The sequence below is a fragment of the Rhinolophus hipposideros genome (genome assembly GCF_964194185.1).
Source record: "Rhinolophus hipposideros genome assembly, chromosome: X".
Taxonomy (NCBI): Eukaryota; Metazoa; Chordata; class Mammalia; order Chiroptera; family Rhinolophidae; genus Rhinolophus; species Rhinolophus hipposideros.
Window position 1 is genome coordinate 26548547 of NC_138046.1, and position 128420 is coordinate 26676966.

Genomic DNA, 128420 nt, shown 5'->3' on the forward strand with positions numbered 1-128420 from the left:
TACCGTGAAGGTGGACAGGCTCTGAAGTTGTTCGAGTCAGTCATGAGTGATTTTCTTCCTCTTAATATCAGAACTTCTTCAATTGTACTTTGAAACTGTCTTAGTCCATTTAGGCTGCTATAACAAAATGCCATAGACTGGATGGCGTATAAACAATAGAAATTTATTTCTCACAGTTCTGGAATCTGGGAAGTGCATGATCAAGGTACTGGTAGATTCAGTGTCTGGTGATAAACTCGTCTTCTTGCTGTATCCTTACATGGTGGAAGGAGTGAGAGAGTTCTATGGGGTCTATTTTATAAGGGCATTAATCCCATTTGTGAGGGCTCCACCCTCATGACCTAATCACCTCCCAAAGACCCCCACCTGCAAATACCATTACATTGGGGGTTAAGTTTCAGCATTTGAATTGGGGGGAGCACAAATATTCAGCTTATAACAGAAACATTGAGAGCCAGTTTCAATCACCACTTATTACGTAGTCTACTTGCAATTCATACTCAAAAGAGTTGAAGCCATTAGTTTTAATTTTCTAGACTGATTTCTTCTATAAATGATTTCACAAAAATCTTCAAAAGTGGCGTATTTCTTAATAATGGGCTTGGTGATATACTACTCTTTATTTCCAAATCTGTCTCTAAGATGTTTTTCATGAACCATTTTTCTACACACTTTTTTTGTTTACTTTCCAAAAATTGAGGTAAAAATATATAACATAAAATTTACCACTTTAACCATTTTCTTTTTTTTTAAGTTTGGGAAGTGGATTTTATTACAATTAATTTGAAATTCTAATTATAATATTGTATAAAAAGAATAATAATAACATCAATAACTTTTTCTACAGGTTACATGTGGCTGTTTAAAATTTGTAAATCTTAGATATGCGTCTTATTATATAACAAGCACAATTCCTACACAAGACTACTGTTTTCAGGAGTGAAACCTATACTAATTTTTTTTTTTCAGGTTGATTTTCTTTTTATTAGTTTCAAGTGCACAAGACAAAGTAATACTTAGACGTTTATCATTTATATCCCTCACACTGTGTGGACCCCCCTCCCCCCATCCACTATCCCTCTGACATCACACCGAGCCATGACATTTCCACTGTCTCTATTCCTAATGCTGTACTCCGCTTCTTGTAAGTATATACATACATATATATACATATATGTACATAAAAAATTATAGTTGGCATTCATTGTTGTTCAGCTTCAGGTGTACAGTGCACTGATCAGGCAACTACATCATCCCTGAGGTAGTCTCCCAAATGACTCAAGTGTCCATCGGATACCCTACAAAATCTTTACAACATTATTGATTACGTTCTCCAAATTAATTTTCAAAACCCTGTGGCCATCTTGTGGTTACCGACTGTTTTCTAATCCCCTCATCTTTCCCCTTATCCCCAGCCCCCCGCCCATCTAGCAATCCTCACTTTTTCCACTTTGTGTCCAAAACTGTTTCTGATGATTAGTTCATTCACTTATTCTCTTCTTTAGATTCCGCATATAAGTGAGATCATATGGTATTTGTCTTTCTCTGTCTGACTTATTTCACTTAACATAATGTTCTCTAGGTCCATCCATGTTGTTGCAAATGGTAAGATTTCTTCTTTAAGGCTGTGTAATACTCCATTGTATAAATATACCACAGCTTCTTAATCCAGTCATCTACTGATGGACATTTCGGTTGTTTCCATGTCTTGGTTATTGTATATAGTGCTGCAATAAACATAGGAGTGCATAAAGATTTTTGAATTGGAGTTTTGGATTTCTCCGGATAGATACCTAGGAGTGGAATTACTGGATCATAAGGTAGTTCCATTTTCAGATATTTGAGATACCTCCATACTGTTTTCCATAGTGGCTGCACCAATCTGCAATCCCACCAACAGTGCACAAGCATTCCCTTTTCTCCACATCCGCGCCAGCACTTGTTGTTTGTTGATTTATTGTTGATAGCCATTTTGACTGGGGTGAGGTGGTATCTCATTGTGGTTTTTATTTGCATTTCTCTGATGGTTAGTGAGGTTGAGCATTTCTTCATATGTCTGTTTGCCTTCTGTATGTCCTTTTTAGACAAATGTCTCTTCAAGTCCTCTGCCCATTTTTTAATTGGGTTGTTTGTTTTTCTGGAGTTGAGTTGAGGGAGTTTTTTTATAGATTTGTGATATTAACCCCTTATCAGATATATCATTGGCAAATATCTTTTCCCATTCAGTAGAATCCCTTTTTGTTTTATTGATGGTTTCCTTTGCAGTGAAAAAAAACTTTTTAGTTTGATGTAATCCCACATGTTTATTTTTTCTCTTCCCTCGCGCGAGGGGATATATCAGTGAAAATCTTACTCCGGGTAATGTCTGTGAAGTTTCTTCCTATATTTTCTTCTAGGTATTTTATGGTTTCAGATCTTACATTTAAGTCTTTAAGCCATTTTGAATTTATTTTTGTATATGGTGTAAAGAGGTGGTCCAGCTTCATTTTTTTGCATGAGTCTGTCCAGGTTTCCCAGCACCATTTATTGAATAGACTGTCTTTAACCCATCGTACATTCTTGCTTCCATTGTCGTAGATTAAATGGCCATATAGGCATGGATTTTTTTATGGACTCTGTATTCTGTTCCATTGATCTACGTGTCTGTTTTTATACCAGTACCATACTGTTTTGATTACTGTAGCCTTGTAGTATAACTTGAGTCAGGTATTGTTATACCTCCCACTTTGTTCTTATTTCTCAAGATTGCTGAGGCTATCCGGGGTCTTTTATGGTCCCATATAAATTTTAGAATTTTATGTTCTGTTTCTGTGAAAAACGTCATTGGTAGTTTCTTGGTGGAGTCTTTAGGGTTCTCTATATATAGTATCATATCATCTGCATATAATGATAATTTTACTTCCTCACCGATTTGGATGCCTTTTATTTCTTTTTCTTGTCTGATTGCTGTGGCTAGAACCTCCAGCACTATGTTCAATAGAAGTGGAGATAGTGGGCAACCTTGCCTTGTTCCTGATCTTAGGGGGAATGGTTTTAGCTTTCCCCATTGAGTATGATGTTAGCTGTCGGTTTGTCATATATGGCCTTTATTATGTTAAGATATGATCCCTCTATTCCCACTTTCTTGAAGGGTTTTTATCATAAAAGGTTGCTGTATTTTATCAAATGCTTTTTCTGCATCTATTGATATGATCATGTGATTTTTATTTTTCATTTTGTTAATGTGGTGTATCACATTAATTGATTTGCGGATGTTGAACCACCCCTGCATACCAGGGATGAATCCCACTTGATCATGGTGTATGATCTTTTTAATGTATTGCTGAATTCTGTTCGCTAATATTTTGTTGAGAATTTTTGCATCTATCTTCATTAGAGATAGCGGCCTGTAGTTTTCTTTTTTTGTGGTGTCTTTGTCTGCTTTTGGGATGAGGGTGATAGTGGCTTCGTAAAAAATGTTTGGGAGTCTTCCTTCCTTCTGGATTTTTTGGAAGAGCTTGAGGAGAATAGGTGATAATTCTTTTTTGAATGTTTTGAAAAATTCACCTGTAAAGCCATCTGGTCCAGGGCTTTTGTTTGTTGGGAGATTATTGATTACTGATTCAATTTCCCTGGTGGTAATCAGACTGTTCAGGCTTTCTGTTTCTTCTTGAGTTAGCCTTGGAAGGTTGTGTGCCTCTAGGAAATTGTCCATTTCTTCAAGGTTGTCAAATTTGTTGGCATATAGTTGCTCATAGTAATTTCTTAAAATTTTTTGTATTTCTGCGGTATCTGTTGTCACTTCTCCTGATTCTTCTCCTGATCACTTCATTTCTGATTTTATTAATTTGGGTCCTCTCACTTCTTTTAATGAGTCTGGGTAAAATTTGTCAATTTTGTTTATCTTCTCTAAGAACCAACTCTTGGATTCATTGATCTTTTGTAGTGTTTTTCTGGTTTCTATTTCATTTATTTCTTCTCTGATCTTTATTATCTCTTTTTCTTGTGCTCCCTTTGGGTTTACTTTGCTGTTCTTTTTCCAGATCCCTTAAATGTGAAGATAAACTGTCAATTAGTGATGTTTCTTGTTTCTTTAGGTAGGCCTGCAGTGCTGTGAATTTCCCTCTTATGACTGCTTTCGCGTCATCCCATAGATTTTGGGTCGTCGTGTTTTCATTTTCGTTTGTCTCGAGATATCTTTTGATTTCTTCCTTGATCTCCTGCTTGGCCCATTCATTATTTAGTAATGTTATTCAGCCTCCATGAATTGGTGTGTCTTCCAGTTTTTTTTTCCTGTAGTTCATTTCTAATTTCATACCACTGTGATCAGAGAAGAGAATTGGTATGATTTCAATTTTCCTAAATTTATCAAGACTTGTTTTGTGGCCTAACATATGGTCTATCTTGGAAAATGTTCCATGTGTGCTTGAGAAAAACGTGTATTTTGCAGCATTGGGGTAAAATGCTCTGAAAATATTGATTAAATCCAAGGGGTCCAATGTATCATTTAAGGCTGTGTTTCCATATTGATTTTCTGTCTGGAAGACCTGTCCCTTGTTGTCAGAGGTGTGTTGAAGTCCCCGACTATGATAGTGTTACTGTTGATCTCTGTCTTTATATCAGTCAGTATCTGTTTTATATATTTAGGTGCTCCCATGTTGGGTACATAGATGTTTACTAGGATTATGTCTGCTTGTCGGATCGATCCCTTTATTATTATATAGTGCCCATCTTTATCTTTTAATATGTTCTTCATTTTAAAGTCTATTTTGTCAGATATAAGTATTGCAACTCCAGGTTTTTCTCATTTCCATTTGCATGAAATATCTTACTCCGACCCTTCACTTTCAGCCTGTGTGTGTCTTTTGATCTGAGGTGAGTCTCTTGTATACAGCATATACCAGGGTCTTGCTTTCTTATCCACTCAGCCACCCTATGTCTTTTGATTGGAGCATTTAATCCATTTACATTTAAAGTGATTATTGATATGTACATAGTTATTGCCACTTTTATATTTGTAGTTAGGTTGTTTTCATCTTTCTTTTATTTACAGAAGTCCTTTTAGTATTTCTTGCAGTGCTGGCTTGGTGGTAATAAATTCCTTTAGCTTATTCTTTTCCGGGATGCTTTTTATCTCTCCAGCAACTTTAAATGATAGCCTTGCTGGATAAAGCAATCTAGGTTGTAGGCCTTTGTGTTCCATCACTTTGAGTATCTCCTGCCACTCCCTCCTGGCCTTCAATGTTTCTGTAGAAAAGTCATTTGACTTTTTTTTTTTAATGGGAGTTCCCTTGTATGTAACCCTCTGTCTTTCTCTTGCTGCTTTTAGGATTCTCTCTTTGTCTTTAAGCTTTGCCATTTAAACTATAAGGTGTCTTGGTGTGGACCTGTTTGGGTTTATCCTGGTTGGAACTCTCTGCACTTCCTGGGCTTGTATGTTGGTTTCCTTCATCAGGTTAGGGAAGTTTTTGGACATTATTACTTCAAATATGTTCTCAATCCCGTGCTTCATCTCTTCATGTTCTGGTATTCCTATGATGCGCATGTTGTTGCACTTGATGTTACCCCAGAAGTCTCTTAAACCATTTTCATTGTTTTTTATTCTTTTTGCTTTCTGTTGTTCTATTTGGGTGATCTCTGCTAACTTGTCTTCTAAGTCACTGATTCCATCCTCTGCTTTATCTAACCTGCTGGTAATTCCTTCAAGTGAGTTCTTAATTTTGGTAATCGTGTACTTTAGTTCTAACTGGTTGTTCGTTATGATTTCTACATCCTTCTTTATGTCATCTCTAAGCTCCTTAAACATTCTTATCACCAGTGTTCTGAACTCTGTCTCTGATAGGTTGGTTACCTCTGTTTCATTTGGTTCCACTTCTGGAGGTTTCTTCTGTTCTTTTATTTTGGGGATTTTTCTTTGTTTCCCCATCTGGCTGACTCCCTGTGTTTGCTTTGATGTATTAGGTAGATTCCCCTAGACTTCTTAGTTCTTGCTGGGTTCTCTTATGTACTATGTGTTCTTTATATTTGACTTGCACTACTTCGTTCTTTTCTGAGTGTGCTCCAAAGGTGACTCTTGTGTTGTGTATATTGTCCTGTTAAAGAAGGTCTTTAAATTGCGTTTCGCTTGTGAGTAGGTGGGGTTAACTCCTAGGCTGACTAGTTGTGAGACTTGGCTCTTCCCACCGCAGGGTGTTTTGCTGTGTGAGGATTGTCCACTTAAATGTGGTTTGGCCTCTATGGGCTCTTGTGCCTGCAGAGAATTCCCTCTGGGTGTGTGACTTATAGGTGAAACACGGTAGTACTCTGATTTGGTCTGAAGTTGGCCTCTGAATATGTTGAATCCTGTGCCTCTTAAGCTGGGCCCTGGTAGGGCAATTTCAGAACGAAGCAAATCACGAAGCACAACTACAACAACAACAACAAAGAAAAAATCAAATACATTCACATGTAAAAACAACCGACTACCCCCACTCAACACAGGGAAAGATATCAAAGATAGAAAGACAAAACAAAGCAAAACAAAAAGCAGCGTCAGTCTTGGCTTAAGCCCAGCAAGTAATCTCCAGGTTGTCCTCTGCTGTACCAAAGAGTCCCCTGCCTATTGTGCAGGCAGAGCCGGTCACCTGGTGCCCAGAGTGACTTTGGGACTGTAGATTTAGATGCGTGGGCTGAGGGGTCTGGATGGTAGTTTTTACAGTCAGTGGAGTTTCTGCCCTTGCCTGTCTGTACATATGCACACTGAGAGTAGCATCACCAGCCCTGTGTCCGGTTCTCCTGAGTCTTAGGGCACTTCTTCTGTGTGTGTGTGTGTGTGTGTGTGTGGCGGGCGGGAGATTTCTGAGCTGCTGAAAGCCCAGAGCTGCATCTGCCGCTTACTGCTGATCCCTGGGAGTGCCTCCGCAGTTTCACATGCCCCGCCCTAGGCAGGCCAGAAAGGGTGGGGGCTGGGAATGCAGGGGTCTTCTCTCTCCCAGCCCAGTCACACTCTTCTTGCAGGCCAGAAAAGGTGGTGGCTGGGTGTGGAGGAGTCTCTACTAGCACAGCCAAAATCACACTCTTCCCTGGGTCAGAGCTGCCTGCCAGTCTTCCCAGAGCCTGAGCACTAAGGCTCCTCTGGAATCTGACACTACTCCTCAGTTCAGGGGCCAGTTTAAGTCTCTGGAATGGCAAGGGTAGGATTGGAAGAGTGGGGAGGAGGGGCCCAGGTATGGAGTTTGTGTTCTTTGTCCGCCTTAGGGCCCACCTAGCTGCCCCCAACACACACAGCAGGAGAGATCAGCTGTGGGACGCAGGGAAAGAGCCCACCTCCTGGCTTTTGTGTTCTCTGTTCCGTCCTGGGATCCCCTGCGTCTCTGCAGCTGCGGGTCCGGCTGCGTTTCCACCACCGCAGACGTGGGCAACATTTCCACCACCACAGGTGCTGACCCTGTTTCCACAGCCGCAGTTGTGGGCTGCGTCTCCACAACCGAAGGTGCGGGCTGCGTCTCCACAACCGAAGGTGCAGGCTGCGTCCCCACAGCCATAGGTGTGGACCATGTTTCCGCCGCTGCAGATGCTGTCTGCGTCCCTACAGCCGCAGATGTGGGCCGCGTCTCCACTCCGCTCACTTCCCTCTTCCCCTGCTCGCCCAATTTGCACTCCTTCAAGTCATCCTTCCACGAGTCTCTTAGCTGTTCTGCGTGATGAGCAAAGAGTTTGATGGGTTACATGTCCCGTTTGTGATAAGATCCAGAGGAGAACTCAAAAAGTGCGCCCCGCTGCTGCCATTCCTATCTAACCATTTTCAAGTGAACAATTCAGTAGCATTAACTACACTAAATTTTAAACCTTTTTTTAAATAAATTTTATTGGGGAGTATTGGGGAACAGTGTGCTTCTCCAGGGCCCATCAGCTCCAAGTCATTGTCCTTCAGTCTAGTTGTGCAGTTCAGCTCTCTAAGTCCAGTTGCGGTTTTCAATCTTCAGTTGCAGGGGATGCAGCCCACCATCCCATGCGGAAATTGAATGGGCAACCTTGTTGAGAGCTAGCGCTCTAACCAACTGAGCCATTCAGCCACCCGTCTGGAAGCTCAGCAGCAGCTCACTGTCTTCAATCTACTTGTGGAGGGTGCAGTTCATTGGCCCATGTGGGAATCAAACCAGCAACCCTGTTGTTCAGACCTCATGTCCTAACCATCTGAGCCATCTGGCCCCCCAAGTTTTAAACTTTTGCCCAGCAATAACTTCTTTGCAGTTTTAACATAGTTCCATTTTTTCTGTAGATTTATTTCATTGGGAAAGGGGAACAGGACTTTACTGGGGAACAGTGTGTACTTCCAGGACTTTTTTCCAAGTCAAGAATATTGTCCTTTCAGTCTTAGTTGTGGAGGGTGTCATTCAGCTTCAGCAAAAATCCTAAACAAAATTCTAGCAAATCGAATACAACAATGCATTAAAAAGATTATTCATCACGACCAAGTGGGGTTCGTCCCCGGGGCACAAGGATGGTTTAACATCCACAAATCCATCAATGTGATACATCATGTAAACAAAGGACAAAAATCATATGATTATATCAATTGATGCAAAAAATGCATTTGACAAGATACAACATCCATTTATGATTAAAACACTTAATAAAATAGGTATAGAAGGAAAATAGCTCAACATAATGACATATATGACAAGCCCTCAGCTAATCTCATAATTAATGGTCATACACCGTTGGTGGGAATGTAGACTGCTGCAGCTGTCGTGGAAGGCAGTGTGGAGGTTCCTAAAAAAATTATGAATATAATTACCATATGACCCAGCAATCCCTCTTCCGGGTGTCTACCCAAAAAATCTGAAAACATTTATCCGTAAAGACACGTGTGCTCCAATGTTCATTTCAGCTTTATTTATAGTGGCCAAGACATAGAAACAACCAAAATGTCCTTCAATAGATGAATGGATAAAGTAGTTGTGGTACATATACACAATGGAATACTATTCGGCGATAAGAAAAGATGATATAGGAGCATTTGTTAAAATATGGATGGATCTTGAGAGTATGATGCTAAGCGAAATAAGTCAGACAGAAAAAGCAGAGAACCATATGATTTCACTGATATGTGGTATATAAACCGAAAACAACAAAAGAACAAGGCAAACAAATGAGAAACAAAAGCTCATAGACACAGACAATAATTTAGTGGTTACCAGAGGGTAAGGGGGTGGGGGGTGGGTGATGAGGGTAAAGGGGATCAAATATATGGTGACGGAAGGAGAACTGACTCTGGGTGGTGAACACACAATGGGATTTATAGATGATGTAATACAGAATTGTATACCTGAAATCTATGTAATTTTACTAACAGTTGTCACCCCAATAAATTAAAAAAAGAAAAATTACATTATTTAGCCATAATGAGTAATGAAGTAGTGATACATGCTGTAATGTGGTTGGACCTCAAAAACACTGCTAAGTGAAAATGTCATAAAAGGTTACATATTGTATATTCTCATATATATGTCATATCAAGAATAGGCAAATCCATAGAGACAGAAAGCAGATTGGTGATTACCCAGGGTTGAGGGGAGGGAGGAATGGGGAGTGACTGCTTAATGGGTACAGGGTTTTATTTTTGTCTTTTGAGGGTGATGAACATGTTTAGGAACTCGATATATATGGAGGCACAGAACTTCGTGAATGTACAAAATGCCACTGAATTGCTTAAGATGGTTAATTTTATGGTATGTGAATCTTCTACAAAAAAACTTAGCAGACTAGGAATATGAAGGAAACCTCCTTAACCTAACCTAATGAAAATCTACGGCCAGTATAATGAGAGGAAGAAAAAAGAGGGCCCAGAAGCAGGATCATGCCTGACTCAAGGAACAAACAGCAACAAGACTGAGAGGGCTACAATGGGGGCCGGGGGTGGGGGGGCAGGGGAGAGTAATATGAGATGCGGCCTGAGAGGTAATATGGACCATGTAGTATATGGCCTTACAGGTAATTGTCAGGATTTGGCTCTTTTCCTGGGATAGTAAGCTATTAGTGGATTTTGAATAGAGGAGTGTTTTACACCTCAATGAAAAACAAAAATCCTTCAGTACAGTCGTAACAGAATCACGCTAGCTGCTATGTTGAAAATAAGCTGCCAGGACCAAGGGCAAAATCAGGGAGAGACACTCAGAGACTGTTGTAGTAATTCAGGTGCGAGATAGGGTTTCAGACTGCTGGAAAAGCTTGCTGTCGTCAAGAGGCTCGGAGAGGCTACTATGTATCTCTTCTATTGCTTTTAATCGTCCACACTGAAAAATATCTATCCATGACACTGTGGTATATAGTTGTGTGAAGAGAGGTCAGCCTTAAAATAAGACAGCCAGAGGTTTAAATGCTGGTTTTGTTTCTAACCAGCCGGGTAACCTCAAGTAAATTACCTAAACTTGTCAAGCCTCAGCTTCCTTATCAGTGAAAGGTATGTAATGATTATTTCCTCACAATAGTTTGGCACTGGCCTGATGAAAAGTAGGCACTGAAATTCTGCTGCTTACACTACTACCACTAATGTTACTGCCATTCCTGTCGCTACTCCTGCTGTTACTGCTGTCACTGCTGTTAACTATTACTGTTGCTGAGAGGAGACCCTGGAAACTATATAGCAGTGGAATCTTCTCATTGACAGTTTTAGTGGCAGTCCATCAGCACTATGGTGATCCGTAACTTTGGCTTATAGTTCCCAGGTCTTGCAATAAATTCCTCCAAACTGCTGTGTGGATGACAGCTTATCACAGTGTTTCAGTTAGATTTGTGATATAATTCTGTAATGTCAGAAATGGGTCTAGCTCTGGCATTTTCTGTTTAAAGACTATGAAACAACACTGCCTTATTGAAGGCTAGTACTGAATCCAATCTGCTTTGGAGGGAAACATTCCTTTTGCTCTTAAAGAACCCTTCTTTACAAGAAACTTTGTAGTAATTATTACCAGGAATTCATTTCCAGAAATCTTGGCTACTTACCCAATACTATTAATTTCATGAAAAATATAATTGTAAATACCAACAGTAAAGTGGCCTTTCCTTTTGTAGGACTTTGAAATGATTGAAAGGCACCTGCTTTCTCAGAGTTTAGAAATATTGTCACTCTTAGAATTGCTCTGTTAGCCCTATCTCCTTTTTCCCCTTTCTCCACCTTCTCCAGCATATCTACCTGAATAGGTTAATTATAATACTAGAACAAGAGGAAAGTTTGAAGTTGTGTAAGTTTCTTTTTCCTGATAAAATGTTGAGAATATGGCCGGCCCGGTGGCTCAGGTGGTTAGAGCTCCATGCTCCTAACTCCGAAGGCTGCCGGTTCGATTCCCATATGGGCCATTGGGCTCTCAACCACAAGGCTACCAGTTCAATTCCTCGAGTCCCGCAAGGGATGGTGGGCAGCGCCCCCTGCAACTAAGATTGAACACAGCACCTTGAGCTGAGCTGCCGCTGAGCTCCCACATGGCTCAGTTGGTTGGAGCACAGGCTCTCAACCACAAGGTTGCTGGTTCGACTCCCGCAAGGGATGGTAGGCTGTGCCCCCTGCAACTAGAAAACGGCAACTGGACCTGGAGCTGAGCTGCGCCCTCCACATCTAAGATTGAAAGGACAACAACTTGACTTGAAAAAGTCCTGAAAGTACACACTGTTCCCCAATAAAGTCCTATTCCCCTTCCCCAATAAAATCTTTTTTAAAAAATGCTGAGAATAGAGTGGTATATTTCTATCTATCAAATCTTCAGAGTATAAGAATCGAGTAAATCAGTAAATATCTCAAGCTTAGAAAACTAGGCTATTTAACCAGTTGATTCAATCAAATGTCCTAAAGACCACAATTTGAAGTGATTTTAAAAGTTGACTTAGTTCTCTTAGTAAATTTCAAGTGGTTTTGTGGTCAGATTAACTCTGTTCTGAATAATTTAAAAGAAGAATATATTCAATACAACTTTATTTTTAAAACAATGATCAGGAAAAAGCTGAATGGTCTTCTGTTTTCATTTCTTCTTAGTGCCCTTTATATCAAGGGAATTAACGTATAATGTTCAAATGTTTAGGGGCAGTCGGATGGCTCAGTTGGTTAGAGCTCGAGCTCTGAACAACAGGGTTGCCAGTTCAATTCTCACTTGGGTGAGTGAGCTGCGCCCTCCACAACTAGATTGATGACAATGAGCTGCTGGATGGATGCGGCATGATGGCTCAGTTAGAGCGGGAGGTCTCAAAAACAAGGTTGCCCATTCAATTTGCACATGGGCTGCGCCCCCTGCAACTAAGATTGAAAATGGTGACTGGACTTGGAGCTGAGCTGCGCCCCCCACAACTAGATTGAAGGACAATGACTTGGAGCTGATGGGCCCTGGAGAAACACACTGTTCCCCAACATTCCCCAATAAAATTTATAAAAACAAAACAAATGTTTATCTATAAACTAGATTTCACATTATCTTAGCGAAATCTTCAAAAAATCACATAAAGATGATTTTTCAATTCCATTTTACAGATGAGTAAACTGAGGTCACTTGTTCTGAAAATAAAATGGTATCAGGAAGTACTGATGTGCTCAAATTACAGAAACAGCATCCTCCTTGCCCCAGTTTTAATCAAATCTGAACAAGTGACCTCAATTTACTCGTTTTCTTTAATGGAAGATCCATACAATTTCAAAACTGATTTCTGATACATAGGCAAGTAAGCAGTCCTTATCCAGTGGCCTAAAAATTCATTATCTTCATTACTGGCTTAAAATGCTTATTATGGCCATGGAAAAAAGCTACCGTGTTTCCCCAAAAATAAGACCTAGCCGGATAATCAGCTCTAATGTGTCTTTTGAAGCAAAAATTTATATAAAAAGACCCAGTCTTATTTTACTGTAATATAAGGCCGGGTCTTATATTAATTTTTGCTCCAAAAGACGCATTAGAGCTGATTGACTAGATCTTATTTTCGGGGAAGCAGGATAATACATGACCACACTATTTTTGTTCATGGGAATGGAAAATTGGAAAGGAGAGAGGTGATTTCTTCTCATCTCTCAATGCAAGAAGCTTTTCTAAAACTTCTCTCTTTTTTGCATTTGTATCAGTATCAGGTGTACAAAGCAATGTAATAGTTAGACATTGACACCCCGCACAAAGTGATTACCCCCTCCCCCATGCTACTACCCCTCTGACATCTTATATAACTGGTACAATACCATTGACTTCCTTATGCTGTACTCCACATCCTGTGACTGTGTGTGTGTGTTTATAGTTGACATTCAGTATTATTCTGCTTCAGCTTCAGGTGTACAGCACATTGGTCAGGCATCTAGACATCTCACATATATGTGGAATCTAAAGAACAGAATAAATGAGCAAACAAAACAGATATAGAAGAAAAACTGTTGTTTGCTAGATGGAAGGGGGAGGCGATGGGGAGAAGGTGAAGGGATTAGTAGGCACGATATAGTCATGAGGTGCCAGATGGGCACTGGACTTATCAGGGTGATCACTTCATAGAAAATACTTCTTTTTTAAAAGTTCCAGTTGTTCGAGCTGGCCCATTCCTAGACTTTCTACTCCCCTGCCCCTGAGCAGCAGCTCAAGCCCTGGCATCTAGCATCAGCTGCCAGCAAATCTACTTAGTCCTGAATGCACCAGGAATGAAGCCCTTGGTCTCAGGCTTGAGGGAAACAGAGAAGAATAAGAAGTTAGCACTGTGGTGCTAGCTCTGCCGTTAGACAGACCTGGGTTGTACCCTGCTCTAACACTGGCCAGCAGAGTGACCCTGGGCAAGCTGCTATGATCATTCTGTGCTTTAGACGTTATTGTGAGGATTAAGCATGATAATCCATGTTAAGCACATACCAGAGGACTTAGTGCACAGTAAACAATAAATGTGAGGTGCCACGAATCATTTCAGTTGGAGGTATAGAGGTCAAAAACTAGGCTAGGTCTGGTATCCTTCCCATCTAATGATCTCCCTGGAAGGATAAGCAGGGCCACACTACCTGGTGTACCTCCCTCCCCGTTATCTGAAGTATTGGGGTTTCCACCTGGGATTGGTTGGTAAGGATCAGGCAGGCCAGGTTTCTTATTCCTGCTTTCATCTGACTCTTCCTCCAGTACTTTGTGAATGCAGTGGTACACAATACATAGCTTGTCACTGGGGAAGGGATTAAGTACAGAGTCAGCTCAGGTCGTGAGGCCCATTTCTCAGTCTATCTCAACTGTGTCATGGCTTATGGGAATCTTCCTATGCCCACAGTGGTTTCTCTTAAAACTCCAAGGCCACTTACCCAGCTACAAAATCTATCTTCCTGGGTAGATAATGTGCTTCCTAATATCTCTCCTCCCGCCCTGCTGCCATGCTAGTCTTACCAGGGTTCACAGATTTCCCTTGGGAGAGGTAAGCCACAGTGAGTAGACAGAGGTACCTTACTTATAAAAGTTATAAGTAACTTATAAAAGTTATAAGATCTTATAAGATCTACCCTCTTAACAAATTTTAAGTGTTCTTACCATAAAAAGGGAGATGGTGCAAAGAAACTTTTGGGAGTGGCTGATATATTTTATTGCCTTGATTGTGGTTATGGTTTCACAGGTGTATGCATATGTGCACACTCATCAAATTATATAAATATGTTCAGTTTTTATGTATCATTTATACCTCAATAAAGCTGTGTTGTTCTTTTTTTAAAAAATAAGTAACCCTTCTAATTCCAGATGCCTAAGTGCCCAGACTGGGACAGGATTAGCTCCTTCTATATGGGCTTCCATCCCAAGATATGGTCAATGCCAGTCAGAAAAACTACTGGTAAACACTTTCCAACCTTCTCTAATTTTACCAGCAGAGGGCACGCAGCAGACATGCAGTCTCTATTGAATTATCAATCTTGTCTCTTGCTTCCAGAGTGGTCCTCACATTATAGAGGTGTTAATACTCTGAATTAGTTCTTCACTTGTCTCTCATGGTTAAGAGGCTCTTGCCTACTAGTTTCAGATAAACAACCTAGGACATTGGGTATGACTGGAACAGTTTCATTTTTCTAAGAAAGGATCCACCTCACCAGACTGGGTTTCATAGTTACCCAGACCACTGGTTTTGAAGCTCTGGCTCAAGAAAATTAGTTTCTGATTTTAGAGTTCATCAGAAAGCCTAGAGATACAGAGAAAGAGATAGATAGATAGAGGGATAGAGATAGATGAGAGAAAGATAGAGATAGATGAGAGAGAGAGAGAGAGAGAGAGAGACTGACTCTAAGAAAGACTAACACAGGAGGAACATCAGAATCAACTGGCCATTTCAACATTATAAATTCCTGGGCCCTGCCCCCAGATCTAGTAGATCAGAGTGTCCAGGGCTGGTGCTCCAGAAATCTATAACAAGTTGTCAACTGATTTCATGCTGTCAGCTGTGAACCAGCATTTGAGGACCACTAATCTAGGGGAATCTCTGGGAACTCATATCTGAGTCCTGCTGTCCCAGCACCAGCCTTTATGGGAGTTGACAGTCAAGGGTACTTCAATTCAGAACAAGGTTGAAACCAGTGGAGCTTAGGTCAGCCCTTTCAGAGGGAGCCAGGCCCATCCCAGTGAGGGGATGAGGGATGGTCGGTGGATGATGGTCTCTAGAACAACACAGTAACTCTGTCCCCTCAGGTATTACAGGAGAATAATCCCTGGCTTCTCTCTATCTGCCACCCAAAGTTGCAGGAGAAGCTGAGCCCTGCTAACCAGGGAGCTCTTAACACGTCTCCACATCTTCCATCCTCACCCACACACACTCAGGGTGGGCTGCAGTCAGCTTCACTTGGGGGGATGGGCTTCCCCAGCTGTTCTGGGCTGTGTACCCCTCCTAGGGACTGCTCTAGATGGTGCTCAGAGCAACATCTGGGCTTGGGCTTGCTGAGGGAAGGATCGTGCTGAACTAGTCCTCAAGTGCACTGAGCTCTGCCAGAGCAAGTCCTCAGGCTGGATCCAGGGGCCTGAGTGAATGTGCAGATATTGGGGGGAGGGTAGTTTGCGGGGTGGTCAATGACAGATCCTACAGCCCCAAAGGCTGAGCAGCAGAGTCCAGCCGGCTTTATGGTCCCCAGCTGTTGTCCAAGGCAAGGACATCTTAGGGACTCCTTTGGCCCAGAGCTGACATTTCTGTCAGCCACTTGGGCTTCTTATAGGGATCTGGTTAGAGGCATCCCATTCAAGGAGGACTGTCCCAGTCTGGCCTCTCGGATACTGAATTGCCTGCTCATCAAACCCCCATGGGTCAGTGGGGCGGGCTGGAGTAAACCTGCAGTCCTGCAAAGGGAGAAATCCTGGAGCTGGGAACTAGCTGGAAAGACAATATAATATCATAGAGCCTAGACTTGAAGTAAGCCAGATCTCGCTTCACCTTGGACAAGTCACTAAATCCCTTAGTGTATCCATATTCTTAGCTGTAAAATGGAAATTATCCCTGCCTCGTAGGGTTGAAGGAATATTAAATGAGCTAGTGTTTTAACACAGGGCCTGTCACATAATAGGCATTCAAATGCTGGTAGTTATTTCTCCAGGTCCTGTCTCCATAGCATCAGTGAGGACTCAAGGGTACAAGTCTGGAAAGTGAAGAGGAGCTGTAGAGGAGAACTACTGGCCATCATGGATCAGTCCAGAAACATGGGCTGAATGAGGAACCTGGAAGTGCCCTGCTTCCCTTGAATCTGCCTGCTCCTCACCACCCTCATGGCAACAAGGGTGCCATGGTTCCCTGGCCTTCAGAGTCCCCTTCCTCTTGGTGTGCCTGGGGTACAGACCATTCCCAAGTCCTCTTGCTCAGTCTGAGGGGTGCCGAAGTCATTGTGCCACCGTGCTGTTGCCAGCGGGAAGTTCTGGGGTTGGAAGACTAGGTGGAGCAAAGAGATCTCAGGATTCCTGGGGTCACAGTGGGTAGCCCCAGGACTTCTTGGCTGTCCCCAGACACCTGAGGAAGAGCAATGCCATACTGCAGGAAGGGACAGAATCATGCAGGTGAGGCACAGAAGATAGAGGCAGGTAGGATTAGTGGGTACCTGTTATTCAAACCAGAAGTACCAGAGCCTGGGCAGGAACAAAAGGTAATAATCTGGGAGAAGTTTTCAGTGTCTGTTTTTCAGTGGGGGGCAGCCAGCATGGAAGTGGCAGCCCTGAGGTCCACACTCAGGACCCAGGAAGAGGTGTCTGTTCCTCTCAGAAGAGATAGGAAAGTAGAGGCTTTTCCCTCTTGCGGCTCAGCAAGCCTGCTGAGTCTTTCCATAGGTGACTGAGTCTAGATGATGCTAAAACCTTCCACTGGCTTCCCACTGCATTTAAATAAAACCCCAACCTATCATTCCTGGCCTTACCTACTTCCTTGCCACATCTCCCACATTCTCTCCCTCTCTCGTTCAACCACACTGGTCTCCTTTCTGTTCCTCAAACACACCAATCTCACTCCTGCCTCAGGACCTTGCCATTTGCTGTTTCCTATGCTTGGGTTCTCTTCTCCCTGACCTCACAGCTGGTTGCCTTTCTTCATTCAGGTCTCAGCTCAAAGGTTGTCTCTTCAACGATGCCTTTTGTGACCACTCTATGTAGTATGTTACCCTCCCCCCACATCCTTCACTTTCTATCCATTTACCCTGTTTCATGGCCCCTAGAGTTCTTACTACTCTCAAATTGTCTCATTTATGCATCTCATTTCTGCTTTAGTGTCTGTCTCCTTTATGAGAGCAAGATTTTATTCTGTTCACCTATGTATCCCTAAGGCTTAGAACAATGGTACATAGTAGGTAGCTCAGTAAATGTTTGTTGAAAGGTGTTAGAGGCAATCTAGGTCTAGAAGAGGCAATCCTGGTTAGACGACTTGGAATGTTGTCATCCTGTCTCTGTTACAGCAGAAAGGGGCACTGACCAAGACAGGCCAGGACCCAGACCAAAATATACCTGCAGCCACTGTGAGGTGGCCCAGCCAGGTCACAGGACTCAAAAGCAGGTCATGTCCTGGGCAAGGGGTCAACATCCGAAATCTGAGACAAGGCCTTGAGGTATTCCAATGGGGAGAAACAGCAACAAGGGTTTCAGCAGGCAGTTCACCAACAGAAAACAGGCTCCCAACCCCTTGGGTGAGATCCAGGGCCCAGGCATTGGGTGGAGGCAACTAGTAAGAAAGCTCTCACTAGGGTACTAGGCAGGCTCCAAACACTGGAATCCAGGCAGAAGCCAAGTAACGAGAACCAGCCTGGGGGCTGGGCTGAGCCCGAGGCCAGGTGGTGACAGGGGTTAGGGGATAAGCCAGTGTGGGAGCAAGAGGGCTGAAGGGACAACCAGGAAGGATAAGACAGGCTATTTGTTTGGGTGGGAAGCACATCTGGGATGTATTACTCTTTGCTGGCGGGGGCAGGGGCAGACCTGCATTTGCTTAGCAGAGGAACATGCCCAGGCTCTCTCTGCCTGGGACCCTCTCCCCACAGGCTTCTGATAACAAAGGTGCCTTAAGGAGCAACCCCCCAACCAAGCAAAGAGATTTACCTGGGGCTATTGTAGATATGTCTTTATAGACATATTAGTTGCTTTAATTGAGCAAGGGGCTTTCACACCCCTAGGACCAGATATATAAAAAATACCTACAGGACTCCTGCTGAAGAGCCACCAAAAGCTCCCATTTGGCTCAAAAAGCAACACACTGACCTGCCTGATGTACAATCCTCCTGTCCCTTGGTTCCCCACTAGGGCTGCTCAGTTGTCAGTGGGCCAGACTCCCGGGTGTCCTCCCACTCAATCTCCAAGGTCATTCCTGCTTCCCGACTTTTGTCTACTTCCCTCCTCTACCAATCCAAACATTAAACTTTATTCAACGTAACAAACTAAGTTTGATTCTTTTTCAGTGACACTTTCCTGATGTTGAGTACATAGTGCTCTCAACTCCCATAGCACAGCCCTGCACTTGGTGATATAGTTGTCTAATTTGTGTTCCCAAGTAGTATCAGTGTGTACATTGTTCCCACAACTAGATCAAAGGGTCTTTGGATGTAGGGAATGAATCCTGCTCATTATATGTCCTCCATAGCACCCAGCAAAGATCTGGGGCCAGAATAGATATTTGTTAGTTGGAGCCCTGCCCTCTCCAAGAAAGGGTGGGGGTGGGGAACCCTTTTGGTGTGAGAGACGGGTTGGTGGAAAATGGGAAGAAGGATCTAACACTTTGGAAGCAGCTGGGCCCATTGGGTAACCTATACTTTTCATTTTTAAACTTTGGGAACTAAGGAGAGAGCAGCTTCTTCTCAACATACAGGGAGCCTAGGAAACACTGATGAGTCAACATCTCCTTTCAAAACTTCTCTATCCTGCCACCTGCATTGGTTCATGATCCTCTGGTAGATGGGATATCTAGCCTATATCCCCCACCTCCTGGGCATTTCTGCCCACTAATGACACTTAGTGAGACAATGAACTTGTCCTGAAGAAGTGACTCAGACAATGAGGTCTTCAGATGTCATAGTAGGCTGGCAGGGAGTGTGCCTGAGCACGGGCATATCATTCTAGTAGGGCAAGCTGCCTCTTCTACTCATCACAATCAGAAAAATCTTCTCAGAGGAAAACAAGACATGAAGGCATGTGATAATCTATACAAATTTTATTTTAATATCTATTTTTTTGTATGGAAACAAGCAGGTGTCAGCATTTATGCAGGCATGGAAAAAGGGAAAGAAAAAACTCCAATGATAATTGATCTTGTATTTACACCATTTGGTTTCAACAAGGACAGGAAGTTTTACTGTTAGCTTCCTGTGGGAAATCCAGTTTCTGCACCTTCCCCTGCTGCTTCTCAGCATCACGATAGAGCAGGGATTTCTGTGCCTTCAATCGGCAAGCCAGGCACATGAAAATTGACTCCACATTCTGGCTCTCTTTGGGGTCCTTGGCCGATGTCTCAAACAAGAGCATGTTGTGGGCATCGGCAAATTTCAGAGCTAAGTTGGAGGGTACCTGGATCTGTTCCCTCAAGTCACACTTGTTGCCCACAAGAACTTTCGGGACTAGCGGGGGCACAGCATGCCCATTGCATTCTTGGATCCACATTTTGAGGTTGGTGAAGGATGTCATCTTGGTGACATCATAGACAAAGACCACTGCATGCACATTGCGGTAGTAATGCTCAACCATGCTTTTGCGGAAGCGTTCCTGACCGGCTGTGTCCCACACCTGAACCTGAAAGACATAAAAACCCATATTTGGAGTCAGAAAACGAAACATGAATAGACAGAAAGAAGAAAACATTGTTCTGTGGCATTATAAAACTGAGGTGACAAGCCCAGACACAGGCACTGCTTTCTTGACAGATTGTCAGAATGGACTTATCAAAGTATAGAAAGAAGTTTCTTTCAGGTTTTATAAAGTTTTTCTTAAGATTTTTTAGTTGAATATCTTGAGTTGAAAAATCTTAAGGCTTTTAGTTGAAAACTGGGATGTAAATTGGTCAACTTTTCTGAGGGCAGTTTGACAATATTATCAAGAACCTTAAAAATCTTCAAAACTCTTTGAGCCTATAATCCCACTTCCAGAAATCTATACAAAAGAAATAGCAGAGATGTGGCCAAAATTTTGTACAAAAATCTTAATCACAGTGTTACTTATACCTTTTGATAAATGGGAAGCAACCTAAATGCTCATTAGGAGAGGAATAGCTATATATATATATATGTGTGTATATACACACACACACACACACACACACACACAGTGTGTTATTATGCTGTTATTAAAAATAATGTTTTCAATGGCTGGATTAAGAAACTGTGGTACATTTATACAATGGAGTATTACGCAGTCATAAAGAAGAAAGAAATCTTATCATTTGCAACAACATGGATGGACCTAGAGAACATTATGTTAAGTGAAATAAGTCAGACAGAGAAAGACAAATACCATATGATCTCACTTATAGGCGGAATCTAAAGAGGAGAATAAGTGAATGAACTAATCAGAAACAGTTTAGGAGACAAAGAGGAAAAACTGAGGGTTGCTAGATGGGCGGGGGGTGGGGATAAGGGGGAAGGTGAGGGGATTAGAAAACAGTCGGTAACCACAAGATGGCCACAGGGTTTTGAAAATTAATTTGGGGAATGTAATCAATAATGTTGTAAAGATTTTGTAGGGTATCCGATGGACACGTGTCCCATTAGGGAGACCACCTCAGGGATGATGTAGATGCCTGATCACTGCACTGTACACCTGAAGCTGAACAATAATGAATGCCAACTATAATTTTATATATATATATATGTGTGTGTGTGTATGTATGTATATGTACGTATATACTTACAAGAAGCAGAGTACAGCATTAGGAATAGAGACAGTGGAAATGCAATGGCTCTGTGCGACGTCAGAGGGATAGAGGATGGGGGGGGTTCACACAGAGTGAGGGATATAAATGATAAACGTGTAAGTATTACTTTGTCTTGTGCACCTGAAACTAATTTAAAAAAAAGAAATAAAAAAAAGACTATGCTTTCTCCATTGGAGTGTCTTGTCAAAGATCAGTTAACTATATTTGTGTGTGTGTCTATTCTCAGTTCTCAATTCTGTTCTATTCATTTATTGGTCTCTTTCACCAATAAAGCACTGTCCTGATTACTGTAATTTTGTAGTAAGACTTAAATATTCAGTAGTGTCAGTCTTCTATTAACAACTTTGTACTTCTTCAGTATTGTGTTAGCTATTCTGGATCTTTTGCTTCCCCTTAGGAACTTTAGAATCAATGTTGATATTCACAAAGTACCTTGCTGGTATTTTGATTGGGATTGTATTGAATCTATAGACCAAGTTGGGAAATCTGACATCTTAATAATACAGAGTTTTCCTATCCAAGAACATGAAATATCTTTCCTTTATTTAGATCTTTGATTACTTTCTTCAGAGTTCTGTAGTTTTTCTCGTATAGATCTTGTACATATTTTGTTAGATTTATACTTACCTATTCTTTTTTTCTTCTTTAATGCTAATGTAAATGGTGTTTTAAGTTTCAAATTGCAATTACTCATTGTTAGATTATAGGAAAGCAACTGACTTTTATATATTAATTCTGTATTCTTCTACCTTACTATAAGTAAGTTACAAGTTCTAGGAATTTCTTTTGTCAATTTTTTGGTTTCTTTCTACATAGACAGTCATGTCAACTACGAACAAAAACGTTTTATTTCTTCAGTCTCAATCCATATATACGTTTTCTTTTGGCATTAGTTGGGACTTTCCGTAAGATATTGAATGGGAGTGGTAGAGGAGGACATCCTTACCTTGTCTAAAGGTAAAAGCACCCAATCTCTCACCATTAACTATGATGTTAACTGTTTGTTTTGTAAATGTTTTTTAAGTTGAAGGTTCCACTCTGTTCTCAGTTTGCTGAGAGATTTTGTCATGAATGTGTGTTGTATTTTTTCAAATGCTTTTTACTGGATCTTTGATATGATTATATGATGTTTCTTCTTTTGTCTGTTGATGTGATGGAATACAGTAATTGATTTTCGAGTATTGGACCAGCCTTGCGTGCTTGAAATAAATTCCACCTGGCTCTGTGTTCTATGATTCATTTCATACATTGTTGGATTCAATTTGCTAATATTTTGTTGGGGAGTTTTACATCTATGTGCATAAAAGATACTTGTAGTTTTTTTAATAATATTTTCAAAGAATAAATGGTGGAGGAAATGCACACAAAATATAAGTAAGTGAAAGCAAGATATGAAATTTTTAATATTCTGTGGTCCCAATTTAAAAAAAAAAACATTAAACATAGACACATGCATAGGAAAACTGGAAGTATATAAGCCAGAACAATAATGATTATTTATGGGCAGTGGAACTATAGGTAATATGTATTTTTTTCTATTTTTTTGTATTTTCCAAATTTTCTACTGTAAGCATTCACCACTTTGTTTTGAGGGTTTTTTTGCATGACTTTTGTTTTTAAGTGTTAAAAATCTCACCTTGTAGTTCAGTTTATTTTAAGTTCACTTCACTGTTATATAAAACGGGATTTAACTCCCTGGATTTTTCTTCTGCATCTCAGCTTTTGGGATAAAGGCCAAATTACAAAGAAAAAATGCCACTATAAGAAACATATACAAAGACATAGAGCTCCCAAGGGACACTCTGGAGTCAACGCACACTCAGCCCAATCTGTTTCCCTTTACATCTCCAAAGTCTTAGACAAGAGAAATTCATACTCAGAATGACGGTCCCAAGGCCCTATACAATTCTGTTATCGAAGAAAATTTGATTGTGGCCACTGATTGACTACTATGGCTCTTAAAACGAAGTATAGCTTTCATTTGGAGTTAGAAGTCAATAAATATAATCTCGTAACTATAACTGAATCTCCTTGCTGAGTGAAGATCTTACAGAGCCCCGGAGTCATCATTCTGAGCATCAATTTTCATTGTCCAGGCTCTCCTTCATTCCCTCTATGGACATTGCCGACACATGCCTTTGGCACAACCTTCAGATTCACCCATTCTTCTCTTTTGATTTTCATGTCCCTAGACCAGACCTTCCGCTCCTCACTCCTGGACCACTGTGAAGTCTTTTGAATTCCAGATGTCTCCACTCCAGGCCTTCTGCATACTGCTTTCAAACTAGCCTTCCTAAATCCCTGCTTTTAGCAGCATGTCATCCTCCTCGTCAGGAAATTATGATAGCCCTGTACTGCATGTGGCATCAAAGGAAAAATCTTGTCTGCCATAATTTGACTCCACCCAACCTCATTTCCAATTATTGAGCTACACCTGGTTCATTCCCTCCTCTGTACCTTTGGTCTTTCCGCTGCAGAATCGGTTGCCCCCTCATTGCCCTATCCATTCTTCAAGGCTCAGCTCATGCCTCCAAATTCTTCCCAAAACCTTCTCCGAGTTCAATTCTCTTTTCTTAGGAATTTCTGTTGCATTTTAAGTGTGTACCACACCATTTAGAATATATTTATTTGTTCTCTAATTGTTTCATCAGTGCTCATGGCATCTCTCCAGCTGAACTGTAAGCTCTATTTTTCTGCATCACATCACTCATCATTATGGTTCAGCATCATCGTTATCATCACCATCATGATCAAAAAGCAGTATTGGCCTGAACCACTAGAACTACAAGCAGTCTGGCATTCTAGTTATCTGCCAAGGCAACTTTGGAGAGAACATTTGACTTTGGTTATGCAGAAAAGCATAAGACCTCGAAGACTGATTTGCTTCTACAAGCAGAGACAGAAGAGATGTTCGTTTCTTCCACCACTTTGATGCTCTGAGCAGGAAGAAAGGGAGAGCAGGCCAGGGAAGGAATGGAGGTCAGTGGGAAGAGAGCAGGTATAGCACAAGAATATTGTTACCACTTGGCTCCCGGTCCCCACCTCCGCCCCCACCCCCAATAGTCCTAACTTTTGCCTCTGAATAAGGTTGAATCCCTATCAGCCCTCAGGCATGTGGCAGATGCTTTAACAACATGAGCTCAGGACTCTAAAAATATCTGCCACTAGTTGGGCACACAAGTGGGTGTGAAGTGTTTGGGGCTGAGTAGATTGGTGGTTTGGCTTTTCTTTGGCTTCAGAATTGTGTACACCACCCAAGTTGCCGGAACTACAGGGAGGGCCCTCTCTGCTGGAGATCAACTTTGCGTTTCCGGTATGATGGGGAGCCTTGAAGCTTTATTTGGACTCTCAGAATTTAAACTGTAGGCACTGCTCCCATTTCAGCTCTTTATAAACCCTACCCCAAGTTTGTGGTGAGAGGTGAGCCAGGAAGCAGGCTGCTTACAGCAGAAAATCAGAAGAGCCATCACTAAGGGAGAACACAGCAGTCAGGCTCACTGGACACAAAAGACCTCATTTTGTTTGGGGTTTTCGGTGTCTGTGTTCTTCTCAACATCCTCATAAACCCCTGGCCCCTTCTGGACAGTGAAAGCATGTCTTTCCCCTTTTGCAGCTGGCACTCCTCTTGTCCATTCTTCCCTTCCTGTGAGCATTGCACCCACGTGGTGGCCAGAGGTGACAGCTGCCCTTTAGCCAATATGTGTTCCCCAGATCCTCTTTTCTCTCGAAGGGCCAGTGAGGTGTAGTGGAATCAAATCAACTTGGGTGCAAATCTCAGCACAATCACATACTATTAGTTAGGTGTACTTAGGCAAGTTACTTACTCTGTCTTAGTGTCCTCCTCTGGAAACCGAGGATAACCACAGCAAACTTGTAGGGATGCTGTGAGGATTAGCATTCATTGCAAGTACATGGCACAGTGCCTAATATACACTATTCCTCTGTAGCCTGAACCTCCACCATCAAGTCTGGCCCGACAAATACTTGAGCGGGTACTGTTGAAACGCAGCAGTAGCTTTGAAATTGGGAGACCTGGGTTCCAGCTCCTCTGCTTACTAGCTAAGCAAATGAGTAGGCAAATGACATAACACATGAGAAAGAGGTTTTGCAAAATATAAAGTGCAGATGTTAGTTGTTGCCATTGTCTCAGAAGGCCCATCAGCCCTTCTGGTAGCACTAGTCCTTGGATCCGTTGGTTCTCATCCTGGAAAGCACAGAAAGCTTGGCTTATTGACAACGAGATTTAGCCAAGGCAAAGACAGTCGGTGGGGAGAGGGAGGAGAGAGGAATGCCAGCAATCTGCCATCGGTGGCTGGAGGCAGGTCTAAAGTGATGAGGATGCTGGAGGAAGGTCGAGGGTGCATAGCATAGAGAACTACCAGAGATAAACGTAGCCTTTTAAACCATTTTCCCGGGGCTACTGCTGCCTGAGCAAGCTTCAGCAAGTTCCCTACCCCCTGCATGTGCTTATAGCTGACACGAGTATTTGTTTTCCCTAGGGAACATATCTGGCATCTTTCTGTAGATGAGGCATGAATGTCCTTTTGTTGGAGGCCAGCAAGGGAGAGTTGAAGTGGAAAAGGGGAGAAAAATACATCTGTAACCTTTGGAGGGTGCCGAGTGGATGATGGGAAAAGTTCAAAACAAATCTTTTTTTAACTAGCTGGACTGTCCTATCAGTGTCTAAGACACACACACACAAGGCTGACCCAGAGATTGGCGAAGGAGGACAGAGACAAAGATAAACTTATGCACAAAAATTGAAACAGCAAGGCAAACAGAGAAACACACACTGATGGCTAATTAACATTAAGTTAACCGGAAGAAGATGGAAGCTCAGAAACTCTAAGGAAGACATGATGTCATTCTGACTGCAGGCAGCTTCTGAGAGAACACTTAGCTCAGCCTCTGTCCACTCGGTAATGTAACACAGGAAGGTGTTTTTCCAAGTAATCAGCAGAGGAAGAGAAATCCATAGTCCCAGGTGGCACCTGCCCACAGCTATGTGTGACCTGCAGGTTGCCTGGTCCAGAGGGCTGGAGCTGACGTAGTGCCCAGCCCGTGGAAGGAACCAAATTAGGCAGGAGGAGGTACTTCCATGAAAATTTACAAAGAATGGCTCAAAAATTTGTTCTGAGTCTCCCCTCTAATACCTCCTTCATCCCACCCCACGTACACTCCTAATTGGTATTTTCCAGTGCTTTTAGTCTGAGACAGACTCAATTTGATTTAGCTAAACCTGTAGGAGACAGACCCATAATAGTCATCAAGGGAAGCTCCACCCTTCCTTTGGGGGTCGGGGGAATGCCCCCACCCTTCCTAGGCTGATGTCATGAAGGACTGTCAGCTTTCTCATATGATGTCCTTCCACGTCCCTGTCACAGGTAACTGCATGGGTTGCATGGACCATGGGACAAGCCCAGAACAGGGATTTATATGGAAAGAGCACTGGAAGGGGAATTAGGAGACCTGAGTTGTAAGCCTGGTCCTGGGTGATCTTGGGCAAGTCACTTTCCCTTCCTGAGCCTCAGTTTCCTATCTGTAAAATGAAGCCATTGGATTAGAGATTCTCTAAAGTCTCTTCCATCTCTGAACATCTCTGATTTTCACACCCAAAGTGAGACAGTCAAGGGGCAAAAAAGTAAAACCTAGATACTCAGCTCAATGTCTGGGGTACCTTGACAGCTCCATCTTGAAGGCTTCTGGGTCCTGGGGTTATAACCCTGGACCCCTGGTCTAGAAAAGACCAGCAGGCTGGCTGCCCAGTATGCCACCTCCCCCTGTGCACACTGCCTCCCAGGTCAGATATTGCCCTATAGAGTAGGTACAGTGGTAGAGAGCACGGGCTCTAAATCTAGGTTGAAATACTGGCCCTGTTGGAGGGAAGGCAAGATAATGAGATGGTGAAGTGCTTAGTTAGGCTCAAGGGTCAAAGACTGAAGCTCAGATCCATCAGCCCCTGGGCAAGTTATTTAATCTCTGTAACTTTGGTCTCCTTATCTATAAAACAGGAATGATAATATAATAGTCCTAATCTCACAGGCTGTTGTGAAAATCAAATAAAAATGCTCTTTGTTTATTCAAAAAGTAGAAGCTTATTATTATTATTATTAGATACTTTTCTTTTTTAAGAGGGCACAGCTCAAAGTGGCCCATGCAGGGATCGAACCAGCAACCTTGGTATTATTAGCAACACGCTCTAGCCAGCTGAGCTAACTGGCCACCCTATTAGAGGATTTTCTTGACGCTCCTTTAAACACTGGATTACAAATGTTGTGATGCGGTGAGGACACAATGACTGGAAACACCTAATGGGGTTTCAAAGCCTTAGGGATGGCACTGGTAATTAAGAGAGTAGCCCCAAATATGCTAAATCAGTCATCCCCCTGTAGGGGTTGACATAGTGCTACTCTGGGGCACAGGGAGGCAGCCCAGGAGAGGCCACACCCTATCTTGAACTGAGAGAAGAGCTCACTGAGCCCTCTCCATTTTCCTGAGAGGACTGGCATTTTTATAGCCTGACAGCCTTTCATTGCTGGCTGTGGTCTAGGGCCACCTCAGCCTGGCAGACTGGACTTTTCTCTCTTCCCCAAAGGGAGAAGCCTTTGGTAGTCACCTCCTAGCATGGTTTTGGTACTTGTTCCTTGAGAAACACCCGGCCAGCCAGAGTATGGGACTAAATCTTCTTCTGAGATCATGCGCTTGCTGCTATGCTCTGCCATCCTCCCGCAGACATGCTGGGCCCGCCTGCTGGCTTTGGCCCTGAAGTTGCAGCAGCTTTACAAGAGGCAGGGTCACCATCTCCCCACACCCACATCCCACCCTGAGCTCCTTCAGAATCTGCTCTCAGAGGGCTCCTTCATATCACCAAGTGTCACAAGGCTCTCTTGAAAATATCACCTTCCTCTGAAAAACCTGTATTGAGCACTTCTCTGCACGTGGTGTCCTGCTGAGCTCCGTTTCTAGTGAGTCACACTGTCACAGGCACTGCCCCCTGGGAAAAAGTCCAGAATCTTTGGCAGAGACTATAAAATCCAGTTTGGCTAGGTACTGGACTGTTGGAAGGGAAGGAACCTTTTAAAAATTCCCCCAAGGTCACTGGGTGATGACCCTCTTCCACTCGTTTTTCACCTCCCATTTTCCAGTTTCTAGCTTCCTTCTCCCCCAGACTCCCAAACACTTCCCTTTTCCTCCCTGTACATTTCAGGTGGACTTATTTCCCCTCTTAAATCCAGAGAGCTGTTTGGCCCAATGTGAAACTTGATTTTAAACAGGCAATAGTATTAAATTTTAAGGGTCTTGAGTGCTTAAGAGCACATCCGTAAGTATATTTCTACTTTGGATGCTTTAGAAATTCCAGAATCTTACAACCTTACATAAAGAAGCTAGACACACTAGAGAAAGTTCTAACCAAGCAAATGTCAACATAAAACCCTGGGAAACGAGAAAAGACAGATACCTACTTTGACTTTAAAAAGAAAATGTAGCAATTCCCCCCAAAATGTAAGAGGCAAGAAATATCACTATTTCAAAAGTGTCCTATATTCCGGACCCTGGGGTTTCGTTGTTCTAGAGAACTTTCCCTTACCAGTACTGCAATGCCCATCTTCCTGACATATCTAGTGACTTGGCCAGGTTTCTGAAGCCATTTTAAAACATGTTCATTTTAATAATCAAGGAGCCTGTACAGTTTACAATGTTCCGCATTCTCCCCAGTTACTCAGCCCTTCTCTCCACCTCACGCTTAGAGGGGCCTTGTGGTCATTTGAGCTGTTTGACCAGCAGGAGGGAGGTTTACCTTTGCAGGACAGGATCTGACCATAGGCTCAAGAAAAGGCCTGTTGTGGGTCTAGTGGAGTTGGTCTTTAGTGCCCTGTCTTTTGAGGTGACTTTCCTGCCCATAACCCTGCCTCCCTCTGTTCCCCTGACACATTAAGCTGCCCTTGTCATGTCCCCCCTCCCACTCGCCTCTGCACATTGAAATATCCCTGTCCTATCGAGTTTCCACTGTTGATGAACTGAAAGTGAGTACAAATGGTCAGACAAGAATATCTGTACTTAGCTGATCTCATAAACTAACGAGAGGGTAGGAGCAAGACACTTACTTCCCTTGGCCCTCAGAGAAGTTGCTCTGCATTTTTACAAAGGCCTGCTGAAGACAATACCAATAGAGTGAATAATGGCATTAGGTACCCCAGACAAATAAAGAAGATATCATTTGAGAGGGACTGTTCCAAAAGAACAAGTTTTGTCTATTATGAAGGGCTGGCAGGTGACCCTGTCTCAATTTCTATAAAAGGGCTCATGACTTTGTGCCAGAACCACCCCACTCCACCCCTATTCCAGCTCAGCCATAATCTTAGCCATAAGCTGTAATTCTCTGTGGATTTCCATTCTTTCCTCCCCTGTAATGTCTCAGGGCTTAACCAAAGTGGGTTTTTGCACCCTGTTGGCGCCCAAGAGGAAAAAGAAACCTCAAGATGTGTCAAGTGCTTTGGGATCCACCCCACAGAGCAGGACCAGGTTACCTCACACTTCCCTCTGCCCACAGGTGCTGCTGCTCCTGGCTCAGGGTCAAGGATGGGATCACACATGCTTTTCCTGGCAGGAGCTGTCAGGCAGGGACAGAGGGCATGAATGCACTCTCTCCCGCCTGCCCAAAAGAAAAAAACGGGCACGGTGGGAACCAGGCGGCTGAGAAAGGCAAAAGAGGATGAGGAGGTGCTGAGGGTCTTGAGCTCAGCAAGCAGCGACGCAGCCACGAACCTGACCAGACCGTTCACAACCACTAGAGCATGCGTCAGGCGAGGACCCCTCCCAGAGCCCTCCCTTCCCGGACCTGACCGTCTGGATCACCTTGATCTTCTCGCCCTCGATTTCTACGGTCTTCTCCCTGAAGTCCACACCGATGGTGGCCTCAGTCTTATCCGGGAAGGTCCCCCCACAGAAGCGGAAGGTCAGGCAGGTCTTGCCCACGTTGGAGTCACCAATAACGATGATTTTGAAGATGCGAATCTGCACGTACTGGTCCAGCGACGAGTCAAGCTCCAGGGATGCCAGGCTAGCTGCCGAGGTGGGCTTCAGGCTCCCATGGCCCAGGATGGGCTGCGCCATCTCCCAGGGACCGGACCGGGGCCCCAACCCTCCTGGTGGGCTCCACACAAAGAAAACGGCCACGTTAGTGCGCTCCAGGCGAGCGAGCTTTGTGCGTGTGTATGCGTGTCCGTGAGTGTGTCCGCGCGTGTGTGCGTGCGTCGTCCCCGTGCGCGCGCGCGCGCGGGGAGCCTTTCACCCCAGCTCTCCCGCCTCCTCTTCCTCCTCCTCCTCCTCCTTCTCCTCCTCCTCCTCCTCCTCCTCCTCCTCCTCCTCCTCCTCCTCCTCCTCCTCCTCCTCCACCTCCTCCAGTGCACCCTCCTCGCAGCTCGGAGGCACCAACACAAAAGCCAGTCAGGGGAGGAGAGATGGAAGAGAGACTGCAAAGCACGAGCCCTCTCCTTCAGCCTTGCCCTCGGAGGGCCCGCTGGGGCGTGCGACCCCCCCTCCGCCGCTGCAGCTGCGGTGGCGCCTTGGCCTAGACCCTCCCCTGTCTGGACCCCAGGGACACACCGCAAAGAGGAATCTTACAGAGGAAAGGAGGGTGGGGAGAGCGGCACACACCACCCCGGGATGGTCCTCCTTTCTCCATGACCCCATTTATTTTATAGATCTCAGGCTCCCCACCCCCACTTTCTCGGAGCGCACAGGGGTCCGCTCTGGAGCACTTCAGCCTCGGAGCAACACCACTTTATTCGGCGGGGACTGGGTGCAGGGAGGAGACACCTCCAGAGCTGCAGGCAGCTGAGCTGAGCCTCTGCAGCTCCCTCCCAAGCCTTGGGATAAAGGGATGCTCTGTTTTATTGAGGAAGCAGGTGCACTCGCGCGCGGGAGGAGTCAGGGAGGGCGCTGCCAATACACGCTGCAGGGCACCGGTGTGCATGTGTAGGGGGAGTTACTGTTTCTCTCATAGACTTGCCAGATGTGTGTGGGGGGTGCGTGCCAGGCGCCAACCTTCCCTCATCACACCACGAACACCCATCTTCTGAATGTTCAGGAGAGCAGCTCCCATTGGCTGCTGCAGTCAGTTGTGTTTGGCTGGCCAATGGGGAAGGTCGGCCACCGGAGGGAGCCATACAGGGGGTAGGAGAAGCGGGGAAGCTAGTGGTGGCAGCTCCAGCAAAAGGGGACTTTGTTTCTGGGGCTAACCATTCCAAGCCCAGGTGGAGGGATCTTGGGACAAGGCGTAAATCTCACAGCCTCTTGCATTCCCGAGCCCTGCATGTAATCATAAGTCCTTCCAGAATGGTGGAGTTTCAAAAGGAATTGGAAACCCCTAGGAGGGTTCACCCCTCTGGAACTGAATGTAGAACAAAGTGGTTGGGTCTAATTTGTTAAAAGCCTAAATTATGCTTGGAAAATGATAAATGAACAGAACTTTCTTATGGTATTGGGGGGCAGCTTCCCCAAGCTTATTAAGCATCACACATCTTGGTGAAGACCAGTATTCCCTTTCCCAAATGTGATTTGCAGGTTCACAAATTCTTTAAAATAACTTGACTGAGGTACAATTTACACACAATAAAGTGCACCACTTTCGTGTTTGCTTTAAGACTTTAACCATCCTCCCACATATTTCATAGGCTAAGGTAATATTAACATATGCCAGTAGCACTGACATGAGTTATTTGCTAATGTCATCAAGGTCAGGGACTCCAGCAACACACATGAGCTGCCATCCTTCTTGTGTGGGGCTGAGCTGCAGAAGAGACAAACATAACTAAATCCATTCCCACTGTGAGAAAAACAATTCGGTGCATCAGTGATAGGTCTGTAAACAAAGTGGAATATGACTGCTCAGCCCAGTCCAAGTTACTCAAAATGTAACTTGGCTGGGGAAATGGGGTCTTCTAGTTATACCGTGTTTCCCTGAAAATAAGACCTAGTCGGACAATAGAAGACCGGGTCTTATATTAATTTTTGCTCCAAAAGACGCATTAGAGCTGATTGTCTCACTAGGTCTTATTTTCCGGGAAACAGGGTAAGCTTTTTAGTTGAGTTAGCAGACATATTTATAGCTAACTCTTTTAGCATATATGTGGGCCACCCGTTTCTAAAACCCTAGATCATGCAATTCAATATTAAAACCATCTCAAGAAGGATTTAATCTTAGTTGGATAATCCAAGGTCATCATTATGAATACCAATCACCATTGTACAGCATTTTTGGTTTTTATGATTGGTTGGTGTCTAGATAATAGTTTGCAGCATCATTGTCGTCTGTGTTCGAAGCTAATGCTCCTGGTGATCATTATCTACAGAAGAGCAGCTATTAAAAGGGGGGCAGGCAACTATGAATTAGGCATATCCAACAGGTAGAGCGGAAAGAAGCTTTGCCAATTTATAGCCAGAATTAATGCTAACTTTCTAATATAAAAAATTATATCCACATAAGATTATTTAGATGCACTAGTCTTACAATTAAGTTTGTGAACTTATTGCAACGATGTTGCTAACATTTTTTATATCAGTGGGATTATTCATTATGAATTTGTACCACTGGACAGATAACCAAGTTTACTATCTGGAAGTGCTGAAAAGGCTGCATGAAAAAGTTAGACGACCTGAACTTTTTGCCAACAACTGAAGGCTCTTGCATCACGACAATGCACCAGCTCACAGGACACTGTCTATGAGGGAGTTTTTAGCCAGTAAACAAATAACTGTATTGGAACACGCTCCCTACTCACCTGATCTGGCCCCCAATGACTTCTTTCTTTACCCGAAGATAAAGGAAATATTGAAAGGAAGACTTTTTTTAAAAAAGATTTTATTGGGAAAGGGGAACAGGACTTTATTGGGGGAACAGTGTGTACTTCCAGGACTTTTTTCCAAGTCAAGTTGTTGTCCTTTCAGTCTTAGTTGTGGAGGGCGCAGCTCAGCTCCAGGTCCAGTTGCCATTTTTCTAGTTGCAGGGGGCACAGCCCACCATCCCTTGTGGGAGTCAAGGAATTGAACTGGCAACCTTGTGGTTGAGAGCCCACTGGCCACTGTGGGAATCGAACCCGCAGCCTTCGGAGTTAGGAGCATGGAGCTCTAACCGCCTGAGCCACTGGGCCGGCCCGAAAGGAAGACATTTTGATGACATTCAGGACATCAAGGGTAATACGATGACAGCTCTGATGGCCATTCTAGAAAATGAGTTCCAAAATTGCTTTGAAGGGTGGACTAGGTGCTGGAGTCGGGTGCATAGCTTCCCATGGGGAATGCCTCGAAGGTGACCATAATGATATTCAGCAATGAGGTATGTAACACTTTTTCTAGGATGAGTTCGCGAACTTAATTGTCAAACCTCATATGCTTCCAGCAAAAAACTCGTCACTGAGTCTGAGAGTTCACATTATATTTGTAAGGTAGAAACATTAATTTCTGGAGTCTTGATATCTCAAAGTGGACCCCATTTCCTAATAAAAAGTGTTTGTTACCTCTGTGGGATGAGATTTTGGGGAACTTCCACTTATATTTTTGGAGTTAGTTTTTGATGTGTGTATATTGCTTTTACAAAAAAAATGAAATATAATTTTTAATTTAAAGGACAAGCAATCTACCTCATTGCACCTATTGAAAAAATATCTTAAAAGTGCTGTACAGTGCCTTTTCTTTGTTAATTGTGCATCATAAATGACTGTCTTTCAAATGTACCCAGTTGTTTTCATAGGTACCTTATCATCATAATATTGACAGTGTTTTCCAAAGCCTCATCCACCAACAGATATGATTAACTTTTTATTTAATCAATCCATGTTTATTATTGGCTTTTAGAAATAGCAAGAAATATCAACATCTGTGAAACTTTTACAATACTAAATATAAATATTTCTTTTACCTTATTGTGGAATTGATATTTTCAATATTTATTCCCTAATGCAGCCCTAGGGGAAAAGTTGCCCACTGCCTGCACTTCTGAACATTACTCTTTTTTTTCCCCCTTTTTTATTAAATTTATTGGGGTGACAATTGTTAGTAAATTTACATAGATTTCAGGTGTACAATTCTGTATTACATCGTGTATGAACATTACTCTTAATGAACAAGGGATCCCTGGATCATTTTCACCCAGTAAAGACTGCTTCCTGGGTTAAACTTCCTGAAACAATGCCTTAGTAATTTCATTCTCTATCCCTATTCTACTAAAAGCCAAAAATAATGTCATCACCTACACGATTGCGGCCAAACACTTTGACTAGTTCAAATCTGGCCTCACCATATTAACCTGTTCATTTACTTACTAGTATGTACTCTCTGCCATTGTGTCCTGAAAATGAGCTGGGTTTTGTTTCTTTTATACTTCCAAGCCTTTTAATTTAAACAGCATGGTGCTTCCTCTAAGATGCTTTATGAATATTAGCTCATTTAATCTTCATATCAACCCTGTGAGATTGGTAGATGAGGAAAGTGAGACACAGTTAAGTGACTTGTCCAAGTGGCAGAGCCAGGATTCAACCTGGGGCAGACTGGATCCAAAATCAATGGTGTTTAATCACTAAAATATTACCTTCGGTCCCAATGTATTCACCATCTGAAATATCAGTTCTCCTCCTCCACTATTTGAATTTCACTACTCATCCTTCAAGACAGGCTCAAGTAATACTTCTTCCATGAAGTCCTTCCTTAGCTATTTCATCTCATATTCTTTTTTCTTGCTCTTGCACCACATCAGATACTATTATTTAAAATGACCAGTGTATGTCATCTCCCCACCTGGACAGCGACCACTTCCTATATTTTTCATATCCCCCAGAGCTCTTTTCATATAGTCCAAATAGCAAGTGCTCAATAAATACTTGTTAAGTATGTAACCCAAAACTTTGAAAAAGGCGTATGTTATGTTTTGCATACAGCCAAAATTTATTTCCAATTTAGCTTACAATTTTAGTCAAAACACCTATTTACACTCAGCCCCGCACCCTACTCCTCCCACAGCTCTGAAAGTCCTGCTTAGGCTTTCTCTCACAGAAAGTCTGTGAAGCAGGAACGCTTTTTGCCAGCACCTGCTCTCAAAAAACGAAGTCATAATAAAATAGCAAGAGACTATCCGCAGCATCTGATACAGCATTTAGAACTCAGAATTGCATAATATAAAAGCGGTATGGGAAAAGAGAGCGCGGAATGAATACATGCCCCAGAATAGTGGTAAAGTGCCCAGAATAGGGGTTGGGTGGGAAGGCAATTTGTAAAAGACGGAAGTCCAATCCGAATCTGGAAAGCCAGGAGCCCCGGCTCAAATCTATGGAAAGACTGGAAGTGGACTACAGCCACAGAGAGAATCCGGAAGGCTTAGTACTTAGTAGTAGCTAGTGGCCTGAAACAGAAAAAATTTGGTGCTGAGGCCACGCTTTTTGAGGTGATATTAATATCAGTTGCCAACATCGACACAGCGGCAGCACTCGCCACAAACAGCCAGGCAAATCGGCCCCACGGGTTCCTCCTTGGACAGCTTTTCAAACTCGCTGAGCCGAACATACTGCCACCAACCCGTGAAAACTAACAAGCAAGCCCAGGGACTTTGCAAGGGTGCAGGGAGCTAGGCGCACGCGCAAATCTTCTCTCCGTGTGGGCCAATCACAATGTGGCGCTGAGTACTACGCCTGCGCAGTAAGCCTCCGGTCGCGCTTCCTTTTCCTCTGCACTAGTAGGCCAGCTTAACTGTCCAATGCCCACGCCAAGCTGAGAGGAGGAGCCTTCGTAGAGTGCGTGTGACGGGAGCAGGGTAAGCGGGCGGGGGCCCACGGTGTTTGACCCGTGTCTCTGTGCGTGAGAAGAAAGGAAGGAGGAGGTACGGAGTAGCGGTTGCCGAAATGTTCCGGTGTGGAGGCCTGGCGGCGGGTGCTTTGAAGCAGAAGCTGGCACCCTTGGTGCGGACAGTGTGCGTGCCAGGCCCGAGGCAGAGGAACCGGCTCCCAGGTGACTGACCCATCCGGGGCAACCCCCACCTCGAAGACCAAGGGTCTGGGCTGCACAGGCTCCGTATGCCTCGCAGCTCACCCCCCTCCCCCAGAAAAGCTTAAGACACTTACAGTGGTGAGAATTCCGAGTTGGCCAGATCCAAACCATGAGTTTTCCAAGCCGTGCTGACCTGACCTTCAAGGGAATTGAACCCTGTAGTCGGCTTGAGGCCTTTTCCTGAGAGGGTTTGCTGTTCAGGGATAACAGAACAGCTGGCTGTCTAGTAGTGTCCATTGCCACCTCCAGGCCACCCCAAGTTCGCCTTTTTCAAGCAATGAGGTAAGGTAGACTTGCCATTTACCCGTTGTGAGACTTTAAATGGGACACTTAAGCCCCACGCTTTAGTTTATGCTGTAAATAAGGGTATTACTTGCCCTACCTTCCAATCCCCGGATGAGATCCATAGATTTGAGGACCCTGTGAATGCCCTGGGAAACAGAAACAGTGAAGTGCAAGTAAGGAGTCAGTGGTTGTGCACCAGTCAGCAGGAGAACTGACCCAGAATTAATTTGGGATGTCTGGTCAGTTTTAATCTTAGTGGTCTTTAATACTTCAAATAAACAGTTTGCAGAAAACATTATATTTGCTCTCCATGAAGTTGTTTCATCAAATTTTAGAGCTGGAAGTGATTTTGCAGTAAAGTTCAATCCATTCATTTTATAGGTAATAAACTGAGGCAGAGAGGTGAAATTACTTGTCCACAGTCCACCTAATTAATAGATATGGCAAAGGACAATTTGCCAGTCTTTATGCCCCTAATCCAATTGCCACAACTCCACACTGCTTCCTAAAGTTTGATCTCGAAAGGTTAAGAATGAGTCTGATTTCTCTTTAGCCTATTGTTCATCAGATATCTCAATTTATCTTGAGCATGCTCATTTTCAACCTGCACGACTTCATGGGGGTAAGGAATTATCCACCTGTAGGAGGTGCGTTTTTTTGTGTGTTTTTGTTTGTTTGTTTGTTTTTAAATCAGTAGTGTTTGACCATCGGACGACACTCACATTTTCAGTGTCAGAAGTTATCCTTGAGGCCTTTACAATGTGGAACCACCTTCTGGGTGCTTTAAAAATGAAAAACTGGAAAACATTTCACTTAGATTGTTATCTTTGAAAATGTGCATTTGAACAGTTTTTCCAGTTACTGTGCTTCAAGAAAATGTTTTCTGATGGGTGTATTGGAGGTATGTCCTAAGATGTATTGCTCTTGGAACTTAAAAACCTCTGCCTTACCTTTTAAACGAATACCCCGTCTATAATGTCATCTGTGTAGGTTTTGTGCAATGAAATGAGGGTGCTCTATGCACGTTGCACAGAAATTTACACAGAAACTTAGGTAAGCTGAAGATTTTCATCCACACTGACCTTTCAAACTTTGTATACTTATTTTGCTTAAAACTCACAACTTTTACCAGCATTCTGAAATCTGACCAAAAGTTCTCATCAATTAAATTTGGATTTCCAGAGTTAAATTGATTTATTAGACATTTGAAGGTGGTTGGTGATATTGGAACTAGTACTGAAAAATTACAGACTCAAACAGGTTTTTTCCATTACATGACTTTGTATGAAGGTAGTCTGCTGTAGAATATATTCTGACTTCTTGACCTCTCTTTTCATCTCTTTATATACACTTATTTTTTGTCCTTTGGCCAAGCACCAGAGTATAACATCACATGACTTTAGAAGTAGGTGGGATTGAGGTAACAATTTCAAAAAGAAATGATTCTATCATTTTAGGAATTTACCCTGTTTTGCAGCTTGATTACTAATTGCTTTTAATCTGATTTCTTTTTCACATAGTCGCATCTACCCTATGTTTTTGCATTGTTTGTTTATATACCATTTCCCTCCTTTTTTTTTTTCTTCTTCCCCCTCAATTCTTTGCCAGAATGTTAGCTGACTTTAAACCTACCTCAAAATGATCTCATCCACATCTGTCATCACTGTCAGGTTCGTTTCCATTATACTGTGTTTCCCCCAAAATAAGAACTAGCCAGACAATCAGCTCTAATGTGTCTTTTAGAGTAAAAATTAATATAAGACCCAGTCTTATTTTACTGTAAGACCGGTTCTCATCTAACATAATATAATATAAGACCCGGTCTTACCTAACATAAGACCGGGTCTTATATTAATTTTTTCTCCAAAAGATGCGTGAGAGCTGATTGTCCAGCTAGGTCTTATTTTCGGGAAAACGTGGTATGTTGCCTTTTGCTTTAAAACCATAATTGCTACTATTTGTTTATTTACTGTATTTCGATGCTCTGCCTCTTTCCAGAAATAGTTGAAGGTAATTAATAGTCACCACTTTATGTCTGCATTCAGCACTGAGGAACAGATAGGTTAGGTAATAGGTATTTTCTGTTTTGTAGTATTTTATTTGGTCACCAAACATCGTGCTGCCCATGTGATCAAGCTGATCGCTGACCCCTGACCTGACGGTCAGATGTTTGAACATTTTTCTCTATTCGAAATCCTTCACACCTCCTTAAATAGGAAATAGGAAATTGGACTACTTGTGGGCAAAGATCCAGAATTCATGGACACTGCCAAATGACGCTTTTTTTTTTTTAAAGCCAAGAAGATCAGCCTTTCCCCACTCTTTCTGCTGAGGCAAACTTTTCCAGAATAAAATTTTTAGCAAGTCAGCCTTTTCTAGACCAGTTAATGTTATATTTTTTACCATTTTACCGCAGTTGCTACATATTGTAACTTTCTTCTAAATCATGTTTCCAAAAGTTGCCTGGTCATATAAATCGAGTGGAGGGCCGCCCCCAAACCTACTGAATGAGAATCTCCAGGACAGAGATCTGGGAATTTATATATATATATATATATTTAAGATTTTATTGGGGACGGGGAACAGGACTTTATTGGGGGAACAGTGTATACTTCCAGGACTTTTTTTTTCCAAGTCAAGTTGTTGTCCTTTCAGTCTTAGTTGTGGAGGGGGCAGCTCAGCTCCAGGTCCAGTTGCCCTTGCTAGTTGCAGGGGGCACAGCCCACCATCCCTTGCGGGAGTCGAGGAATTGAACTGGCGACCTTGTGGTTGAGAGCCCACTGGCCCATGTGGGAATCGAACCGGCAGCCTTCGGAGTTAGGAGAAGGGAGCTCCAACTGCCTCAGCCACCGGGCCGGTCCCAGAATTTATATTTTGTATATTTTGACAAGCCCCTTGGTGTAGTACATGTGATCAGGCAAATTTGGGAAATACTGTTTTGAATAAATAATGACTCTTTTGCTTCTGTTCCACTGACCTAAGGATTAAAAAAAACAGATTGAGTGACCTTGAGTTTCTTATGATTTGCATCGAGCCCATTTTCTGATAATTCAGAATAGTGGCAGCCATTCTCCCCTCCTAAACTATACGCTACCTGGGAACAAAGATTATGCCCTATTTATTTTTGTGTCCTCAGTGTTTTGCACAGTCTCTGGCACATGGTAAATTCTCAGTGACTGAGTCCTTGTACTGTAAAGGACTGAACTTTGCAGAACAGTTAAATTTATTTTTTTCGTCATCTAAATCGTTTTTCCTCTGGTGCCTTTTTTCAGAGTGGTTCACAACTCTACTACAGTTATTACTGCTCTGATTCTCTAAAATTCCAGCAAGAGTTGATACAAAAAAAAAGCTGATAAAGTTTAGTAGTTGTTGGATTCCTTATAAAGAGGCACCTAGCTACAGTGAACAGATCATCTAGGCTTGTTCTGTCCTGTATTTTATCCATGTCAGAAAAGTCAGTTTGGCATTCAGAAGACAAGCCTCAAGAACATGTAGACCGCTTACCATTTGAGCAACTGAGGTGCCTCAATTGTGTGGATGTATTTCTGGAAAAGGCCTTCTGGGAACATAGGAAAACAAGAGATTATAAAATCTACAGAAAAGAACTTGGTGATGATGTAGGTACTATTTTAATGCTAGTCTGTGGTATTCGAGGTTACTGATTTAGTGTTAAGCAACCTGAAATAAATGGGATCTGGCTAAAACTTCTTTGCAAAGAATTCTTCAAAATGTTTGGTCCTTATCACTACAATTGGAAAGAATTTCTAGTTCCTTCTTTCCTTCATTAATTCAACAAATATTTATTGAGTGGATACCTACTATGTGTTAGGCACTGTTGCTCTGTGTAACAAGAAGTCAAGAATTGAATCCTTGCACAGTACCTATAGTGAATATAGGCAACAGTATTGTATTATAATCATCAGATTTGCTGAGAAACTAGATCTTAATTATTCCAACCACTGAAAGGAAATGATAATGTGACATTATAGAGGTGCTAATTACCACTGCAATGACAATCATAATATGAAAATGTATCAAATAAAAAAAAAGAATTGAATCCTAAGTGTGAGGAAGAAGTGCTATCTCTGTATGTGTTATCTAACTGCAGAAAACCCAAAACAAGTAGACTGGTGCTATAATGACAAGTCAAGGAGTAAGTTGGCTTTCCCAAGTTAGTAAGACAAGTGAAAAGGCATGTTTTAGTTGTGATGTAGAATTTCCTAAAATTTTGAAGCTCCTGGTGTGGGGAGAGATGTAGGAGTAATTTTATGGGTAAAAGAAAATTGATGGGAAATATCAACATCCATACAGTACCTATCACCTTTTACAAAATTAAAGTCACTTTGTGGGTATGTAAAAAGTTGCTTTATTAATGACAATTGTGTTGTATTACATTTCTTATCAAGCAATATTTTAGATGATAACCAATTTATTTTTTTTAATAATATACTTTTAAATGTCCTTTTTGGGGGCATGTTGAGGCAAAAACTGCTGAACTTTCCCAAATCTATCCTGTTAGTTTTATCAGTTTATAAAAAGCAAGCAAAAACTGAATAAGCACGTTAGTATTATATTAAAATAAAGTTGCTATGATTTCTGGATTTAGGATCTTCTAGAGGGATAAACAAAATTAAAAAAAATTATTTTCAGTAAACAAACTTGGGGTGAGGTGGGGGGCAAAACTAAATTCATTGAACTAATAAACCATGTGGAATTTTTTCTACCCAGTTTCATTTTCTAAGCTCTGAGAGTTGTCAATTTCTACTTCTGATGTTTCATCATTTTTATGGACTTCTGAAAATCAGAAGCTTGCCCAGGTTGAGATAAGCTTCTCCACCCTTACACATGTTTTTATTTTCATGATTTGGTATTTCCAAATATAAACCAGTTTATTTCACAAGGTGATGAAGGATGCTAAAACAGGTAAGAAATACAACTAGTAGAGAAAAATTCATTTTTAAGTCTAAGAGTATAGGTCCATAGTCTCTTACCTATAATTTAGAAATCAAAATAGACTAAAAATCAAGTTTTTGTAACTCATTTGCTGGTAAAACCTGACCTGAACTGGAGAGAGGCTACTTGGAATCTTTTGTTTATCCCACTCAGTGTGAATGCTCACAGAAACATGAATGTGTATGACTGGGTTACTGGGTGTTACTAGTATATAGTATATGCGCCATGTACTTAAGACCAAACACTTCTAAGTACCGGAATATACATGTTCCAAGAGTCTTCAGGTAAGAGACTAGAGAACTGCATTAGATGTGTCTTCATCCCTCTTTGCCCTGAAATTGTGAAAGCAAGGGGGAAAGCTCCCTATTTCTGATCTCCATGAGTACATGTGGAATGCTACTACCAGTGCCCATTCTATTTGTCTTTCAAAGCCTGGTCAGACCAGGAACATGTCTACCCGCCTCTAAACAAGTGATTTCTTAAGGCTGCATTGGCTGGGAGCTTGTGAGAAATACAGATTTGTGAGCCCCATCCCCGATCTGACTCAGAAACTCTGGGGGTGGGTGTAGCCATCTGTGCTTTAAGGAACTCTTCAGGGGATTTTGATGCAAGTTTTAGAACCACTGCTCTAGATCAGGATGGCGAACTATAGCCACTGGCCAAACCCGCATGTTTTTGTAGGTCTTTTGAGCTAAGATGGGTTTTATGTTTTTTAAATGACTGAAAAAAATAGACTATTTTGTAACACATGAAAATTATTTAAAATTCATATTTTAGTGTTCATAAATAAAGTTTTATTGGAACACAATCACACCTATTAATTTATATATTGTCCATGGTTGCTTTTGCAAAACATTAACAGAATCGAGTAGTTGCAGCAGAGACTGTATGGCCCGCAAAGCTGAAAATATTTACAATTTGGTCCTTTACAGAGAAAGTGTGTGAACTCTTGCTCTAGATCAGGGGTGTCCAAACTTTTTTCAACGTTTTTCACCAAGGGCCATATGAAGTAAAATACACAAACAGCCGGGCCACTCACTCGAGGTGAAGTACGTATTGCCTCACCTGGTTTATTTAAGTAAACTAAATACATTTTTGGAATTTGCTGCAGGCCAATTAACAATGGATCATGGGCCTCAGTTGACCCGCGGGTCGCAGTTTGGACACCCCTGCTGTAGATCAACAGGCAAAACAAGGAATATCACAAGCAAAGAAGGTTCTGAGACCTTCCTTCATCTGAAAATGCCAGCGTCCTCCTGGAAAAAGAAATCTACCAAACTTTTATTTCCATGTGTGAGAGTTGTTACGATCATCAGATCATTGCATAGCTGCACATAGTTTTACATCCACATAATCTTTTTTTAATTAAAGTTTATTGGGGTGACAATAGTTAGTAAAGTTACATAGCTTTCAGGTGTACTGTTATGTAATACATTACCTATATGTCACATTGTGTGTTCACCACCCAGAGTCAGACAATAGTTTAGTGGTTACCAGAGGGTAAGGGGGAGAGAGGTCATAGATGAGGGTAAAAAGGATCAAATATATGGTGATGGAAGGAGAATTGACTCTGGGTGGTGAACATCAACATAATCCTTGTATTATTTTGGAGGACTGAGAGCCAAGTAGTTGGTAGATATTTTAAATTTTGTCATTCTGAAAACTACATAGTCCAGAATTCTTTAGTTCTTCGGGGGAGATAAATTCACTTAAAATTTTTTTCTGATTTTCTTCTGAGCTTTAACATTTCTTTCTTTCAAGACATAGTACTACGTTTCACGCAAAATGGAACTGTGTCCTGGTTAGATCGTGTGTCAGGGTTTTACTATTTTGTGCAAGATTTAAGCCAGCTGTTTAGATTACTCCTTAAGTGGTTGTTATAATGTCCCAGGTAGCCTGTATTTAACTTTTTATATCTATTCAGTCATCTCTCCATGTTTACTACCTTTATGGTAAAGATGTAAAGAGAGAAGTATTTGATGAACTGCCCATATGTTTTTCATTATCTTTTCTGGAAGCAGTAAATTTCCTCCCTGGGCAGCATTAAACTAAAAACTCTAACCACTTCAAAAGTGTGCATTCTGATATGTCGTATTTGTGTGTACAGTTTTGATGATTTTTTTCTTGGTCATTTAACAGTGAATGTCACGCAGCCCAGTGGGCAGTAACTCTTGTACAATGCATTGACGTTTAGTCATAAACATGTATTAACTATTTTATTTCTGTATGTGTGTGTGTGTCTTAATAAATTGTGTTCCTTAGGCAACTTGTTCCAGCGATGGCATGTTCCTCTAGAACTCCAGATGACAAGACAAATGGCTAGCTCTGGTGCATCAGGGGGCAAAATCGATAATTCTGTGTTAGTCCTTTTTGTGGGCTTATCAACAATAGGTGCTGGTGCATATGTAAGTAGAAAAGCAGCTTGTGTAAAGAAGCTGCCAAACAGCTCCCATTAATAGACTCAATACTACTCTGCTTTAAAACTTTTGCAACTAATTACTTTTTCTCCTTTTGGAAAAATTTCCAATAAGCCTTTTTTAATGTGCCTACTATCTAATGTCCTATGAAAGCCAATTTGGGATTGATTGAAATTTAATCTCATGTTGATTATCTTTGCTCTTTTCACTTGTCTTTTTACTCTTTAGTTGAAAGCCACTGTGTTTTCTTAGGTTTGACCAATTACCAGAAAATTGTATCTTTTCTCTTGGATGTGACACACTAACTTTCAAATAAGGTCAAAATTCATTGCAGCTCCTTAGCACAATATTTGATTTTGACCCGTTTGTCAAATATTTTATTTTTCCTCCGTTGGGATAGATATTAAAAACAACAGCAACAGCCTTCAATCCAAAATATGAAGAATTCCTGAAAGGAAAACTATCCCTGAATCTCACCCAAAGACTAAATTATGGAAGTAGAGCTGGCATCTCCAATTTTAGAATGGCGTTTGTGTGAGGCGAGAAATATGGCTTTAACTGCTATATAGTAAGAGCACACAATTATATCTTCTTAAATGAACTCTTATCAAACTTAGCTGGTCACAGAGGAATTATTTTGTACATTTAAACAAAATTGGCAGGGTTTACTGTGGCTAAGCAGATCAGTCTAAAGTTGGATCATGCAAGGGTGAGGAAACCCACTTAGATAACACATAGTAACACCCTTGATTGAGGGAAGCTGTTTGTTTTACTTAGAGCAAATGGTTGGACATCATTGCAGTTTTAGTTCTTTCTACATTGGTAAGACAGTGTCCTTACCTTTGACCTTGATCACTAGGTTAAAAAGAGAAACATGAAAATTGTTTAAAGTTACCCAGATCGTCGTTCCCTGACTCACGCCCAAATGTATAAGCAAAGTAGATAGCTCTTGCCAGTTGTGAGTCAAATCACAGTGAAGAAGATAGGTGAGCTCTGTCAGATAACAGACTTTGACAAAATACATATTCTCCTCCAGTCCTGGAGCAGCATTTTTGTTTTCTTTTTTAGCACAAGGTAACCAAAAATGTGTCCCTGCCTTTGTGTTGAATGTTTCTTCGTTAATATTTAGTGCTCTTTTTATTTCCTTTTGTTTCTTTCTTGGCCTTATCTTTGCCTACAGTTGTGCAGTGTCATCACCCAGGATCCCCTTCTAGATCACTAGCGTCTACAGGTGCTTCTGGGAAAGATGGCAGCAGACTAGTATACTTCTTAATTGTAGGAGCAACAGTCACTGGGGCAGGAGTTTATTATGTAAGATGCTTACCCTAAAATATATTTGGGGGTAGGGTGGGTGAGACCATGGCACTAATGAAAATTTGATCCATTAGAATACAATGAAGTATTCACAGCATGTGCTTTCTAGGTATTTATTAAAGGGACATTGTCAGTCATTAGTGAGTCCTCAAATCTCGTTCTTGAAACTGCTGAAGTACTACCGGATATATCTAAAGCCATACATTTAATGATTATAAATCATCATCAGCCCTTTCTTTAAATGTTTTGCCAATTTCATAATTATTTCTATGATGCTAAATTGTATTGTGCTTTAGTGCTGCAAACCTAACAAGACAGTCTCAAAGAGTAAACATTGAATAAGCAAGTAAAGGTAACTTGAACACCATCCATTTTGAATCTTTTTAGGTAAAATGTAATTTTTGTGTTTTGTGGGAAACAGTCAATTAACCCTACTTTTTTTGTGAAAAGGCGTTTTATTGAATGCTTCTGAGGAGGTCCCAAAAGCCATAGAAATTGCAATATCCTCCCTACTCACCCCCCAGGGTCTATTTCAAAGTAAACTCATTTGGCAGTGTCCCTTTTGTAATCTCTAATTTGGTCAAACTAGTGGCTGAAGTGAAATAAGCTAACACATTTCTATAGATTGCTTTCTTAAATGCCTCTCATTTATAATTCAGATACCACCTGCTGAGTCTTAACTTTTCCATTTCATAGCTCTCTATACTATTCCCATCAGTTCCATCCCATTCATTCAAAAATTGATTTAAAGTGTTTGCATCTGATATGTTTGTAACAATTTAAACCTATTAAACCTCTGGCTTATGTTGCTGTACCAGAGTTGGATGGCCCCCACAGAGCTGACCAGGCATCTCTCTTGATGCCAGGCCACAAGACAGGACCAGTCACTGTTGCTCTATCCTGCCTTCAAAATACCTATGAAGCACAAGTTCCTCTCAGGCCATTCAGTTAAATGCCTCATTGCCCTCTGTGATTTATCCAACACTGGTAATAATAAAGCTACTATATTGTAGTGGCTTTAGGTTAAATGATAAGCTTTTGTCTACCTACAGCTGTTACTAAACTATTATGTATAGTTTTATACTATGTGTTTTTTTTAAATATATATTGAGGATTTTTTAAAAAAAAAACTTATTTATTTTAAGTGTGTTTTTCCAGGACCCATCAGCTCCAAGTCAGGTAGTTGTTTCCATCTAGTTGTGGAGGGCGCAGCTCACAATGGCCCATGTGGGGATAGAACCGGCAACCTTGTTAAGAGCACCGCACTCTAACCAACTGAGATAACTGGCCGCCCTTATACTAGGTTTTAAATCATTTCAAATGTGATCTGAAGTGGCTTTTTTTTCCCCTGAAATTGGTATTAGTCTAAAGAAAACTTGAAATCGGAGTTCAGATTCTATGCACTATGGCTATAAGTTGTTTGGTATTCATATTAGTCTGCTCTGGCTGCCAAAACAAAATACCACAGACTGGTGGCTTAAACAACAGAAATTTATTCTCTTACAGTCTGAATGCTGGAAGTCCAAGATCAGAGTGCCAGCACAGTCAGGTTCTGATGAGAGCACTCTATCTGGCTTGCAAACGGCCACCTTCGCTTGCAATGGCCACGGGGCGCTGGGGGGGGGGGGCGGGAAGTGCCAGCTCTTTCTTCCTCTTCCTACAAGAGCACCAGCCCTATCGATTAGTGCCCTGCCCTTATGACCTCATTTAACATTTATCACCTCCCTAAAGTCCTGTTTCCAAATACATTGGGAGTTAGGGCTTCAACAAATGTACTTGAGATAGTCACAAGCATTCAGTCCACAGCAGTGTTCCTTCATAACTTTTGTCTCTCATATGAGGACATGTTCCTAATTTAAGCATACTACTTTAGCAATTCCTGAGTTGGGGGCCCTTTCCCTTCCCCCACTCCACCTTCCAGAAATAAGGGAGCAGTATTAAGAACGAGGAAGACTTTTCAGAAATATTTTCCAGGGACCTATACTTTAAATCAATGGCTTTTAATTATTTTTTTTTACCACAATCTACAGGAAGAAATACATTTTATCTTGCAACCATTATATAACTATAAATACATAAAACTGAAAATTTCAAAATAACACTAGGTGTAATACACTCCAGTAGTTTCTGTTCTTTTCTATTTGTTCATTTAATGAGAGTCATAACCTACTGAATCGATTTTACAGCCCATTAACAGGTTGCAACCTCAGTTAGAAAAACACACCCCCAAAAAAGGAAACACATTTTAAGAAAGGAAAAAAAAAGCTGTATTAAAATTGTAACACAATGAATGACGTTACCATTCATTTGATGAACGCCATCTTTTGAGTGTCATGCTACATATTGCTACATAATTCAATTCAACTTTGAAGAGTAATACATAGATACCATCTCTTAAAAAAAAAAAAAGAAAAACACCGATTTGATTGAACAACACTTCTTCAGCTTAGAATGCAAACAGGAACTCCTGATTGGCATGGATGTGAGTGTTCCTCCCTCTCAAGCCAGTGACTTGCTCTGGGACCACAGGCACATCCCTAAGCTCAGTCCTGTTTTTGTCAGTGAGTAGAGCCAAATGGCCTTTAGAATATTTAATGAGATTTCATATTTGAGCCCCTTGCCATTGTTTAACTCATAGGATCATGTTGCCTCACTGAGAAAATGACCTGTTTCCTTTCAAATTCCTTTAAGTCGAATAAATGCCGCCATACTCGTCTGCTTAAAAAAGTTGTCTCTACTAATATTTTTCATAAATCTGTCGTTTTTCTTAACTATACATGTAATCATGTCACTAATTGGGAATAAGTGCAAACTGGGAATACAGAAACACTTGGGGAAAACGTAAATTTTTATTTAGTATGTCTGTAAACTTGTTTTTATATCAGAACATTTACTTAAAAGCTAAAAATATAAATGTATATGGTTATAAATATATGACAAACCGTATTGTTTTTTCCCCACTAAACCTCAGGGTATTTCTTAGTCTGTTCTTCTTCTCATGTGTGGAGCTATTAGGAGGTATGAAAGGGCCTGGGCTATTTTTGGATAGCCCTCTCAGTGTGAACGTGACCCCAGTTTATTTCTCTGTTCACTCATGTTGACCAGCTTAAGCCATCTTTTTAGGTAAAAGTCTCTTTCTTAAAAGAGAAATACACAAACACACACACACAAACATGCACACATACACACATTAGTGTATGAGTAAATACTGGACTCATGTATTATATCTGATGCCAAGATTTAAAAAACTTTCTTAATTAATGTTAGTTGAATTCAATTTATTTGATGAACTTAGTGGTAAATTCAAGGAATAACCATTGTTTTTTATACAGTACTTAATTTTCTAATCCATCCATATCATGTTGGATGTTTCTAGGCTGATAAGCATTAAGTCCAAGTCCAGGGGCCAGGTTCCTTATTGCAGCATATTGCCTAATGGGCTGCTCTGTAAGGGGCTTGTAGAAATATTCTTAGAGCATATGTTTTATGATATTTCCTCTGATTGTCCTTATTTTCTCCTCCAATTAATTAATAATTTGGGATTTCAGTTGGTATAGGGTCACTTAAATCCCTGTCTTGTTGACCCTTTGGGGTAAAAAAAGCACAAAAAGTGTTGTAATTAAAACAAGTCATTCTTGCCTACTGCTTTAAAATTTTTTTCCAATAAACTCTGATGCTGTATGTTATTAAAAAAAACTATTAGTCATAATGCTAACGTACCCTTCTTCAGTTGGAAAGGATGGAGAAGATAGTATATTTGAAATACCACAGGTGTTTAAGCAAGGTGATTGATCTTAATGAACATCTGAGTGTCGTGAAAGAATAGACCATTGAGGGAAAGATGACTGTGTCAGACTAGAATACAGGTGATCACATTTTAGAGCGTTATCTGAATACCCAGCAAAAGTTGGCACACCTACCAGTAAAACTTACGTCCTCACTTCCTACCTTGGACCATATAGATTAGTTTCACAGCTAGTATCCAGCATAGTCCAAACTCCCTTTTATAAAGTTCAGCCCTTCCTAATACTTTATTTTTCTAGTATAAAATGTTTTTCTTTTTTTAATATTAATTAAACTTTATTGGGGTGGCAATTGTAACTGAAGTTACATAGGTTTAAGGTGTACAATTCTGTGATACATCATCTCTATATATCACATTGTGTGTTCACCCAGAGTGTTTTTCTTTTTTCTTCAGCTGTACCTTCAGAATTAAATACAGTATGAGGAAAACTTCACATAGACCCTAAGGAAATCTGAAACTGGAATAATTTCATCTGCTTAACCTGTATTCTTTCCACACCAAGTGTGTACACACTCAATATTTTTATTTCTTAAGAAAATAATTTTGCCCTAGTGATTTTCACATAGAACTCAACTCGTGTAGACAAAAGCTTCTCATTTAATTGGAAGATAATGATATTACTGATGGAATGAGCTAGCTATATGATGAAATAAACATTCTCCATGTTTGGATCTACAGGCCTACAAGATTTTAAAAGATGACCAAAAAAGATATAGTGAAAGAATTTCAGGGTTAGGACTGACACCAGAAGAGAAACAGAAAAGGGCTGCATCATCTGGTGAGTATGATTTGAGGCTCAGTATATGAAGGGAAAGTTAGAAACAGTTTAAGTGCTCTGCTCTGCAGATATCTTGTTGACTCTAAGATGCTGTGACATTGTAAGCTTCCAGAAATTATGGTATTAAGCCAGGCCTGGCAGCAATTTGTCAAAGTATTTGACTGGAATTTAGGTTTGAGAATAAAATTAGTGATGGTTATCATTGGTGGTTTTTCTTTGTATTAGACTCTTAAAAGGCAAACTTTAAATTAAAAAGGCAAGCTTGGCAAGGGAAATTCATTGGAAAACAGATGAAGGTGTTTTTTTCAATGAGGAAATTCTTTGGGTCTGTCTTGTTCCCCTTTTGAGACTTCGGAGTTTTGAGTTAGTTGTTAAAGATGTATTTGTTTTGCTAAAGCATAGAACCCTAACCGGCACTTCCATCACACAGGACTGGCTTGATTTTTCAGAGAGGAATGTTTTAATCCTTTAAGAAGCCCCACAATCCTGGGTGGGTGATTTACATTGCTTTCTTCAGTAACACCTCCTTATTCTTGAATACTGTATAATAATCCCCAATTGACCTGCTAGGTTTTCCCCTTTTATTGCTAACAAAAAGTGAAACCGAATTTGATATTTTCCTGTTTGGTCATTAAGAAATTCATGCAAAGGGCAGAAGCCTTTTAATATATACTTTCTAATAGATTTTAGAAGTAGCTAAACATTTAAGGTAGGTTCTGGTTGTGACAGACTTAGTGAATGAATGGCATTGGCCAAATCATTCACTTCTTTTGGGGTATTTTTCACTTATGAACTGAAGGGAGTATCTTCTTTTCTTGTGCTGCCAGGATGCTGTGAAGTTTGTTAAGATAAATGTAGGTACAGTGTTTTGCTAGTAAAGGATTGAGACTAGTGCAAGGTGATTTTTTTTTTTTTTAATAGTGGCAAGGGTCAGCTGAGAATTTCGGAAAATTCACCCTGTCTGTTCTGTTGCTTACAGCTCCAGAAGGAGAGTCAGTTCCTACAGTCAGGATACCAAGTCACGTTCCTTTCCTGCTCATCGGTGGGGGCACTGCTGCTTTTGCTGCAGCCAGATCCATCCGGGCTCGGGATCCTGGGGCCAGGGTAAGGCACACACTGTCTTGCTTGGCACGGAGAGTGTTGTCTGCAGGCACTTAGCCAATGTGAACACTTTGATATCTGCCTCTTAAATGACTTCTCTCTGATAAGTATCATTATTCTGTGTCTAAAGGTACTGATTGTATCTGAAGATCCTGAGCTGCCGTACATGCGACCTCCTCTTTCAAAAGAACTGTGGTTTTCAGATGATCCAAATGTCACAAAGACACTGCGATTCAGACAGTGGAATGGGAAAGAGAGAAGGTGTGTTCGCTTATGTAAAATAGACCTGACGAACAACTTCATCTAAGCGTGGGGAGAGGGTCGGGATTTTGCATGAACCATGTGCAGTTCATAGGGCAGCTGACATGGCCACACACTGGCGCCTGCTCTGGTGTGCACTTGGTACAGCCCAGGGACAGCAGGCTACAGTGGCAGGAGTCCTGGAGTCTGTTACCAGATCTACCGACAATTGAAGGTGTAATGGCCTCTGAAGTACTCATGCTCCCATTTCTAGGACTTTTATGTTAGACTTCTCCCGTGATGGTCAGCTCCACTTGTGTTGTCACTTCTTTATACTCACCTGGGCAAAGAAACGACACTGTTCTGTGGCACCTTTTTGGACACCCTAGCAGACATTCAGAATTGCAGGGGTAGGGCCGGCCCGGTGGCTCAGGCGGTTAGAGCTCCGTGCTCCTAACTCCGAAGGCTGCCGGTTCGATTCCCACATAGGCCAGTGGGCTCTCAGCCACAAGGTTGCCGGTTCAATTCCTCGAGTCCCGCAAGGGATGGTGGGCTGTGCCCCCAGCAACTAAGATTGAACACGGCACCTTGAGCTGAGCTGCCGCTGAGCTCCCGGATGGCTCAGTTGGTTGGAGTGCGGGCTCTCAGCCACAAGGTTGCCGGTTTGACTCCTGCAAGGGATGGTGGGCAGCACCCCCTGCAACTAGAAAACGGCGACTGGACCTAGAGCTGAGCTGCGCCCTCCACAACTAAGACTGAAAGGACAACAACTTGACTTGGAAAAAAGGCCTGGAAGTACACACTGTTCCCCAATAAAGTCCTGTTCCCCTTCCCCAATAAAATCTTAAAAAAAAAAAAAGAATTGCAGGGGTAGAGTGGGCACTCTGTAAAGAACTCTTTATTAGCATGTTTGTACAGAAACAGAAATGCAGGTCCGGTAACCTTTTAATTTGTTTTTTATTTTTTTAAATCTTTTTTTTTATAAGATTTTAATTTAAACATAGCTAACATACAATATTATATTAGTTTCAGGGGTACACCATAGTTATTCAACATTTATATACCTAAAGAAGTGATCACCGTGATAAGTCCAGCAATTACCTGACGCTGCACCGTGCTCGGAAGGCTTTTCCTTTTAAAGGACGGCTGGGATCTCTTGATTCAATTGCCATATACTTTGGGTTCGAGCTTTTTTCTCCTTAGTGATCCCTTTGATATTGTACTGAACTTGATAATTCTATCCAGCTCCCTCACCCCCACGATCATGTTTCTTTCTCGAGCAGGGTGCATACTTTCAATTATCTTAGCCGTCCCTTAATTAATATCTCACAGTTACCGTCTAGTGTTTGAGGCAAACTCATCTCAGGAGCTAGACCTACCTGTCCATTGACCAGCACCATTCTGGACAGCTTATGTACGTGGATGTGTGAATACCAGCTCCTTGAACACTCCTTTTGTTCTCATTTTGAAATGAACCTAAATCTAGAGCAGCGTTTCTCAACCTTGGCCCTATTTGACGCTTGGAGCTGGGTAATTCTTTGTTGTGGGGGTGCTCTGTGCTCTGTCCAGTGTTTTGTCGCATCCCTGGCTTCACCCACTAGATACCAGTAGCATCCTCACCCCCAAGCTGTTACAGCCCAAAATGTCTCCAGACATTGCCAGATGTTCCCATGGGGGGGATGGGAGTTGTGCAAAATTGCCCCCAGTAGAGAACCACTGATCTAAAATACTTCTTTATAAGTAAGTCATGACCAAGATTTAGTGGCCTTGGAGACATTCCTAAAAGTTTTTCATAATGGAAACAGTTTTACGAAAGCTGCAGGGGAAGTGGATAGCAGTTCCAAGTGCTTATCACATTTTCTCCCTCTTCTCTGTACAGCATATATTTCCAGCCACCTTCTTTCTATGTCTCTGCTCAGGACCTGCCTCACATTGAGAATGGTGGTGTGGCTGTCCTCACTGGGAAAAAGGTGAGCTAGGAGGTTGCTTCTTTTGTCAGGCTCCATGCATGTGCCATGTGGGCAGCGAGTATGGTGACTTGTATTCCCAGTACCATTTACATCTGTCCTGCCATTGTAATTCATAAGAAGGATCAAGTCATTTTAGGTTTAATACTGCCAGGCTACACTGGCAGTATTAGTGTGTCTTCTTGGGGAAAGCACTGATCTCAAAGCCTGGAGTAAAATACTAACTGAACTTTTCCAGGGAACTCAAATCACTGGGACCGTGACCCTAAAGCTGTTCCCTTTCCTGATTTGCTTATCTGCCCTTCCTTCTTCTTCCTATTTTTCCACACTAACATTTCTCTGGGATTACTGACGATGAGAGATTGACAAATGTATATTGTTCAGGATAGTAAAGTAATTCAGGCATAATGTCAGCATGGAAAATATTGGCAGACTTTACAAAGGTGAGTGCCTGAGTAATGGGGGCATTTGTGGGCTCCGGGGAGGGTTTTATTTTGTTGTGCTATGTTTGGTTTTTGTTACTGGGAGTTACAAGAGTGTGTTTGTAAACTAATGCTAATCAGTGTTCCAGTAGACAGGGAGCGGTTATCAGGAGCAAAGCCCAGTGTAAATGGGATCCAGATCACACATGGAGACATTGACCTATGATAGGAACAGGCCCACTTCTATAAAGGGACGATAGGCAGAGAAGATGGATATAGGTTTGTTGATAAGCTGGTATTGAGACATTGTGTGTTAAGTATCCCCTATGTGTAAATAACACACAGGCCCTACCCTACTGGGGCTAACAATATTAGACAGAAACACAGACAAGTAATCATAACACATAGATGTGGAGCAAGACAGATATGCACAGTGTATTGTGGGAATTACTGGGAAGCGTACCCAGTATAGTGATGGTGTGAGGGAAGGCTTCCAGGAGGAGGCAGTCTTATAAAACAGGAACTCTTATGGAATGAGGAGGCATTCACAAGATTAGAGAGAAGTGAAGTGCATTCAGGTAAAAAAGAACAGCATGAGGAAAGGCCCAGGGATATGAAAAAGCATATTCAGTGCAGGGAAACACAAGCAGCTAGTACTGACAGAGCAGAAAGTACCAGTTAAGGAGTGGCAAGAGATGAAACTGGGAAGTCATGCAGGAACCTGATCATGGAGAGCACTGTTGTATGAAAGAACTTAAGTTTTCCCCAACAGGTACTGGGAAGCTGTTGAATTTCAGGCAAGGATATAATAATATAATGCAGTTGGGTTGAATTTTAAATAATCTCTCCATTGGCTGTGAGAAGGATGGGTTTCAGGGAACAAGACAAGAGAGACCGTTTCAAAGACTATTGCAGTAATCCAGGTGAGAGATGATGGGAGCCCAAATTAGGGCAGTAGTGGTGATGGTGAAGAAGTAGCACAGTCTTAACACTTTATGTGTATTATCTCATTTTATCCTCACAATAATCTTATGAGGTAAGTACTATTATAATTTCCATTCTATAGAGAAAGAAATTGAAGTGAAAAAGAGGTTAATTTGCCCAAGATCATAGAGCTAATAAGTGGTGGAGACAGAATTTGAGCCCAGATCTGCCTGACTGCTGAATTGTGATTGCAGAGCCCAAGCTCTTACTAACATCAGTGTATAGCTTCCTGACAACAAGGTGGTGAAGGGTGGGGAATACTGGAGACATGCTTAGGAGGCAAACCTGGCCAGTGTGATTGATTGATTGAAGGTGGAACATGAGGGAGAGGGAGGGGGCAAAGATGATTTTCTGGTTTCCAGCATGTGTGGTAGGTGGTGAGGTACCCCCAACTGAGAGAGACATTACAAGAGGAAGCTCTAGTTTAAAGGGGGGATACAGTTTAGTTTGGGACTATTAAGTATAAACTGGAATATCTGTGGAGATGTCCTGTGGGCAGTTGGTTCTGTGACCGTGACACTCAGAGGTGGGTTCTGGGCTCAGAGATTCGGAGATCATCTGCATATGTGTAGGAGTTGAAACCATGAGAGTGGGTGAAGCCTCCCACGGAGAAGTTCTGTGCTCAGAAGAGGAGTAGGGCAAGGATGAAGCCCTGGGAACCCAACTTTTAGGCAGCAGTCTTTTTTTTTATAGTTAGGCTCTTTATTATTTAGGCAGCAGTCTTAAGAAGAATCCACTAAGAAGGCTAGGAAAGAAGTTCAGGGGCAATATGAAGAGAGCCCGGGACAGGGGCCAAGGTTGGAAAGAGTTTCAAGGAGGAGGATGTGATCTGCAGTGTTACTGAAGCAAAGGAATCTGGTAAGAAAACAATTGTAGAATGACCCATTTGATTTAGCAGCTCAGATATCGTTATGAAGTTAGAAAAGAGTTGGTAAACTTTCAAAAAGTTTAAATGAGAAAAGAGAAATGGCAATTGGACAAAAGCCAGGAGGACGTAGCATCAGAGGTGGGACTTTTAGGATGGGACAGACTGAAGCATGTTAGTGGGCTGAAGGTGTAAGATGTCAGGAGAGAGGTAGGAAGAGTGAGTGGGTGACTAATCGGGAAAGGTTCTGGGAGAGAAAGGAAGGGATGGGGGTCAGGAACAGAAACAGAACAGAGAGGATACCTAATCCCAGCAGCTGGAAGAAAGGAAGTAAGGTTTCTATTTGAGGGTTGGGAGGTAGGTACCCTTTTGAGAAGTTGGGGAAGATCGCATGTAATGGCTTCACTTGTTTTTACAATAAACTTGGATACCAGGTGGTTATGTGAGAGTGAGCAGTGTAAGTGTTAAGTAATGGGGTTGGATTGAAGAAGGGGCTTATCCAGCACAAATCAAAGGAGGCTAACGAAGCTTTTCATCCATCCAATCTCAGTGTATGTCATTGCCTCCAGAAAGCTCGACTAGGTGCTCCTGTCATATGTTCTTACAGCTATCTGTACTGCCCTTATCAGAGCATTTCTCACTCTTGATTTCTCGTGCTTGATTATAGTGCTTGTTAAATTGTCTGTCTTGGCTACTAGACTCTGAAGGCGGGGGAGAGATCTATTTTTCTCACCATTGTGTCCCCAGCACTTAGCACAGTGCCTGACATATCTTGGGGCAGCTGGATGGCTCAGTTGGTTAGAGTGTGAGCTCTGAACAACAGGGTGCCCGGTTTGATTCCCACATGGGCCAGTGAGCTGTGCCCTCCACAACTAGATTGAAGACAGTGATTTGACTTGGAGCTGATGGGTCCTGGAAAAACACACTGTTCCCCAATATGCCTCAATAAAAAATTAAAAATCAATCAATCAATCAATAAGTCTTGAATGAATGGTCTCACAGCTAGTAAGGAGTGGAGCAGAGCCTGGAACCCCAGCCTCTGACTCCAAAGCTCAAGCTTTTCACTATAAGAAGGAGTAGGGTACAGGGGAATTAGGGATACTGGCAAGAGAACAGTTTGGGGGTGATCTACCATTGGCCCAATTGGGCTGGAATAGCCTGCTGGGTAAGAGAAAATCAAAAGCAAGTATAGATGACAACGGGATTGAGAGAAAGCTGGAAGGATGGAAAATTGTAACCAAAGAATGGGGTATCTGAAGTAGAAGTACAGGTTAAGAGATAACAAGATTCTGGATGTGGCTCAGAGGAAAAGTATGAGCCAGGTTCGCAGGTCTTCAGTGAATGAGGACGAGTGGCCAGGAGGGAGCTGGGTAACAGTGATTTGTAGACGTATAGGTTGGTGTTCCTCAGAGGGAGATGAAGGTATAAGAACCTGGAAGCAGCAACAGCCAATACCCCCTCCTGGCCCTGTGATGGGGAGGAGTGTGGGGCAACGAGCTGTCTTTGGGGGAGCAGCTACATTTTAATGAGGGCTAGAAGTTAGAGAAAGCATCCTGTAATAACGGCGAGGATGTAGGAGAGTTGCTAACAAAAAAACATCAGGCAGGATTCCACATCCCCACGCAGAAAAGCCTGTCCCTGTGCTCCATTTCCACAAATTGGCAGCAGGCTTAAGAAGAAGAGTCCACTAAGGAGGCTAGGAAGGAAGTTCAGGGGCAATATGAAGAGAGTCCAGGACAGGGGCCGAGGTTGGAAAGAGTTTCAAGGAGGAGGATGTGATCTGCAGCGACTGTGGGGACTTGCTCTAATGTTGGCTGCTTAGGGAATAAGGGCCACCTGAACAAACTGGGCACCAGAAGCTGTGGTGCCAGTGATTACTCAGAAATGGTCTCTTAAGGATTGATCACCTGAGGTCAAAAACTAATTCTTCTCATCAGGCTGATGTCTAACAGGTACAGGTGATAGAAATGTTCTGGAATTAGATGGTGGTGATGGTTGCATGACCTTGTGAATACGCTACAAACCACTGAATGGTACACTTAAAATGGTGAATTGTATCTTCATGTTTTTGTTTATGTTTTATGTTTAATTTTATATCTCAATAAAATTTTTGAAAAAGCTAATTCATCTCTACATCTTTCTGTGTGTGTATATGACTGTACCAGGTAGTACAGCTGGATGTGAGAGGCAACATGGTGAAACTTAATGATGGCTCTCAAATAACCTATGAAAAGTGCTTGATTGCAACAGGTGAGTATTTCTGGAGAGGACTTTCTTCCCTGATACAGCTCATTCAAGTTTTAGTATAGAAGGCATTACTTACTTAATCTTTAGAAAACCAAAACCCAGGCTCTCTGAAGCGGGTGTCTTGTCTGGTGCAAAGCCCAGCTAACTACAGGCATTCCATCAACACCCTTCTGGATTATCGTTGCTGTTCCTTCAGGTAAAAGCATGGATGGGAATTAAAGAGGATGGCCTCTTTTCCTCTCCCTCCTTAGCCCCTGCCCTCTGCCCTGAAAGTGGCATAGCCTTGTGGCTTCATTGACAGTTCCAATCAGAAATCAAGAGAGGAGACTGAAGTAGTTGCTTAAACATAGCTGTGCTATCTGGTGAATCCTTATGAGAAACTAGAAGAGACTGGGGAAGCAGAAAGTGAGGCCCTGTGACAATCTATGGGGAGGGCAGGCCCTTTGAAGAAAGACTCCCAAATCTGCTTCTCAAAGCCTGCTGTGAGTGGAGTTGAAAGAAAACAAAGCCTGTATCCTGTTGCTGTTACTGTAGCACCAGTCGGAGCACACATACCACAGTGCCACCTTTTTGGGGAGGCTGGGCTAGCTCCCGCTTGTTGGCCTAAAGGGTTTTCTTATTTCCAGGAGGCACTCCAAGAAGTCTGTCTGCCATTGATAGGGCTGGAGCAGAGGTGAAGAGTAGAACAACACTTTTCAGAAAGGTAATTGTCTGCTTTAGTGCTTTTGTTGTGTCGGTTTTGAAGAAGTAACATAATCTTGTGGACCCAAAGTACCCCCCCAGGAATTGGGAGATTCGAGTTCTGTTTATGGTTCTTCTCCAGACTGCTTCCCTGGCCTTGAGCAAGTCACTTCTTCTCTCACATACCTCACTCAAGTGTTTTAAGCTCCTAGGAGAAGAACACATTTGGTGTTTTTATTGCTTGCTGTACTTCTTCCAATTGCTCTTCCATAGTTGTTTTTTCCTGATGTTTTTGAGTCATTGGAACTCATAGCTTCTTGGCATTTTTCATTGCAAGTTCTATTGTGAAGACTTTGGGGAGAAAAGTTAAAAGTACCTAAGTGAAAAAGAAAGGGCGGATTGCTTCTTATCACCGTTCTTATGAAAACGGCAGAAATTTCCCACTCTTATGGGAAGTTGAAAATATTTGTCCTATCCTTTGAGTTCTTGATAGAACAAGATTTGTGAACCTCTGTACTAGTAACATTTGCGGCTGGATAATGGTTTGCTGTGAGGGGCTGTCGTGTGCATTGTAGGGTGTTTAGCAGCATCCCTGGACCCTACCCACTAGCTGCATGCAGCATGGCCTCCTCCCAGTTGTGACGGCCAAAAATGTTTCCAGACATTGCCAAATGTCCCTTGGGGTTGAAGGGGCAAAACTGCCCCCAGTTGAGAACTAGTGTTACTAGAAGGAGTGTTACAGTGGAGAAAGAAATTTACATCAATAACATACGGTCTGTAATTGAGCCACTTTTTACAAGATCTTATGTGCAAATTACTATTGTCAAAGATTTAGCAGAAAATATTTCCTTGTATTTCCATCTTATGCCTTTTTGGGAAATCAATGGACTAAACTGGTGTGATCCTGCAGGTTGGAGACTTTAGAACCTTAGAGAAGATTTCCCGTGAAGTCAAGTCCATTACGATTATTGGTGGGGGCTTCCTTGGTAGCGAACTGGCCTGTGCTCTTGGCAGAAAGGGTGAGTGACCTCTGTTTTCTTCCTCTGGTCTGATATTACATGCTTTTTGGGGCTCTTGTAAATTCCGGGGATGCATTTGCCAGGATCCGTAGAAAAAGTTTGATTAAGGTTTATGTGATGAAAAGCTAAGGTAGGTTAGTTCTGATGAGGGATCCTTTAGTGACCACAAAGCTATCATCTGAGCAACTGAGCAGCGATGCTTTTCTTTCCTCTAGCCTCTAGGCCAAGACTCCTTAGAAATCAAATATTAAGGAAAGTCAGATCCTAAGGGCAATGTAGACTACTCCCTGTAAAAGTCAAAGTCTTACTTCAGACACATGTTGGTTCCCAGTTTGACAGATCCGTGAGTTCCAGTTTGAATGTTTCATGGCAACCATTTTTATTAATGTTATTTCTCAGCCATGTGAACTCAGGGCATCTTCTCAAGAGGGTACTTACTATTCAGAGGTTGCACGGCACTGTGTAAGCACAAGGTGACGTCTGGGTGTAAGTGCACTAAGTTCACAGTATGTAGTCAAATCCAGCGACAACAGTTCTGGCACCTGTTGTATTTGCCTTGTGAATGCCCTCGTGCCCCAGTGCCCCACAAGTGGGAGCTCTGGCTTGGGTTGCAGTATTGCCCTCTGTGTAGTAACTGGCTGCCTGCTGTTCCTTTACTTGCTTCCTTTTGCCTCCTGCTATACCTGCTCTGTTTCTTCTTCCCAGCTCGAACCTTGGGCACCGAAGTGATTCAGCTCTTCCCTGAGAAAGGAAATATGGGAAAGATCCTACCCGAATACCTCAGCAACTGGACCATGGAAAAAGTCAGACGAGGTAGAGAGACTCTTTCCATATGTTGCCACTCTTTCCTTTCAGTTAGGCCTGCTGCAAAGTTTGCGTCTTTGGGGTCCCCCTTGACATAAGGTATATCACTCAGCTGATGAAATATTTCCCTTCTCCCACTCTCCAGTCAGCCATGTAGGTGTTCTGAATCACCTACACCAAATCTCAGAAGTTCTGAAAATGAACTGTGGCTATAGGTTCTCTTGGCCTACTCCAAGGCTGCCTGCATGCTGATAATTACTGGTTTTCTGACAGCAGATGCCTCTAAGTCAGCTTCCCTACTTTTCATGAAGTAGGCTCACAGGCTCAGCCTCAGGTCTTTTTGCCTTCACAGAGGGGGTTAAGGTGCTGCCAGATGCTATTGTGCAATCAGTTGGAGTCAGTGGTGGCAAGTTACTCATCAAGCTGAAAGACGGCCGAAAGGTAAGGAGGGGGAGACAGGCTGCCAGAAGACCTTCCAGCCCTCCCCTCCCCTTTCCTCATTCTTTTGATACCAGTAGATTAGCTTTTGTGGCAGCCACCACTAACCTATCATGATTTTCTGAATGAACTGTCCCTGCATTAAAATAAGAATGATGAGAACCAGAGTAGACACCTGTGACCCACTTTCCCATAGGCCCTCCTATCTTATCATAGATTTTTGAGGCCTAACTAGGGTGGCAGATTTCTCTTCAGATGATATGGGGTATGGGTGTGTGGAGGGAGAAACTATGAAATAGAACTTAAAATCTGTTTGTCGATGGCCTCAGGGTTTTTTGAGAATTACTTTGGGGAACTTATTCAATAGTGTTTGGGGATTTTGTTGGGTGTCCGATGGACATGTGTCCTGTTTGGGAGACCACCTCAGGGATGCTGTGGATGCCTGGTCATGGCATTGTACACCAGAGGCTGGACATTAATGAATGCCAACTATAATTTTATGTGTATAATGTGATGGCTCGGTGTGAGGTCGGGGTGGTGGTGGATGGGGGGAGGGGGGTTCACGGTGTGAGGGATGTAAAAATAAAATAAAATAAAATAAAACTATAAAAAGAAAATCTGTTTGTCAGCAGTGAGTTAACCAATGATTTTTTTGTAAAGCCCCAGTTCTTAATGACATGATGGGCAGTTGCTGTGTCCAGAAGCATACATGGAAACGGTGGTAATTAAACAAATTACTTATTTTTTGCCTCAGGTAGAAACTGACCACATAGTGGCAGCTGTGGGCCTGGAGCCCAATGTTGAGTTGGCCAAGACTGGTGGATTGGAGATAGACTCAGATTTTGGTGGCTTCCGGGTAAACGCAGAGCTCCAAGCACGCTCTAACATCTGGGTGGTAAGTGCACTACAGCAAGACCAAGCACAGTTCATGGCTCCTTGTCCCCAGCCTAGGAGAAAGTCTGCCCAGTGGGGTGCTAAATAAAGCTCATCAGTAGCTTATCCCACTAGGGTCAGAGCATTTGGAGGCTGAGGGTAGAGCACAGAAACTTATGAACTGCTTCATTTACAAGACCAGGTATGGTCTCATGCTGTAAGCTAGTGGTAAAGGAAACGAACAGTGTGTATGCCTGCAGAACTAGAGCTCTTCCGGTGCTCCTGTTGGCAGCAGCCATCGGAATCACCCTGGCAGGCGTGTGCACAGCTTTCAGGCTGATCTGCTGTTCCCTTTGCCTGAACTTGAGTCCAGCGAATGGAGGATGAGGCAATTTTATGACATTCTCTAGAAAGGAAAATTACTTGTTTTCATTTTACTTGAGTACTATTTCTAGCTGTTTTAAAAAAAACCTGTTCTAACACAAACAAGACTATATAGTATGTAGGAACCATGAGGTAATTTCCCCATTGTTAGATTGTTACAAGTGTATTGTGTTTGATTATGGACTCTGCAACTAAGGACATAGGAACTTTAAAGGGTGTTTTTCCCTTACAGCTTTTTTTTTTTTAAGATAAAGTGTACCGGATTTTTAAAATTTTTAATCTTTTCTTTTTCAGTTACAATTGGCATACAATATTATATTAGTTTCACATGTACAACATAGTGGTTAGACATTTATACAACTTACGAAGTGATCGCCCCAGTAAATCTAGTATCCATCTGACACCATACATAGTTATTACAATATCATTGACTATATTCTTTATGCTGTACTTTGCATCCCCATGTCTGTTTTGTAACTACCAATTTGTACTTCTTAATCCCTTCTCAGTTTTCACCCAACCCCCCAAACCTCTTCCCATGTGGCAACCATCAAACTGTTCTCTGTATCTGTGAGTTTGTTTCTTTATTTATTTTGTCCCTTAGATTCCATATATAAGTGAGATCGTATGGTATTTGTCTGTCTCTGTCTGACTTGTTTCACTTAGCCTAATACCTTCTAGTCCATTCCTGTTGTCACAAATCGTAAAATTTTATTCTTTTTTATGGCTGAGTGATATTCCATTGTATATATGTTCCACCTCTTCTTCATCCATTCATCCAGTGATGGACACCCAGGCTGCCTCCACATCTTGGCCATTGTAAACAATACTGCAATGAACATATGGATTCACGTGTCCCTTCGAAGTAGTGTTTTGGGTTTCTTTGAATAAATACCCACAAGTGGAATTACTGGGTCCTTCCTTGTCTCTTATATCAAAGTCTATTTTGTCTAATATAAGTATTGTTACCCCACCTTTTTTTTTGTTTCCATCTTCGTGAAGTATCTTTTTCCATCCCTTTACTTTCAGTCTATGTGTGTCTTTTGATCTGAAGTGAGTCTTGTGTAGGCAGCATGTGTAAGGGCCTTTTCCTTCTTTCCTTTTTTTTGAACTAGGTCATAACACAATATTTCTTTTTTTACTAGTTTCAGGCGTACATAACAATGTAATAGTTAGACATTTATACCCCTCACAAAGTGATAAACCCCTCCCCAATTTACTACCCCTCTGACATTGTACATAGCTATTACAATTCCATTGACTCTATTCCCTATGCTGTACTCCACATCCCGTGACTATATATGTGTGTGTGTGTGTGTGTGTGTGTGTGTGTGTGTGTGTATTTGATTATGGTCGACGGACCTTGTTTTCTTTTTTTTTTTAACAGGACTTTATTGGGGAACAGTGTGTACTTCCAGGACTTTTTCCAAGTTGTTGTCCTTTCAATTTTAGTTGTGGAGGGTGCAGCTCAGCTCCAGGTCCAGTTGCCGTTGTTATTTGCAGGGGTCACAGCCCACCATGCCTTGTGGGAGTTGAACCGGTAACCTTAGGGTTGAAAGGACGCGCTCCAACAGACTGAGCCATCCTGGAGCTCAGCGGCAGCTCAGCTCAAGGTGCCGTGTTCAATCTTAGTTGCTGGGGACGCAGCCCACCATTCTTTGTGGGAGTCGAGGAATCGAACCAGCAACCTTTTGGTTGAGAGCCCACTGGCCCCTGTAGGAATAGAATCGGCAGCCGTAGGTGTTAGGAGCACGGAGTTCCAACCACCTGAGCCACTGGGCTGGCCCCGAGCCTTGTTTTCTTATCCATTCAGCCACCCTAATGTCTTTTGATTGGAACCTTTAATCCATTCAGATTTAAAGTAATTGTCAATAGGTATGTAATTATTGCCATTTTATTATTCATGTCTTTTATCTCTGTTTCTTCTTCTTTTCTGTTTTTAATTTCTTTTTTTTTAATTGGGAAATATTGGGGAACAGTGTGTTTTTCCAGGACCCATCAGCTCTAAGTCAAGTCGTTATTTTCAATCTAGTTGTGGAGGGCGCAGCTCACTAGCCCACGTGGGAATCGAACTGGCGACCTTGGTGTTATGAGCACTGCGTTTTAACCAACTGAGCCATCCGGCTGCCCCCTTTTTCTTCTTCTTAAAGAAGTCCCTCTAACATTTCTTGTAATATTGGTTTGGTGGTGATGAACTCCTTTAGCTTTTTCTTGTGTGAGATGCTCTTTATCTGTCCTTCAATTCCAAATGATAGCTTTGCTGGGTAGAATAATCTTGGTTATAGGTCCTTGCTTTTCATCACTTTGAATATTTCCTGCTGATCCCTTCTGGCATGCAAAGTTTTTGTTGAGAAATTAGCTGACAGTCTTATGGGAGCTCCCTTGTAGCTAACTAACTTTCTTTTTCTTGCTGCTTTTAAGATTCTGTCTTGGGGCCGGTGGGGTGGCGCAGGCGGTTAGAGCTCCATGCTCCTAACTCCGAAGGCTGCCGGTTCGATTCCCACATGGGCCAGTGGGCTCTCAACAACCAAAAAAAAAAAAAACAAACAAACAAACAAAAAAAAAAAACAAAACATTAAAAAAAAAAAAAAGATTCTGTCTTTAACCTTTGGCATTTTAATTATCATGTGTCTTGGTGTGGGCCTCTTTGGGTTCATCTTATTTGGGACTCTGTGCTCCCTGAGCTTATATGTCTATTTCCTTTGCCAGGTTAGGGAAGTTTTCCGTCATTATTTCTTCAAATAGGTTTTCAACTCCTTTCTCTCTCTCTTCTCCTACTGGTACTTCAATGATGCGAATGTTAGTCCACTTGATGTTGTCCCAGTGGCCCCTTAAGCTATCCTCATTATTTTTAGATTCTTTTTTTTTTCTTTTTGCTGCTCTGATTGGGTGTTTTATGCCACTTTATCTTCCAAATCACAGATTCGACTCTCTGCTTCACCTAATCTACTTATGATTCCCTCTGACGTATTCTTTATTTCAGTTACTGTATGCTTCATTTGTGACTGGTTCTTTTTTATGTTTTATATCTCCATTTTTATGCTTCCTATCTGTTTGTTGAAGTTCTTAGAGAGATCATTGAGCATACTTATAATCAGTGTTTTGAACTCTGCATCTGGTAGATTGTCTCCATTTTATTTAGTTCTTTTCTGGACTTTTGTTTCTTTGTCTCCCCATTTTGGCTGCTTCCCTGTGTTTATTTCTATGTATTAGGTAGAGCTGCTTTGTCTCCCAGTCTTAGTAAAGTGGCCTCATATAGTAGGTGTCCTGTGGGGCCCAGTGGCACAGTCTCACTGGTCACCTGAGCCAGTTGCTCCAGGTGTGTCCTTTGTGTGTTGTGTGTGCTTTCCTATTGTAGTTGAGATGTGGTTGCTGTTTGCACATCAGTGGGAGGTAGTGATTCGCAGGTTGATTGGTTGTGAGGACTGATTTTGACTACACTGTAGGAGCTGTTGTGCAGGCGCTGACCCTATGGAGCAGGATTCACTTTAGCAGGGCTCTGGTGCCTGCCCAGTCTGTTCTTTGGGTATGTTGTTTGTGGAGGTGGTTGGGTAGTGTTCTGTTCTGCTCTGAAGCTGGCCACCAGGTGTGTTGGTTCTGGGGCCTCTTGGGAGGGGCTCTGGTGCAGGCCAGGATCAGCCTCTGCCTGTGCCCTGCCTGGGGCTACTTGGTATGAGCTACAAGGTGATCTGCAGATGGTTGCCACTTGTGCTGGGCTGGGAGATGCCTGGGAGAGGCTCAGCTGATCCAAGGCTAGCTGCCACTAGTGCCGGGCTTAGGGCTCCTTAGCAAGAGATACGGGGCATGCCGAAGCCAGATCTGCTTGTTTGTGGTTTGTGAACCTTTCAGAGAGTTTAGGAAAGTCTGCAGCATGAGCCAAAACAGGCTGTTCTTATGGAAAAGCCACTGGAAGCGGTTTGGGTGGGCCCAAAAGTTGGGTGAGGCGGAGTCTCAGGGAGTCACCAAGGTAGGGTGAACAGTGTTACCCAGGTTGATAGAGACTCAGATATGGTGCGGGGAGCAGGGCTCAACCAAGGAACAATGGTGTCTGCTAGCACTTCTGCCTGGGAGAAAGCTGCCCCCTCCAGCCCTCTCCCTAAGCCAGACAATTCAGTTCCTCCTCATATGTCCCTGGCGCTTTGCCAGCTGCTGCCCCAGTGCTGGAGCTCAGAGTCAGTGTGTCCATCAGTGAGTAAGTCCATGCTTGGGGTCTTTAAGAGGAACACCTGGGGTTCCAGGCTCCTTCCTTCTCAGTCAGCCACAATTTCTATGGGTTTTCACAGCCAGAAGTTGTAGGGAGTTCTCTACTCAGCACTGGAACCCTGGGCTGGGGAGCCTGGTGTAGGGCTGGGACCCCTCGCTCTTTGAGGAGGACCTCCGCAGCTGAGATATTCCTCCCAGTTTTTAAATTGCCACACATAAGTGTGGCACCAGACCTCCAACCAGTGTGGAGGTGGCTTCTTCTGTATGTCCTTAGTTATAGGACTTACATTCATCAAGACTTCAGGCAATTTTCAATAATATTTGTTCTGTAGTTTAGTTGTAATTTTGAAGTGGTCATGGGAGGAGGTGAGCACTGTATTTACCTACTCCACTATCCTGACCAGAAGGAAGCCTTGTACTGGATTTTTTTTTTTAGCTTGTCATAAAAGCAAAACACGCTCAATATGTAAGACAGACAAGAAGGAGGAAAATGACCTGCAGCAATCACTGTTTTTTGTTTTGTTTTGTTTTGTTTTGGTATATTTTCTTTCCTTCATATTCTTGCACATAGTTTTGTTTTGTTTTTTCTTTGTTGTAGATGGTCATGACAAGCATACTATGTATAAACATTTGTATTCTTCTCTTTTTCACTTAACATTACAATGTAAGTATTTTCCACATTGCTTCAGATTCTGTAAACAGTTTAATGACTGTATATATTCCATTAAGTGGATTTCACAGTTTATTTCAATATCACTCACATGTTGGATTTTTAGGAGAGTCGGAGTAGCCACAAAGGTGAGCAAAGTGTTACAGAAATCACAGACCACCTCCTTCATGAAGCTGGCCTCCTTCAGCACAGGCCATGTGTTCTCTCTCTTCTTGAAACACTGAGCTCACTTCATGGTACCTCTCACATCGCACATTGCTTGTTTGCATCACACTGTAGTGAGTAGCAGTGCTGCACCTTCCTGAGCTAGGTTATATGCTCTTTGTGGGCAAAGTTTGTGTCAGATTTGTCTCAGCAACCCAGACAGCTTAATGCTTTGTACAGAATAAGTACTCCATAAATATCTGTTGAATGAATGTATACTGAATGACCAAAAAAAAAAAATCTTACCTTGGAAAAGATTTCTATGTAAGAAGCTGTCACATCTGAAACGTGGTTTCCACACATAGGAAATAGTATTCTGAAAATCATAGTTATTGAAAGTCCTGTCTCTGCTAAGGGCAGAATGAAAAGAAATAGGTACGAACCAGAGCATACAAGATTTAGGTTAGCTTTGTGGAAGCATAGAATTTTTTTTTATTGGAATCTCAACTGTTTTTGTTAGTGTATATATGATTCTGGCCTATACATGGAAAACATTAATTAGTTAACATTTTAATTAATTAAAATGTTTTTGAGCCGAAAATGTTTATGTTCTGTCTTTAACTTGCTTTTTTATCACATGCTCATGTAATGTATTTGTCTGCACAGGCAGGAGATGCCGCATGCTTCTATGATATAAAGCTTGGTAGGCGACGGGTAGAGCATCATGACCACGCTGTTGTGAGCGGAAGATTGGCTGGAGAAAATATGACTGGAGCTGCTAAGCCATACTGGCATCAGTCAATGTTCTGGTAATAGTTTTGTGCCTTGAGAACTCAACTGGTTAGAACACAGAATTAATGGAACCAGTGTTATCGTTTAGTTTCCTTGTGGGCCAGTTAGCTTTATACGGGGTGGTGGTGGGGGGAATTCTATCTTGTGTCCACTCATTCTACCCCGGAGCAGCCTTCACGTAAAAGGGTCCCATTTGGCCTAAGTTAACTAGGTGAATGAATGGAGAGGACATCAGCACTTCAGGTAAAAGAGCTCAGATTTCAAACTGTAGTAGGTGGTACAAAAGTATATTCTTAGGTATAGACAGCAGTATATTTTAATTTGTTATTTGCTGCTCACCCTAATGAGCTCCATGTGCTGACAAAAAAGGCAGCCCACTCATATGAAACCTTTACGATTAGGAGTTCAAAGTCCAGCATATCGGGAGTTCTCTGGATAACAAGAAGTTAGCAGTGGACATTCCTAAGTACTGGGGCTGGCCCTGTTTGGCACACTTTCATCTTACTGATTTGAAAGATGAGGTACATAAAAAACTTAAAGGTTTCAGAAGCCCCTAAGCAGGGGAATTCTCAGCTAATGGGAGTACATTTTAGGATGATCACTTACAGTTTTATGAGTGGGCAGCAAAAACATGGATTTTGGGGTCAACACATGTAAAATAATGCAGTTAGGAAAAAAACAAAAACGGTCCATACCCATACAATTATCAGGCCCCAGGAACAGAAAGCAAGAAGTCATTGTAGACTATTACCTAAAGACACCAGGCCGATGAGCTTCTGTGGCCAAGAAGGTAACAAAATGTAGAACACCAGAAACAGAACAGCTCGAGTAGCCTAGGTGATTATAAAACCATGGTGTGTGTCGTGCTGCAAATATTCTGTGAAGTTCATAGCATATTAAGAACATGATGATGATGATGATGATAGGGAAAGATTCCAAGAAGATCAGTTAAAATAAAATGACCAAGTGGGTGAAGGTTCCTGTTTATAGAAAGAATTCTGGCCTTGAAACATGAAGGCTAAAAGGAAATATGGTAACTTAATGAAACCGTAAAATATCTAAGATTCTGAATTTCATAAATATAGAGCATTCTTTAAAGCTTCTAAAAGGCAATTTTAGGATGAGTTAAAGGAAGGTAGTGAATAGTAAATGTGGGGAACCTATCACTCCCCAAATGTGGTATGGGATGAAAGCATGAATAAATTGAAGAAAGTATAGATCGTTGTATGGATATGTGATATGTATAATGTCTTCTTAAGGAAAACAGAAGTTGCTTAGGATAATCATGCTTTCTCACAATTGTCACCAGATGCCTCAGCAGACAACAGATCAATTTGGCATTTCTCTTTTGTTGCACATACCAAGTTGATGGGTTGGGATGAAAATGTGGTGTCTCAGAAAAAATGTCCTCCTGTGTCATTCTTTACAGTCCCATGCAGCACACCCTCTTCTCTCTCATTCCTTAGGAGTGATTTGGGCCCCGACGTTGGCTATGAAGCTATTGGTCTCGTGGATAGTAGTTTGCCCACAGTTGGGGTTTTTGCAAAGGCAACTGCGCAAGACAACCCAAAATCTGCCACAGAGCAGTCAGGTAAGGAAAGCCAACCACTTCTCTTGGAAGAGTGTTGAGAAGCCGTGGTCCAAATTCTCCTGAATAAGGGTTTTCTGTATAGGCTGGGGCGGGGAGGGCGGGTACTGCCAGTGAAAGCCTCTCTTCATGTGTGCTTTAAAATAAACCAAACCCAAATTCCTCACTCTTTAGTGGTCTGAGAGCTGGCAAAATCAGATACCCTGGTCAAAGCATAAACTCAGATATTGTAGGACTCCATGCTAGACTCTGGACAAGTGGCTAGCTCAACAACTCTGTTGTTTAGTTTGTCTCTAGGGAATGGGAAGACCTGCGTGATGAAGAAAACCTGAACTTCTTAGATGTTGTTTTGTTTTGTTGCTTTCATTTTTGTTTTTGTTTTTGCTTCCTGTTAATCCTGAGAACTAGGCCTGAGAACCTTAGTTTAGGACATGCTATCCTCCACAGTCCCTGAGCAGTGGAGAACTGGGCTGAGTAATTCTTGAGCTGCCTGTAATTCCATTTGTTAGATCTTAATGCCAGGTTTTCTTTAGTTGGGAGGCACCTCTTGGAATGAACTTCTCTCCCACACACATCTCTTTCATTAATTCGTAGGCCTTATTCTCTCTTCCTTCCATGACCTTAGCCGAAGTTATTTAACCTCAGTGTCCTCTTGTCGGGGCATTTCAAGAACAAGTTGCTCTTTAAGGAAAAACAAGACATTATATGGATATATAGGTCCTTCCCCTGTGTAATCCAAGTAGATTACATATACACACTCCTTAATTCTGACCTCCCTTGGGAAATGGATCCAGGAGAGGGACACAGGGACTTATAAACTCCAGGTGACTACTCTGTTCACTAGGTAGTATTACTTGGAGCCTGGTTCTCAGAAGATAAGGTGCCTCCCTCCCCATTCCACCCCCACACCCCTACACATACCCCCCACCACCGCCAAGAGGAAACACCACCACTATGGTTTTTCCATATGGAAGTGTTTTCTCCTGCTTTGGTTACTGTGTGTCTAGCAGTACTGTACGATAACATTTTCTGCTATGATAGCATTGTTCTATCTCTGCTCTGTCCAATACATTAGCCACTGGCCACATGTAGCTACTTAGCACTTGAATTGTGGCTAGTGCAATTGAGAAACTGAGTTTTACATTTTATCTAGTTTGAATTAAAATATTCTAAATTTTCACTAATTTTAATTAGAATAGCTATATGTTGGTAGTGGCTGCTATGGTGGACCATGCAGCTCTAGAATGTTTCTCAGAGAACAAGAGCAAGTCTTTCACAGTTAGAAGAAATCCAGATATCAGGAAATAACCATAGCATAAATTTGAAATGAGACAGTAAGGGAGGGAAGTTTGGGGTCAGACTGATGCAGTACCCAGCAGCTGGCAAGGACGAGCTTTCGTTGTCTTTGTCAGTGGAGAGGGGCCAAAGAAAGCTAGTGTTTACTGAGGTGGTGTAGAAAAACAAATCATCTAGAAGCAGCTTGAAGCAGGTGTTGAAAGACACTTTTCCTTCTAGAATTTCCCAAGCTCATAATAACTGACTTTGTTTTGTTTTGACTTTGTTTTGGGGGTTGGCCACAGGCACTGGTATCCGATCAGAGAGTGAGACAGAGTCTGAGGCCTCAGAAATCGCTGTTCCTCCCAGCAAACCTTTGGTCCCTCAGGCCCCTGCCGAAGGGGAGGACTACGGCAAAGGTGTCATCTTCTACCTCAGGGACAAAGTGGTGGTGGGGATCGTGCTGTGGAACATCTTCAATCGAATGCCCATAGCAAGGAAGGTAGGTTCCTGTCAGAGCTCTTAGAAGAAGATGGGAAGTGCAGGCTGGAAAATGCTCCTGTGACTTCATCAGGTGCCCTGCTATGTATTGTCCACGCAGGTCAAATTGTGCCTAAGCAGAACAAAGGTATAACCTTGGCTCAGGAATGTTTCTTTTTCACTCAGGACCTGGCTAGGTGGCTTGGGAGTTGGCACATGGTCATTTGGGGGTAATAGAAAGCTGTTCCACAACTCCCTCTCAGTGTGACGTGAGGACTAGCCCAGGCTGCCCTAGTGTGCAGCCAGACCTCAGTGCGCATGGAGCGAGTTAGTGACCCACTGTTCATCTCTCCCTCAGATCATTAAGGATGGTGAGCAACATGAAGATCTCAATGAAGTAGCTAAACTGTTCAACATTCACGAAGACTGAAACCCTCAGCAGGATAGGCAAGCACTTTGCTGTCCTTGACAGCAGCTTGGATGGCTAAAGAACCATTTTGTACTCAGCAGACTTCCTCTGTGTGTATGAATGTGAATGATTGAGTCCGTTGTGAATATTTCAACAACGTAGGCAGATTCTTAATATTCACATCACTAAATAAAACCTGATTCTTCTAAATTAAACTCTGCTCTCTTTAAAAGGGGGTGGGTGGGTGAAAGGGGGGAAAGGTCTGCATATTAAAGGGCAAGGAAATTGGAGCTACTACCAAGTGCGTGATTTTTCTCAGCCGTGTATTACCTGCTCCACACTCTAAACTTCTTTTGGTTCCCTGAACTTCTCTCTCGCCCCTCCAGACCTCTCTGTATGCACCTCCTGTGGCCTCTGCCCACAGAGCTTGACCCCTCTCCCCTCATCTGGGGAAGGTCCTTGTCTCTGTGAAGACTTTCCTAGCCCTTCCAAGCCTGTTCCTTGCTCATGTCTCCCTGCTGGTCTGCAGATTCCTGGAAGCCGGAAACATGACTTGAATATCTTGCTCTTGGTTAAATCTCTAGAGCTCAGCATAATGTCTGGCTCACAGTAGATGCTGAGTAAATCATTGTTGAATGAGTGAACTCATAAACATGGAATAGACTCTGCTTTAGCTGGAACAACGCTTATATGTATCCCCATCCCAGAACTGAATTGGTCCTGTAGGGGGCCAGAAAGAACATTTACTGTAAGCAGAGACTTGGGTTCAGAGAACTGGTGCTTCATGGCTAAAGCTGGAGTCTGACTCCTTGAGGAGTCATGATCTCTTGACTCTTCTGCTCACTGTCCCCCAAACTAGAAATCTGCCTACTCCTAACCCCTTTTATCTAAAATAGGCTGATAGGCATACCTCACTTTACAGATGATTTCCTGGGAATAGAAGTCAGTTTCATAACTCATTTTTTTTGCATTTCAAATTACTTTTAAAAATCAAATCTTAATTAAGAGGAAATTTTTACTACTTTCAAGAGTCCAAATGTGAATCTTTTTGTAAAGACAAAATTGTGACCAGTCTGGATCTTTTTTCAATACTGTGTTTATTTAAAGGGAGTTGCAGCTACAACAAAATCCTTTCTGAACACTAGAATAAGACAAATGTCCACTTTGAGAATGAGCTGCACTAGAATAGTTCTTACTCTATGCGTACAGGTTTGGTGAAATATAATCTGACATCATATCCAAATTCGTAGGTAGAATATTCATCTAGTATCCTGTGAGATAGGACTCATTATACAGTAGTAATTGCTGTTTATAAAGATGGTAGTAAGACACTCTAAGATCCTGAAGTGTTTTGCAAATTATTTCAAAAATGATCAAATTGTAATTTGTCTTGTTTTAGCCTGATGTGTAGTTTTAATTCTTTGACAGTTGTAATCCTGTATGGAATGCCATTGTAATTCAGTTAATTAAAATTAAATGATCTATTCATCTAGTCAGTGTTCATTGAGTACCTGCTGTGAGCCAGGTGGATATTGGAAGAGGAAGATGGAGAAAACACAGCCACTTCTCTTAAGGAACTCCTGGTGTCAGTGAGGAAGGCAGACACATAAATGCAAAAGTATAACATAGTGAGATGGTCCGTAGAAACACACAAAGTACTATGGACAAGCCAAGAATAGACATCAGCCAGACCATCCACCCTTAGATCAACCACTGCTGCTAGGTCACCTCCTAAAGCATCACTTGGTCCATGCTCCCCCCCACTCCAGCCCACCTTGTTGAAGAACACACAGTGACTCCCTGTCAGCAACCACATCAAATCCAAAGCCTTCTATAGCGCTCCTGATCTCAGCCCACTCTCCATCTGGCCTCTTTTCCCATGACTTCAGCACATGTACACGCACACGTAAACATCTGATTTATTGCCACCTTTAAACTTTTGTCCATGCTCTTCACATCTGGAACGCCATCCCTATTCCCTTTTACCTATCTAAATCCTGCTCATCTCCGAAGGCCCAAATGAAATCCCACCTGGTACCAGTTGGAACAAGTGCCTGTGCATGATTTCATCTCTGAGCTCCAATTGCACTTAGTGCCTTTAAACTTGATTTTTTAAGATATTGGGGAAGGGGAACAGGACTTTATTGGGGAACAGTGTATACTTCCAGGACTTTTTCCAAGTCAAGTTGTTATCCTTTCAATCTTAGTTGTGGAGGGTGCCGTTCAGCTTCAAGTTGTCCTTTCAGTCTTAGTTGTGGGGGGCGCAGCTCAGCTCCAGGTCCAGTTGCCGTTGCTACAGTGGGCTCAGCCCACCATCCCTTGTGGGAGTCGAACCGGCAACCTTGTGGTTGAGAGGACGCACTCCAACCAACTGAGCCATCTGGGAGCTCAGCGGCAGCTCAGCTCGAGGTGCCGTGTTCAATCTTAGTTGCCGGGGGCGCTGCCCACCACCCCTTGTGGGACTCGAGGAATTGAACTAGCAACCTTGTGGTTGAGAGCCCACTGGCCCACGTGGGAATCGAACCGGCAGCCTTTGGCTTTAGGAGCACGGAGCTCCAACCGCCTGAGCCACCGGGTCGGCCCTAGTTGTCCTTTAAGTCATTCTCTGCATTATTAGTATTCACTGCCTATATTTATTGTAAGCTATTCCAGAGCAGAGACTTTTTTTTTCTCAAGATTGGAAAAATGTGCCCCACTCTACCCCCAAACCCTGGTAACATGCTGAACAAGTCTTTGGTTGCTTAGGTGGATGATGCCAGATAACAGGGCTTACTGTAAAAATGACCCTCTTTCTCGCAGCTTCTGTTCTCTGTAATCCAGGTTATCAGGCCCCCCATCACTTCACCCACTGCCGTGACTTGCCACTTAACCCAGGATGCATTTCATCTGTACAGGCCCCCAAGGATCACAGGCACTGATTTCTGACTGTACAGACAAACAGTACCAGTTGAGGTTTGGCCCTCAATGGCCAGCCTGTGATTAGCTGAGCCACAGCACAGTGTGGAACAGGGCTAGTCACACCCTGCAAAGAAGAGTTGGGGCTCTGCCAAAATTTCGAGCATTTGGAGCCCACCCACTTGACTTTGACCTCACGTTTCTTGACCGTTTTATACATACTATCGGATGGCACTTCAGCACCTGTTCATGATAGTACTAGCCTTTGTCTGGCCACCTGTAAGGCACACCAGGAGATGTCTTCATACTTTAGCTGGAGAGATGGACCTGAGGGAAGGAAGTATGTTTGATTGGAAAGGGATGAGAGAGAGTAATCCTCTTTTCGGAGGATGAGGTCAACATATGTGACTTCTTTGTTGTTCTAATCAACAGGGCCTGTTTTGGAGACCAGAGACTTAAAGCATAAAGGGATGGGTGTGGGGAATCCACAGTGACCTACTGCAGGCTGCTTCCTTGAAGGAAAATCAGCAGCTTCTCTAGAGACCCATTTATACAACGGAACTCTCCCCTCCCTTCCACCACTACGCTTTCCCTTTCCTGATCCTCTCAAGTTTGGCTGCCACAATATCCCCTCTGTCCTTCCCTGACTCCACCTAAAACTGGGCACCCTTGCTGCCTTAGAGATCGTTGGCACTCAACCCCAGTGCCTTGCTCTCTGGGCAGAGGGGAAGTCCTGCTGGGTCCAGAGGTGAAGCAGGACTGCCTCTGGCCTCTTTCCCATCTTATCAGAGAATTTCTGGCAGGCAGAGACACATGTACACAAAAACCACACAGACACACAGCCCAAGCCAGTGATGACGTTCCCCTGCCTGGCTGGTTCTGCAGATGGGTGTGACTGGGTCAGAGTACAGGGAGGGTTTAAATATTTAGATACTGGACTGCCAAGCCCTGGTTGGAAAACAGGGATCATCTCAAAGTGAACATTTTGAGAAAGAAACACAGACCCTGACATCCGAAAGCTGACCTGGGATTGTCGGCTAGGCCTTGGTGTTGCTACAAACTGGCCTGGCGCTCACTGCTAGGCCTGGGTGTTGTTGAACGTAAGCAGATTCACAAGACATTAGCATTATACAAGGCCACTCTAACCATGGTGGATCGAGACAAAAACAAGACTACTCCATAATCATGTGTAAACACAGACAAAAACATGAACATTGCCCAAACCACAGAAATGACCAAACACCACCACCTCCCTTCCCTGGCTAATCTGAGTAACTGCTCCTTCCTTACCAATTACAGCACTAGCCTCACTCTAGTCTGCCCACCAAATGGATAAGGTTTATTTAATGAGACACCCAATCATCGAATTTTCCCTGCTTCCTGATAGCATCCAATCCAAAGCAAGACCCGGCTTCCTTAAATCCTCCCCAAATTACCCAGGCCAGCCCAAATCCTGTAAGTCCTTTCTAGCACCCTCTTCTTTCCCCCGCAGTGTGCATTCCCCCTTGCTTCAGTGAGCAATAAACCCAACTTGTTCAACCTTAAGAGTGTCCTGGTGGTCGCAGGCTGGTGGGCATTGACAATTTGGAAACAAAGAGCCAAAATATCTTCTGGAGGCCCGCTGCCAGGTAGAGACGCCTGTGAATTTTCCCTTGTCTTGTACCTTCCGGAAGCTCTTACCTAGTCCCAGTGGAACATCCAAGATCTGTGTCTTAGTGGGTAAAAGTCCAAGAGTCATGACTGGGACACAGGTGCCTGGCTTCCCAGGCAGGTTCCCGCCGACAGTGTCTTGGAATTTGCAGGACAACAGAGATGCTTCTGGAGAAGCACCAAACATGGGTGTTGAATTTATGAATACATACATTAGTAAATGTATTTGCTGGTCAGCTAGCAAACATTTACTGCGCAGCTACTGCATACCATGGTGCAATCGGCCCTGGAGATAAGAAGGTGAGTAATATGTAGTCACTGCTCTCAGGGCTTTATAACCTAGTGGTGAACACAGACAAGTCAACAGGAGCTATCAGTGAGACATAAATGCTGGAAGCAGATGCATGGGTCCAGATCAGAACTTCTTTGCTCCTCACATTGCTTTATGGTTCTGCTTCTATCTAGCCTAGGTTTTTCTTTCACTGACCAAATCATGGTTCTTCCTCCATTCTATGATTGTATCTTCTCTGTCATCTCTAGAAACAGAACATAAAAATGTTTACTTAAATGAATATGTGTAGTATCCTTACTTTTTTTTTTAAGATTTTATTGGGGAAGGGGAACAGGACTTTATTGGGGAACAGTGTGTACTTCCAGGACTTTTTTTCCAAGTCAAGTTGTTGTCCTTTCAATCTTAGTTGTGGAGGGTGCAGCTCAGCTCCAGGTCCAGTTGCCATTGCTAGTTGCAGGGGGTGCAGCCCACCATCCCTTGCGGGAGTCGAACTGGCAACCTTGTGATTGAGAGGACGGGCTCCAACCAACTGAGCCGTCTGGGAGGCAGCTCAGCTCAAGGTGCTATGTTCAATCTTAGTTGCAGGGGGCGCTGCCCACCATCCCTTGGAGGAGTTGAGGAATTGAACCGGCAACCTTGTGGTTGAGAGCCCACTGGCCCATGTGGGAATCGAACCCGCAGCCTTCGGAGTTAGGAGCATGGAGCTCTAACCGCCTGAGCCACTGGGCCAGCCCCTAGTATCCTTAATACAGAGGATGGAGCTGACATTCAAAGAGATTACACCTCTTTCTCTTCACTTTTCCACATTCCCTTCATTTTCCCTGCTTCTTCTCTGAATCTCTGCAGGTCCCCCCTCCCCTTGTTTTCCTTCTCCCTGTGTTTCTTCTTCAGGTTCCAGTAAGTGCTCCCTGCCCATGTGTGTTTTTCCCGAAGCAGTGGAGAATAGTGGAAAGAGCACTCTTCTGGATTTGAGTCTCAGTTCTACCAGTCACTCCTAGAGGACCTGGGCAGCCTCCTCTGTAAAATGAAGGGAACAGACAGGATCATCCCTCCACCCTCAGCTCTAATGTCCTGTGTACAGCAAAATCTCTCCAGTGCTTGCACAGGACTTTCTTCATCTTTTCATGGACTCAGTTGCCTTTCATCTCTAAGGTTGAGAGCCCTTGACAAAGGTCTCCCCACATTGCTTCTGCTATCCATTGGCTCAACTAAATCTACAGGTTTGGTTTTGTGTGTTTGTTTGTTTGTTTGTAGCTTATGATTCTTCTTTGACTTAGAAAGTTACATCTAGACAGAGGACCCCTAGAAATTGCACCTTGCCTTATTTGCTCTCCATGGAGAGTTTGACAGCCTCAAAACTGGCTCCATGAAAGGGTGGCTTCCTTTAATGCCTAAAAAAGTGGGCTTTGAGCCCAGAATTTCCCCAGGAAGGCTTTATTTTTTTTCCCCTCAGGAAGGCTTTATGATGGGACTATTCTCAGCCATGATCCTGTAACATACACACCTACCCAACTATTTAATGGTTCCAATCCTCATCCAGCACACCCTGCAGAACATGTAGGTGGACAGCCACCATAACCCAGGGCAGCTCTCGACTTGATGAGAGAAGAGCTCAGAAGCACCCCTCACCTCATGCCATAAAAGCCCCAAGACAAGCCCGTTCACCCCCTTTGCTATTAATCTGTGACTATTTCTACATTGGCCATGGCCTTGGCATAGCCCTGCCCCGAAATGCAGTGACAAGTGAGCCAGTAAGCGTGCAAACTTCAGCAGCACCTGGCTCCTACCATAGAAACAAAAGGAAACTGAATACAGGGAAAGAAAAAAAAATCAGTCCATGATTTGCTGAGTGAGAAAGGATGCCTAAAGATCACTGCCCCTCCGGAGGGAAAGGAGAGCTTTAGGAGTTTCAGCAGAGCACCCGCAGCTTGAAGCCTTCCCTGGCCCCGGCCTGAGGTCCTCAGCCACCAGGTGGGATCCTCATTCCAAGCAACCAGAGTGGGATTCTGGTCTCCAACTCCAGCTGGAGTCCTCAAACTAGTGGCACAGTGGGATGGAAGTGGTGGTGGTAGTGAAAACAGAATCCTTAGATTCAAAGTCACCCCCGCCTCAACCTGGACCGGGAGGGCACCAAGTTCTAGGAGGAAAGGCCACAGAGACTTAACGCAAAGGTTGAGGGCAACTCAAGGCTCAGAGCACTCCACACTTGTCCCCATGGTGGCACAAGCCAGTGTGCTGGCCCGTTCCTCGGAAAAGGAGGTTGCAAAAAAGAGACCTCAGCTTCAGAGTTACCTTCCCAGCCAGTTCCAAAGCCCTGCGGACAGAAGGAAGTCCCCAGAGCCCTCCTCTCAGTAGGTGCTCCCGGTGGGAAGTGGGTAATTGCAAAAGGTTATCTTAGTGGGGGAGCTTTGCCCAGAGGTGGGAACATGCAGTTTCCTTTCGGGCATTCCCTGTGTGCCCCAAAACAGCACTAAGAGGCCTGGCTGGGATAGAAGTTCGAAGGTCTCCATGGGGACTCTCGCCCGCCACTTCCTTCCCATCTGCCCTACTGAGTCTTTCCCCAGGAGCCCGGAGCCGCCCTTGCTTGCCTGACAGGACTGGAGGAAAGTGGGGGGAGGGGGAGGCGGGGGCAGGAAAGATGGGATTGAGGGGAAGTTTCATGGGGTGTGCCAGGGACGGGGCAAGATTCTCATGAGTCAGCGGATCGGGCTCAGTGTGACTTCACTGCTTCCCGAGCAGAGGCGCCCGGGGCAGGAGGCCGCTGGGAGTGCAGCAGCAGGAGTGCAAGGTCGGAGCCGCCAGCTGCCTGCGCGGGGCAGGCGTGGGACGGAATCCGGGCTGCCCAGGCAGCCTAGGGCTGGGGCGGAGAGAGGAGGCCACGCGAGAGCCAGGAAGGCTCCCAGTAGGGAGCCGACCCTCTCCTCTCTTCCTCCTCCCTCCAGGACTCCAGTTCCCGCCTAGACCCCAGACGCCGCGCGCCGCGCGTCCCTTCTGCAGGTGGCGCTGCGGAGGCGCCCTGGGCACAAGACTGAGGGTCATGGGCGGAGCTCAGCCCGCGGGGATCGGGGCTTTGGAAGGCGGGAGCCGAGAAAGGGGGTGGCCAGGGAGAGGCTGGAGGCGCCTAGATTCCCCACTGCCTCGGGGGCCCGGCGCTCCCCCCACGTGGCGGGAGATCCCGAGAGCCGACCTGCTGCGGTAGCGCCTAAGCGTGGGGCAGTTTCGGGGGCGCTTCTGATAGTCCTTTGGGCCACCTCCTGGGCCCCGCCGACCTTGGGGCGGCTCACCTTCAGCAAAGGGATTGCGGTTGCGGGGTGTCTTTCCTCTGCGTTGACGACGCTCAGAAACCGCGGGCAGTAGAATGGAAACTTTGAGTCGCGTCTCGGGCCTTGGGGGTGGGTTTCCCTGAACAGCCACTCTCTAGCCTGTCACCCTTAAGACCCAGAATGCACCTCCTGCACAAGGTTAGACTGTGATCGGAGCTGGGGCCTCGTCTGGGACCCGGGCTCAGCCTAGATGAGGAGTAGGGGCTCATCCTTGGGCTGGATGTAGGTCGATGGTTAGGGATTCCGTGTCTGTCAATCTGGTTGTCTGCAGCCATAAAGAAAAAAACAAAAAGCTAAGAGGCCCACCTGGGGCTCAAACTTGCAACCTTTGCCTCAATAGATAGAACTTTGCGTCCTTCCTCCTTGCAGGCCCTGAGCTCTAGGGGTCATGATGCTGCTGCTGACCTTCCCATGTTGGTTCATAATTATGTGGTAGCTGTTTAGTTAACATATTGAGAGTATCAGGTCACAAAAATAACCTGTGGCCAGACACCTTTAAGCCGAAAAACAAAAAGTTGTTGGGGCTCTAACCTCACCCTTTTCAGAGGCTCCAGTGGCTATTCCCATGATACAACTTCACATATTACAGAGTGTGTCTTCCTTTTCTCTGCCAAGATGTAAAAGCCATGTCCTGTACTAGTGTTCTGAGTGCCTCTCCTGTCAGTGAGTCCAGCTCTCCTGCTTTCAGAATGTCCAAAGCCATCTGAGAAAGTTATCTAAGGATTTTCCATAAAGAAGAGGAAAAGGGGAAACAACCCAAAAGATCCTAAATGTTCCCAGGTTTCAGTGTGTGCCAGGAGAAATACCGTCTGTCTCCCTCCCAGACCTCAGAGCCCGGGCCTCCTTCCTACAGGGCGGTGCCCAGCTATTCCTGGAAACCCCCTTCTTTCTATTAACACCCTCACCAAGGTGTCCCCTCCCAAAGCAAGACCTAGGAAAAAGATCATATTGTCAAAGCTTGATGTTCCCTCTGTCCCCAACCTGACTTGCTGCAATCCTCAGCCTACCCCCTTTCTTGATGCCCTCAGGCAGGCTTCTCCTCCCCAGCAGTGCCAGACCTTCGGCCCCTCCCTCCAGCCTGGCCCAGTGCCCCACTAGGTGACTGGGAGAGGATCTGATATACTAATTTGTGTTAATGTGATAATAGGGTCACGTGCTAACCACTGGCCAATTTCTAGCCAGGCCTCACAGCCTCAGTCCCAAATTGAGGCTGCAGGGATGGGAATTTCAAGCTGACTAATCTGCACAGCAGGCTGCAGGGGGGTGGGGAGGGAGTGGGAGGAACCAAAGCCCTGGACGATCCCAGGGTGCTGGTGCCTTCGAGCTGAGCTGCTGCCTCGGTTTCAGTTTCATCCTTGGCTGACACTTTCCTCCGACGACGAGTGGAATTGCTTTGGTTTCCCTCCAGCTCCCCTCCCCTCCCCAGCTGCCCCGCTTTTGGACTGCTAGCTTTCCTCAGCTAGGCCTTCACTTTGTGAGGGGAGAGATGGGAAGATAATTTGGCAGCAATGAGGAAAAAATGTACACGTAGACACCCTCAGACGCACAGACTCACATACCATCTTGCCTTGCAGACACACACACACACACACACACACACACACACACACACGGCCACAGTTACACCCTCATGCATATCTGAGACCCACAAGGACACAGACATAGGCAGGCAAGGCCCTACAGAGCCCCATCCCACACACACAGACCCACACACACTCACACACACTCTCACACACAAACTGGTGGCAGCAGCCAAGTTGGATGGCTTCCTCAAAAGAGGGCTGGAAAGTGTGTTTGCTGCCAACGAAGGGGCCTAGACATTCCGTGAAATGACTCATACTGCACCTTTATAGACATTAAATATATATTTTTTGTGGATTAAACAACAACAACAACCCTTGACCCCTGTCGTGGGGGCTGGGCGGGGAAACTGAGGAGTGGCTGCATTCCCATTGGGCCTCTGTCTAGCACATGTCTCAGGCTTGTCCTTTCCTCCCCGTGGGATGGGGCAATCCTGAAAGAGCAGAATCATCTACCTCCTGGTACAAACCTCAGCCCTCAGCTGTCCCTTGGCAGGATGTGAAGTGGTGAAGTGGGTGGAATTGGGGGCTAACAAGTGCCCCTCACAGCCTCTCCCCACTACCTCTCCTCATCCCCATCCTGAAGATCTGCAGTCAGGTCCGGTGTCCCCACTACAGTATCCCAGTCTGAGTCCTTCCTGATCTCTCCTTCCATTTAGGCGCCCCCTCCCAAATCTCCTGGGTCTGTCTTTATTCCCACCACCCTGCACAACTCCGGGGTGGGGCGCTATTCACCGCATATAATATATAGTGCCCCATGCGATGTCACTGGAGTACCCTCCACTCACCTGAGCCTCCTTTACATCTGAGGAGGGAACACCCAGCTTGATGGCTGCTTGTGTCCCTGTCCCCCAGCCCATCCAAGGGCCTACAGAAGGCCTCCATGTGTTGGCATCCCTCTGCCGCCCCACCCCCCAAATCCCAATCCCTGCCCCCAGCAGCAGCCCCTTGGGCCAAGACCATCTTAGGCCCACTCATTTGTCCTGCGGGCCATGAGGGCAGGCACCTTTGGAACATCGTTTGGCCTCTCGGCAGGGCCATGGGGCACAGTGAGGTGGCCTGCCAACACCACAGATGGGTGTTGGGCCAGCAGATGTTGGGGGTTGAGGGGTTAACTGTGGCTCCATTGAAAACTCCGTTGTGTGCTGCCTGTGATAGGTGCCCTAGCGCAGGCATCAGCCCTCCTCCCTGGTCTGAGGGACTTTTCCAAGCTGAGCCCTGGCTCCCAGACAGAGGCTAGGAACCAGTGGGATTAGAGACTCCAGGGGTTTGCCCTCACTTGCTGAACTCTGTTCCAAGCCACTTCTGACTTATTTTTGCAAATGAACCACAGGATTAGCTCCCTCCCCCTACCCCCACTCCAAAAATCTCCCACCAACCAAGAGGGCCAGCCTGGAGGGCACTGAATCTGTCCTCCCTCCAAACACTAGGCTTGCACATGGCACCTCCCACGTCCTATGTCAGGGCTGTCATTTTCCTCCAGGCAGGCCCTTGAGCTGCTGTCCAGACCTCAAAGAAGTGAAACCCAGGGGTCCTCTGAAATTTTGTAGGGGCTCTCATGGTGGGGGGGAGGGGCGGGGGGGGGCATGTCTCAGCAACGGCCTGGAGGGGAAAGGTATAATCTCCATTTAAATGAGAGCAGGGTTTGGTTGGGGCCAAGTGGCATCCCAAGAGCCCCAACCAAGGATGGTGGCTGGCCAGATGAAAGTATAGTCTGGGAAGTTGCTCCCAACTATATCCTCTCATCTGTATGTCTGTACTTTAGCTTAGGCACACCCCCACCCCACCCCCATTATCCGCCCCCCCCAATATTGGCCAGGACAACAGATGTCATCTCAGGAGGGAGCCCTTTGGTATAAGCTAGTCCAAGGAAGTCTTTTATTTTGCAGCTACTTAACAATCTTTTTCAAACAAATGCCAACCATGACCTGGGACTTAGAGCTTTCTGTCTGTTATTGGATCTAGCTAGGGCCTCGTCATATAAACCCAATAGAAGCAAACCTGGAGTTACTGAACATATTAACAGAGGCATGATTGCTGGCTAGATCAAAAGGATTATAGGGACTTCTTAGTTTTACAGGTGCGAGGGTTCTTTTTAAACTATAATTTCTCTCCTGGGTTTTGAATATGCTTCTCATTCTAAAAGTCTGATTGATAGACGACTTTCTGGCATGTGTCTGTGGTGGAAAGTAAGGGCCATGACCACAGAAGCTGTGGCACTACGGCATTTTGTCCTGGCCACAGGTTTGAATAGAATTTGTTGAGGCCAAGGGGTTAAGGGAGGGGGGAAGCAACCAGCCACCTTGTGTCCAGATAACCCGGGGTGATCTATAGAAGAGCATAGGCTGTCAGGAACTGCTCGAAAGAAAGGCTGAGAAATTTGCCAAAGTGCAAAAGCAAGCTGAGTGCAGAAGTGAGGAGATGGCCCTACACAGGCTATGGGCAGTCAGGAGGCCCCTCTGTTTCTGAAAGGACCCAGGTTGTGAGGCCTGAGAGGACCGAGTAGGGGTTGGAGAGTGAGGGTAAAACAGTGCTGGAAGGAGAGAGCCTGAGAGTGCACGCTGTATGGCACGGGCTGGGCATCCACAGGCAACTTGAGAAGGGGAATTCCTGCCAACTCAGGGAATGAGCCATTGGCAGAGACAGCATGGCTGTCGTCAGGAGTGGTGATCTCAGCCAGCTGGCCCCACCTGGCTGGGGCTCACCCTACTGGTAAGTGGAGGAGCAGGGAGCCAGGTGGGGAAGGGCTGGCACGCTAGGGAGCAGCAAGGTCATCAGGAAGGGCAGCCCGGCTGACCTGAAGCCACAGAGTCAGGAAGGTCATTCAGGTGGCCCATGGCTCCCCAAGGCGAGGTTGGCGCAAGATTTTCATCAAGGGGTGGGGTTTGCTTTGGCTGCAGCTCCCAGATCATGGGGCTCTGGTTAGTTCTGAGTGGTTGGGGAAGGTGGGAACTTAAGGGATTCCCACAAACCGTGGGCACCAGGTCCCTGGCAAACATTAGGGCCAGTCACTGTGAGGTGGTCGGCACAGTGCTGTCCTCTCTCCCTGCCCTTCCCAAGAGGAAGACCTCTGCTCTGGCTTTTCTGTGCCTTGAGGCTTCAGCTTTGGTTTAAACCACAAACATTCACAGGAGAGATCCACAATTAGTCTAGGTAGAGAAAAGCAAAATGAGGACGAAGACGCTGCTGAAGGCAGCTAACAAACAGACTTCCTAGGCAACAGGCACCAGCATAGCCATAGGATACCTTATTCAATCCTTAGCACAGCCTTGTCATTTACATTCTTACTATCGCCAATCTAAAAATAAGGAAGGTGAGGCTTAGAGCTTTTAAATGACTTTCCCAGAGACATACAGCTGGAATAGGAACCCAAATCTGTCTGTCGTTAGAGACCACTGAATTTTTAGCAAAATGTGTGTGTCCATTAGTGAGTTTCAAAGTCAAGATAAAGGGGGCTTAGGAGACGGCTGGGATCTACTACAATTTTGAGAGGAGAGTCTCATGGGCAAGAGGTTAGCAGACAACTGTTTGTTGCCAGGATCCAGAATCCCCTGGGGAAAGCATGCCCACTTACAAAAGAAAAAAAAGTGGAAATTTGCTGTTGCAGCTTATCTCAGGGATGTGGCTATAGGTAGCCAAGAGGTCTCAAGGGCCAGTGTCCCAGTGCAGCCCTTAGGTCTTTCTTTCCCTGGAAACCTATAATCTGCAGCTGCCTTCACCATCATCACCCATCTTTTCCCAGGGCTTGGGAAGTAGGCAGATGCTGGTGGCTGAGCAGGTCCTTGAACCTCAGGCCCTTTGGCCAACTCTGCCCCTCAGAGGGACCTCCTCCCCTGGGGACCCTTCAGCTTGGCTGCTTTCTGCCAAGGAGATGCCAGGGCTGAGGCCTGGTTGGCACCCTCCTCCAGACTATGTACAGCCTTAAGAAGTCACAATTCCCAGCGCCTCCTTCCTAGAACGTCTTAGCTGTGGGATCAGGGGGAGGGGGCAGAGGAGCTGGTGTGGAGGCTGAGGCAGGTCAGAGGAGAAAATAAGGAGGAGAGAGAAGGAGAGACCGAGGTTCAAGTGGGTGCCTGAAGCAGAGCGGCCTGGCTTTGGACAGAAGGGGACATGATCTTTCTTCCAGCACCCTAACTCTGGCTGCCTTTGCACCTGCTGTGCCAGCTCCTCTCTCTCCAGCCTTTACCTCATTCATATCCTCTTGGCCTTCCCAAACCAGGAGGGCTCAGGCTCGACTTCCCATGGGCTCTGCGGCAGCCCTGCCCTCGCCGTCCCCTGGGGACGAGAGAGCCTAAAGGGGAAGGACAGGCCGAGGGACCCTCCCTGGCACTGCTCTCCCTGCTTTACTGTCGCCTGCAGCGGGCCACGGATGGAGGGACGCTGCTTCCACCAAGACGCCTCCTCCCTCCCTCGCGCCCTCCCCCACCCCGCTAGCCCGCGGTCCCTCCCGTCGGTCCCTCCCTCCTGCTCTTCCCTCCCTCCCGCCCAGCCTCCTTCGCGCCCGCCCCAGCAGCCGCCTGCGGGGACGTGTGTGGCTCTGGTGCAATTTCCCCTTTCGCTCGGTTGTCTCAGCGCAGGTCTCCGCTGGCTTGTGCCCCCTCCCCGGGAGCCCCCGCCGCCCCTGCCGCCGGCCTGGCCCCCCCGCCCGAGTCCACCCCGCCCCCCGGAGTCGTTTTCTCCGGGGCGCCACCGATTCACCTGGTATTTGCATCTCGCCCTCCAACTTGCCTTTGGCGGCGCGACGTGTGGGAGAGCCCTTGCGCCTCGCCCGCCCCGACCGGCCTGCCCCCGCGCTGAGGTGAGTCACGGGCGCGGGGACGCGGGGGCAGGCGGGCAGGGAGGAGAGAAGGGAGGGAAGAAGGGAGGGGGCGGCCGCGGGGACCGACGCGGCGCCGCGCTCAACTTCCACTTCTCCTTTCGCCGGCGCCGAAGTCCCGGCGCCACTTACCCGGCCAGGCTTCCGAGGGGAGAAGGCGGGCTGGCGGGGCTGGGGACCCGTGTCTCGGCCCCCGGAGCGGGGAGGGGAGCACGGCGACCGACCTGGCCGGGCGACCGAGCCCACTCCGCCTCAGGTACGTCGATGGCGCGGGTTCTTCGAGCCTTCGGGGACCTCGAAAAGTTTGCCTGAAGGCGGGATCCGGGGCGCCGGGGCCCCAGAGTGAAGGGGTTGAGGGGCCCAGGGAAGGCGGGGAGAGCGCGGCGTGTTGAGTCCCGCCCTTGCCTCGCCCCACCGTGTGTGTGTTCGGGAACGTGGGCTCCTGATCCCGGGTTAGAAGCAGAATCAACTTTCAGAGGCGGGGTGGGGGGGGGCTAGTTTTCCCGTGCCCTGGGCGGCCCGGGTTCCTTGACGGGTGCGGTGGTGACAGCAGGCCCCCAGAAGCTGGGTGCTCGAGGGCAGGAGGTCGGACGCGACTGTAGCGGGGCTGTTAAGATTTGTCCGGTGGCCCATAGGGTTTCTGGGGCCAGGCGTCTTAGGGTAAAAGACACACACACACACACACACGAATAATTGAATCGCCAAAATAGAGACCTCTTGGCGGGGACTGGAGTTCGCGTGTGAGCCAGCCGCCGGCCTTCCCGCTCCCGCGCGTTCCCGCTGCTCTCCCGAGTTCTCCCGCCCCTCTGTTCCCTCTTCAGCGGCCGCCTAGGGAAGTCCGCATCCACCCAGCGCGGGACCCCCTGCCAACAGCGCCGTGCTTTTGGAGAGTGCTGAGGCGGTAGTGCCCTTATGAATTCCTGGTCCCTCCACCGCACCCAACTCTGCCGCCCTTTCCTCACTACTGTGTGCGGGGCCATGGCCTTTCCGACCAGAGTCACCTCCTGACCCCTTGGCACCTGGCTCAGCCAGGTTCTCCCTGGCTGCGCCCACCACCACACCCCAGCCAGGGGATTTGATAGCCATTTGATTCCTGCCCCTCATCCCTCGGACGGAGATTAAGGCCTGTCTGGTCCTGCAGCTTCTTCTGGTTAATGTTTGACAGTTCATTGTGGCTAATCATTTTAATTAGCTCTTAAAGTGGGGAGGAACAGTTAACCTTGGACTTCTCGATTTTTGCCTGGTGGGGCCTCAAATGGGAGGAGTGCTGGGGAGGTGGGGAGGTAGGAGCGGAAGTGAGGTCACCACCCCAGGGCCTGAGTCGCCACTGCTGGGCCCTGAACAGCTGGTGGGCACGCCCATCGGGGATTCACCCTGTGAGATGACCCCTGGCCCGAGTGCCAGGTGAGAGGGGGGTGAAGGGACCAGATCTAGTTCTCCCCTTTGACATTGAAAATGCCCAGGGAACACATATGCCTGGCAAGAATGCCCTGCAGTTAGTTACACAGAGTTTAACCACTTGTAAGGCGCTTTCTCACATTAAATCAGTGGACCCAGAGCAGAAACAGCCTACCAGGGAGTTATCTTGAGTTAAGTGAAGGACTGAGCTATCCTGGATGACTTCCTATGCCGGCTGGTGTAGGGAAGAGGCTTCCTTGCATATGGTTGTCACTAGCCTGGGTTCAAAGGCTGGGATGTCTTGTGGGGGGAGGGGGGCATTGAGTAGGCTCCACGTTGCCACCCTCACCCAGCCTCCACTGTGAGCCGAAGGAGTGGCTTGTTTGCAACTATGTCTGGCATTCCTCCCACTGCTGCACTGTTTGCTCCCTCGTTGCTCAGGAACTGGCGCCCACCCCTGGACAAGCTGGGGGCCTGTAACCCACCCTCCCCCTACTTAGGGCTAAGTGGTAGCACAGTGGCTTCTGTCGCCTCTATCCTATATTGGGAGTTAAAAATAAGGGTGCTGTGGTCTGTCTTTCATGGACCTGATTGGTAGGATGTGCAAAAATGCCCCTAGCCTGCAAAAATCAGGGCTTTTGTCCCCAAGAGGCCCTGCCAGACAAAGGCTGAGCAGAGGGCTTTCCCAGAGAAATCCCTGCTCCTAAGCTTGGCCTTGGTCCTCACCACCCGCCCCCAACTTTCTCATTTTTCCCTCCAATCCCTAGAGCCAGACTGTCTGCATCTAAATCCAGCTTCCTTATTTACTAGCCTTGTGATCCCAGTCAACTGCACGCCTCAGTTTCCTCATCTGTCTAATGGGACCTACTTCATAAGGTTGAGTTGAAGGTTGAATACATCAATACACATAAGTTGCTTATCAGAAACGTATGACACACAGTAAGTGTGGACTAGCGTGGTGATATTGCCTAATGCAGTGCCTAACGCTCAGATTCAACTCAGCCAGCATTTACTAAGAGCTAGTTCCAGGACCAGGCACCAGTGGCAGTGAGAAAAATATGTCAGTGAAGAGGACACTGCCCACATTCTCAGATTGTATATATGGTTGGTGTGGGCTACAGTTGGGGTGGGAGATGTGAGAGGGGCCGGGGAGAGTGGCTAGGTCATCTATGTAAACAACCATAAGTCAAAGCCAGGCTGGAATCCTTGAGCCAGTGTGGGGAGCTAGGTACCCCAGACTTGGAGGCCTCTCCTGGCCTGGGGACCCTTGGCTGGGTTCTGGTCTGGATGCTCCCCTGGACGGAGACCTGTCCTTGGGTTTGGGAGACCTGGTTCCTGCATGGGTTGCAGGTGACGAGCATTCAGTAACATCATTTGTTGGGTTCCAGGGCAGGCTGGCATTATTTAGGGTGAACCCCAAACACCCGTCTAGTCCCAGGAGTGGCAGGACCCATGCCTGTCATGTCCCCTGCATCTCCCGATGGTCCCTGCTGAGCTGGGAAGGGCTTCGGGCAGCCTCCTCTCCTCAGTCTTGGGTCTGACCCCAGCATGGGCTTGGGCATCTCTCTGGGATTTCTAAACTATAAAGAGGTTTCTGGCTTCTCTGCCAATTTATTTTCTTTGTGGTTTGCAGACTGAAAACTAGTTCTGTAGGGGAGAAAAGAAACTCACACAAGGTACCCAGAATCCCATGGGCGCTTTCCTAGGGGTCAGGGGCTTTTCTCATCAACACCAACCTGCCTGCAAATCTCGGCTGCGGAGCCTTGTGTGGCCTGTAATCGTGGCCCTGCCACTAATGTCCTGTAGCCTGGGCCCCAGCACTGATTGCCAAGGAACTGCTGGTTGAGGAGCATATGAGAGTTCTGACCTCATAAGGGTTGCTGAGTTTCGATTCAACAGACATTTATTAACACCTACTGTGTGTCCAACCTGTGCTAGGTGCTATGTGGGAGGTGCGAAGGAGGTGGAGGGAGATGACAAAGACAGCGAAACAATCAGAGGCCAGAGAAGCAGCTAGGCCAATGGTTGGTCAGGTGCTAATTGTGCTCCTTGGAGCAGGGGCCAGAGGCAGCCAGGGCTCTGAGGTCAGCAGCAGCTAGAGGAGGGAGGGAAGGCTTTGTGAGAGCTGCACTTCAAGCTAGACCTTGAAGTGGGGTGGGGCAACATGGGGGAGATTTGGGTAGGTAGAAAGGGGAGAAGACACACCTTTCTCTCCCTTCCCTGGCCATAGACTGACCTTGGAAGCCTGGATAATTGGTTTGGCAAATGCATGTCACATAAAAGACCAGGTCAGCTAGTGGGTGCAGACCCCAAGCTCTATTCCAGGAGATATAAAGTAGCTGACCCAGACTAGAGACCCGCCTGTATTGATAAGACACAAAGGACGGCCAGGTTTTCCCTGCCACCCAAGCTGAGGGGATTTCATTTTGAACCCCCCCAACACACACACACACACACACACACACACACACACACAGGCCCTGGTGAGAAGAGAGAGAAAAGAAAGATAGGGGGCACCAAAGGGACAGGAAAACTGACATGCTACTGGTTTTCATGGCAGGCACAGGCTGGTTGGGTCCCAACTTCCCCAGGCTTCTGGGAGTTCTCTGGAAGTCCAGAGGTTCGGGTGGAGGACAGCGATTTGTATTTTCTCATCCATCTGGGAACCAAAGGGTCTAGAGAGTCCTGCGTGTTGCTACCCAGACCACCTGGCAAGGGCAAAAACTAGCCATATATTTGTTCTGCTGCTTTTGTGTCTCCCGTGGCTGGGTGGAGACGGAGGACTTAGCCCTTGTTGGGTTTAATTGGATATAAACACCTACATACACATACAGCCTCCACACATCACTTTTCATCTCTCACTGCCCCCTTTGTCCTGCCCCCTCCCTAGGACACTGCAACAACGCAGGAACACACCAGAGTGCCCTGACTTCTTGGCTGGGAAATTGTGTCCTAAAGTGAGTTTCTTTGCAAAGAGACCCCAGCCTGCTTCCAGGGTAAGAAGGAGGATTGCGCAGCAAGGAAGGGTGTTTCATGCAGGAGGGTCTGCAAGAGAAAGTGCCAGAACATTTCTCAGACAGACCAGCAAGAAGCAACCTTGCTCTGGTTGAGTAAGCTTTGTCTTAGGCTCCCACTTTCTCGATGGATCGTTTTCTTGTTCCGGTTCTGGCACTTGCTGCTTTTCAGTCCACCTTCCCTTCCTGAAGCTTCCTTTCCTCTTCTAGTCTAACCCAATATGAGAAGCATATTTTCCAGAGGAGGGGAATAGCACAGGCTCTCTGCTTTCATATCCCAGACCTACCACTCACTGCCTGTGTGACTGTGGGCTCATCACTTAACCTCTCTGGGTCTCAGTGCTTACCTCATAGGGTTGGAGTGAGGATTAAAGGGAAACATGCATGTAAAGCTCTCAGCATGGTGCCTGGCACAGAGTAACCACTCAATAAATGCTAACTGTTATTATTCTTGTGGTTATTATTATTGTTGCTGTTATCATTTTCCCTCCATACATCCTTGACTTCGTCAGGCTCCAGGGATCAATTGCTTCTTTGGCAGGGCTGGAGGGCATGCCGTACCCATTTCTGAAACCAAAAAGGAGATTTTCCAGATCTTTCTGCTAACTTTCTGCTAATGCTCCCATCACACAGGATAAGGAGGGGATGTGGAAGAAGGTGTGTGTGTGTGATATAGTCTTTCCTAGTGGCAGGCAGTGCTGTGGTGAAGAGTGAAAGTCAAGTCTTTAATATTTTTATTAACATTACCATCTTTATCTCTTCACCACTTTCATCTTGAGTATCATTTGGTCCAGGAATCAGAGTAAATTAGTTCCTCTGAGGGCAGGACTCACATTCCACCCCTGGCGAATATTTAGCAATCATCAGTTTGTTGTTCTTACACTACTGAATGTCAACCTCTGGGAGCCAACTGGCCGATGCTGCTCACTTTCTCCCTCCTCTTGCAAGAATAGATAATGGCTCCAGTCTGGCCCAATGCCCAGAGCCCTGGGGTTGTGGTTGGGGTACTGCCTTTGACCAGAAGAGTTCCTAGACATTCCTATTCCAAAGGCCTCCCAGAAAGGAACTTAGAGGTTCCATCTGCTATCAAATGCACTGTTCACTTGAAGAGCCTGTGGCCACCCGCAGGGCCAGGAGGCCCAGGATAAACTGGATCACCCTTGGACCACCCCTGAGCTACTTCACTTAGTCCCTTGGTTCCCATCCCTCAGGATAGAGCTGCTAGGCCTCAGGGGATGGGAGAGTGGGCAATTAGTCTTAACCTCCCCAAATTCCTGATGACCTGATAACAAGGAGGTACTTAGACATACATTTAAGAGATAATATCTTTTTTCCCATAATGCCCTCAGAGGATAAGAGACTAGTTCAGCTCTGCTGATTCTCTGAGAATCCATGCACAGAAAACACCTGTCTCATTAGGTGACCACTTTTGGCTCCACGCTAATCTTAAACACACGCAGACACACACACGTGCAGACACACGCGCACACACAGAACTGCCCAGCCCTCTGCTGTGAAGGATTTAAACCCAATTCTAGGGCTGTAGTAATACATATGCACTTAGCCCCACAGCAGGCAGAGCTGAAGTGCCAACCAGCCTATGGCACTTCAGGTTTATAGATTGGGTGATGATGGGGCCTATGGCTTATTTAGAGGAAGATCATTTTTCTCAGCTTCACTGGGGAAGGCTTCTTGGAAGTGAGAGGGCAGATGGCTTTTCAAAAGAGGAAAGAGAAAGCATGGGCTGTGCTATAGGGGCATTCCAAGCAATGTGGACAATAACATTGGCATGAGTGAGCAAAAGATAACACAACATAATCAGCACACTCAGTAAGTCCCAAGGTTCAGAATTTGTCTCCACTGGTGGCACCAACGAATGTGTTTTCTAGGAGAACATGGTGTTTGCTTCTTTTGTCTTTACTGCTGTTACAAAATAAAATTCTCCATAGTTGAATTATATTGTAATGTGACTTAGTAAAATTACACAGTAAGTGTTTGCTGCTGTTATTTTATCCAGGATGGGGACCTTTTACTTTCTCTTTATTTAAGAGCTTTATTGAGGTAATATTGACATACAAGAAACTGCACATATTTAAAAGGTGCAATTTGATAATATTTGACATATGTATATACTTGTGAAACCATCACCCTGAAAGTTTCCTTGTACACCTTTGCAGTCCCTCATGCTCATCATGAGCAACGGTTTATCCGCTTTCTGTCACTATTGATTAGTATGCATTTTCTTTTTTTAATTATAAATATATTTGATATATAACTGTAAATTTAAGGTGTGCAACATGTTAATTTGATGCATTAATATATTGGAATATGACTGCCATTGTGATAATTAACCTTCCTATTACTTTACACAATTATCTGTTTTTAGTGGTGATAATGATCTAGTGTCTTAGCAAGTTTAATTAATGTAATACAATATTTTCCTATATACGCTATACTGTGCAGCAGAGCTCTACAGCTTATTTACTACTCATTGTAATAGTTTACATTGTCTAGAGTTTTATATAAAATGGAATCATTATAGCATGTATTCTTTCTGTATGGCTTCTTTCATTCAGCATACATATTTATTTTAAGATCCATCCATTTTATATACATCAGTATTTCATTCCATTTTATTGGACAGATATACCATACATCATTTATTTATTTATCAGTTGATGGACATTTGGTGGGTTCCCCTCCCAGTTTTTGACTATTACAAACAAAGCTGCTACCTATACACATTTTTGTACAGATCTTTCTATGGCTATATATGTCTTTTTCTCTTGGTTCCATACGTAGGGATGCATTGGCTGAATCATACAGAAATTGTAGGTTCAACTTTTGAAAAAACTGTCAAGCCGTTTTACAAAGTGGCTGCACCATTTTACATTCCTACCAACAGTATATGAGAGTTCCGGTTGCTCCACATCCTTGCCAAAACTTGGTGTGGGCAGTCTTTTTAATTTTAGCCATTCTAACAGGTGTGTGGTGGTAACTCATTGTGGTTTTAATTTGTATTTCCCTAAAGAATGATGATGTTCAACATCTTTTCATGTACTTATTTGTCACCCATATATCTTCTTTAGTGAGATGTCTGTTCAAATCTTTTGCCCATTTTGAAATTGTTTTGTATTTTCTTTTTCTTGTAGTTGAGTTTTGAGAGTTCTTTATATGTTCTGGATACAAGATCTTTATCAGAGACATGCTTTGCAAAGATTTTCTCCAAGCCTGTGGCTGGCTTTTCAGTCTCTTCACAGTGTTTTTGAAGAGCAGAAGTTTTTAATTTCGATAATGTCCAACTAACCAATTTTTATTTTTATGGATGTATCTAAGAACTCTTCACGTAGTCAAGAATATTTTGTCTACTGTTTGCTTTGAGAAGTTTTAGAGTTTTATGCTTTACATTTTGGTCTATGATCCATTTCAAGTTAATTTTCCTGTATGGTGAAAAGTATGGATCCAAATTCATTTTTTTTCTTTTTACATATGAATATCTAATTATTCCATTCCCATTTATTGAAAAAGCTATCATTAGTCTACTGCAATTGTCCTTATATATGTGGGCTTATTTCTGACCTCTATATATTCTGTTTCATTGATTGAACTATTTGTTTATCTTTATACCATTGCCAATTGTTTTGATTACTGTAGCTTCAGAATCATTCTTGAAATCAGGTAGTGGTAGCTCTCCAACTTTGTTCGTTTTCAAAGTTGTTTTCTTTTTACCCCATTCTAGGTCATTTGCAAATCCATATGAATTTTAGAATCAGATTGTTGATGTCATCTTTTTACATCTGAATTTATTAATTGCTTTAACAGATATGCTTGGCTGTGTTTTTGTGGTCTTATTTTATAACCATGGATGACACTGATGTTACTGTCATTTTAGAAGATGCTTAATCTTCTCATTGGTAGTCTAAAAAATTCCTTAACTTTACTATGGATTTGCAAAATAGGACTACTTATTTGCTTTGCATTTATAACCCGTTTTTTGTAATGCACCAAACTAATATTGATGGCCTTTTGTAAATATCTGAGTATTATATCTGTAAAGAACTGATTGGGTCTGTTCTAAATTATAATTATATATGTTGCTCCTAACATTCTTTTATTTTTTTATTGTTTTTTATTATTTTTTTAATCTTTTATGTTTTATTCCCATCCCCCCACTCCTTTTGGTAACCATCAGCTTGTTCGCTATATCGATGGGTCTGTTTCTGTTTTTTGTTTATTCACTTCTTTTGTTTTTCTTTAGATTCCATATGTAAGTGATATCATATGGTATTTGTCTTTCTCTGACTTATTTCACTTTGTGTAACACCTTCTAGGTCCATCCATGTTGTCACAAATGGCAAGATTTCATTCTTTTTTATTGCTGAATATTTGTGCGTGTGTGTGTGTGTTTGTGTGTGTGTAATACATTTTCTTTATCCATTCATCTACTGATGGATATCTAGGTTGCTTACATGTCTTGGCTATTACTAGTCATGCTGCCATGAACATAGGGGGGCATATATCTTTTTGAATGCGTGTTTTTGTTTTCTTCAGTTAAATACCCAGAAGTGGAATTGCTGGATTATATGGCAGCTCTGTTTAGTTTTTCGAGAAATCTCCATACTGTTTTCCATAGTGGCTGTACCAATTTACAATCCCACCAACAGTGTATGAGAATAATCCATTTTTGGTGAATGGGTCCATGATTATCTGCTCCATACATCATTTTACAGATGTCAATCATATCCTTTTTCAGTCTTGTCTGTCTAGACAACAAAAGGCCTCTTTAAAAAAAAATTAAAAAAAAAGCTTGTTCTCATATAGTTGTCCATCCATCCCATTCTTTTGAATCATTTTAGCTTTTAGAACTAATCCAGCATCATGAAATCTTTTCCAAGGGTCCAGTAACAAAATCAGTACTCAGTATCCCTGGGGTAGAAGCACTGATTTTGTACAAAGAGACGGTGCTTTGATGATGACCTGATTGATCATCAGCTGCCTTCTAGATGCTGCTTGGAATAAATGGCTCTAGCTGTTATGTGTTTCCCCTAACAGAGGCTTGCAGCAAAAGTGGACAAGTACTGTTTGAACCTGGAGACCTTTGCCCTCTAACTATTCTTTTTTTTTTTTAATTAATTTATTTATTAGTTTCAGGTGTACAAAACAAGGTAATACTTAGACGTTCATCATTTATATCCCTCATACTGTGAACCCCCCTCCCCCCATCCACTATCCCTCCGACCTCACACTGAACCATCACATTATATATATAAAATTATAGTTGGCATTCATTAATGTTTAGCTTCTGGTGTACAATGCCATGATCAGGTATCCACAGTATCCCTGAGGTGGTCTCCCAAATAGGACGCATGTCCATCGGATACCCAACAAAATCTTTACAACATTATAGAATACCTTCCCCAAATTAATTTTCAAAAAAAAAACCCTGAGGCCATCTTGTGGTTACCAGCTGCTTCCAAATCCCTTCACCTTTCCCCTTATCCCCAACCCCCTCCCACACACCCATCTAACCACTCTCGGTTTTTTCTCTGCGTCCCCAAAACTGTCTCTGATTAGTTCATTCACATAGTCTTTTTTTTAGATTCCATATATAAGTGAGATCATATGGTACTTGTCTTTCTCTTTCTGACTTATTTCACTTAACATAATGTTCTCTAGATCCATCCATGTTGCTGCAAATGATAAGATTTCTTTCTTCTTTACGGCTGCGTAATACTCCATTGTATAAATGTACCACAGCTTCTTAATCCAGTCATCTACCGATGGGCATTTCGGTTGTTTCCATATCTTGGCTATTGTGTAAAGTGCTGCAATAAACATAGGAGTGCATACAGATTTTTGAATTGGAGTTTTGGATTTCTCCGGGTAGATGCCTAGGAGTGGAATTACTGGATCATAGGGTAGTTCCATTTTCAGATTCCTGAGATACCTCCATACTGTTTTCCATAGTGGCTGCACTAATCTGCAGTCCCACCAACAGTGCACTAGCGTTCCCTTTTCTCCACATCCGCGCCAGCATTTGTTGTTTGTTGATTTATTGATAATAGCCATTTTGACTGGAGTGAGGTGGTATCTCATTGTGGTTTTTATTTGCATTTCTCTGATGTGCCCTCTAACTATTCTTAACCCCACCCCTAGACTGTACCTATCAGGACCTGGGGTCTCTTTTCTAGAGATCTTACTCAGGCTGAGAATTTACATGGACTTAATTCATGAATGCCCATGTCTGCATTAGAGTCGGGAGAAGATGAGATAGGCCTTAATCCCATGGATTTTACTGCTTGTTGAGGAAACACATACACATGAAATAATTAAAGAGCAATTCAAGACTTGTGGGATTAAGAGATCTTGTGGAAATTAAGGGCTATGGGAGTTTAGAGAAGGGGGCTCCATGGATGTGAACTCTAGTTATCAGGGTATAACTAGCTCGCTCCATGGGTTTGGGGAACTTGGTTGGGACATTGCTGGATGGGTACTATTTGATAAACCAAAACAGAGCAGCAAGGGCATGGTAAGCCTGAGAAACTCTGTCAATGAGCCTGGAATGTTTCCTCAGGGGACTATGAGGAGACCACTGGGCTTGAAGCCCAGGCTTGAGTTGGGAAATCATGGGAAACAAGGCTGAGTAGGTAGGGTGGGGTCAGACTGTAAAGGACCTTTGGAAACCAAGCAGAGGAGTTTGGACTGTAGAGCTCTGCCGAGTATGGCTGGTGTGGCCATAGCCATAGATCTAAACGTGTGCCCTGGAGTAGGAGTTGTTGGTACCAGCTCAAAGGCTGAGGGAGGAGGGAGGCAGAGGCAGGGCCACGACTGGAACTTAATCTCCACCCAGTCAAGTGGGCTTTCTGCTGCACCATGCCTAGTAGTTGGCTTTTTCAAAGGCTTTCACATCTACTCTGTATAACTTCTTAACAGAGACCACAGGCTTTGGGAATAGATGGTGAAGGCCTTGTCTCTCCGTGGCTAATGGTATGATGGGAGGCAGAGCCACCAAGAAACACCCCTGGCTCACCTACCCTATTGCTCTGGAGCCACTCCTTAGGTTAAAGCAAGGTAGCTCCAGATGGTGCTTTAAAGTGAAAATGTGTTCAAGAGAGAGGTGACATATTAACTCATTAACACATGAACATTAAATGGCTTATATGTCTGAATGGTGGGAAAATCATTCCTGGGGAGATGGGATGGCGGCCTGTGTAGCCCTGGCTGCTACTAAGGTCAATAAGCTTGAGAGAAGCTCTGGGTAGCATGAGAGGGGGGAGGGAGGCCCTAGGCTGCAAGAGCCACGTGACATGGCATGCCTGTTACATAGCCCATTAATGGCAAAATTGCCTGAGCAGAGGTTTCCCAAACTTTCCCACTCAAGTGCCCCAAATTATTGAATTGTTTGCTATACACCTACAAGTACACAGTCTCATAAAAATTTCTTTGAAGTATGGCATTTTATCTTAAGTGTGAATGTTGCAATCTACTGTCTAAATATATTTAATTGATTTATCAGTGAATGAAATGGAAATCCCTGGAAGATGAGCAAGGTTGGATTGTGGCTTTGATTCCTGCTGTGGAGCTTGGTCAGCTTTGGCAAGCAGGCCCTGTCCCTGTGGGACCTGCCCACCAACTGATCAGAAGTTGGACTTTCAGCATCTTACTCCAAATGCTGGAAGGGAAATATATTGCCTGCAACATGTTCATTTGCTTACTGTCCCCATCCTGTCCCCTTCCTTGGTTTAAATCTAAACCCTATGTTCTGGGGGAAAGTTGTTGGAATTTGGGTGGGTGAGCAGATCCCAGGGTGGGATGGAGACAGCGTGGGACCCATGAGGTTCTGAAGTTTGGGCATGGATTGCTTGAGGCCATGCCCATGGATTCTCTGGCCTTTCCTCCTCCACCACGCTCAGCCTGCAGCTCCTCATTCCTCCCCACCTTTAGCTTGGAGTCGTTACGGTACTCTGCTGTTAAAAAAAAAAAAAAAAAACCAAAAACCAAAAACACACACAAAACTCTGCCTGTCCTCTCAGAGCCTTTTCAGTGTTGTCCCCACTCATCTCTTAGTGGCTGAGAACAAAATTGCTGAGGGGCACTCTAAGCCAAATTGTCCCCTCAGCAGCCCAAGTACCTCATTCTTGCCCCTGCAGCCTAAAGACAGACATGACAGTATAGAAGAAACAAAGCATGCTCTCCCCCAGCTTAGGCAAGGTGGATAAAGCACTATGAATATTCAGGTTTCAGTAGAGCCTTCATCCACACCCCCTTCCTGTGGGGGTGGGGAGTGGGGGTTCTCCGGACTGCCTGTAGTGACGAAACCACAGCAGGTAGGGCCCTGGGCAGGCTGGTGGGGCGGGGCAGCCAGCTGGGTGAGGCCCAGATTCCCCAGGCTGATAGGGCAGCCTGTAAACACCCAGCAAGGGGAGGGGGCAGAGGGCAGGCGACCAGATGGCAGGAGAAGGGGCGAACCGGAGGCCAGGCCTAGCTGCAGGAAGTGGGACTTGATGTGGAAACATCCTGTCCAGCAGGAGTTAGACCAGCGTCTATCAGTGATCACTCCCTTCACCGTGGAGGCAAGCTCAGCACAAGGTGGGGCTGCCTGCTAGGCCAAGAACCTGATTCCTGCCGTTTGCAAAGGGCATGATCAATTGGTTTCTACTATAGGTTATTCTCCCACCTAGCACTGCTGGCAAGGAAACCAGGACCAAGCTACCCTCTCCCCTCACCATGGAGAAAGGCCCAGTAGAATTGTATGAGAGAATTTATCTCTCATGGCAAAGTCCTGGTCATCACTAGCAGTGAGGAGCATTGATTGGAACATCTAATTGTGTCCAAGGCCTCTTGCAGCACTCCGAGAAGAACCATATAGCTGACAGGCCATTCTATTCCATCTTGCAGTGCTTTATAATTAGAACCTCGGAGCTGGCGGAACCTTTGCAAGGGGTAACCAAACTCATCTGCTTCACTTTACAAATGGGGACGTTGGCATTCAGATAGGGACATGGCCACACTCATGGCAGAACTAAATTAAAGCCCCTGTTCTAAAGCATTTTCCATTGCCTATCCTGTTGCTTTAGGTCCAGCTGCCAGCCCTCACACATAGGACTGGCCCTGCCTTGCTCACTCACTGAACCTTGGCAGTTAAATCCTTGCTGAGGGTTATGGGGAGGCTGATAGAGAGAAAGAGCCCCAGAGTCATATATCAGAAAACCTGGAGTCTGGCCTGAGCTGTTCCATCAACTTGTGTGTAGCCTTTGGTAAGCTGCTACCCCTCTCTGGGCCTCATTTTTGTTTGTTTGTTTTTTAAAGTAATAGCTTTATTAGATATAGTTCAATACCATATAATTCACCCAATTAAAGTGTATGAGTCACTGGCTTTTAGTATGCTGGGAGTTGTACATCCATCACTGTTATCCATCTTAGAATATTTTCATCACCCTATATAGAAACTATACCCATTAACAGTCACTCCCAATTTCCCCCCAACCTCTGGAGCTCAGTTTTGAAGAGAGATTTGTTACAATATTGTTTCGGGCGGGGGGAGGGGGGGGTGGGGAATCCAGCAATGTTGTTCAGGCAGATTGGCTAACCCAGTTTACCGAGAACTTAGATACGAAGTTCTACTACAGAGAAGAGTAGGGTGGGCCCAGTGGTAAACCCCTGGCCATGGGCCTGACACCTGTGAGGTGCTCAGGGCTGACTTTCCATAAATATTTGAATAAACATGTGAACCAACACCCCAAGATAAGAACTCACATTTACATTACGTGTAAGCCAAGAGCCAGTGTATATTTTTGGGGCAGGGACCGTGCCGTGGCCACCTCAGATTTGGAGCCAGGAACTCTCTGGAAACTGTAGGCCGCTGAGGTACAGGAATAGCATCAGCCTCCTTCATAACAGAGCTGGAAGCCTCCTGCTCCACAATACCCTTTCTCCACAGCTGGCGACAGGGGATCAATTTGTCACCATTTTGGTACAGACTTGGCCCAGGAAATGAGGATTCACAAATCACATGTAGCTTTAGTTGACATTGAGGCCTCAAGGGGGATGGGACACAGGCTTGGGAAGCTTTTGTTGAAAGGGCATCATAGAGGCTCTGAACTTTCAAAGTTGGGTGAGCAAGGCCTGAGCTAGGGATCTGAGCGCATGCTGACCAGCACGGGGGGGAAAGCACGGACTTGGCAGGACCAAGGTTACACAGTCTTGGGTTTGAGTTCTGCCTCCAACCTTGACAGGCAGTGGTACCTTGGTCATGTTACGTAATCTTTTCTGAGCCTCACTTCTGCCATTTTTAATTTTTATTTATTTTTATTTTTTCTCCTTAGAAATTGTTACGTTTTGTGTATGGATATATACTTATGGGAAATATGGTTTTTTATTTTTTATTACATTTATTAGGGTGACATTGTTTAATAAAATTATACAGGTTTCAAGTCACCACCCAAAGTCAAATCTCCTTCCATCATCATATATTTGACCACATTCACCCTTTTCTACCATCCCCTCCATCCCCTTACCCTCTGGTAACCACTTAACTGTTGTCTGTGTCTATGAGATTTTGTTTCTCATTTGTTTGTCTTGTTTCAACGTTGCTTTCAGTTTTATATCTCACATATGAGTGAAATCATATGGTTTTTGACTTTCTCGGTCTGACTTATTTCACTTAGTATGATATTCTCAAGATCCATCCATGTTGTCACAAATGCCAGAATTTCATGTTTTCTTACGGCTGAGTAGTATTCCACTGTGTATATGTACCACACCTTCTTTATCCAATCACCTATAGAAAAACACTGCAGTTGTTTCCATGTCTTGGCCAACATGAATAATGTTGCAATGAATATAGGAGTACATGTATCTTTATGGGTAAATGTTTTCACATGTTTCAAGTAGGTACCCAGAGGAGGAATTCCTGGGTCATACGGTATTTCTATTCCTAATTTTTTGAGGAAGCTCCGTACTGTTTTCCATAGTGGCTGCACCAATTTATATTCTGACCAACAGTGTATGAGGTTTCCTTTTTCTCCACAGCCTCTCCAACACTTGTTACATTTGTCTTGTTGATGAAAGCCATTCTGACTGGGGTGACGGGATATCTCATTGTGGTTTTCATTTGCATTTCCCTAATAGCTAGTGAAGTTGAGCATCTTTTCATGTATCTGTTGGCCGTTTGTATGTCTTCTTGGGAGAAGTGTCTGTTCATGTCCTCTGCTCACTTTTTAATTGGATTGTTTGTTTTTTTTTTTTTTGTTGAGTTGTAGTTCTTTATATATTTTGGATATCAGCCCCTTATTGGAGGTGTTGTTTGCAAATATCTTCTCCCATTCTGTTGGTTGCCTCTTTGTTTTGTTGATGGTTTGTTCTACTTCTGCTGTTTTTTAAATGGAACTATTAACACAGGAGGATTATTACCGAAAGAAATTTCACTGGAAACAAAGTTCAAAGCAAAATAGTTGGAAGTGAACCTGAGCTCAAACCCCAGCTGACTAGCTACTTTGTAGGGCTGTTGTAAGAAGTAAAGGACAGAGCCCACGTAGTAAACAGCCTGGCACAAAACCAGCCCCACAGCTTGTACGCAGTAAATGTAGCTCCCTGCTTCCTTCCCTGTGCTCCACCTTGTTACCCTGTAGCTTTTACTGTTTGGCCCCCTTCTCCAAAAGCAGAGGGAACAACTTGAAATGCTATCAGAGGATGCAAAAGAAAATCTTGCCTACATTTAAACAAGTAACCACTCCCCTCTGTCCCTCCCCCAACAGGCCCATGGCCGAGGTCACAGTGGCCACACCCGCCATCCTGGGTCCAGCACTAGCTCAGATCAGTGCCAACACCACAAGCACTTGCCCTGAGCTGGCACTGATCTCAAGTGCTTCCACCCCCTCCGCCCAGTCTAGATGTGCTTTCCAAACACGTGCCACCAGCTTTGAGTTGGGCTTGTAACCAAACCTTGGCCCTGGGTTTGCACTGCAGATGTTGGGAGGGGCTGGCAGGAACCCAGGTGCACATCCAGATGTTGTCTCTGAGGCTTCCTTGGCATCCTGTATACCAGCTGTGAAGCAATATTTACTACAAGTTGCAGGGGTAAAGAAACAGGTTTGTGTGGAGCATGCACTCCCAGGCCATAAGGCGCTATTACTGGGTCGCTGGGTCCTATTTGCCCCGGGGGGCTGTGGAGGGAGTGGGAAGAGGGACAGCGAGATTCTGCTCTTTTGACAAGAGGCCTGGCTGGGCAGGGCTCTTGGCCAAAGGCACAAAAGGATGGATGATCTCTCAGAGCCAAGAGAGGTCTGAAGATCATCTTCCCATCCATTTTTTGTTGACATGCCCAGAACCATAATTTCTTCTCTCACTACTACTTGAACCTCGTGGAAAAATATTACCTCAGGCAGACCAAGCTGATCGTGTCTATCCACTACTAGGTCCCTATCCCAGGCATCAATGCTTCTAGAACCATCATCATGGACTTTTGCCTTCAAGAGTACTGGCAACTGGGCAGAGGTCCAGGGCCTTAAGCTGCTACTGCTCCTCTGACCCATAGCCTTGGGAAGGCTTGGCAGAGCTGGTCACCTGCCCACAGGATTCCTCACGGGCACAGAGCCCCACTGCTAGGAGCCCCACCTTGCAAGGGCATCTGGGAGGCATTTACAAGTGGAAGTCACCACACCAAATCAGCCTTGGCTATGGAATGTGATAGCTTCCTATTCTATCACCCAGAAAAATACCAGTACCCTTGACCCACATATGATTCTTTGCTCTCCATTGTTGCCTCAGTCCATTGGTGCTACGGACAATATCATTGAAAATTGTGAAGTAACATTGATTTTAGTGTCACCTGCCCCTTCAAATTAACCCCCATTACTGGCCGCTTTTCCCAGGCTCTTGCTTCAACCCACCGCTCCATCTGAAGCCACCAGGGCTGGTCCTCAGCCCAGGTGGACATTGACCTCAGTATTTATAGTTCAGTCTCTTAGCCAATTCTCTAAGGCCAGGCTCACTCTGTCCCCAAGGTAAAGTGCTAGATAAGGTGATGAACTGACCTCTTCTCGTCTGCTAACAGGAGAGGGTTTGTGGAGACAGCCCCCACTCCCTCCCAGGTCCCTGCTCCACCAGCCCAAGCAAGGTGGCAGAGGAGCTGCTGGGGTGTCCCTTGTATAGACAGCTATTTCCTCAGCCTTCCTGTGAGGGATCCTCCCCACTCACCCAAAGGGCCCCTCCCTTCTCTGTACTCTCTGACCTGTGTGAGGCGGGGGCGGGGCGGGGAGGGCCAGCAGGCCCTGAAGGGGAAACTGCTGAAACCCCTGGGACAGGAAGTGGCAGAGAGGGGCTGTTTCCTCTGGCAGAGTAGGGGTGCGGTGAAAGCTGGCCCTACCTCCTGCCTTTTGGCTGTGGGCCCCGGGAGGCTGGTGAGAGCTGAGAGCACTTCTTTCCCTGCCTCCACCCCCATACAGAAAATGGAGGCTTCTGGCCCACCAGATCAGATGGGAAGCTCTCTCGGAAAAGGCCGTCTTCATTTTGCAGGGAGAAAAATTCTGAAAGAAGGGCAGACAGGTCAGCAGAAGGGAAGGGTGGGGTGGGCCGGGTGAGTATGGAGTCAGGGAGGCCCACACTGGCAGCGGAAAACCACAGCGGGGCAGGAGAATCTTCTGTAAGCTCGTGTTCTGAGAGAAAATCATCAGGATTGTGCCTGCTCAAAACAGTGTGAGTTGGAGATGCAACAGATTGCTGACTTTCTCAATCATAGGGCTAGAAAGGACCTTAGACCATCCAGCCCAACCTCCTCCTTGTGCAGCTGAGGAAACTGAGGCTCACAAAACAGAAGTGACTTGCTCAAGGTCATACCATGGGCAAAGACAGGGCCAGGACTTTCTTTGTGATGAAAAGCTGCCAAGTTTGTATTTGGTGTTCCACACCTCCCTCCAGACACCTTTGAGTCTCTGTGATATTCTTCTCAGAAATGAACTTGATGAATGTATTCACACTGAAGGGGAGTAAAACCTTTAGTCCAGGAGTCAGTAAACTTTTCATGCAAAGGACCAGATAGTAAATATTTTAGGCTTTGTGGCCCATACGAACTCTGTCACAACAACCTAACATAATACAAAAGCAGCCACAGGCAGTACGTAAATAAATGAGAGTAGCTGTGTTCCAATAAAACTTTGTGGCCACTGAAATTTGAACTTTGTATAGTTCTCATGTGGAACAAACATTCTTCTTTTGATTTTGTCCCCCAATCTTTAACAATGTAAAAACTATTACTAGCTCATAGGCCATACAAAAACAGATGGCAGGCTGGATTTGACTTCTGGGTCATAGTTTATGATCCCTGCTTTAGTCTAAGAAGTCAAGCTAAAGTGTTAGGAGGAGGAGGAGGAGAGAATATACCAGGTGCGGGGAAAGCAGGTAAGGCATTTGCTTCAGATCTTGATGCTGTGTGGGAACTGGAGTTGCAGAAATTGGGGTGGGGAAGTTGCTGCAAAAGTTCAGTGTGTTCTGCACATGCGTGGCCTCATTGTTATTTGCCAGCCCTGGGTCTTTGGCTGCTGTTGATGCTCACCAGAGGAAAAGGGTTGGCTTTGTTGACGATGCTGAGAGACAATGAAGAGAGGAGGAAGAAAGATCCCCTGGGAGTCATAGCAACTAGCTGTGTGACCTCGAGCCAGTCACTTCTCCCTCGGGAAGTCAGTGACTGCCGCTGGATGATAAGAGGGATGGATGTGATGGTCTTTCAGGTCCCTTCTAACTTTGCTATTCTGGGACTGAATCAAGGAGAGGCTTTCAGCAGTGTGGGTGAGAGGAAAGGAGACCCCTGGGAGCTCATGGTGACATCAGAGCTTTGGCTGCCCGCCCTGTGAGTCCACATCCCCCCTACACCCCACAACAGGCCGTCTTTCCACCTCATCTTTCCTTGCGCCTTCCCCTCCACGCAGGGAACACTGGATTTCCCTTTGCTTTTGCTGACCTGGGAAGTGGCCAGGGGAGAGGGTGCATTTGGAAGGTCACCCAGAAGCAAGCAAACAGCCAACCGTGTGCCCCCCCCCACCTGGGGTGTCCTAGATCTGAGCAAGAAGGCTTTGCCTTAGTTCCTTTTTTTTTTTTTTTTGCCTTAGTTTCTAGGACACGTGCTGGCAGGGGCTTTGACAAAAAACATTGTCCCTTCAGTAAAAATTATCTGACTTAATATACTGTCAGTGCCGAGTCACAGATTACCCCAGCTTCTAAAAAAACCCACTAATGGATTTAATCAGTCTCTGGTCAGTGTTTGTTTTTGTTTTTTTAAAGATTTTATTGGGGAAGGGGAACAGGACTTTATTGGGGAACAGTGTGTATTTCCAGGACTTTATTGGGGAACAATGTGTCTTTCCCAGGACCCATCAGCTCCAAGTCAAGTTGTTGTCCTTTCAGTCTTAGTTGTGGAGGGCGCAGCTCAGCTCCAAGTCCAGTTGCCGTTGTTCAATCTTGGTTGCAAGAGGCGCAGCCCATCATCCCTTGCGGGAGTCGAACCCGCAACCATGTGGTTGAGAGCGCACGCTCCAACCAACTGAGCCATCCGGCGCCCAGGAGCTCAGTGGCAGCTCGTTGTCTTCATTCTAGTTGCGGAGGGCGTAGCTCACTGGCCCATGTGGGAATCGAACCGGCAACCCTGTTGCTCAGAGCTCATGCTTTAACCAACTGAGCCACCCATCCACTTGGTCAGTGTTTTTGTTCCCTCCCTCTTTCAACTCCCCACACTCCCATGGAAGCAAGCAATCCTTCCTGGGGGCGTGGTGGGGTGGGGTGTGTGCCATTTGAAGCCACTTTTCATTCAGCACATGCGAATGTCTGCCACAGTATTTGTCCAGATTGCCAGCCTCACCAGGCCAGGCCTGGTCCTTTGGCCACTGAAAGCCTGTCAAGGTATCTGTGTGTGTTTGTGTTTAGAAAATTATTCCTTGGGTCCTCTTTTTTTTTCCTCCATTAATCCTGGGGTTTTTTGAGATAATCCTACCTTCAAAATGCCCAAGCTGAACTCATCTTCTTGCCATATTACCTGCCCTAATCACTTCATATCTCTTAACATTCTTAACAGCCAGAGCAGGCTATATACCTTGGGGTTGCTACAACAACTGTATTACTCCATACTCTGTCATTTGTCTCCTTCGGGGTGGCTCTGGGATTCAATTCACTTCCTGGGCTCCAGCTGCCCCACCTGGTCTCCTTTCATCTCTTCCACACATACATCAGACTAAACCAATCTTCCTAAATAACTGCTTGCTTTGTGCCCCTCTCTCAATCGGGAATCCGCAATAACTCCCAGTTGCTTTCCATATCTTCACATTCCGCTGCCTGGTATATGTCAGGCACATGCACTTTTCCAGCTGATCTCCCTGACTCCCCAGCTAGTCCCCTCTCCCCACAGTCAAGCTGGTTTCTTCTCTCTGCCGTAAGTTTTATGGCTGTTGGTTATGTCCCCCCTCCGTTTTTCATTTCATTGCACCGTCTTCATTTCCCTTTCTTCCTGTCCATCCAGGTAAAGAGATGCTGACTGCTTAATGAGTGATCATGGCCCAAAAGACACAAATCAGACCGGGAAATGGAAAAACATGTTTGGGACCTAACAGACAGTTCTCACCTACATTAACTCACTGGCCTGTCACAACCACTCTTTGAGCAAGGGTGGGTATCCCCATTTCACAGAGGAGGAAGGGGACTGTCCTGAACCATAAGGCAAAGCTGGATCTTAGGGTTGGAAGGCCTATGCCCTGATGGTCTGCTGGGACTTCTGGGGTCCCCCCTAGGATCTAGCTGGCAGCCCACCATACTGGAGTTCAGTAGCTGCCCCATATTTGTTTTTGCCCCCCTTCCCTACAGTGTGTTCTCCCACTCATTAGCTTGTCCTTCACTTTCCAGAAGATCTTACTCAGTGCACCTCTGCCTCCTTCCTGTTCCTGGAACAATAGAGACAAGGACGTGGTGGCCATAGGCACCTCCAGGGAATGTTCTTTTGGCTTTTTCAGGCAAGGCCCCTGGGAGTCAGGGAAGCTGGGGAAATAGATTCCCTTTTTCGGTCACCTTCCTCCACCCCTCCTCCCCGATTGGGCTTCTGTAGTGCTCTTCTTGACACATAACCACAACCTAAAGGGCTAGGGCGGGGTGAAGGTGGTGAGGACAGAGGACTAGGAGCACTCCTCCAACCACAGCAGCCTGCCCCTCCCTGCGGGGGCCCCCAACCTAGGCAAGGAGCCAGCCCCTTCCAAGCCAACAACTGGAAGCCTCCAGCCCCATCCTATATTCTGGAGCCAATGGGGGGTGCTTCAGGGGGGGCTTCATGGGGTCTCCAGCCTCCCTTGCTCTCTGGGAGGTCACCTGAAACCCACCACTTGGATGAGTGCTTTTTAATTTTCAAAGACTTCCTGATGAGCATCTGCTAAGCCTAGATTACCCTCAGCCCTCACCGGCTTTAAGAATGACAGAAACCACAGACCAGAAAGATGGCTGGCTTTTCCAGGGTCACACATCTTCTTGGGATTCAGCCAGGAGAGGACTTACCTCCTCTTCCCCCAAACTGGACAGGGTATACCACACACCGTGGGTGGGCTGCTGGTTCTCCTGGAGAAAGAGGAGGGGACATCTCTCTACTTGTGGTCTGCTATCTTCTGCAGCCCTAATTGCTCTTCCACTGGGACCCTTCAGGGCCTGGGAATGTAGGGACAAGACTGGAGCTGAGAAAGGGCAGGGGCAGCTGGAGAAGAGCTCTGGGCCCACCTCACCACCAGAGATGTGACAAGCCCTATGCAGGAATCAGGCAATGACTGAGGGAAACTGGGTTTCTTGTAAATAAGTACAGAGAAACGCCAAACAACACAGCTTGCAAAATCTTTATTTTCCCCCACCCTCTTCCTGATTTCATGTCAAATGGAGGAGGTGGTGGAAAGAAAGGAATAGAGGAGACGAAATAGCTGTGGCTGAGGCCCCTTCGCTGGGCATTTGCTCAAGGAGGAGAGCTCAGCTCGTGATGTGAATCAAGGTTGTGTGGGCAACCCACGGATGGGTTAGCTCTGCTCCGTCCATGGCTAGAGATTGGATCCCTGACTCTGGCCCTCTGTCTCTTAAAAATACATGCCACTGGTCACTTGGTACAGCATGCAAATGTGCTGCTGGATGACTATTAGCTTGAGGAGGGGCTGTTTTTCAGTGGAGGGTATAGCTATTCCTGGGGTAGTTTCCATTTTGTTTGTGGTTGTGGGGGAGGAGTGTTGAGGGAGTGGGAAATGGCATGAAGGAAATTGTCACTTCCTTTCCAGAGAATTCCAGAAAGGTTTCATGGGGGACTGGGTATTTTAGGAGTGAGCTGGCTCAGAGGGGACAAAGAACTGGAGGAGGAGAACTCAGCTTTGTAGCCCAGCTGACCACCTGGCCCCCATGTTTCCTGGCATGTGTGAAAATGCCATGGGTGTTACTACCATTGCAGTGAGAGCCATTGGCTCAACTGAACTGGTGTAGATTTCAACTCACTCTCGGAGATTGTGGACGTGGCTTTCATAGAGGACATGCTTCCTACGGAGGAGGCTCAGGTAGGTGGGCGCTGGACACTGCTCGACGTGTTCCAGTGACAACCCCAGAAAGGGTCTTTACGTCAGAAGGGGGCCCAGCTGTGGTGACACAGGAGCAGCCCAAACCACTTGTGTTTTGCTAGTTTTGTGTTGAAATGAAGTCAGAACCACAGAGAGCCGGAGCTGTGCGTTTGCAGGCGGGGGCATGTAGGCTCCCTGGCTTGCTTGCTCCCTCCGGTGGCACACACACACACTTGCACACAACACCCAGGGGCCATGTGCTCTCACACAAGTTGTGCTTTCAGCCCAAGTAGCACAGGCCCTGGAAGCCAGGGATCCTACAGTAGCCTCGAAGGGAGTCAAGGGGGAGGAGCTCTTGCCACCCTATGAGCAGACTTTGACTAGAGCTGCACAGTGATGAGGTGGGGTGGGGTGAAATTCACCACCTGTTATTAAGGGTTTCCAGGCACTTCAATTCTTTGAGCCAAGTGTCTGAGTGTACTCCTTAGCCCCCTACTTGCTGGCAAGACTGTGTCCAGGGTTCTGGGTCATTGAATCTGTGCCCCGATGTGTCTATAAGGACACTGGGGAGGGGAGCCCCTGGTGTGGGCCTCTCTGGCCTACAGCAGGGTGGGCCTTCTGTGGTGATGGCTTCTTTGGTTTCAGGTTCCTGGGAGAGGGAGGTTATTTTGAGGGACTTGGGGAGGTGGTTCACTCCTGCCGGGGAGAGTGAGTGAACATGCAAATGAGCCTCTCCCCACCTCTCACTTTCAAATCCTCAAACATCTGAAGGGGGAGGGATGAAATTTTCTGGACTGGAAGGTTCCTTGGGGGAGGGGAAGGGAGAGTTTTCTTAGCCTTGGCCAAGAGAGTAGGACAAGTGGGACAGCTGCTTCCTCCCCCTACACCCTTTCACCTTAGCTTCAAGCTTCAGCTCTGGCAGAACAAGACACCAGGATCAGCACCAGTGGGTGCCGGGTGCAGCCTCCCAGTACTCACAGTCCTGGGCCAGTGGGACATGCACCAACCAAATCTTTAATTTAGAGACTTAGACATGTGTACACTTAAAAAATGCAATTGGATTAGTCTCTTTTATTTCAAACCTCCTCGTGTTGATGGCCAAGGGTTCCATGTGATATCGTGCAGTATTGCCTCCCCACTGCTACCACCTCCCTAGCAGAGTGGACCTTAGGGGGCTCACCTCAGGGACTCATGGGCCACATACATATTCTTCTGCAGACATTCCCTCCCTGGGCAGCATAGAACTTTGAATTTTCAGGGTGGGGGAGCGGTGGTGGCAGCCCACCTCCATCTTCACTGCAGCCTCTTCTACCTGGCATGAGCTGGGGGTGTGGGGAGGAACCGACAACTGAGCTTGCTGTCCTGATGGCCTGAGCATGGCAGCCCTTTGACACACAGAGGCTCTCATGCACAGGTCCCCACACTTGGGACACACGGGCACACCCTGCACATATGTATATCTATGGTGTGTTTGCACACCCACACTGTACTCCTGTTGTAAATTACAATGCAAAAATATACAGATGCAACACAGAGTGCACTCATTCCTCTCACTCTCATATAAGCCAGCCCACACCTAGTATACACATGGATATATTTATTGCCCAGAAAACACGCCTCAGGTACTGACTGACCAGTGTCATTCATTCATTCGCTATGTGTTCGTTCGTTCTGCACACATGAATTGAGCATCTGCTACATGCCAGGCACAGGATACCATTGTCGAATGGGAAAGGTAAGGAAGGTACACAGAAGTTCCACAGGGTGGGTTCACAGGCAGTGAACTCACAAACCTGAAATACTGATCTTTGAAGGGGAAGCCAAAGAGATGAGCAAATCTGGAGGGAAGGCCCATGGTGGAATGACCGTGGGGCGGGGGGGGGGGAAGGAGCAGACAGGAGTTTCAGAAATTTCATGTTTAGACAAAGTAGGATTAGGTGAAAGTGATAGCCGTTCATTTGATTAGTTGAGAATGCTCCCTGGGAGCAGTCTGTGGGAGGGCCTGGAGCTGCAGGAATGCGGGCTTTGGGCACTTTGGCTGAGGCAGACAGACCTTCCAAGCATAAATGACCCTGGGAGGCTTCTCAGGCCACCGGAGATGGAGATGGGGTCACGTGCAGTGTCAGGTGGGGTGAGGTGCGGTGGAAGGGGTGGAACTCAGGCGAGAACCAAAGACGGAGAATGGAGGACCGTGGTTTCGCTGGTGCCTCCTCTCTGTCCCAGCAGCCACCAGTCTCATTCACCCAAAGGGAAACTCAGACCTGACAGGTTGAGTCGAGTGACTTCTCAAAGTTTTTTGTTGGGGGTGGATGGAAAGGTGTGGGGGTGATGATGGGGGTGGGGAGAGGGTGGAGCTAGCCCTGTGGGCTAACGGAAAGGAAGTGGGAGAGGCCTGGGTGTCTCCTGTGGGGGAGAGCGGTCATCAGGGAGGTCACCCGTGGTCCTCCTCCCTTCCCTCCCCTTTGCCCCCCTCTGAAGTTCCTCATTTCTTTCCGGACCAGGAGAAGGTTTTGCCACTCTGGCACTGCCAAAGGAGTGTCAAGGGGGTAGGAGTGAAGTGTGTTGCTCCACTATGGTGTGTGGGCCCAGTTCTTCAGGCGCTCATGGTTGAACCAGGCTGCATGTAGACCCACTACACGTACACACACACGCAATGTCACTGAAAAACAGAACCATAAGCACCAAAGATCTGGCAGCTGGAAATGAAGAAGCCCCATTGTTCAGTGCTGGAGGAGCTAGCATGCTGGCAGGAGGGATGTGGGAGCAGGAGCTAGGCTCTAGGAGGCAAGCATGGGTGCGACACAGCCACAGCACGTACAAGAGTAGCAAGCACAGGAAACAATTGGAGGCCCAGGAGCCCTGTGAATGCCTGAGGTGCAGACAGTGAGCATGAGAGGCATTCAGGGAGAGGAGAGACGTGTGGGCTACAGCAGACAAATTTCCTGGAAAAGCGGGGAGGGGCCACTGATCTGGCCCTGGAGCATGGGGAAGGTTCCTTGGGCCCCTCTCTCAGCCGGGGCTCTTCTCACAAGTTCCCAGGGTGACAGTTCAGTCTTGAAACTGAAAGCAAAGCTGAACCAAGAACACGAACCCACAAGGAGCACAGAGGGCCAGTCTCTGGCTGGCAGAGGTGGTGGCGGGGTGATGAGTGTGCAGAGCATGTGGCCCACCTGTCCCTGTGTCTCCAGGGTCTCTGGAGGCGTGGCCATGTCTGAGAGTCCCATCCCCACAAGCCGGCTCAGGCTGACAAGGCAAGCCTCACAAGACATTTCTTCCCCTGTAGACCCTGCCTTCAGAGCTCAGTGGCCCCCACTCTCAAGGTAAACTGAGCCAAGCAGAGTATGAAGAAGCACCCTGTACACCCGTGTGTCCCTCCCACACCCCCAGCACAAGATTGTTTCCCTAACCAGGGGAATTTTAGGGCTTTTTCATGCTATTGCCCCATTCATGAGGCCCTGACTTCTCTTGTGGCCACACCCTGGGGACTAATGTTCAGGGTAGAGAGAGACCGAAGTCCCTCTATCTGTCGCTTTCTCCAGAGGAGTGGGGGAGGGAAGAGAGGGAGGCTGTGTATGTTCACGGCCAGCTCAGGTACAAATGCTGGTGACAGACTGGCACTGAGGCTTGGCCACTTCCCACTGGAGGTGACTCAGATAACTTCCTCTTTTTCCTTCTTTCACCTGTCTTCTTTCTTCTCCTTCCACCTTCTTCTCCCATTGCCCTCTCCTTTCAGCCGTCCCTTTTCTATCAGTGCACCCTGGCATGGCAGGGTCCCTCTGGCTCGCCAGTTTTCTAGGGAACAGAGGTCAAGGGAGGTGACTTACTCACTGCCCCCATCTTTCCCTTCTCTCTAGGTTGCTCCTGCGGTTGGCCCAGCCCAGCATGCAGCCTTGAACCTGGCTTAGGCCACCACCTACTCCAGCTCCCTATTCTACTGTGGCTCAGGGTGTAGGCTCTAAGCTTCAAGATACCTGAGCAGCATCTTTTCATCAGGAAAACCCTGCAGCTCCAGAGGGCCCTGCGAGTCCTGCTGTCAGCTCTGAGAAGACAGCATGGCTATTACCCTGCAGCCCAGTGACCTGATCTTTGAGTTTGCAAGCAACGGGATGGATGACATACACCAGGTATGGCCCCAGAGAACAGAGCCCAGTCAGCCAGCACAGATGATCAGATAGACACAGACAGGCAGGCAGAGAGCCAGTGAGCCAGCCGGCTGGCCGGCTAGCTGGTCAGCAAATACTGACCAGCTCCTAGGTTCACCTCCTAGGTTCAGGGCCACTGGGCCTAGTTGCCAGCCAGACTGTGTGCCAGCTAGTCACTCATGCGGCCAGTCAGCCATCAGGCAGGCATTTAGTGAGCCAGTTGCCCACATGCAATTATAGGGCACGTACAGTCACCAAGCTAGCCAAGCAGCTGCTAAGTATACCAGCTGAGCTGACAGCCAGTCAGCAACGTGGCTGAATGCACAGGTGTCCTAACCTTCCTGTGCATTTTTGGCTATTTCCTTTCACCCCGAGTGTCACAGTGAGAAACTGCTGGGACAACCACATAGCAAGAGTGAACACTGACAGCTGGAATCGCAGGGTAGAGTCCAACCCCCTGACACTTTCAGATTCATATCTCTAGCCTAAATGATGAACCTTTCCATAACCATCTTTATAGCCGCGATCTGAGATTCAGGATAAACGGGAAGTGGGGTCTTCTGGTGGGAGAAAGTTGGAAAATAGGACAGATTTTCAGCACTCAGGTCCCCGCCGCTTCATACCTTGCCCTGCACTGGGGCTAAGAGAGCACGTTTTTTGTGCACTTATCTGTACCCATCAGACGGTGTCCTGGCACACTCATCACCACCTTCCACTCCCCTCTTTCCACAAACTGGAAAAGAGGGGCCAGGTACGATAGAAGGAATGAAAGATTAGGAGTCAGGAGTCCTGGATTCTGGTCCCAGTTTGGCCACAGTGTTACCTAGTCAAGCCCTGTCCCCTACCCTATCGGATGTCATCTCCCCATCTTCAGCAAGAGGCGATCCAGCTGGATTATGTATAAAGGCACTTCAGCCTAATTCTAAAACTCTCTATCCTAAATCCTCTGGAGGGCAGAAAACTTTGTCCATTCTCTAGTGGCCTATGAAAGGCTGCCCCCTAGTGGGCTTTGAGTACATTGTACTTTTTGTCCCTCTGGGTCTTACCTAAAGTTGCTTGCTCAGTTTAATTGAACACCTCTGAGGTGCCTCGCCTCGTGGAAAGCATTATGGGAGGAGAAAGGGAAAAAAATCTAACCTTACGTGGGTTCTCACTGCTACTAGTCATTTTTCACTTGTTTCCAGTTCACTCAGCAACTGTTGCTGTTCTTCATAAAGGCTGTTCACAGAAGCTTCCAACCCCATACTTCCCAACCACACACGTGCTCCTCCACCCTTAGCAGACAGCCTCTCCTCCAATCCACAGAGAAGCTCAAAAATCAAGGATGCCCTCAGTTTCCCTCCCTGCTCCCTTTTATTGATAACATCACTGTTCTTATTTCCTTTCCACTGGCTTGGGAGAAAGAAGTGTCCCTCCTCCTTCCAAGGGTAACTCCTGCCCCCATACCTCATTTCTTCTTTCCTGCCTCCTTCAAGACCTCAAACCATCGATCACCTCCTCTCTCTTATATCTTTCAGACATCCCAGATGTTTTTCCTCAAGCAAGAACATCTTCGGGTCTCCCCAACCCTAAAAGAAAACCATCCCTCTCTTCTGCCCAGCTCCATCAAAATACCACCTTAGCACCTTTCTTCTCCCCAGCGTAGTCTCCACCCTCTGTGTTTACTTTCTCACTCCCCTTCTATCACTCTTTTTTGAAAACAATTTTTATTGCAAAATGTATCATGAATAGAAAAGAATGCATAAATCACATATATGTGCATACATGCATACACACACACACAAACACACAGAGGGTGCCAAAAATATATACACATTTTAAGAAAGGAAAACTGTATTAAAATTGTAATACTCAATATAATGTACCAATAACAAAATGAATACAAGTCACATTTAACTTCTGCAATTACAAGAGGTGCGTCAGCGTCCAGATACTTCTGATTATCGCGAACTACTGCTTGGGCAGCAACGTTGACCAAAGTGTCCATTTTATACATTTTTGGCACCCCTGGTGTATGTATTTAAAGAATAACTATAAAATGAACACCCATGAACTCACCACCCAGGTTAAGAAATAAAATGTTACTAGTCTCCTAAAAGCTCCTGATACCTAAAACAATGAAAACCTACTCTATGCCAGGCCTTGTTCTAAATGCTTTATATGTATTGATCCGTTTGAACAACCTATGGGGACCGTAATATGATTATCCCAATTTTATAAATGAAGAAACCCATCCACAGAAAGGTCAGGTAACTTGCCTAAGATCACACTGCCAGTACTTTGCAGAGCTTGGTTTCAAACCCAGGCAATCTGGCTCTAGACCAGCACAATCCAATAGAATATTCTGAGATGCTAGAAGTATTCCATATTTGTGCTATCCAGTGTGGGGCCACTAGTCTCATGTGGCTATGGAGCACTTGAACTATGGCTAGTACAACTGAAGAACTAATTTTTAATCTTGAAAAACTTGGCATTTATGTTAAGTAGTTACTTATTGTTAGTGGCTACCATATTGGAGAGACAGCTCTTAACTTTATGGCCTTAATCACTACACCCAACTGCCTGCCTCCATCTGTCCTCTCTGCAATCCATTGTAATGTGCTTTGGGACCCCAGCACTCCCCTGAAACTGCTCTAGCTAGGGTGACTGCTCAGTGGCCAAACCCAAAGGCATTTTATCAATTTTTATTCTTCTGGATCCTTCAGGAACATTAGGCAGAATTGAGTTTTCTCATTCTTTTTCCATGAAGAAATTATTAACAGTCTCATGAAAGAAAATTTGGAAAATACAGAAAAGTAGAAAGAAAGGGGGGGAAAACATCCAAACTCCCACAAGCAAAATATAATTATTATGAACATTCTGGTGTATTTCCTTTGATACATAATTTAAAAAAAAAAACAGTTGCAGTCACACTCCTTCTTTATTTAGCTTTGTTTGATTGTAGAACAGTATGTCCTTCAGGGGTTGAATTCTCATCCTGATAATTTTATCCACTCCAATGGATTTAGCAACCACCCTTTCGAGCTTTGGACACATATTTTGACTCCCTGAGAAGTATCTCCATTTTAAATAGCTCTAAGGTACCTCAAACTCACCATATCCAGAACTACCCCCCTTACCTTTCTCCAAAAACCTGTTTCTCCTCCTCCTGGGTTACCCCTTAGCATGAGCAGTGTCCCCCATACACCTGTTGAATCAAGCTGTAAATTGGAACGTCTCCCGCTACCAGGCAGGAGCTGGGCCCTTACCTTTCTACTTCTATAATGCCTCTGTTTTTCTATCTTCATTGCCACAGACTGAGCCCTAAGAGGTCCACAGTCTGATCCCCTAACCCTGGGTCCCTGACCCTGACTGAGTCCCTCACCCAGCTATAGATTGAACCCCTTGACCTTGCCATTGACCAATCCTTTCCTGCTGGCCTCAGAATGAGCCTAACCCTTCTCATAGACTGAGTACCACCCCGTGGATTAACCCATAACTACAACCAATTAAAACTGCCTGTCTTTTGTTGAGTGCAGGTGGTGCAGAGCTAACCCATCTCTATTAATTAAGAATTTGGGGATAAGGGAGAAGGTGAGGGGATTAGAAAGCACAATCAGTAGCCACAAGATGGCCACGGGGATATGAAAGTCAGTTTGGGGAATATAATCAATAATGTTGTAAAGATTTTATAGGGTATCCGATGGACACGTGTCCCATTAGGGAGACCACCTCAGGGATGATGTAGATGCCTGATCACTGCGCTGTACCCCTGAAGCTGAATAACAATGAATGTCAACTATAATTTTACGTGTGTGTGTGTGTGTGTATGTATGTATATATATATGTGTGTGTGTGTGTGTCACAAGAAGTGGAGTACAGCATTAGGAATAGAGACAGTGTAAATGTAATGGCTGTATGCGATGTCAGAGGGGTAGTAGACTGGGGGAGGGGGGTTATCACTTTGTGAGGGGTATAGATGATAAATGTCTAACTATTACAGTGTTTTGTACACATGAAACTAATAAAAAAAGAAAGGAATTCACTGAAAACATCACCTGGCGAGGTTGGACCCAGAATAATGTCATCCCATACAAAGGACAGCCTCTGAGGGCTCTCAGAATTAGGAAGGGCAATAAGGGCCAGATTCTGGTAGTGAATCTTGGGCTTCTTGGAAGAGGTGGGTGGGTCTTAAACCAGATCCCTCTCTTCTTCACAGCTGGAAGACCCCTCAGTGTTCCCAGCTGTGATTGTGGAGCAGGTACCCTACCCCGAATTACTGCATCTGTACTCAGGACTGGAGCTGGACGACGTTCACAATGGCATCATAACGGACCGGACCTTGTGCATGACACAGGATCAGATCCTTGAGGGTAGTTTTTTGCTGTCAGGTCTGTCCCCTTCTTGGGCAAGGAAGGTGTAGAGGACAAAGGGGTTCTGTCTTCAGGGAACAGTAACATACAATGGCTTCTAGTGACACAGGCAGCAAGGGCAAGGCCCCCAACAGTTGGAAATTAGATGGGGTAGTTAGGGCAAGCAACCGCTTCATAGAGCAGGAAGCCATCTAAATGGATCAATGATCTTTCTAGATGGAGGGGGACAATGAGGAGTGGAGATAGCTGGAGTGAGTGTAGAGTAAAGGTGGACAGTTAGGGTGGGAGGTTGTGTGCTGCTCCCTTCCCAGCTGTCCTTTGGCTCCTTAGCGTCATTCTCTGGGCTGGCCCTAGTTATGGCTATACCCTCTGCCCTGTGCCCTAAGAGAACTTTTCTTCTCCCCCTTACCATGGAACCTGGAACCAGATGAAAATGAAGCAACCTCACAAACTATGTCAACCACTGAAGTCTTGCTCAATGTAGAGTCTCCCAACAACATCCTGGATGAGAAGCAAATCTGTAAGTTTGAATTCCGGTGCCTTAACTGAAGGCGATACAGAATGCCATTTAAAAAGATTGAATCCGTGTATTGGATTCTCAGGCATATGTGCATGTAGACATATGTACCCACACCCCCTGACATACATGTAACATGCTCTTGAGCTGTGACTGGAATGGGAGGCGGCAAGAGGGCACCACAGAGGAGGAAAAGGTGGCCAGGGTGATTTTTCCCCCCCAACTTTTAAATTGTGGGAAAATACACATACAATTGACCACCGTACCCATTTCTCAGTGTACAGCTCAGCGGTATGAAGTTCATGTGTATTGTTGTGCAGCCATTATCACCATCCATCTCCAGAACTCTTCATCTTGCAACACTGAAACTTTTTTACCCATTAAACGACTCCCCATTTTGCCCTCCCCTCAGCCCCTGGCATTCACCATTCTACTTTCTGTCTCCATGACTATGACTACTCTAGGTTCCTTGTATAAGTGGAATCACAGTATTTGTCTTCTGGAGACTGGCTTACTTGACTGAGCATAATGTCCTCCACGTCTGTCCATGTTGTAGCATTTGTCAGCGTTTCCTTCCTTTTTAAGGTTGAATACTATTGGCCAGGGTGCCTTCAGGCCGCTCTGCTCCCTTACCGGGCTCCCAGGAGGGCTATGCAGCGTGTGGCTTATTTTAAAATGTACCAGGCTTGGAACCTCCTCATCCCTTCTCTGTTCTTGGAGGTTGGCCCTCCCTCCCCAGAAGGCCCCCAAGGCAGGCTCCTCCCCCGGGACCCCTTCAAACATTTGCCCTGACTCCACAGGAGGTTCCCTGGCACTAACTGCCTCTTTCCAAGGGGGAGCTGGGATACAGTGCGGGAAAGAAAGTCCTGAAGCTGCAAGTTCAGAGTCTTAGCATTTCTAATCCCGACTCTGTCACTAATACTCATTTAGAATTCAACAGATATTTACTGAGTGCCTACATTTACCAGGCACCAACTTGCTGCGTGACTTTGGGCATAGGCCCTGCCATCTTTAGGTCTAAGTTTCCTCATCAGGAAAGCAGAAGAATTGGGCTAAATGATGTCTAAGGCCCCTTCCAGTTGTAAAAATGAGTGAATGACTAAATCAAGGTGGTCCTTTACCCTGGGTGTCGCCTGGAACTTGCTCACCACCAGCAGTGGGCTCGAAATGTGACAGCTGTGATTGGGGCCAGCTCATGCCCACCACAGCTCTGCAGATGTTTCTTCTCATGGTGTGAGACACTTGAGACATTTTCAGGTGTATCCTGTTTCTAGGGTTGAGGGGAATGGCACCCCCACCCTCCTCAGGAGCCCCCCATCCTCTCAAGCTCTGGAGACCACACTCCCACCCTGTACTGGGCCCCAGCCACTTCAGGCCTTTCTTCTTGCAGTTAGCACCTCTGAAATGCTTCCAGACTCAGACCCTGCTCCAGCCATCACTCTGCCCAACTACCTGTTTACTGTCTCTGAGCCCAATGCCCTGAACCGGGCTGGTGACACTGGTGACCAGGAGGGGCATTCTCTGGAGGAGAAGGTCCCCAGAGAAGAAAGTGCCAAGAACACTGGAAAATCAAAGAAGAGAAGTAAGAGGGAGGAAGGGAGAGAGGGAGGGAGGGAGGGAGGGTGGGAGAGAATGAAGGAAGGAGGGAGGGAGGGAGGGAAGGAGGGCGGGAGGGAGGGAGGGAGGGAGAGAGTGTATGTACGATATGTCTTCAAGGGGGTGGGTGGTAGGAGAGGGGTGGTCAGGGAGGCCATAGGGGTAAGTGGGTGGAGGCTCACAGATACATTAAGAGGACAGCTCTCTGGTATGGCAGGAATGGATGAAAAGGCCTCTCTTTGGTTAAACCTGGCCTCATCAGTTGGCATGCCCAAAGCCTGACATTTCCCAGGCCACTCCTGTCTGCCCAGCATAAATGTAAACTCTTCCAGAAGTGCCAGTGACCCCAATGGGTTGAATCCAAAGCTGGGTGTTTAGACACCAGGCTTGGCCCCCTGGCCAGTCACTGGCCCCCTGGGGGCCTCTGCTGTGTGCTTTGTGTGCTTATCTTCCTTCTGGGAGCTCATGGAGCTGAGGCCATATATGGAAGAGGACTTTGGGCTTTCCCAAGCCCCACTGTTATTGATTCACTTGGGTGATGGCTGGTTGATACTGCCTTGTCAGCATGGCAACCAAAACCCCAGTGGCACACTTCAGTCACACCTTTAGGTTGCCTTTTCATTTAAAAAATTAGGCTAGGTGGATTCTGTTCTTCTAAGGGTGACTCATGTGCAAGCACTACATTGCCCCACATTGTAGCGGTATTCTGGTCCACCTTTGGGGCCTGAAAATGAGGGTGAGCCATTGGGCACGTGCACATACCTCTCGGGAGCCTGCCCTGGAATGCTTGCCATGGTCTCAGCCTCATCCTACTCTCACCTTCTCCTCACAGTCAGGAAGACAAAGGGTAACCGCAGTACCTCACCTGTCACTGACCCCAGCATCCCCATACGGAAGAAATCTAAGGATGGCAAAGGTATGGCTGGGAGTCAGGTGAGGTGGGAAGGAAGCCAGGGTGCTTGAACTGCCCCATCACCACCTGCCCCTCTGCAGGCAGCACCATCTATCTGTGGGAGTTCCTCCTGGCGCTTCTGCAAGACAGGAACACCTGCCCCAAGTACATCAAGTGGACCCAGCGAGAGAAAGGCATCTTCAAGCTGGTGGATTCCAAAGCTGTGTCCAAGCTATGGGGAAAACAGAAAAACAAGCCTGACATGAACTATGAGACAATGGGGCGGGCACTAAGGTAGGAGCTGGTGGGGGGTCCTTGCCCAGGGGGAATCACTAAGGTCTTCCTTACGCGTGCAAGGCCGCCCCACTTCAGGGTCTCCTAACATTCTCATTTGCTTGCCCCTAAGCCCATTCCCCAGGCCCCCTTTGGGAGGAACAATCCCCTCCCTCCTGCAGCTCTGTCTTGGCTTTTTCCCCCTTTGATAGGAAAAGAGTATTTTAGGGCCTTCCATTCCCAAGAAGGGCTTCCTTCACATTCTTCAAGCCAGAGACCTAGGGAGGTGGGCTAGAGTTACCCACAGTTGGTTTCTCAGCCTGGAGGACTGCTGAAGCCCCCATCATTCATCCATCCCTTCCCATCCTTTCCTCACCCTGTCCTCTGCCTCAAAGCAGGGTGGGGACTGGCATTTGAAACTCCTTTTCATGGAACCTTTGCATTCTCAAGGGTAGATATCAGACATTTCATAAAAGCCTTTCAAGTCCAAGAAACTCTTGCCCTTGCCCTTGGGCTTCCGTCTGGCTCCTGGCCAGCCTCCACCTCATGCTCGCTCTGCCCTGGAGGGCAGTGTGTCCCTGACTAACTTCCCACCCCTTGTACCCCAGATATTACTACCAAAGGGGCATTCTTGCCAAAGTGGAAGGACAGAGGCTGGTGTACCAGTTTAAGGAGATGCCCAAGGACCTAGTGGTGATTGAAGATGAGGATGAGAGAAATGAAGTCACAGAGTCATCCCCTCAGGCCTCCACTGCCTCCACCTCCTCTACCAGCACTGCCCGGCGAGCCAGCTCCAGGGTCTCATCCAGGCCCGCCCCCCAGGGCAAGGGCAGCCCTCCCTGGGAAAAGCCGAGGGTTCAGCACATTGGTCTACAGCCATCTGCGAGTCTGGAATTAGGACTGTCTCTAGATGAGGAGATCCCCACTACCTCCACCGTGCTTGTCTCTCCACCAGAGGGCCAGGCCAAACTCACCAAAGCTGTGAGGTAAGGGCACCCAAGCCACTATGAGTCTTCCCATAGTACCTCAGGTTGGAGGGCAGTTTTCAACTTCTTGCGAAGCTCTTATGTGTGCCTAGTCTCATGGGATCCTCACAGAATCCCTGGGAAGCCAGTGGGGCATTAGTTAGTTAATAGAGGTAAAGCAGCTTGCCTGAGGTCATACACCAAAGTAATGGTAAAGCCAGCATTTGACCTGGGGGACTTCTGCTGCCAGCTGGGGCTGTTACCCCAGAATGCTCCACAAGCAGCCATCAGGGGCCTCCACATCTGGGCCCCTCTTCCAAGCCTCCCCCACTCCAGAAAAGAGGCAACAGAGAATGTTACAGAGAGGCCCACTCTGCTTTCCTCAGGCTCTCCACGCCCACCCAGAAAACTCTTGATACTTCTTGTCCACACTAAGTGATTCGAATTTTCCCCGAAGAGGTTGGGCTTTGTCTGGGTTGTGTGTATGTTGTAGCTCTCACTACACTGGCATGGGTTGCTGAGATGCTCTTCTAAGGAGGGAAGGCAGCAGGGTGAAGTGGTGAGGAACATGAGCTCTGGAGTCAGAAAGCCTACATGTGAGTCCCTGCTACTGGCTGTGTGGTCTAGGGTAAGCGACATAACCTCTCTGTGCCTCAGTTTCCTCAAGTTGTAAAATCAGATTATTAATCCAATACAACTCATGGGCTGTTTTGAAGATTGAGGGAACTACCACGTGTCAATCATTTTGAGTGTCCCTGAACTAAGTATTCAATAAATGTTAGCTGAAACAGTAACTAAGAAACAAAACACCTTTGGCTCCTTTCCTCCTGTGCCCTCCTTTCTAGCCAGTTGGGAGATGCCTCCTGCCTTAATAAAATCTGTTGTCTGTTTTTCTCAGTGCTTCTCCAGTGCCCAGCAACATCCACCTAGGAGTGACCCCTGTGGGGTCAGGCTCAGCCTTAACCCTGCAGACAATCCCTCTGACCACAGTGCTGACCAACGGGCCTCCTGCCAGTACTACTGCTTCAACTCAGCTCGTTCTCCAGAGTGTTCCGCCTGCTTCGACCTTGAAGGACACCTTCACTTTGCAGGCTTCCTTCCCACTGAGCACCAGTTTCCAAGAAAACCAGGTGGCAGCACAAGGGACGCCACTGATTCTCAGTGGCCTCCCCCAACTTCTGGCTGGGGCCAACTGTCCAACTAATCCAGCAGCATCCTTGGTCTCAGGGGCTGGAGCAGCGGGGCCCAGCTCTCAGCCCCCTGGGACTGTCATTGCTGCCTTCATCAGGACTTCCGGTGCCACAGCAGCCCCTGGGGTCAAGGAGGGGCCACTGAGGCCCTCCTCATATGTGCAGGGCATGGTGACTGGGGCCCCCATGGAGGGGCTGCTGGTTCGTGAAGAGACCCTGAGGGAGCTCCTGAGGGATCAGGCTCACCTTCAGCCACTTCCGACCCACATGGTTTCCAGGGGTTCCCACAATCCGAGCCTTCTGGGAAACCAGACTTTCTCTGCTCCCAGCCGCCCCACTGTTGGGCTGACCCCGGTGGCTGAACTTGAGCTATCCTCAGGCTCAGGGTCCCTGTTTATGGCTGAGTCTAGTGTAACCACATCTGGGAGCCTGCTGACTAGATCCCCAACTCCAGCCCCCTTCTCCCCATTCAATCCCACTTCCCTCATTAAGATGGAGCCCCACGACATATAAATGGAGGGGTTGGGCAAGTGTGACCCCCAGGCCAAGCTGAGCATCATTTGTACATGGACTGCCTCTGGCAGAGACCGACGAAGTAGCTTACCTGCCCTTACAGTTCGGTGGGGCGTCAGTACACCAGACCCCCCAGTGTCCGCCCCTGCCTGATGTCACCATAGCCAAGCCATGCCCAGTTTGAACATCTCTGGTGTCAGACCATGGCCTTCAAAAGCACTAGGCGATGTGCTTTGGTCAGGAGTAGTGAGCTGACGTGGTGATGAAAGCAGAAGCTCCTAAAAAGTTGGTGGCCAGGGCAGGTGCAGGGGCGTCACAGGAAAAGCCCTGTTTGGCCTGGCTGCATTTCACCATCTATGTTCCCTCCGCAGGGAACTCACTATCCCATATGTGAATATCTCGGTATGTATTTGTGTGTACTCATGGGTCTGTATCATTTCTTTGGAGAGGACGAGGGTACAACTATGAGGTCTTAAAGAATGTGTGTCTCTCTGTGGGTCAGTCGCAGAGATGAGGATTTGTCTTAATGAAAAGCATTCTCTAGTTCCCTTTGTACAAACTAAGATTCAGTTGCTCTGAGACTGTGGGGTACAGGTTGGATCACCCAAATCTGGAGCAGGTCCAGGGTAGAAGAGCTTTGACTGGCATGTGTGTTGGAGCTCATGCAGTTCTAAGGGACAGGAGAAGGCCAAGTCATGAAGAGAGGGAAGGAAACTCAGCCCTGGGGCCTAGACTGAGGCCCTCTTCTTCCAATCGGCCTTCTTGCCCACCAGTCACTTGCCAGCATGCTGCAACCTTGGCCACCCCAGAGGGCTGTGCTGAAGGGTTAGACAGGAGTCGAGCGCTCCTCCAGGGTTAGACTCAGCCACCAAGTCCTTAAGTGGGGCTGAATTAATTGAATGTTTGCTCTGAGGGCTGGGGCTGTAAGATCAGTCTTTGCGTCTGGTATTCATCCTGAATCCTGGGTCCCCTCTTGATTAATTTTGCTCCTGATGTTTTCCTGCTGTCAGGCATTGCTGAGGATAGTTGTGTAGCAGTGTAGATTGGGTCTGCTTCCACTCCCATTCGTGTGTGCCTTCCACAGAGCCCGCCTTCTACTCACTTTATGTTTGCCAACCCACCTGCCCCCACCGTGGCTACAGCAGACATGCAAGTGGACCACTGCCCCTCTTTTCCAACTTTCACACCTGGCCCTGATTCCTTCAACAAGAAGACAGGAGCCAACAGATGTGAGCTCCCATGGTACTTCTGTCTCTACATGGCTCCTTGCTTCCCTCTTTCCTCTCTGAGGAAGGGCCAGCTGATTCTCTCTGAAAGACAACTCCTTGCCTTAGGGCCTGGATCCCCTCCCCTGTCCCTTCTTTGAATGAGCTTGCTTCTCTCCTGCCAAGTTTGGGGGCAAGGCGAACAGCTAAGACATGTCAGCTTCAGAAACAATTACACTGTCTGGTGAATTTGGTTAATGTGAATCAGTGCCTCAGGACCTTTGCTTTGTCCTCAGTGCAAAACCATCCACTTGATCTAACTACCTCCCCAGGCTGCTCTTCTCTCTCTCTCCTCATCACTGTCAAGCTTCCTATCATTCTCTCCCACTCTTATTGTTCCCCCCCACCAGGAGGGAACCATACACAGTTGTGCAGGTATATTTATTACATGTCTCCAGCACATGGCATTAAAGTGCCTTTTTCTAATGAAATCAGTTTATTATGACAATTTCATGATGGTGGAAAGTAAAGCATCTTGAGAGTCACCTTGAAAAAAAATTGCATAAATGTGCTGCATGGGTTAGGGGTGGCCCTGGCCCCCTCACTTCAACTCCACAGAACTTATCATTTAAAGGTCACTGATGTCTTCATGGTGACATCAAATGTCTTCAAAGTTCTTGGACCCTGTGAGCCCTCATAGCACGTGACACTATTTCCCATCCTCTCTAGCAATAGCCAGGCTTAACTGCGCCCTCTGTCGCCTACTCTGAGCCCGCATGTGCTGGCTCTGCATCTACAATTTCAGTGTGAGTATCCCCCAGATGTCTCATCCATCCTCTTGGCTCTGACTCAGCAATTCTGGGATGAGTCCAAAATCTAGAGCTGTAGCCCCCATTTTTCTCAGCTCCTGGCTAACATGTCCAGGGGCCTGCTGGACATTTCTACCTAGATACCTGCCAGGCCTTCAAAGACAGCCTGTCTCCCAAAAGTCGATTTCAAAAGTCTTTACACACACACACCTTTCCAAGGGAAAAAAAAAAGAAGCTGTCATGACTTGCCTATGTCTGTTAATGGTGCCACCATTTTCCCGACATCTCAGAGCCATCTGGTGGCTGCATTCATTTGACCTCCACCCCCCATCTCGTGAAGTCTAGTGCCATTTGCTATGTCTCTCAATCTGTCTGGCCTTCTACATTCCCAGAGCCTCAAACTACCCAGAGCTCATCCCCCTCTCCAGACACATCCACAGCCCTACTGTGACCTTGTCCCCTCCGATCTGCCAGGGTGACAATTCTCATCTGCTAAAAACCTTCGAGGGCTCCTCATTGCCTGTGGGTAGGGTTGATATTCAAAATACTTAACCTCTAATCCATTTTAGGCAGCTGGGCATTTACTTCATTTGCTGAATCATGAGGCAGTCCAGGGGTCCTGGAGGAGGAGCGAAGGGGGCATGCGAGGGCTCAGAGCAGGAATTCCAAAAGTATTTTGAGCTCAGCATCAGTCGTGTCTTCAGAGAAGTTTCCAAGTCCTTGACTTTCTGGCAAGGGCCTTTCATCATCAGGTCCTATCTGACTTCCCCACTCATCTCTCATATTGCTTCCCCCACCCCCAATGTATTGCTCCAGCCAAACCGATGGACTTGGTGGGCTTTGAACAAGCTTCTGTTCAAGTTTCCCACCTCTGTGTTCTTGCTTTACTTGGTTCTGGCTCAACCAGAGTGTTCCTCCCACCCCACTAGTACCAACTGAATCCTATCCATCCTTCAAGGCTCAATTAATGAAAGCTGCCTCCCCAGAGTTCTTTATTTGAAACTCGTAGTAATTGCCACTCTTGGCAACTGACCACAAACAACCTGTGACATCTCCTCTATTATAATCACAAACTGTTACTAAATCTTCAATGATCTGGACTTACTTAGTCTCCCCAATTAGCATGTTACCTTCTGAGGGGTGGGGGACTGTATCACCCACAGAGCAGGGCACACTACATACAAAGCATCTAGTGAGCATCAGCAAACTGATCGAGCTGGTGAGAGATGGGGACCAAACTTTGAGGTAGGTGACGCCAACCTCCCCTCTGTACAGGCACTCACCCCAGGTGCTCCACTGCCTAGGGCCTGTGCTCCCTGGTTCAGTGCCCTCATCGTTCCCCCCAGCCTCCACACCCAAGAGTTGTTACTACTTTGAACACCCCTCTATCCCTAAAGAAACTTCCCTGTCCAGTTTCTTTCCTAACTCAAAGTGTTAAGTGAACTAATCTGATAAACTAACCTATGCTGATGTAGTTATGGGAGAGGGCTAGAGGAGAACCTCAGGAGACAGGTTTGTTTTAACCAGGGTCTTGTGGCAATAATATCCCTGCCGGTGTGACGGTTTAATAGTCAAGGGACTCGCTTCTTGCCTCCAGCAGCTGACTTATTACTCCCTCCTCTGGGCTCCCACAGCACCTTGTATATACCTCTTACTGTAGCACTTAGCACATGGTAGCGCCTGAGTTATGTGTTTATATACGTTTCCCCTCCAATAGACTGTGAGCTCCTCAAGGACAGGGACTGTGTGTTAGTCACTGATGTATCCGCAGCGCCTAGCACAGTGCCTGGCACACAGTAGGTGCTCAATAAATGTTTATTGAAAGAATGAATGAGTCCTGTATCTAGTAACAGGGATTTCAGCCCTATACTATGTCAGGCAAGAAGAGAGGGAGAAGGACGACCCATACTTGGAGGCTACCAGAGCTTTTCCACCTCATAATACTGCAGCCAGCTGTTTCCTTTGCCCGTGTCTGGCCACAAGGAGCCCAAGACTGTTTCTAGATGCGCCTTGCTGTCTCCAGGTGTTGCTGGTGACTCCTGAACTCCTGCCCTTTGCTGCTGCACCTTCCTGGGACAGCCTCCTCACTGTTTCCTCATTCTTGGGTGGCAGTGATATAAAGGTCAGGCCCGGTGGGAGGGGAAGGACAAGAAGTTATTGTCAGGAACATAGGTCTTTCTGACCCCATCACGTATTTTTAAAGAGGCGTTGCCTCCCGCTCCAAAGTTTCTGGATCCGAGGTAAGTAAGTTCATTACCCGCCAGGTCGCTCCCAAGGCTGGGAGGCCCACGCGGTCTCAGCCCCCGGGAGCCGCGGCCCTGGCACGCCACACATGGGGGCCTATGTGCAGTAGGGGGCGCTGTCGAACTGACGACAGCGGGTCGCTGGCGGGCGGAGCCTGGGAAGGGAACGGCGGCTGGGGCGGGGCCTGTCGCTCCCGGTGGAGTAGGCCGGGGCCGGCATCTTTACGTCCCTGTCCTGACCCTGTGCCCCAAACTCCCTGGGCGGCGTCGGCCCGGACCAAGGCCTTCCGTTGCTCTGAAACCGAACTTTACTCTGGCCCCAACCCCCTCCACCTTCCAGGGGAAATATAGCAGTCAATTGAATGCCCTCTCCCCATTGGCCCGTGGCGTCCTGGCCCCGCCCCAGCGGCCCCCTCCCCCAGCCTCCCGAACCAGCAGGTGAACACGCGGCGTGCCCCGCAGCCCGGCCGCCTCCAGCTCTCCCGGGCGGCGGGAGTGATCCCGGGGCCGCCATCCCAGCCCAGGCCGCAGGGCGCCCAGCCTGGCCCGGCTTCCCTCCACGGCCTGCCTTTACACTTTAACGCGGCGCCGCTTTCTACCTTGAAATAAGAGAGCGATGGAAGCGCCCACGACCTACGTTCGCCAGCGGAGGGCCCGCACCGCTCTCGCGCGGGACCTGGGAGGCGCCTGCACTCAGCGGCGCGACGCTGCTGGCTTGCCAGCCCCCCTCGCG

The 128420-nt window shown here is 45.6% G+C and overlaps 3 protein-coding genes across 8 annotated transcripts; 2 read left to right on the forward strand and 1 right to left on the reverse strand.

The window, feature by feature from the left end:
- Nucleotides 1–19573: 19573 nt before the first annotated feature.
- On the reverse strand, nt 19574–30572 carry RAB33A (RAB33A, member RAS oncogene family). 2 transcript variants are annotated; one of them, XM_081042294.1, is made up of 2 exons: nt 30157–30572; nt 19574–20162 (listed from the first exon to the last, which is right to left on the reverse strand). In XM_081042294.1, exons 1-2 carry the CDS (start codon nt 30412–30414, stop codon nt 19707–19709), a joined length of 714 nt encoding a protein of 237 aa, XP_080898420.1. In that variant the 5' UTR covers nt 30415–30572; the 3' UTR covers nt 19574–19706. The 2 variants fall into 2 exon arrangements, with proteins under 2 accessions (XP_080898420.1, XP_080898421.1); XM_081042295.1 differs by having other exon boundaries at nt 19926–20162; nt 30140–30548.
- Nucleotides 30573–36003: 5431 nt separating this feature from the next.
- AIFM1 (apoptosis inducing factor mitochondria associated 1) lies at nt 36004–72965 on the forward strand. 5 transcript variants are annotated; one of them, XM_081042581.1, is made up of 17 exons: nt 36011–36103; nt 43837–43979; nt 45172–45302; nt 49789–49888; nt 50868–50992; nt 51120–51250; nt 53109–53199; nt 57633–57717; nt 58341–58417; nt 59306–59414; nt 60120–60227; nt 60571–60659; nt 61411–61551; nt 67597–67739; nt 69189–69313; nt 70891–71087; nt 71424–72965. In XM_081042581.1, the coding sequence occupies exons 6-17, from the start codon at nt 51156–51158 to the stop codon at nt 71493–71495; spliced, it is 1332 nt and encodes a 443-aa protein (XP_080898707.1). In that variant the 5' UTR covers nt 36011–36103; nt 43837–43979; nt 45172–45302; nt 49789–49888; nt 50868–50992; nt 51120–51155; the 3' UTR covers nt 71496–72965. The 5 variants fall into 5 exon arrangements, with proteins under 5 accessions (XP_080898705.1, XP_080898707.1, XP_080898703.1 ...); XM_081042580.1 differs by having other exon boundaries at nt 36086–36297; XM_081042579.1 differs by lacking the exon at nt 45172–45302 and having other exon boundaries at nt 36004–36103.
- A 12780-nt stretch (nt 72966–85745) lies between these two features.
- On the forward strand, nt 85746–127259 carry ELF4 (E74 like ETS transcription factor 4). The gene is made up of 9 exons (XM_081043414.1): nt 85746–86012; nt 112845–113114; nt 117331–117502; nt 117912–118004; nt 119392–119583; nt 120430–120513; nt 120591–120783; nt 121371–121748; nt 122626–127259. Exons 2-9 carry the CDS (start codon nt 113043–113045, stop codon nt 123428–123430), a joined length of 1989 nt encoding a protein of 662 aa, XP_080899540.1. The 5' UTR covers nt 85746–86012; nt 112845–113042; the 3' UTR covers nt 123431–127259.
- Nucleotides 127260–128420: the final 1161 nt, after the last annotated feature.

Bases quoted from the DNA above. Each gene is read 5' to 3' on its own strand.
- ELF4 (XM_081043414.1), top strand. From the start codon at position 113,043: ATGGCTATTACCCTGCAGCCCAGTGACCTGATCTTTGAGTTTGCAAGC. The intron at 113,115-117,330 runs GTATGGCCCCAG...TCTTCTTCACAG, and splicing joins GGATGGATGACATACACCAG to CTGGAAGACCCCTCAGTGTT. The intron at 120,514-120,590 runs GTATGGCTGGGA...GCCCCTCTGCAG, and splicing joins GAAATCTAAGGATGGCAAAG to GCAGCACCATCTATCTGTGG.
- RAB33A (XM_081042294.1), bottom strand. From the start codon at position 30,414: ATGGCGCAGCCCATCCTGGGCCATGGGAGCCTGAAGCCCACCTCGGCA. The intron at 20,163-30,156 runs GTGATCCAGACG...TATGTCTTTCAG, and splicing joins TCGAGGGCGAGAAGATCAAG to GTTCAGGTGTGGGACACAGC.
- AIFM1 (XM_081042577.1), top strand. From the start codon at position 36,192: ATGTTCCGGTGTGGAGGCCTGGCGGCGGGTGCTTTGAAGCAGAAGCTG. The intron at 69,314-70,890 runs GTAAGGAAAGCC...GGTTGGCCACAG, and splicing joins ATCTGCCACAGAGCAGTCAG to GCACTGGTATCCGATCAGAG. The intron at 71,088-71,423 runs GTAGGTTCCTGT...TCTCTCCCTCAG, and splicing joins GAATGCCCATAGCAAGGAAG to ATCATTAAGGATGGTGAGCA.